Consider the following 144,179-nt stretch of genomic DNA (forward strand, 5'->3'; position numbering starts at 1 on the left):
GAATTTGCATCACAGCCCACTATTAGCCCCAGATGATTGGATTCTACATTCTTGACTACTTCTCTTAGAATGTGAGTGAATTGCGTTAAACCAGTTGCGTTGGGTTAAGTTTCGTTTCATCTCTAGAAGTCAATGTGGTATTCATTAGAGAGTAGCCGGAATTAATTAAAATAGAGGAAACTCATTGCAATCACTCCAATCAATGACAAAGTCAGCTAAAAATAGGTAATTTACTATATACGTATGGACTAGTCCAACACTGGTCTTGACTGTTCACATTGTTTATATACACTCAACAGTACTGTTCACATTGTTTATATACACTTATTCAGCCACACTCAACATGATGCGAAAAAATGTTGCTGATGACTACAGCTGTTAGGCATTTCCTGCGCAACACACACGCACATGACAAGTGCTCTCACTCCTCTCTCTTGAGCACCATATAGAAGCAAAGGCAGCTACAAAAGCGCTGCGATGCTGGCAGCATGCCATGAAAAACTGCTGAACACAAGCAGACAACAATGTGAACAGTTGCCGGCATTCATCAACAACAGATGATGAAAGAAGAGAACTTTTTTCTCTAATATAACTTGCAAATGCACAGCGCAGCCGACGTTGACGTCGCAGCTAAAGCTTACTGCAACGCCATGCGAGTACAGCCATATATCGCAGCAACAGTTGGAAAATTGCGGCGCAGCGCGAGAGCGCTTTGGCAACGGGTGGTGGGTGCGTGTGCCGCGTGGACGTGTGGCTGCGTCGCTACAGCTCTACGACGGTAAGCGCTGCAGCACAGATTCATTTTGAAGTTGCGTCTCTTGTTGAACGGTCGAGTTTGTGGTTGCGATAATTTTTTGTTTCTTATTCAACGCGTGAGTTGATGGTCAATTTGAAGTGCAGTGCAATCAGATTTGTATACTTTGTGAATATTTGAATGCATTGGAGAATAAAGAAGCGAAAATATACTTACTTACGTACATATGGCCGAAAATAGTTAAGCGCAAGTGTGTGTGCATTGCATGATTTTGTTTAAGAATTGCAATTTTGCAGCACCATTTCTCATAGATTGACATTACGTGCTGCGTGCATGTGTGTGTGCGAGTGTGCGTATTATAAAGTTGCCACAAAACTTGGCAATATTCGAATCTTATTTTACGTCCAAAATAGTAAATCGTCGAAATACATAAATACATACAAACATACATAAATGCAAAGTAAATAATCGTGAAGTGTCTACGTTCGAGTGTTTTCGCATTTGAGGAAACTGTGCGCAGCGCGTTCATTTTTCATTTTTGAGTTTTCAGTTTTCAGTATTCAGTTTTCCACTTTCAACTATGTTGCTCCTGCTGTCAACGTTGTTGCTGTGTTTTCTTCTATAATTGCTGTTTTGGCTACGCAATTCTCCACTACATTTATTTTACTTACACACACACACATACATACTTGTGTGTGTGTGTGCGTGTGTACATATACAGGTATGCATATAAAGTAGTGATGTTGTTGCTGTTGGAGTGATTTCAATTTAGAGGTCTGCGTGCGCGCTTTATCGCCGCGTTCGTGCCGCGTTCCTGCCGCGTCCCACCGCCCATTCGCGCATTCACCCAACTGACTAGCAGACTTTTCGCCGTTTAAGTTTAAAAATAGTTTTCGAATACTCAGTCGAATAGGCACGAGCCAAGGGGAAAATCTGGTGAAAAGTCGCATAAAGAAGAAGAACACGAAACAAGAAAAGTACTTTATGCCTTCAAATTTTTCGATTCTTCAACTTGGTTTCTACATATTTTTTTCTTTATTTTTTTACTGTTAAATTTTGTCAACGGGTACGCATCTTGGCGTCTTTGAGGCGCACGGCAAAAACAATTTTTTTTGTTTGTTCATTTTCTTCGTCTTGTGTTTGATTTGTTTTTATTGGTTTTTAGATTTCCCCCTCTGCGTGTTCGCACAACTGTGAAATTTCAAATCAATTCTGAAATAATATTTTAACAAAAAAGCACGTCTGAAAACGAAGTTTTTTGAATTTGTGTGCTCAGTGATACCCGAAGCGCAATGTTCGTAGTGCATTGAGTGTTGTTGTTTTTGCTGGATTGGGATTTGCGCGAAGCGAAAAAAAAAAAAATAAAACACAAACAAAATGAAGCTTTGGAAGGCGAAAAAACCGATTAGCTGCGTGCCCGGCAAATCGGCGGCACTGAAAAATGAGGATAAAGTAGATAACGGCAATAACGCTGGTGGCATACCGTTAACTCCAATTGTTTCAGGTGAGTTCCAAATCCTGTAGTCCATATAGTCCTAATTAAGATTTACGTAAGATTTTATTTAATTTGTCAAACCTTCAGACCCAGGGTGCGCAGAAAGTCTTGAATTTAACTACAAGAGGAAATCCAAAATAAACAAGACTGAGCTAAAATAGAAACGACAAGAGCTTTTTCTGATAACTTCGAGTTTATTTATTCAAAGTAGTTCCCTCTGGCCTCCTCTGACACTGTTTTGCGCGATCTAAAAGCTTTTCGAAAGAGTGTTTCAGGCCATTAACCGGAATCTTCTTCAGGACGTCGGTACAAGCCTTTTGGATGGCCTCTGCGGACGCAAAATGTTTTCCCTTCATAGCCAAATGCAATTTTCCGAATAGGTAGAAGTAACAGGGAGCCATATCAGGCGAATACGGTGAGTGATTAATGGTTAAAATGCGATTTCTAGTAAAAAAATCAGTCACAAGAGTGGATGGATGAGGTGGTGCATTATCATGCAATAAGCGCCAGCTTCCTCCTTCGCGGTATTCAGGGCGAGTCGGACGAATGCGATGCAACAAACGCTTCAAAACGCCAAGATAGAAAATTGCATTGACGGTTTGGCCCGTTGACACGAACTCCTTGTTGTGGACAATTCTTTTGGAATCGTAAAAACAAATGAGCATCAACTTGAATTTTGACTCCTCCAACGCGTTTTTGTTTTTTTTGGTGGTGCCTCGTATGGAACCTTCCATTCGGCACTTTGACGCTTAGTTTCAGGTTCATGTTGGAAAACCACGTTTCATCACCAGTTACAAGGTTGTAAAGGAAGTTCTCGTCTTTTCTCTCCTCTTTAATGAGGTCTTTCGAATGTTGAATTCTGAACAAATTTTGGTACTTTGGTACGAATTTCAACGATGATTTCGGTTCATTTTTGATAAACTTACGAACAATTTCGAAACTGTGCGCTGGAAGTCAGCTAGAGAGTAACTAACTCATTAAGGGGTTATACGCAGTTATGAAGCAAATAAAAGACGGGTTGTCAAGGATTTATCCTGAAGAAACTTCAGAATATTTTAATTTGAAAATTTTTGGCGGTTATAAAAGCATCCTTCAAGAACGGAACAAAATTTTTTATTTATGAAAATGTTGATTAAGAGCGCGCTGCAGGCGATTTCTGGAACCTCCTTTAAAAAAAGACGATTTACGGTGTACATCGTAACTCAGGATTGGATTATCTGAAATCAAAAAACCAAACAAATTTTGTTAATATATTAGATTATCTAGGAATTAATCGTTCGGCTAATCAAAATAGTGAATTTGCACAAAATGGCAGCTTTTAAAAGAAATGATTTCGATTTTTACGTTCAAATTTGGCCGTAAATTGATTATAAAATGGAAAATAAGTATCAGATTTACAAAAGGAACGATTAATTACTAGAAAATGTATCTTTAAAGATTGAGTTAAAACGGTTGACCGATCAAACAAGTCGTTTTCGAGATATCGTGTACACCGACTTGAAAAATGCCGTTTTGAAAAAAACACGTTTAAAGTTTCAATACCTACCTTAAAACGTGCCGAGGCATCTCCACATATTTCGGTATAACTCCGAAAGTATTGCTTAGATCTACTTCAAATTTCGTGCGTATACTTTTGAATATATGTACATTACAAAAATGCTATAAAAAAATCGATTTTTTTGAAAGTCATAACTGCGTATAACCCCTTAAAAAGATGGCACCATCAAACACATTTTTATGACACCAGTCTTGTTCATTTTGGACTGCACCTTGTCAAAGTACACCAAGCCACTTATCTAATCGTACCTTTCAATGGAATGACATTAACTCGTAGTCCAAGGGATATCCAAAATATTTGAAAGCAAAAATCACTATTAGAAATGATTTACAATATTTTACTATTATGTCAATTTGTCAAACAGGAACGAATAGGAATGAATTAACCAAGTCATCCGGTGTGAAAAAGTACCAGTTATAGAGAGGACCAAATTATATACTTAGTCCTGCCATAAGTTCTGTTACAAGCTAAGTCCGTTATAGATATGAAATTATAATACTTTTTTAATGAAGCTAGTTTTATTAAATCTTGTAAATATTAAGCAAAACATTGAATTTTCATTCGAAGTGGTCACCATTAGCTTTTATTAGGCCATTCAGCTGTTGCAGCTGAGTTTCCATGGAGATTGACTTCGTTGCTCGAACCAAAGATTTTTTGAGACTCTCCAAATTTCTGTGAGGTATTGGACAGGTCATGCTCTCCAACTCTGAGCACAAACTGTATTCCAGTGCATTCAGATCTGGTCTTCCAGATGGCGGAAACCGCGCGTGGCGCAATAACTGAATAACCTAATCGTTTGAAGGCTTGTGTAGAAGTAAATGGTGACCATTTCGAATGAAAATTCAAATTTTTGTCTTTAATATTTACATTATTAAATAAAACTAACTTCATTAAAAAAGTATTACACTTTCATATCTAGGTAGGTACATAGGTAGGTAGGGTGGCTGTCGCAATGACACACTTTCGTTGAGACCTTTCGTAGGTCCATTGTGATACCACTGGAACTTATTCTTACTCCATGGGTTCCTTTTCAAACCATCCGGTAGCTTTAATAAGCAAAGCTTCGGTAGTATCAAGAGGGCCGAGTATCTTTATAGCTAAGCCTTCACACTCACATAAAAGGTGCCTGACTGTTTCCTCTTCGTCTGTACGAGTATTAAGATAGCTTCTACAGAAACCGAAGTACGGGTGTCCTAACCTTCTAACGGGGCTGCCTATTAAACAATGACCAGTTAATACCTCTATCATTTTTCTTATACGAGTAGCTTCTCAGTTAAATCTTAACAAGATTTTCGATCGACCGCTGTTCCATTTCGATCAGTGTGTCTGCTTAGTTCGCATTTTGTGAGGTTTTGCCAACTTGTATTTACCACTTTGATGGCTTCCCTGCCTATAAGTAATTTACAAGTGGCTATAGGCATGGGTATCAGCGTCTTATCCGGTTGGAGGTCGAGCGCTGTACCGGTTCGAGCAAGTTCATCTGCCTTGCAGCTCCCTGCTATATTCCTGTGGCCTGGCACCCAAATAAGGTGTACTTTGTAGTATTTAGGTATGTCATTTAGAAGCTTAAAACATTCTATGACTGTTTTTGGCGCTTGTGTTTTAGATTTTAGCGCTTTTACAACTGCTTGACTGTCCGAGTATATGAAGACTTCATTTGTGGATAATACTCTCGTTTTTATTACCGTAAGTCCCTCTTTAATGGCAGTGACTTCCGCTTAAATACACTGCAATGATGAAGTGGGAGAAATGATTGGTTAACTGCGAGTTTATCGGAGTAAACCCCTCCACCTACGGTTCAAGACTAGAAACATCTGTATAGATGCTTGTATCATTTTTTCTAACAATAAACCCGTTATGCCATTCCTCTTTGGTAGGAAATACTGTGACGAAGGATTTATCTAAGTTGATGTCCTACAGAAATCCGTTGTACCAGGAATGCAGGGGATTTTTTCTAAAATTGAAGAGTGTCCTCTCTGGTTCGTTCTGAGTAGACCGATTTTTCTTAATCGGAGAGCTCTTTGCTTACCGAATTGCTCTATTGATAATAGGTTAAGACTTATGTTTAGTGCCTCTGTGGATGTAGTCCTAGGGCCTGGCAGATGCAAAGACTGGCCATTCTTTGTATGTATATGTGCCACGGTTTTTTTATGTGTAACTTATCTAGAGTTAGGATTATCCGTATGTTAGGATTGGTCTGACAATTGCTGTGTAAAGCCAATATACGATAGATGGGGAAATACCCCAACTTAGTCTTCTCAACTGTTTTCAAGAGTAGAGTGCTATTGTCGCTCTTTTTACTCTATGTATCTTCGACATTTGACTTCCATCTTAGTTTTATGTCTAGTATTAGATTTAAGAAGCGGGCCTCATCACTAAATGCCAGTGCCGTTCCACCTAGAGTCGGAGGAGTTATTATATTTTTGTAACTCTATGTTTCCGGGTAAATAAGATGAGTTCAGTTTTGTTAGGGTTGACGCTTAGCCCATTTGCGTTTGACCAGTTTTCAATCATGTTTAATAAATCTTGCATGATTTCACAAAGTTTGTTGGGAAATTTCCCTCTTACCACCATTGCAACATCATCCGCATATGCTACGGCGTGTTTCCCCCTCTCCTCTAGGCTCTTTAGCAAGAAGAGTCCTATAACGGACTTTACTTGTAACAGAACTTATGGCAGTACTAAGTATAGCGACGCTTCGACCAATTTGCAAAATGCCATAATAGACCAGTACAGATGCTGGCGCTTGGCTCTGAGAGAGAAGCGTTTTTCACAAATGACAGAAAGAAATATTTTATCTATAAATTTAAAACAAAAAAAATTTAATTTTTCAAAAAAAAATTTTTAAATGAAATATTTTCAGTTCTTCATAACACTTTTATGGTAATTATTTTTAGTTTTTTAAGAAAAATATAAATTTTATGTTTTAAAAAACTATTTTAAGAAAAATATAAGTTTCATGGAATTTTTTTTTCTGAAAAATTTTTCCAAAAAAATTTAATTTTTCAGAAAAAAAAATTTTCCAAAAGAATTTAATTTTTCAGAAAAAAAAATTTTCCAAAAGAATTTAATTTTTCAGGAAAAAAAATTTTTCCAAAAAAATTTAATTTTTCAGAAAAAAAAATTCCATACATTTTATGTTTTTCTTAAAAAACTAAAACAAAAAAAAAGACCATTAAAATGTTGTAAAGAACCGAAGATATTTCTTTAAAAACAAAATTTTTTCCAAATTTCTCTCTCCCATTGAATACTCGTAAATCTCAAAATTATAAAATAAAATTTTTTCCCAAATCCTTCAGTTTACTTTTTATTACACTCAAGTCTACAAATAAACAAATCTTCATAGAAATGTACGACAACGTGCAAAATACTTGAATCCCTTGACATGGTAAATGCACCTGCACCTTTGCCGCCAGTGCTCTTAATGGATGAGAGAGTTCTCTGTACTCACAAAGGATATTTAAATCTATATAAGCAACTTAAGGGGTTACATGGGTTTCGTCGGGTAAAAAAAGGCCTATTTTCAAAATTTTTTTCTATGTGAAAAATTATTTATTTAATTCAAACTTTTCTCTGCCTTATATATTAGATACATATTTAAAGAATAATTTCTGAAATTTTCAAAAAAAAAAAATTAAAACTCCTCCATTGTGACGTCCTTTCCCGTGACCCCTCGAAAAAAAGGTGCGTCCGCGTTGCCAGCATAACTCCTGACAGGATCATCAAAAATGAAAAAACAAAAATAAGTGTTTTAGTTAAGACCATAAACTCGTGCTTGAGCGAAGGAAAGAAAAAAAAAGTAAAAATTGGAATTTTGGCAGACATTTTTCCAAAAAAATGAGAATTTCGGTCAAATTTGCTTGAGATTTTGTTTTTTTTTTAAATAGTTGTAATTGAAAAAAAAAACAAAAATCCTTCCTTCAAGCACGAGTAAATTGTATCTCGAACGCCTGTGTAAAATTTCATCAAGATCGGTTGAGTAGTTTTCGAAAACATTTGACAACCGACTTTGAAAACACGGTTCCGAGAAAAACGCGTTTAAAGTTTTAAGTAACAATAAAAGTGGCTTGGAGCGCACACATTCCAAAGGCTGTATCTCCGAAACTATTATTCGGATCGACTTGAAAATGCAGGTTAATATTCTTGAGATGTTGGGGAAATTCATAAGCCAAAAAAAATCGATTTTTTGAAGCCATGAAACCCATGTAACCCCTTAAGCTAACCTTTTTTCGTGTCATTGCGACTTCAGCGATTTTTAATCGCAATGGTGAATGGTGGAGAGAATTAATTTATCTTGTAATTACAAATACAATGTTTTGTTAAGACGCCGAAAATGACAAATGTGTAACTGCCTCTTTTTAAAGTACATTGAACCTGGTCAGAACAAATTCACGCTCTAGCGCCCTTCAAAAAAAATGTTTTTTTTCTTTTTTGGATTTTACTCCCCCTCAACAAGTCAGTTTGTAATCCAATACCAAAAACTAAATGCACATTGATCGCAATATGTACAAGTACAACATACATACATACACACTTACATACTCGTATGTGTGGAAGTGCACAACTCAAAAACCCTTTGTCAATAGTGAGCATAGAATGTAATCATAAATCACAATCCACCCAGCCTAATACATACACACATCGCACACCTTTCAACGGCTTGCGTTTATTTGTTTTGATTTGACTGCGAGCGGCTAAAATTTCACTGACGCCCCCAGAAGCAAAGCATAGTTTTGAGTGGCATGTGTATTTACATACGTACAGGCACACACACACACACGGGAGAAAGTGTGCGCGTGTGTAATTGTAGTTATACATTTTTGTTGCACTTCAAATTATGCCACTTCCCGCTATGTAACTATGTGTGCCTGTCCTTGCCATAGTTGTCGCTTATTTGAGTTCACAGTTGTCATGCATTGAGTGGAATATGTAAACAAGTGACATCTGGCCTTTTCCACTAACCATTCCAATAACTATTATCATTCACGCGCTCATTTGCTCTCTTCTGCGTCCTTATCTGTCGGTTATGTGCCCGAATAAACTTTTTTATCGCATGCGATATTTTCCGCTGTAAACGAGATCGCATACGGCATTGTTGCTATTGTACTTAGAAGTTAAATCGATCGCTTACTTTGAGTGCACTATGGTGCTTTCCGCTTGAGTTGTGATTTCATTGCGTGCCTGTGTGTGTGTGTGTGTGTGCATACGCATTAGGGCGCTTCACCAAAAACAGTTGAGGAATTATAAAATTTATTATATTGTACATTAAGATTTGCGTCAAAATATTTGCCAAAAAAATAAAAAAAAGAGTTTAAGCCTAAAATGCCTGTATGGAAATATTTACATACAGGGTGCGTCATCTTTTATGTCGGTTTGAAAACATTGAATAACTTTGAAAAAAGAAACAACTGATTTGTATAAATGAGGTATTTTTAAAGGTTAGTCGAAAAAGTCTTTTCGTATTTCTAATCAAACTTCAACTCATTTTTTTATATTTACAATGAACTTTATTAAACCAAATATGTACCATTTTGGTCGACTAGCTTTTGCCATTTTTCTTCTAGAGGCATTATTCCATCAGTGTAAAACTTTTGTGGTTTCTCGGCGAAAAACTGCGACAAGTAATTTTCACAGGCTTCTCTTGAAGCCCACTTTACTCCATTAAGGGAGTTCTGCATTGACCGAAACAAATGGTAGTCCGATGGTGAGAGGTCAGGGCTATATGGTGGATGCATCAAAACTTCCCAGCCAAGCTCTCCCAGTTTTTGCCGAGTCATCAAAGATGTGTGTGGCCTAGCGTTGTCCTGATGGAAGACGACGCCCTTTCTGCTGATCAGTTCTGGCCGTTTTTTTTGATTGCTTGCTTCAATCTCATCAGTTGTTGACAGTAAAGTTTAGAATCAATCGTTCGAGCAGGCTGGAGCAGATCATAGTGGATGATTCCTTTCCAATCCCACCAAACACACAGCATAACCTTTCGTGGCGTCAATCCTGGCTTTGCGACCATTTGTTGAGCTTCACCACCCTTGCACCATGATCTTTTTCGCACATTATTGTCGTATTTGATCCACTTTTCGTCTAATGTTACCACTCGTTTCAGAAATGGTTCGATTTCATTTCGTTTCAGCAAAGAATCGCAGATGTTAATTCGGTCCATTAAATTTTTCACAGATAATTCATGTAGTACCCAAACATCATTGGTGGTTTGCGTGGCATTCTTCCCTTTTTTATACGAACATTTCAAAATATAGCGAATTTCTTCATTATTTTCACTCATTTGTGAACAGCTATAACTCTTTTTCGACTTCTCCGAATTAAATTTTTTGTTGGTTAAATGAAGCTTAAAATGTCACCTTTCTAACACCATATGATATGACACAATGTGATTGGTAGCACTGGAGATAGATGACTCCAATGACATCTATTGACAAAATAAGAAAATACTTTTTCGACTACCCAATATTTGGTTTGGTTATTTACAATTTGTCAAAACTATTGTCAGGTGATCTGGGTGGCCACTCGATGTCGCCTCTTTTTGACACTAGTCGTCCCGGTAATTTTCGTTGCAGAAATCCAATTGTTGCATTTGCAGTGTGGCATGGTGCACCGTCATTGTTGAAACCAGTAACCGTCTAAACCTTTCTCACCCCATTTGCGGGCAGACATAGTGAGCCATCGATATCGGTCTCCATCGACCGTTTCTTTTTCTCGGTAAAAGTATGGCCCAATGATGGTTTTGCCGCAAATGCCGGCCCAAACATTACTTTCCGGTCATGCAATGGCGTTTCATGGATCTCGTGTGGATTCTCAGTTCCCCAAATGCGGCAATTTTGTTTATTCACGCTGCCAGAGAGGTTAAAATGTGCCTCGTCAGTCATTAAAATTTGCTTCCAAAAATTCAAAAATTGGGTTCAGTGTCAACCATTCGAGCGACTGTTTGGCCGTATTCTAAGCGACGTGAATGGTCTGTCGGCAATATTCTTTATGTCTATTGCGCTTTATACGGAAACAAATTTAAATCATCCTTTAAAACGCACTGCATTGTGGTTTCAGTGACGCCAAAATGCTGGGCGCGACGACAATACGACACTATTGGCTCCTGGGCAACGCTCTCCCTCACTGCTTCAACAAGTTCATTGGAACGTCTTGGTCGTTGAGGAACGGCATGTTGACGATCGCCCTCTGTCCCGTGCTCAAAAAAAAAGTGCGGGTAGCGTAGTACACCTAACAGAAGTGGAACTTACAAGGCAGATAAAGAATTTTATCATATATTTCCTACAAGTTTGCCCCAACAAACAAGCGCCAAAAAGTAGGCAGTGTTATTTCTTACTAGAAATTAGCAACCACAAGGAAAAACTCAGGAAAAACAGCCTAAGGTGTGTCTAAGATAATTTAAGGTATAGCTCTCTCTCTCCTTTTCCTCTACGTTATATCTTTTTTCTCTCTCGCGGAACGAAAATGCCCAAAACGTTGCATGGGCTAGAAATTTTACTCTCCATTATCGCTCGTCCATCGACACCTAAGAAGTTTCACTTCAAAAATTCGACACCAAACGACGAATAGTATTGTCAGACGGTGCCTGTTTGCCGCGATACTTTTTGCGATATGCGCTTTGAGTTATAAAAACAGAACAACTATTTTCGATGGATAGCGTCACTATTTCAGCGCGTTGTTTCGGTGTGCAGCGATCCATGGTTGAAATCGTACTGAATTGACGTATCGAAAATATGTATGTTGAAAACGATCGGTTGGTAAATGACATGAAAGATGTATTTTTGAAAGGAATTCAAATAAAGAGGTTTTCGGTTTTACTTGCGATATTTTTGCTTTTTGAAAAATAGGTTTAAGGAAAACTTGAATAATTCAGATAAATCTTAACCGATTTAAACTTCTAAGGCATCACTGGAAAGTCATTTTCTCAGATTTTTTATTACTTCCATTTACCTCCCAATCTCCCAATCATTTGGCTAAATTAAATATTATTAACATTCTGCAGATAAATTTTAGAAACATTTTCATGCAAATCATTCAAGCTTAATTTTTCCCATCGTTTGAGGTGATTTTTTGAACAAAAAAAAATATTTTTTTAAAACTAATTTTAATTATTAAAAAAAAAACAATCTTTGGAGCTGCTTTCAAATCAGTCCAGCTCACGTAAATTTTGATATTTTTCTGAAATACTTTAGCGAAAATCTTAGGATATAATAAATTTTAGTATTCCGAGAGAAAAACGGAAACCGATTTTTTATTTTTTTGAAGTGAAACTTCTTAGGCGTCGATGGACAAGCGAGAATGGAGAGTAAATTTTCAAGGCCATGCAACGTTTTGGGCATTTTCGTTCCGCGAGAGAGAAAAGAGATATAACGTAGAGGAAAAGGAGAGAGAGAGGTATACCTTATATATATCTTAGATAAAGGCTATTTTTCCTAAGTTTTTTCTTGTGGTTGCTAATTTCTAGTGGGAACTAATACTGCCTACTTTTTGGCGCTTGTTTGTTGGTGCAAACTTGTAGGAAATATATTTTTGGTGCCTAATTTTTGGTGTTATATTTCCTTGGCGCCTACTGTTTGGGGCGTTTTTTGATCCCAAATTTTTTGGCGTTTTTTTTGGTGCCTACTTTTTGCCGCTTTTTTTCGTTTTCTGGCTAGTGCTTGCGCGTACTATAAAGTGCAATTCATTCCGGCCTCGCATTTATTGGTATTGCCTTGCCTTAATTTGTGCCGTTGCTACGGTCCTGTTCCTGGAATCGCTGAGTTTGTGCGAGTGATAAACGCTCGGAGTAGTGCGCGTTGTTTCCACGGTTTGTGTCCGGCGTTTACCTACACCGGTCGACCCTTCTCCGTGTTTTGTAAATTTTGTCTATTTGTATTCTCTGCAAATGTTGTGAATTTATTTAGATATATATTCTTTCTCCCTCTATTTCTCTCTCTCTCTCATTCTCTCTCGGGTCTTTCCCTCTTTCCGTGGCTGCCTTGAAAGTTTCACTTCTGTTATGTGCACTACGCTACACGCACTTTTTTTTAATGGAGAGCGAATCACCCTAATACAAATTTATTTTATATAAATATATGTATGTATGTATACAATTATGTGTATGTAATTTATGTATGCCCCATTATTTAGTCGCTTATGTAACTGCGTCGTATTTTTCGAAAGCTTTTTCATCGACCGTTTTTTGTTTTTATTTTCCATTGTTCTGCTAAAAAATTGAAACTTTGAAAGTCAGATTGGAGTGATCGCATCGTTTTTTCTGTTCCGTTCGATTGAGCTAATATTCGATTTTTCCCAATAACTTATGGCTGGCATATGAGGCGATCGTCTGTCTGTCTCCCTGCTCTTCCAATACGCCGCCCGCTGAGCCAGTCATTCCGTTTTGCCATTGATGATGGCAGTAGCTTAATTGCAAATGGTTTGCCGCCTACGCCTTCGATTTGTATCTGGTAAATGTCGTCAATTTCGTTCTATGGTTGCTTCCATTTGGCTATGCGGTTATCTGCGATTGTCGCCCATTTAAAAGCGAATAAAACAAATTTTATGAAATAATTGTGGGAAATACTTGAATGGCTGTACAACTCTTTTTCCAAGAACTTTTATTCGGTCATGTGTTTTATTACTACGGCGATATTCATATGGAAGATGATCTCTATGACTGAAATATTTTATTTTTATTTATTTATTTGATAAAACAAATAGGCTTATTCACAATCCAATGAAAATTTCATGATTTTTTCTAAATTCGATTAAAGTTTGAAACTTGGATTTATATACAATAGATTGTGTAAAAAAATAAACTATATTTTCGTGGAAAGATTAGTCAAATTAAATAGGAAGCAAATAAATTTTAAAGACTTGTCAGTAAGTCCCTGCGCTATAGTTAAATGACGCAGTCTATCGTAATCGTAATAAGGCTTCCATTTACTATAAATATTGCATATTTAAATTCAGAGCGAGCGAGAAGGATACACGTGTGAAAAAAACGAAGAAGGGGCTTTTGATTAGTGGACGACGACCAACGGTGGCTATTTAAATCCGCAAAATCCGCAGGTGTTCCGAAAAAGTGAGGGCCCAGATGTTTAAATCTTTGCCCTACAAGAGCAGGGCAGCTGGGATGATTCCACCTCGTCCTCCAGACAGACAATGTCCGGTAAGGATATCTACCAAATTCGAGTGCTGCGGCTTTGTTTGTCTTAGAAGTTCCCTCGAACGCCCTCGTTCTCCACGTGGCCAGAAGGATCGCGCGCCTCTGAACGAAAAAAATAAGAACTTAGAAGTGAATATTTCCCCTTTTTTCAGAAATTCTTTCACAATTCACTCGTGCACTAAAAAATAAGAACTTAGAACTGAATATTTCCCTTTTTACCAGAAATTATTTCGCAACTCCTGACCGATGCAGGCCCGACGAGAGGGGGGGGGGATCGGGTATTTTTTCCCCCGGGCCCGGAGTTTTCAGAGGGACCTGGACTCGAGATTATACGTATTTATATGAATTAGACATCATTGGAAAGGGCCCGCATTTGCAATTTTCCCCCGGGGCCCGGACTTTCCCCCGGGGCCCGGATATGCTCTCTACGGCCCTGGATCGATGATATACATGTTTAAAAACTCGGTTAAAATATGATACACAGCTATCTAAGGAATCCTCAGTACCATTTCAAAGAAGAGAAGAAAGACGATTTCTTTTCCTTCTTCTTTGTCTTTTACGATAGGCTTCGTGTCTGCTTTTCTTCACGCAATATAAATTACATTTCATTACACGAGTAAACATAAAACTCATTCAAATCACAAATCCAATATAATATAATAAAAAGAATTTTATGTCTCTTCAATTGACATAAATATTCAGCTCTCCTTCCACCGTTTTGGAGGCCTTCCCGTTCCAAGTCTTCCGTTGGGTTTAGAATCTCTAGATCCTTTATGAGGTTTGCACTTCGACCTGATGCAAATTGAATCTCCAGCAACCCTCATTATTCGATCACCGGGTGCCTTTGTTATAAGGTCATTCCAAGCTCGTCTTGTAGTCATCACAAGTTTAACAATGTCAGTAACCTTCTGCTCCTTCCTCATTGCTTCATTTCATACGCAAATTAAACGAGTTTTCGTTTTGAGCTCGCGGCTCTGCACCATACGTCAAAATGGGTATTACTTAGTTTTGCCATAAATTCAGTGACAAATTTTACAATGCATACGGTGAGAACAAATTCACAGAAAGTTTTGTTTTGGTTCATATGGATTGTCTACTCATAAATTCAACTCAGTTTCGTGGAAAACTTCGCTTGTTAAGGATGGAGTGGGGAGCTAAGGAAAATCGCATTGTAGTGATTGCATTACAAAAGTGATGTAAAAGTGCAATTGAGATTTACGAAATGCTGAAAAAACTTAATATTTCGAGAGTGTTTGCTTTTTCTTTTTCCCAAACCTCTGAAATGACAGACAGAAAAAGAAGTGGTGTCCTCGCGTGGTTTGAACCAGTGCAGCCATAACAGAACTTCGAGAAAGAATTCGCAGAAAGCCCCTTAGAAAGCAGAAAATCATGTCCAGGGAAATGAATGTACCCACCAGATCCATGTCAAGACTAATTAGAGATGATCTCCACATGAAAGCCTTCCATCGCTCAACTGGTCATCCTTGGACAAAGCGCTTGAAGAAAACTAGACTCGACAGATACAAGCAGCTTCATCGGTGGCACGCGGTTAACGGCTATGAAAATATTCTTTTCACAAATCAGGAAATTCTCATTGTTGAAGAAGTTTTTAATAAGCAAAACAACAAAATCTAAGCTTAAATAGGCGCAAAAATGTTGTTCCAAGCGTAGTTCAGCGTGCCCACCATCCAGCCTCCGTAATGATTTAGTGGGAAGTGTCTTGAAAAGACGTTGGATCACTTCATTTCTACGAAAAAGAGGTTAAGAGCGGGGCAAAAGTGTACCAGGAGGATGAGTAGGATGCCTTAGAAGGCGCGGGGAAGGACCTGAGCAGTACTCTCATCAATGGAGAGCGTTGGATTTTCCAGCAAGATTCCGCTCCAGCCCATAAGACAAAAACCACCTAGCAGTGGCTAAAAAATAATGTTCCTGGGTTCATAGTCGCAGAAGATTGACCGTCTGGAAGTCCAGTTCTGAATCCATTGGACTACAGTTTGTGGTCAGAGTGGAAAAATATAGCCTGTCGAAGACCTCACAGAAATTTGGAGAGTCTCAAACAATCTTTGCTTCCAACAACGACGTCAGTATCCATGGAACCGTGCCTGTTGAGCAGCAGAATAGCCTAATCGTTTGAAGGCTGGTGTAAAACCAAATGGTGACCACTTCGAATGAAAATGAATTTTTTTTTAATATTTACATGATGAAATAAAACTTACTTCATTTAAAAAAAGTATTGCCATTTCATATCTATAACGGACTTAGCTTGTAACAGAACTTATGGCACGACTAAGTATTTTAAAATAATCCGAAAAGTGCGTTTACAATTTTGCAACAGTTATATTTGTGTACTCTCTTTTTGCCTAATACAAATTATTTCAATGAATTTAATACAATAAATTTGTTTCTCTTATTTTGCCTGTGCAAGCAAAGCATGTAAAAATATTTTCCCTGCAATGACGATGACTGCATGTTCGTACAATATTCATACACACACACATACTCATGCATACATATGCATGCATAGTTTAATATGTGGTTGTGATGGCATTCATACCTTCGTTAATTCATTATTCAATTATTCATGCGCTTATTCCATTACAATATAACTGTTGCAATTTATTAAAATTCGATTTGCAATTAAAATTCAACTAATTAGGCTTGTCATTTAGTATCGAGGTGAAATTCTGGCACAACGGCACAATTTACAATTTATGGCACTGGGGATGCCACAATTGAAGGCGCAATGCAAGTACATTCGCTTGCTGCCGATGCTCCTGTAAACGTTGTTGCTGTTGTTACAGTTGTCGTTGTCGCCGCAGCCGTCGCCGCTGTTACCACTGCCACTGTCAACGCGCATCGCAATGCACTTCGCGGGTTCAATGCACAATCGTGTCATCGTCGTTGTGATCGTTCGGTGCTCGTGGCGCTGTCGCAGTCTTCGCCATCATCGTCTGCATTCGCGTTAATTAACACGTGTCTACAATTCAAATTTGGTCGAAGGAATCATAAAGACAAAACACAACAAAACAAAACAATTTGATGCGAAGGCGCTATGGAGGGCCAACAAGGTCTGGGCGGTGGTGAGGTGGTGGGGTGGTTGTGCCAAAGAGAGAGTGTCGGGATGCTTTTTGTTGCTACGTACATACATACATACATACAAACATATGTATGTATGTAGATAGCTGCTGAGATTTGAATGCTCCCAAAAGTGCATTATAGACGCGTCAGAAAGAAAACATACACGCATGTGTGTGTATGTATGTAGTATTAAATATGTGTATATGTATATATGTATTGTATGTTAGAAAGAGCATATCTATGTTCTATCATTTGAATTTCATGTTATCCGAAAAACATTTTTTTTTCTAATTTAATCGCACTCGATTACGCTGCTGAGGTATGCGAGGAGGAGGGAATGGCGCTGTTGTTGTGTGTGACGATGCGTTACATCGCAAATTAATCCAACAAATTATGTATAAATCCAGCATTCCATTATAAGTATATTTATATGTATTTACATATACAGGGTGGCCCATCTACTGGTTTGAAATCACTTTAGTTCTTTAGAAAAAAAATAAAGGAAAAATAAGAGGAAAGAAAAGAAAAGAAAAGATAAAATAGAATAGAATAAAATAAAATAGAATAGAATAGAATAGAATAGAATAGAATAGAATAGAATAGAATAGAATAGAATAGAATAGAATAGAATAGAATAGAATAGAATAGAATAGAATAGAATAGAATAGAATAGAATAGAATAGAATAGAATAGAATAGAATAGAATAGAATAGAATAGAATAGAATAGAATAGAATAGAATAGAATAGAATAGAATAGAATAGAATAGAATAGAATAGAATAGAATAGAATAGAATAGAATAGAATAGAATAGAATAAAATAGAATAGAATAGAATAAAATAGAATAGAATAGAATAAAATAGAATAGAATAGAATAGAATAGAATAGAATAGAATAGAATAGAATAGAATAGAATAGAATAGAATAGAATAGAATAGAATAGAATAGAATAGAATAGAATAGAATAGAATAGAATAGAATAGAATAGAATAGAATAGAATAGAATAGAATAGAATAGAATAGAATAGAATAGAATAGAATAGAATAGAATAGAATAGAATAGAATAGAATAGAATAGAATAGAATAGAATAGAATAGAATAGAATAGAATAGAATAGAATAGAATAGAATAGAATAGAATAGAATATAAACGAAAAAAAAAGAAAAGTTAAAAAAAATAAAGAAAATAACATAAAAACATAGAACAGAAAAGTAAAAAAAAAAGAATGGGTAAAATGAATATTCCTTATTACAACCTCTAAAGTGGTGGAACAAAGTGTGAATAGCCTCACCACATTGAGTGAAAACCATAAAGGTACCTTAATCAGGGTGCCGGAGCATCGGAACATTGAAGGGCAAGAGGGGGATCTGTCATGAATAATATTCTTACAAAATCGGTGGGTGGAATCAATAATAAAATTTTCTTAAAATACCTTCGAATCGCGGATCGTAGATCAAGACGACTTGCAAAGTTAGCAAAACGTTATGGTTCAGCTACCACCTCAAACAAACGTCGATATTGATAAACATGAAACGACGAGACGTCTGAAGATTCACGGTAGTCATAACTGGCTTTTCGTCTATCGGAGAACAAGCAGCCAAAATAGGCATCCCTCACAACACATACTGTCACAGTTGTAAACAACCGGAGAAAAAGGAAACAATCTTCCATTTCCTCTGCGAATGCCCTGCTCTATGGAAGGACAGAATGTTAAGCCTGGGTAAACCGCTGTTCGAGAGTCTGCTGCCTGGCTTAGATGTCAACAACCTGGAAAGGTTCCTGAACCGCAGAGACTGTATATAGTTATGCTGTAAATAACTGGTAAACAAATTGGTAACGAGGATGTGGCAACAAAATGGTGCGGAAGCGCTAGTTGGATTCTGGAAGAATCAGCACTTTAACCAACCAACCAACCAACCAACCAGAAGGAGTGCACTTTGGCGCACAGCTTCATTCAAATTTACTTTCACGGCTGTCTCTACGGTACCCTATTCAATCGGCCCAATTTTAAAGTACTTCCTCGCGAGTTTTGGCAATTTCGACTTCACGTTTCAATTCTTAAATCATCTGGGAATATTCGCAGTGACATTTATCCTTAACGACGTCGCACAAAAAATTGTCTAATGAAGTTAAATCGCAACTCTTAGGTAGTCAGTTGGCATCACCATTTCGGCTGATTATTCGATTTCCGATGTTAGTTGAATTTTAGGTTGAATGTTAAGCTATTGAATGTGAGGTTGGAAGTGCTGGACGTTGGTGGCCTCTTTTTCATTTCCAAAAAAAAAAAAAAAAAAACTGGTTGAATGATGCCGCCTGTGAAAAATCTGCTCCAAATCGTCACTCGTTTTGAATGCAACGTCTTCTTCCTGACTACGCTGAGGTTAAAATGTGTTTAATCTGAAAAATTCTCGTTTTGATAAAAATGCAGACCTTCAACCAGACACTCTTTAGATTAGTGGTCAAACATTATCCAGCGAGAATCGACTAATTTCGTAAATATCTAATTTAAACTAAATTTCAAAGTAAAAAAAAATTAAATTCCAAATACTAGATGAACCACCTTGTACCTACATGCAAGTACAGTATATCTATATATTTTATGTGGCACATTCAACTGTTAGCTGCTTGGAGCGTTGACGTTATTTTTAGCGAATATTGAAATTATGGAATTCGCCGTTTGAGCCACCCTATCAGCAGCATCAGCAGCCTCATCATCACCATCAAAAATGCCATTACTTTTTCTTTCTTGCAAAGAGAGTATTTACGGGCGATTCACAGGCGGTGAGACTTTTGACGTTTTTCCTTTCTTTGCTGTGCGCTTTGGAGTAGTCTAGCATTTTCATTGCTGTCGCTGTAGGTGCAGCTGGGGCCCGTAGTAAATAAAGGAGCACGTAAATGTGTAGGTGAATGATTTTCTACAGCTATTAAGGCACGCCGGTTTACGTGGGAAGCCAACAAATTTTCGCTTGTAAAACTTTTTTCAGCAAAGTCGCGTTAATTTTTTACTTCGCCCTTGACAACCGCGAATAACAATTTTCTCAAAAATTATTTTTTTGTTCCCATTACCTTTAAAAATACTAACGCTTATACCGAGATGAAAAAATTGTTAAATTTTTATTAGTTTCCGGTCATTGACCTGAGCTTTAATGTAGTGACTATTGATCATAGCCAATTCAAGCGTTAAGTACCTACATTTTGAAAACTGGAAAGATATGAAAAATAGGAGGCTAAGAAGTGGTGGAGAAAAAATTGAAAGTGGTATTTAACCATAAACGGCCATGTAGAAAAACGTTGTAAATGGAAGAGTTTCAACTGGGTTTGTTTTCTTTAATGCCCAAATTTCAAATTTGATGCAATTCAGAAGCTCAGAATGAGTTAAGGGGTTAGGGGTAGTCAGGGGACCGAACAAATTATGATTTTCAATAATTTTTTTGCTAGTCGTTTGCTTTATTAAAAAAAAAAACATAGCACTAATACGTCATCTTTCGTCTTGACTTCAGCAAAAGTTAAAAAAAAAATTTATAATTTTAAAAGTCATCGCTGTTTGTGTGGCGCCCGTTTCTCCAGAAGTCCCTTGCGGTGATCATCACAAGCCCTTGGAGATTCATCTAAAATCAATCCGACAAGAGAAATTAGTTTTATTAATAGATAATATTGTGCCTGATCGAAGCTTTTTTCTTCAAAATTAACAATATGGCGGCCTCAGAAAATATTTTTCAGATTTTCTAGAAAAAAAAAAAAAATCCTTCGAGTATAAATTCCATTGAAATTGGAAGTGGTTTTTAAGTTACAGTGATCACCAGTTCAAAAACGATAGTTTTGAGAAAAATGCATTTAAAGTTTTGCTATCGATTTTTGTAGAGTTATACGAATTATTTGATTACTTACACTGTGTCATCTATCCTGGGCCATATAATAGTTCTTCAGCCGTCATAGCAGCTTCCTAAATATCGATTTGCTAATTGTTGAAAAACTCGAAAAGTATTTGTCGGATTCACTTGAAATTTTCGCACAATATTTTTAAGATGTTATACAGTAAGAAAATCCAAAAAAAAAAAAATCAAATTTTTGGAAAATTTTGACTACTGCCAACCACTTAAATAATTATGTTTTTGAATTCCTTTGTTACTACATATAAAAAAAAAAACAGTGTTTTTGAGGGATGGAAATCTTTATTTTGACCTTTCGGTGCTTCACTGCTTGTTTGGCTTGTATACGGCAGCTGTCAGCTCAAACATGATTGACGTACGCAGCCATTTGCAAAAATTATAAATCTTCCGATAGAATGATTAATTTTGCGCCACCTAAATAATATCCCTGTTTATCTGATTGTTCAGCATTGCTCAGTTGAGGAGCGGAGGCTTGTTGTCAATCTTCGAAAACAAAAAAAAACCATATAAATTCATCGCCGAGTCACTTGAATGGTCCTAAACTTTTGTTGTAAATGTTAAGCCCAAAAAATCCACAGAACGACGTGGGTGCCTGATGAAAACGACTTGCACTACTGATAATTTTATGACTTTCTGAAGGTTGGCTTGCCAATATTAGTGAAAGAATAACCAGCTTGCAACTCGAGTGCATTAGAGATTATTTCAAGGTTGTTGAACGTCCCGAAAGGTTTCCTTGGCCGCAACAAATTTCAAAAAAAAACTATCTAGAAACAGAGACCTCGAGATAGCGGGCATGCGGAGCCACGAGGAGCGCCCATTGTCACAAACGAATCTGATAAGAAAGGACCACCATAGCACTCACCGTCATAAACACTCAAATAAACCGTGGGCTTAACCAAAACCGCCCCTGCGAGAGGACTGTCCTAGTAGCGTTCGACTTGAAGAAGGCTTGCGATACTGTCAGCCATTCCACGCTACCAGATGACATTTTACAGTCGACACTCCAGCCAGGGCTAAAGAAATGATTCGCTAACTATCTGAGTGGTCGTCACTCGTCAGTGATTTTTCGAGACCAAATCTCTAAACAGAGGAAGATAAAGCAAGGTGTTCCGCAGGGTGGTGTCCTGTCGCCCTTGCTGTTCAACTTCTATGTATCGAAGCTCCTCCTGCCACAAGAGGGAGTCTCCCTGGTCGCTGACGATTGCACGATAATGGTGTCGGGCAATGACATCGATGATCTGTGCGCCAAAGTGAACGATTACCTCACCAATCTTTCTTGCTTTTTCACTGCGAGGAATCTATAAGTTTCCCCTACAAAGTCCACGGCGACCCTCTTCACCACCTGAACAAAGGAGATGAAACTGCAACTCAAGGTCAAAGTCGATGACACACTGATTCTGACTGTTGACAATCCCAAAATTTTGGGTGTAACCTTCGACAGTTTGCTCTCCTTTTTTGCGCACATAACCGCAATTGCCACTAAAGTCCAAAATCGGAACAAGGTCCTCAAATCGCTTGTCCGCAGCACTTGAGGCAAAGACGAAGAAATGTTGCTATCGACGTTTAAGGTAATTGGCCGGCCGGTTCTAAACTACGCTGCGTCTGTCTGGTCGCCTGGAACTAGTGACACGCAGTGGATAAAGCTGCAATGCAGACAGCGACGGATTGCCTCCTGATGTGCCCTCTTCAACACCTTCACAACGAGGTACAGCTGCTTTCAGTAAAGGAGCACAACAAACTGCACAGCAAATAGTTTCTGCTAGGGTGCTTCCGCAGGTTTCACCCATCCAAACACCAGCTTGAGCCCGAGCCGCGTCCAGGCACGCCGACGAGATCCAGGACAGTGTTTAGACAGACAATCATCGACATTCATAGGCACAATTACGTTCTGGATACTGTAGAAGGTTGAATTCCTACTTATCCAGAATTGACCCCGGCATACCAAACGTATGTCCGCACGACACTAACCACCTTTTCACATGCGCACCAAACTCACTCATTTAACAACCCTCTCCCTTTGGACGCAACCTGTCGAAACAGCAGGTTTCCTGGGCCTACCTTTAGATCAGTTAGACGAAGACGACCGGTGATTTACACAACACTGACAGGCTTTAGTATTGCTGCTACAGTACCAACAACAACATAAGGAAGAAAATTGAAAACGGCAAGTAAGCAGCCAAAGAATCAAACGAATAAGGCTTTAAACTTCGCCAAAAAAAGTGCAAGTCCATTAGGATTTCCCGCAAGGGCTGCTGTTTAGGAGTAAACAAAGTCCCGCATGCAACCATATGCCACAGCGTCGTAATGATTGCCACACACACACACACACAGGAACATCCGCCGTCGAATGTCATTTCACTGCTGCTTGTTATGACACTCAAGTTGTTGTTATTGCAGCTCTTCTAGTTGAAGTTGCTGCTGCAGTTGCAGTTGCAGTTGTTGCTGCCGTGTTGATGGTTTGTTGCTGCTCGATATGTGTATGTGTGCACTGTACACACATGCACTAGTAGTCGGTTTGTATGCGTGTTTGTGCACTAGGGGCGCAAAGTGTTTATTTGATTTTTATTGTTTGTTGCTGCCGCCGCATGTTGCCAACTCGTTTCAAGCATTCAGGCAGACCCCTTTTTCAATTTAATGCATACATACATACATACATGGGCATGTGTTGATATGTATGCGTGTACACAAATCTATAAGTATATCATCGTTGTTGTTAATGCCACTTTCATTGTTTGTTGTTGTTGTTTTTGTTTGCGTTGTTGTTGTCGTTGCTCCTACAATCATTATTGTTTTCTCGTGTTGATGAATTTGATATGAGTCTGAGTGTTGTTTGTTTGTTGGTGTTGTTGTAGTTATATTATTTCTTCCCAAAGGACTTTTTCTCACCCGCATGTCAGAGCATATTTCTCCCATTTGCTCTCATTTGTGTGTGTGTGTGTGTGTTTGTAAAACTATAGCTTAAACCCTGATGTTTAAAACAACAAAAACGAGTTTTCATTTACATTTATTTTTATGATGTGTGAAATTGTCAGCAAAGGTTTGTATAAATCTTTAGGCTCTTGTACTCGTAATGTAAAATGTGGCCAAACAATAAAAGGTGTAAGGATTTTTATCGCCTTCAGTCGTTGTAATGTGGTAAAAGCCATATTGAGTAAATAAAATAAAAAATTAAACTAGGTTTTTATGTTGCGAATTACATTCGATAGGAAACATTTAGAAGTTCTGATAAGCCTCGTAAAAGAAAATGTTTGTTTGTGTCAGCGAAACTTTATTCAAATTTCCTTATGCCAGCCTAAGGGGATAGGGGTAGTTAGAATTATCGAAAAATTGGGATTTTTTGGTTTACACATTCTTAAGGGGTTACATGGGTTTCGTCGGCTAAAAAAAGGCCTACGTTCAATGTTTTTTTCCTATGTAAAAAATATTTATTTAATTCAAACTTTTTTCTGTCTATATATATTTATTTAAAGAATAATTTCTGAAATTAAAAAAAAAAAAATTAAAACTCCTCTATTCTGACGTCATTTCCGGTAAGCCCTCGAAAAAAAGGTGCGTCCGCGTTGCCAGCATAACTCCTGACAGGATCATCTAAAATGAAAAAAAAAATTAGGTGTTTTAGTTAAGACCATAAACTCGTGCTTGAACGAAGGAAAGAAAAAAAAGTAAAAATTGGAATTTTGGCAGGCATTTTTGCAAGAAACTGAAAATTTCTGTCAAATTTGCTTGACATTTTGTTTTTGTTTTAATTGTTGTAATTGAAAACAAATCAAAATCCTTCGTTCAAGAACGAGTAATTGTATTTCGAACACCTATGTAAAATTTCATCAAGATCGGATAAGTAGTTTTCGAGAAAATTTGACAACCGCAGGTATTTTGGCTCACTCGCAGACAATAGCTTTTTTCAGTGCATCGAGATTGGTGCATCTTTTAGTTCGGACCTCGCTCAAAATGGCCCAAAAAGAATAATCCATCGGATTCGCGTCTGGTGAATTTAAGTCTCATTTGGTGCACGTTATCAAGTTCGGAACGTTGTTTTTTAGTCATTCTTGGTTCACTCGAGCTTTGTGAGGCGGTGGATGAAACGTCCCAACCTCCAAAATACTTTCCCGATAATATTTCGCACTTACCTTGACGCCAGGTTCGATGAAACCGATTAGAGGGCATCCATCTGCGGTTAGAGCGGCCCAAACCATTACCTATGGCGGGTGCCGTCTCCTGGTGGCCAAGCGATGACTCAAATTCTCGTACGAAGCAACTCATTCGCTCTCTCAAGTCTGACTTGTTGCGGCTTTGGTGTGAGATCATGCGCCTTTTGGATATTGCAAAGATTGCGGCAGATGCTATGGCCAGATATTTTCAGTTCTTTCGCCATTTAATTGGCACTTCGTCGGGATTTCGCTCAAGTCGCTTCTTCACTTTTTGAAACATTTCACGTGACCTTTCAGTCTTTTGATGACCACCTCCATGACGTTGCGTGATGCTGCCAGTATCATTGCAACGAGTAATGGTGCTTTAAGGTGCTCGAACTCACGAACAATCGCTGGTTGTGATTTTCCGGCCAAATATAAGGTAATCACACTTTTATGTTTGAAATCCATTACGGATTTTCTTTTTTTCGTGTTTATTCTGGGCAAAATGCTTCCGCGCGCTTGTAAACAATATTCTGGACTGTCATTTAGCCAACTAACAGACAGCTGATATCCGTGCATTCAGCTGCGCGCGCGGTCTGAAGTTGGTTACACTTCGAGTGTCGGACCCTGTACATTTATGGTATAAAATAAATGCATGCATATATTCTTTTAATACAAAAAATCAGCTGTTTATCTCAGCTCTGCTGTGGGGGAAGCTCTTGATTTTTCTGAAATTTAGCAGACCTTTAAAATGTTGATGGCAGAAAGAGGCCATACAACTACGTGAATTTTAAATCTTCGAATATTCTCGAGAGATTTCTCTAATTAACACATTCACAGTAGTTGATACAAGCATTAGTATATATGTTTGCACACACACACATATATCCAAATATACATTGCAACCTTCAAATTGTGTTGTACGCAACACTCGTAAACTTTGGAATATGTCAACATTCAGCACAAAAATCCACTAATGAAGCGCATCGGACATGTTGAAATGCCTTTGCACCGGATTTGTGACAATCTGCCAGTTTGTCTGTTCGCCATTCATTAGTTGATTTGGTGGCGACGATAACTACCACATAAATTTTTATTAGAATCCCTTAAGCGAACATTTTAACGCTCCAATACAGCAACGCAGATTTAGTAATCGTCTACGCATTGCAACAAAAAAGCACAAAAACAACAAGAGTGGATGCCAAGAGCAGTTGGAGTTGGAGTCTGAACGACAATCTTGGCAGAAGTAAGTACTCTTGGCGGCCAAAGACATTGAGTAAGAGAAATCGCTAATAGCGGTTAACCCGCGCCTCAACTACAATTTATCTGGCAACAAATCCATTCAATTGCGCCAGTCGCAGAGCATCGGGCGCAAGTCGATGCGGTGTACATTGAATGAAAGGGCGGCCAAGAGTCCGCATTCTGTAGTCAGCAGCCACGCTTTGCAATTTAGTTGAGCTGCAATCGGCTGCGCAGTAGCGGCGTCAGCGTCGTCGTTCTACTCGTATGTCTGCTTCCTCAATCGCAAATGCATTACTTTTTGGATGGCAGCAGTGCAGCGTCTGCTGAGTGCACTTGGATGAATACATGCCTTCATACACACACACATACCTAGTAGCTGTATGTATGTGTGTGTGTGTGCTTGTGTGCAAAGTGCATTTGATGAATTTATGGTATTGCACGCGTAATTTAGAATTTAATTAAATTTCATTTCAATTATTTTGCTACTTCCATGTATGTTTTTATGTATGTGTGTATGTTTATGCATATGTGCATGCAATTAAATATGAAATTATGTACATTTGTATGCAATATTCAGAGGTCAGTGGTGGGTCAGCTTAGCTGGATTGTCTGCTGGAGGTCAGAAGAGATTCTCACGCATGGAAGAAACCGCTGGCATTGCTGCAGCTTACGCACTCACGCCCGTCTGCCAATTCTTGTAATTATAAGGGTTATTTCAGTAGGGTTGAAATTTGCATTGATATTCAAGTATATTCCTGCTTTTTATTACATATTTATAAATTTTTTTATTCCGTTGCATTTGTACTTAATGAATTAATTGTGAAATGGTTATAGCTCTCGTGTGGCGTAGGTCAAAACTTTATTCGTTCGATACTCGGCCGCTATAGCCGAATGTGTTTGTGCGGAACTATCATTCGGTGGAGCTCTGATTCGGAACCAACAAATGATAAAAAAGGTTTTCTCTAATAGCAATCACTCCTCGGCAGGTAAATCCAAATCTGCGATTTTACTAGCTCGTTCAATAAGTTATGCGGTTCGATAAGAAAACGCACAATTTTATGATTTGAAGTACATTTTATTACTCAGTATAGTCTCCCTGCCGTAGCCGAATGCGTTGGTGCGTGACTACCATTCGCAATTCACAGAGAGAACATTGGTTCGCATCTCGGTGAAACACCAAAGTTAAAAAAACATTTTTCTAATAACGGTCGCCCCTCGGCAGGCAATGGCACACCTCCGAGTGTATTTCTGCCATGAAAAAGCGCCTCATAAAAATATCTGCCGTTCGGAGTCGGCTTGAAACTGTAGGTCCCTCCATTTGTGGAACAACATCAAGAAAGATGCCATAAATAGAAGGAGGGTCTCGGCCAAACACCCGAAAAGGGTGTACGCGCCAATTAAATGCTTATATATATGTATATATATAGGCTCCCTGAACATCAATACACAATTTATGAATTCCATCACTGAAGTGAGAATCTGGGAGCGCTGCAAAATACGCTTCCACAGCTGTTATGACCTCGTCATTTGATGAAAAATGCCTTCTACGCACGCATTTTTTTAGGTTTGAGAACAGATGGAAGTCGCTAGGAAGTCTGGTGAATACAGTGCATGCTCCAACAATTCGAACTTTAATTCATGGATTTCAGTCATTGCCAAAATGCTCTTGTGAAAAATAATTTTTTTCTTTTGCAAACTAGGTCTTTTTTCACGAATTTGTTTTTTAGCTGTTCTAAAAGGTTACAATAATATTCAGAATTGATTGTTTCACCAGTTTGCTAGTGATTCACAAACAAAATTTCCTTCGCATCCAAAAACATTGATACTTGGCCGGTTTCTGAAGCGAACTCGTTTCGGAGCTGAAGAACCAGGTTCCCACCACGCCTTAGCTTCTTGGTTTGATTTAATATCATGGTGATGGACCCAAGTCTTATCCACAGTGATGAATCGACGCACAAAATCCACTTTATCATTTCGAAAGCGCTTTGAATGTTGCTGAGAAAGTCGCATTCGAAATTTTTTTTACTTTTAAACCTTCCAAAAATAAAAAATCTGTCACTGCAGGATACTTGCTTTTTCCATTGCGCAAAATCATGTGACACGCCGATACTAAATGGCTTGAAAACAAAGAATTAATTGACAGATTGAAATGAAATTTGACTGCATTCATTTGAAGAGTGTACCAACGTACCAAAAAAATATAAGTTAGTAGCAGCGCACTCTCTTATCGAACCGCACAACTTATTGGACAACGTAGTATTTCTGCCTTCAAAAAGCTCCTCATAAAAAAGCTTCTGCCGTTCGGAGGCGGCCTAAAACAGTTGTAAGTTCCTCCATTTGTGGAACAACATCGAGACGCACATTATAAATTGGAGGAGGATCCCTGACAGCTAAAAATGGCTGCTTAATAAAGTTTTGGATTTACGATTATTCGCCAAGTATTCAATAGTTACAGGAAAGTGAATGTGAGCGTGTGTATAACTTTTTGTGTTTGGTAGTTTCTATTGCTTTTGCCTACTCTTCCTCTTCACAAATAAGTAATTCACCTTCCTGCGATTTCGGAAGGCGCGATCTCCTATTCTATCATGCCCGGTCACACCTCATAAAATTGGTATAACTCACTATATTCAATGTTACTAATTCTCTTTCAAAAGAGTTTCATTGGACCGCATTTATACAAGGAGACTTTTAGTGCTTCAACTTTCCGAATTTTCGTGTTCATACATGGCTTGTTCGTGCTTTTGGTCTACAGTCAACAACACCATTGAGAAAAAGGAAAAAAGGGTGAAAGCGGAACTAATACTGATTAAGTTCATATAAGCAATTGTTGTTAAAGGCACTAACAACCACGGATATTTTGTGCTCTAACATGATCACGCTAAGAAACAGGGCACTGTTAGTTGGCTAAATGACAGTCCAGAGTATTGTTCACAAGCGCGCGGAAGTATTTTGCCGGGAGTAAATGCGAAAAAAGAAATTCAGTAATGGATTTCAAACACAAAAGTGTGATTGCATTATATTTGGCTGAAAAATCCCCTCTCTCTCACTTTCTCGCTCTCTCTCCCTGCTTACTTCTTTTCATTGTGATGCGGTTTATGAACATAAAACTGCAATTTCAAAATTAAATGCCAACCAACTGCATTCTCACGTAGTCTTCATTCATTCATTCATTCATTTCATCAAGAGGAATTTAATTGTAAGACATTATGTGAAAATATGTCAGAGAAGCACTTCAATTTGGAGTATCGTAGATTGCACGAGATGGCCTCAGTCGTTAGGTCAGATCGCACACACAACAGCTGAGCGTTGGCGGTGGTTCTAAGTGACACTAAACACAACCAACCGACTCATATGAAAGGAGCACACGCACACACACACAGAAGCATCGACAGCGTAAAACCCAGGACACCAACCAAAACCAGCCCATTACAAGAAAAACCAATTAAATTAATTCAAGTGTGGTTCCGCAAAAATGTCATCATCTGATAAAGGGCAAAGTACACACACACACACATACCCACACATGTGTCTGCATAAGTGTAAGTGCAATTTGCAATGCAACACACAACTTCTAAAAAGAGCCGAACAAAGTCATTCATCCAGTAGTGTGTATGAGCAGTGCAAAGGAATGGGAGTGGGAGTGGGAGTGGGGGAAGAGTGTCAGAAGTGCGCAAAACGCAATAATGAATTATGAAGGCAAGTCGAAAGTGTTTTGGCGAAAGCCGATGCCGACACTCAGCCAAGTCAAGCCACTGGTGAATGCGGCTACTGCTGCTCGTGTTGCGCGGCACCACCGCATCCGACTACAAAAGTTGAGGCACACATTTTTGTTGATGTTGCAATGCAAAACGAAAAAAACATCACAAAAAACAAACAAACAACGAAGTTGGACTTAAGTTAAAAAGTCGAACGTGAAAAGCGCAAAAATTCGAAACATCAGAAAAGCAAATAAAAAAGCAAAAGAGGCGCGTCAACGACGGCAGCGCCAATTTTTTACAACAAAGTAGACGAGCAGACGAGCGGATGATCCAAGAAGTGTTGTTGTTGTTATTGTGTGCGCTTGCGGCGAATCGTCACAATTTTCCCTCATTCAGAAATGCGCTCAACTCGCGCTGCCAGCTCATCCTGCGGCGCACAACGCGACGTACCGGGAGGAAACTCGCTGAAGCTCTTTGTGAAATTGATTTATTGCAATTTTAGTTGAGCAGAATTGTAAGCGAACGCTGCGCGGTGGCAATGAGGCGAGCGCAAGCAAAAGGAGAAGCGGAGCAAGAGGATGGACACTTACAAGGCAAAAAAGCTGTTTGGTGGAAGGCCAAGCGACTCGAAGTGAATTGCCGCACTGAACCAAGAAACCAACCAGTAGCGCCTGCGAAAAAAACTCACTGAGCGACAAAGGCAGCAATGAATGCTGCAATGTTTGTGTGTTTGAGTGGCGGCTTACTTAGAATATAAAAAGGGGCGATAATAAGTATATCGCAGTGCTAGATAAGGAGTACAAAGTCAGAGGAAAATTAAAGCAGCCAACAATGGAAAAAAGTCTTAAAAGCAAAGAGTGTGGCTGCCTTCAAAGCTATGAAACGATGACGTCAATGCAAGCGTGGAAACGGGAATGACGCATTTCTTAGAGGAATGTGAGCTGGGGGCATTTGTTAACGAAAAAATGTACCAAATACTCGTAAGATGGGCAGAAATCTAATGAAAAGAGTAAATTCGGTCCAAATCGAACTTTGTAAGCCCAAGTTTAAGTAAAATTCAATTCTGGGTGGCTCTTAAAATTTTTGAATTAAACAAACTCACAGGCAATGAAAGTTATGGCATGTAACATCGGGGTAAAAGACGAAAATTTATATTTAACATACAAAAAGTGGGCGTGGTTTTCAATTTTATTCAAACTCACTAAATGTGCAAACAATTCTTGAATTTTGCATGATGATAACGCGCCATCGCTCCAAGCCCACATTGTGCTGGATTATTTGACCAAACACCAACTAAATACCGTCGTGAAAGCACCGTACTCACCTGATATGACCCCGTGCGACTTCCTTTTGTTTCCCAAGTTGAAGTTACCACTTCGTGGAATGGGATTTCAGCCGATAGAGGAGATTAAAGAGAATGTGATGAAGGAGCTGAAGGCCATCCCTTCGTCGGCCCACCAGGGGTGCATGGAGGACTGGGTTAAACGTTGGCACATGTGTGTTATTTCAGACGGGTCATATTTTGAAGGAGAAAAAATAAATTTGCCTGAAATTTAATTCTGTTTTGTTTTATTTAAATATTCCCGATACTTTCTCATCATAGGGATGTATGTATGTCGGATCGAAAAGAGTTGGGAAGCAATACGTGGACCAAGTTTGGGTGTATTCTATCAAGTCGCTATAGCTATTGAGTTTCATCTCCTTACATTTTCTGAAAAGTGGGCGTGGTCTTTAACAGTTTTTAAACTTTACTTGCAACGTGTTGACTTTCTCGGTTCATAAGTTTTACCAAATAGTTATTACAGAGATATCACATTTTTTTCGTTTGTGAAAATTACCGTTATATGGGAGTTGGACATGGTTATTGACCGATTTCCATCATTTCGAATACCAAGTTTCATTAGTGTAGGTCAGGTAAGCCAGGTTGCTTGTCTAAGACAAGACACTGAATGGCTCTAAGGCCTATTGTGTTACCTGCATGTGATTTCCATCCCCTAACTAAGTTGCGTAATCCTCTTAGATCTTTTTAAAAAGGTAACTCGTCCCTCCAGTGAGACATTGTGCAAATTTCCCAGGTTGTTGTTGTAGCAGCATAAACATTCCCCATGCATATACGAAGAATGCTGCTGAAGTGACATTCCTTAGCGGGATATAAATCCGGGTCGTTCCGGTTACGTAGAACCGCTGTCGTAGGAGTTTCCCAGGTATTCGAACATGACTTGATTGGAAACCTCGCGTTCAGCTACCGTCATACCCAAAGTATGTTGTTTCTCGTTTTTTCGGACGTTGAATGCGTGCTTCTGCCTCAGCGCTTTATCCCGTGTGGAAAGAGAATTTGTGTGACGTTGGCTCAGCTTCTCAAGAAACTTGATTAAGCTTTTGTTACCCGATTTCATCTTTTGTTTCCGGGATTTGTTCACCGCAGGCCTCTTTGATGGAGTATCATCCGATTTGGTTTTTGGTTTAGTGGGAGACCTTGGAGTTTGGGCCTTGAACGCTACAGATACCCAAGAAGTATTATCTTCCTCCGTAGTATAGACGGCGTTGCCCAACACTCTTCGATCCAACAGATTGTCTGCGGAATCAGTCCTAATTTTGGCCTGCCTTAGAACAGGTTGCTTTAGCCTAGTAGTTGCCGATTGTTCAGCTCCGTGGTAACCATCTGAACAACAACCGGGGCTTCAGTAGCATGACCATCGCTCGTGCCTGATTCTTGTACACGGACGACTGGGTCTCCGGAGATTTTAGTATTCGTTTTAGGTGGATACTGAGGGCCGGGCTGATTTAACATTAGACAGAGGGGGCGAAAGATAGGTTGCATTTTATACCTACTGCCAGTTGTCCATTAAACTGCCGCCCCACTGGGATCAGACGCAGACTAGAGGTTCGCTCACTGTGTAGCAGACGCTTCTGGACTTACGGACGTTGATGATCTACCTGGAAGTTGCTCAGCAAGTGAGACAAAGCTACTGGTTTGAAAACATGGATGGACTCGTGCCTGTCTTTGTGTGACATCTTTAAGCTAGCTTCTCCAACATTGGTGACCCTTCTGGAGTAGTTAAGCACTTCGCTGGCACAGTCCAACCTTTCGCAGATGCACGCAAGCCCAACCAACATCGTCACGGTTCAGGCACCAGGAAGGGTGCCAAGTTTCATTAAAATATATTCAATTTCGGCCACGGTTTCGTGCACACAGATGGACAGAAGGACATGACTAAATCGATTCCTTTCATAATTCCGTAGATTTTGGTACATACAGTAAAGATTTCTTTGATCTGGGTTACAGGACATAGGAACATGGAGAGAAACTCGATGAGCTTGCCAGGAAGGGGTTGACTGGTGTCAGAGGTCCCCTACCCAGATATCGGCATCCTCTTTACTGTCGTTTAGGGGGAATTGTACAACTTATTTCTCAGGAAAGCGCAGCAGAGGTGGTGCTATATTTCTGCACATGCTATTTTGAAAATCCTCTGGTCCCCGTGCAATAGATGGAGGACTCAGATATTTCTGGAGGCTTCACGCCATTCAATTTCCAAACTCGTAGGTGTGTTTACCAGCCATTGCTTGATCGGCATAGGCGGTGAAAGCTAGGTTTACAATTTAACCAGCACTGCAGAAGCTGTGGGGACCTTTCAGAGAAGGAGACTTCTTCTTCTTCTTCTTCTTCTTCTAAGCCTCACAGTTCTTGGTGAACCATTGCTTCATTCTCAACTTCGCGCCATCTGTCTCGTGTCTGAGCCATCTTATCCTCTGAGATTTTATTAGTTGAAAGAGAAGGAGACTGTGAGTAAATATCCGAGCTTGGCAGCTAGGCGATTAAGGTTACTGGGTGCTCCTTTCTTCGGCATCCCATCAATCTTCTCCGTTACATCAACAGTTCTGGCGGGCTGTAGATATCTGACCATTGGAGGTTTCAAAATGGTTACAAAACGACGCTTTAGTGCTACTTGGGGAGTGCCAGATTGGCACTTCAACCATTTCACCAACCTATTTCACTTTCCTATGTACATATATCCACATCTATCGCAACTCCTTTATGCTGTTACATTTTTAAAAACTTTATCTGAAAAAAAAATTTGTTATAATACCCTTGGGAACAAGTGCGCGCGGGCATAAAAACCAGCAGCAGAAACGCAGGCATGAAAACAAAACAAAAAAATCAATCCACAAAGTGCAATCAAGCATTGAGTTGCAATGAACTGTGCAATGCTGCGTAACCTTCGTATTTAAAAAAACAAGAAAAATTCAAATTCTTCCACACAAAATCGCGGTGAGGCGAGAAATTCAAAACCACTTTGTCACACCCTAATTGCATCGGCTACCGCGCACCTACGCATAGCAAACACTGGGATTTTGACTTACAAATTTCTCATTTTATTGATATCGTATTTACCCCCCATCAACAATTTCTCACATCAGTCCTGAGCAGTAAACGAAAGAGGGAACAGACAAATGTCTATAATTTGCTGATATGAAAGATGCATACATACGGACACACATATACATACGAGTATGGGCATGTGCATGTGCAACTCCCCCAAATGTTTCACGTCCTCTTATTTTGAATATTCTCTCATTACAATCAGTCAATTGCACTCATTTACTAGAAATTACAATGCAAATCGCTGCCGACGTGTAAGGGTTCAGTGTAACAAAATGTTGATGACCCTTTTAATTTGTCAAACAATCACATTAAGGGCGTTGCAGCAGACAGTTTTTTGAAAACAATCATTCAAATATGAATTTTATTAGGCTTTGACTGAAATATGCCTTCGATAAAACTGCATTTTTACAACGGCTCTTTGGGAAAAATTATTAAATTGGCTACTCGTTTCGTTAATATTATCAAGATTCCCACCAAAAATCAGTAGGGAAAATTTACATTTAGAAAAGTATTTCTTACATCCCAGCAATAGTTAGATTTAGTTTCAATTCATGTCTTTCATTGTCATTAACTCATACCCTTTTAAGATTGTAGCTGCAATTCCGAAGAGAACAAGAAGGCGGGTGTGTTTACTCCCGGGTTCCAGAGCTCTCGCAGTGTTATGGATTTTCCAATAACTTGTTTTTTCTCTTTCTTGCATTGCATTGTTATTTCGAAATATTTGTGAAGAAAACTGCAAATGCTTGAGCACCGCAAAAACATGTCTTACTCGAGTGCCATATGACGACTTAAAGCAACAACTTTCATTTACAAGAGTTGCCTTTAATATCTTCTTGTTCTTAATTGGGACGATAACCGCTTTCGCGATTTTGGCCGAGTTTAACAAAGCGCGCCAGTCGTTTCTTTCTCGTGCTAACCGGCGCTGGTTGGACACACCAAGTGAAGTCAAGTCCTTCTCCACCTGATATTTCCAACGAAGAGGAGGTCTTCCTTTTTCACTGCTCCCACCAGCCGGTACCACATCGAATGCTGAATACTTTCAGAGCCGGAGCGTTTGTATCCATTCGGACGACATGACCCAGTCAACTTAGCCGCTGGACCTTTATTCCCTGCGCTATGTCTATGTCGTTGTAAAGCTCATACATCTCATCGTTCCATCGCCTGCGATATTCGCCTTTGCCAACGCGCAAAGTTCCAAAAATCTTACGCAGAATCTTTTTCTCAAACACTCCACTTCCTCTTATTCTGAAAAAATGGTTACGAGTGAATCAGGAAAGTATTTCCCATCGCTGGCTACTAACTACTTTTTCCCATCTTTCTGGTAGATCTCGTATACCTTCCCGGTAAAATTGTTCATCTTTTGAGGCTATCTACAGTAGGATTTCGCATTTCAGTGTTTCCAGGTAGGTTTTAACAGGTTTGGCAGTGTGAGGCCGAACGTTGTCATGCTGTAGAATCACTTTTTTATGCCTCTCCGCGTATTGCGGCCGCTGCTTCTCGCGCAGTACTCGGCTCAATCGCATCAATTGAAGTCGATATCGATCCCCAGTGATGGTTTTGCTTGATTTTAACAGTTCATAATAAATAATACCAACTTGGTCTCACCAAATACATATCATAACCTTCGCAGCGTGAATATTCGGCCGAGGCGGCGACGTAGAAGCATGACCGGGCAGTCCCCATGACTTTATTTTCTTTGGATTGCTGTAATGAATCCATTTTTCAGCACTCGTCACGATGCGATGAAGAAAACCCTTCCTTTTTTGCCGCTGGAGCAGTTGTTCACAGGCGAAAAAACGACGTTCATCATCCCTTGGTTTTAACTCATAAGAAACCCAAGTTCCCTGTTTCTGAATCATTCGTAAAGCATGCAATCGCTTGAAAATGGATTGGCGGGTAACTCCTAACACCGAAGCAAGCTCTTCTTGCGTTTGACACGGATCCTCATTGAGCAATGCTTCCCGTTCAGCGTCTTCGAAGGTTTTTGGCCTTCCTTCGCGCGGACGGTCGTCAACATTAAAATCACCGACTTTGAAGCAACGGAACCGATCTCGGCACGTTGTTTCACTTAAAGCAGCATCTCCATAAACTTTTTGTAGCTCTCGATGCGCTTCAGCCGCCGTTTTTTTCGAATGAAAGAGGAAAGTCAACACTTCCCGCAAATGACGATTATTCGGCACGAAATCAGACATTTTCACAAAACCAAAAGTATCCGATACCATAACAAAATCACTAATGTGTCGAAGCAGTTTGTGTACCATATGTCTAAGCTTGGTTTATGACGTTTAGGTTATGTTAGAATCGACTAGCACACACTGCTGGCGGCATCTATTGACAAACAGCGTGAACTTAGTTGCGCACCTAATATAAGAAGTCTCTCAACTCCTGCTCATTTCAGATTGTCGGTGAAATAGAAATGTGTAAAAAGGAAAAATTTAAAAAGTTCAGTCCGTTATTTTTTGAGCATATCAAAGCGGTGGGCAATCATCCTTGAGCGACAATCTTGTTTATCCCACAAATACACTCTTCACACACAAACACTTCCCATAAACCTAAAACATGCAAACAAACTTCCATCAACTTTCTCAACATTAAAGATGCCAAAACAACTTGAAAATCTAAACATGTCACGTCGCGATTTGATGAGTGGGGGAAAAAATGACAATGAGGTGCACTTTTTGATACCATCCAGGTTAAGGCATTAAGAAGCCAATGTGGCTGAAAGCATCAATCGACCGCAGCATTCGTGCGGCATAACTCAGAATAAGTGAAACATAAAAGGCGTAACAACTCACAGCTTCAACGCTGCGAAATTCAAATGTTTATACCAGCAGATCAGGGCATAGGTGGCATCCGTGTCTAGGATGAGGAGGCCGAAGAGGGCGGAAAGATATCTAAGACCTTAATATTTACTCGTACAAATGGAAGGGGGAAAATCACAAAGCAATCTGGGGCTTTTAGCGCCTTTTGCCTTTTCGAGTGCGAAAATTTGTTAGACTCAGACGTTTGTTAGTCTCCATGAAAGTGATCTTCCACCGTTTATGTTTACATAAATACTTAGGTGCATATGTACCGATGTATGTGTGACCGTTTGAGTGCGTGCGTCTGCGACAAGTGATCTGTTTAATTACAACAAACGAGTCAAGTGAAGTAGGCACAGGAAGCGCGAATCTGGTTGATCCGTCTTTGTGTTTTGTTGCACTTTCACTCAGCATTTCGAAGCAGATATTTGTATATGTGCACTTACGCACACACATATATACAAAAACACACACATATACACATGCATGTAGATCCGCCTAATGCACTCCGTTTATTGTAAAACATTTCCGAATTTAAAATAAAATTCAAATAGAATTTGCCGCTGTGAAATGCGCAACTGTTGCAGATAAATTAGCGGCAAATGGCATTGCAATTTCAATGAAACGCAGCGAACGATGCCTACCCGAACGACTTTGGTGCAATTGAGCCCTGCAAATGGAAAAAGGCACGCGATGTTGCTCATGGAATGGTGATATGGCATGTGATAAATACATATTTCCATGCTTGTTTGTGTGAGAGTATATGTGAATGTGTGTGTGTGTGTGTAGAAGCTCCTACAATATGGCAGCTCACATGAATTAGTAAAAGAAGCGAAGATTGCATAGAAAAACGCAAAGCAAAGAAAGATAGATCTGAAATTCTTTTGTTGCTCAATTGCCGCTTTTTTATTGTATCTCGTTAAGTATTGCTGCCAAATTTTGATGAGCTGTCATCAATTAATGTTGCTAATCAAAATTAATTTGTGGAAAATTGAGCCCTCACGCGATTCCTAAAGAAAATTATTAAATCTGCAAAAGCTGTGGTTCGGTTAGGCTGCCTCGCGTTTAATAAAAAATAGTTCGGAGAAGTATCTAAGATGTATTATATAGGTATCGGGTGTTTTTTAAGAGCATGTGAACTTAAACTGATAACACAAAATAGAAATATTGTTGAAAGAATTTTTTTGTTAAAATCTTGTAGATAAATTCGTGGTATTTATTTTTTGAAAATGACTATGGGCATATGCCCGCCGTGGCTACAAGTTATTGGGTTGGCAACTTAGAAATTGCGGATTTTTTTTTTAAATCAAACACAACTTTTTCATGGAACTAAATAACATTATTCTGTAATGTATTACCCATTTTGATCAATGACCTTTTGCCATCTTTCAGGCAGCATCAGAATCCAACGTTCATAAAACTTCTGGTTTTTATTAGCAAAAAACTGAATCAGGTACGATTTGACATCATCATCATTATTCAAATTTTTACCATTCAAGGAGGAAGATCGAAGCAAAAAGTAATCAGATGGTGCAAGGTCAGGACTATAGGGTGGATGTGGCAAGACATCCCAACTAAGCTCCAATAATTTTTGCCGAGTGGCCAAAGATGTGTCTGGCCTTGCATTGTCCTGATGGAATACAATACTTTTTCGGTTTGTCAATTCGGGCCGCTTTTCTTCAACTGCATTGTTTAAATTGGTCGTTCGGTTGGGTGGTAAGAGTTCAAAGTAGACAATTCCTTTGTAATCCCACCAAACTGACGACAAAACTTTCTTTTGATGAATATCAGCTTTGGATGTTGTTTGAGTTGGTTCGCCTGGCCTGCTCTACGATCTTTTTCTTTGTAAACAACCCATTTTTCATCGCCAGTTATCAGTCGTTTTAAAAATGGATCATTTTCATTGCATTTCTTTAGCAAATCGCAGCTGTTAATGCGTTTCTTTCAGTTCGTGAGAAACTCAAGTATCGAGTTTCTGAACATGGCCAACTTGTTTTAAGTGTTTTTCGATGTGTGTATGTAATACATGGAGCTTCTCTGCAATCTCACGGGTTGTACTGTGGCGATCCGAATCGATTATTGCTTTGATTAGGGCGTCATCAACTTTAACTGGACGACTAGAGCGTTTTTCATATTTGAGTGAAGAAACACCAGAACGAAATTTGGCAAACCCATTTAGATACTGCCGTTCTTTTAAGGCTTCGTTACCATAAACAGCACATAACTTTTTATGAGCTTGCGACGCAGTTTTCCCTTTGCGGAAATAAAAACAACAAAATATGACGAAAATGTTCCTTTTGATTTTCCCAGTTTCAACGAACGACAAACGAAAACTACGCAACGGATCAAAAAACCTTTTTTTACTGATTGAGAGCTGAATTGCCAACTATCAAATAACAAAAGTTGTACTACGTCTGCAAACCTAAAAATTCAACTGAAGCCATCTATGAGTGAAGTCCGCAATCCTTTTTTTTGATTACTTTTTCCGATAAATCTGAATAATAAATCGAAATGAACCCAATCAGCAACCCTTGGTATCACCATGGATCAATTTCTGGCCTATGTGCGATCTAGAGAATCAACCAGGTCTAACCTAACCTGGTCATTCGACTTCAATTCTTGCACGAGCTGTATTTTATAGGCAGGTAAGCCAAGATCCTTACGTAAAATTTTTCACGTAGTCGAAGGGCAAAAGCCAACAAGTTGGAAACGACGAGGAATGGACAATTGTAATCGTCGATCCGTCTTTTGCGACACTTCGGGAACAGATTTATTTTTTTTTTTTTTCAAAGTAAATTTTCACAATTTGAAGCCTTTTTCTGGCGTTAAACGATCAGTTGCCAAACCTTACTGAACAGAAATCCCACACAGTTTGATAATCTCAGCTGTCAAACCCTAGTTTTTGATATCCATAGTTCTCATGCAGCTATCAAAACACCCGCTACATTAGCATGTACCAGTTTCTAAAACAAAACAGAAATTAGAAAACATAAACTCAAATAATATCTGCAAACTTAAATTTGTATTTGAAAATGAAAGCCTCGACGAAGCTTCATTTTCGCCTGGAAACAGACGTTTTCATGGACGAACGGCAAATAGCTTTTATTTCACTTATTTATAAACCGTCTTCTTCTTCTTAATTGCAGCGATTTTGGCCGAGCTTAATAAAGCGCCCCAGTCGTTTCTTTCTCGTGCTAACCGGCGCTAGTTGAACACACTAAGAGAAGCCAATACCTTCTCCACGTGATCTTTTCAGACAAAACCTTCTTCTTCCTCTGCTATCAGCAACTGGTACCGCATAGAATACTTCCAGCCATTCGGACGATGTGCACCAGCCAACGTAGCAGCTGGATCTTTATTCGCAGCTCTTATTGTTCCATCGCTTGCGATACTCGCCGTGCGACGTTCCAAAAATCTTCCGTAGAATCTTTCTCTCAAAAACTTTAGGGGACGCCTAATTGGATGTTGTCATCGTCCAAGCGTCTGCGTCATACGATAGGACGCGTATGCTGAGAGTCTTATAAAGTGTCTGTTTTGTGTCGAGAGAGGACTTTACCACTCAGTCCAAAGTAGCACTTGTTGACAAGCGAGATTCTCAGCTGGATTTCAAAGCTGACATTGTCAGTGGTGTTAATGCTGGTTCCTAAATAAACGAAGTCTCTTACATCCTCGAAATCTTAATTGTGACGTGGGTGCCGATACGCGAGTGCGCCGACAATTTGTTTGATGGCAGGAGGTACTTCATTTTGCCCTCGTTCACCACCAGACCCATTCGCGTTGCTTTTTTTTCCAACCTGGAAAAGTCGCAGCCTAAAAAAATGTACTACCTAGGAATTATTCACTACTGATATCTGAAATTGAAATTTGAATAGGTCGAGCGAAGGAGCACCAAGGGATTTGGTGGCTCCTAAAACACTCAGGTTAAAAAGCCCATTGCGTTTAGAGCTCTGGAAAGAGGTTAGATAGTCAAGGAGGAAAGTAGAAAAGTATCAGAGAAAGAGATAGGAAAAAATAGAGACAGAGGCAAAGGTAGTTAGTTCTGTGAGAACTTTCCAGATTCTTTGACCTGTAGATATCCTCGAGTTTTAGAGAACGAATATTACTCGTTCTCATGACATCGGAACCCAAAATTCGTAGCCGTCCTATAGCAAAGGCAAGACACTCACAGAGAAAGTGTTCAGTGCTATCCGCCTCACAGGCTCCCTGGGCCCTCAATGATTCCAATGGTGGTCATATGTTGACCCCATGGGCTGTGTCCTGTAATGTTACCGAGCATCAACCGAATGTCTTTCCTTTTAAGTTTTAGTAGAAAGTTTGGCAATTTTCTGTTTGGACTTGTCACAAAACATTTTGCAGTTCTGGAGCGTTCTAGACCGGATCATCGCTCTTTACAGGGTTTGATTGAAAACTAATGAGCAGTTTTATTAAACCTTTTGGCTTATACAACTAATATTCTTCAAAATAGGACCCTTGAGCGTCAATACACCGCTGGTAGCGGTCCTTCCACTGCAGAAAACATTTTTTAAACTCATCCGCCGGAATCGCGTTCAATTCGGCTGTCACAGTTTTTTGGATCGCTTCGATGGAGTCGAAACGCCTCCACATTGTAATAAGTTAAATTTAACTCTTCACTGATCTCACGTAGACTAGCACGACGGTCAATGTTCAAAAATTCTCGAACCCGGTTCACATCTTCGTCTGTTTGCGTCGTCGAAGGCCTTCCAGATCGCTGTTCGTCTTCGATGTCCTCCCGGCCTTCCTTGAACGACTTGTGCCACCGTTTTACCTGGGCACTGGACAGAGATTGGTCCCCGTAAGCCTCCTTGAGTAGCCCAATGGTTTCGGTACTCATTTTGTTTAGCTTTACGCAAAATTTGATCGAGTAACGTTGCCCCAACGATCGCTGCATTTTCGCCACTGCAAAATCCTAACACACTTTTAAAACAGCTTTCACGCGCGGAGCGATGTTGACTGCACCGCTGTTGCCAGCGAACTGGAACCGGTTTCTAGTGGAAGGGGAAGGTCCAACGATCATTTTCTTGGCAGACGCGCCACGCAGGAAGGCTCATTACTTTCCAATTTAACCCTGTATGTAGATTGCCTATATAATCGCTGATCCAATTTATGATTTCTGCGGAACTGATTTCGATTATTGGCTCTGACCCTTGTGGGGGAACCGCTGATCCACGGTTGGCCAATTCATCGGTAATTTTGTTTCCTTGAACACCGGAGCGTCCTGAAACGCATATATGTAAAAGCCTGAGCTATTTTTCGACAGATTTAAGCTTCTTTTTACATTCTTGAACAATCTTTGAGGTTTGCTTCGCGTTCTCCAGGGCCTTCAGTGCAGTCTAACTGTCACTGAAAACTCCAATCTGTTTCGGGCTCCTCCATCTCCTCTCGATTATCCATTCGGCTACTTTCAGGATGGCAAATATTTTCGTTTGGATAACAGTTCTACTGATATCTGGGTGTCACTTCTGAAAGACCTTTTACTATATAACGACGCCAACGCTGGCTGGGTGCTTGCAACAATTCACCAAATTTCATTGCATCCGGATGAACTAAAAAGAATCAGATACTGATATTTCTATGTATAGGAGGTGTATGTATGTATGCACAGTATGCATTAAATAAATGCTCCTTAAATTAAGTAATCTAAATGCGCAAAATGCCTAATGTTCCTTCCCAAAATTTGACCTTCATTTATCAATAAAATTTTCTCAAAAACAGAAGCAGCCAACCACAAAATCAGCCACTAATCTGTATCAAACATTTCAGTACATTTCGCCTGTCCTCTTTAAGAGTAAATAAAGTAAAAATAAACAGATACTCGCACAAAACCAAAGATATTACGAAAAACAATCATCTGCACGTATTTGCATGGCCAAGCTGGAAATACTTATTATTTTGGCTATAAAATAAAGAGAAACATCATAAATTTGCGCTAATTGAAAAGCCAATGGCCAGCGATTTCCCAAGTCAATATTCAATGAGTTCATTTGGGCTAAAAAGCCACACAAAGAACCACAAAAAACAACCAAAAAAAAAAAAAAAGCATAAGTGAATCTTCTGCAGAAATATGTTTTTAAAAGCACTCACAGTTTGTATGTAAATACGTAAATTTCTAGTAGGCGGATATTTCTTAAATACCTTTGTACTCTGCATGCGTTACGCCTGGTCAGCCAGCGAGCCAGGGTATTTATCAGCAGAACTTGCGTGCTTACGCCACGCACCCAACAAAATGTAAACAAACAAATTTATTCGTTCGATGAAGCATAAAAACAGGCGTGCGGAAGCAAGCACCGAAACATACATAAGAACATATGTGCACATAACAACAACAATGGAACATAGACGCATCCACTTAAATATTTACCTTCTGAAAGAAAAAAAAACAGACAAGGCAAAGCAGAGGTGCCATGCTAAGCGGTAAAGAGGGAATGCCAAAGCAGCGGCATATGGAGCAGAGAACAGCATTGAAGCGATCTAAATTTGCCAGCCTTGTTGAGGCAACCACGGAAGGGGCGAAGGTTATTTTTGGTTTTTGGCGTGCCCAAATCGATGGTGCCTACTGGATGGGTGCTTAAGTGGAGAAGCAGCATTACGATGATGCAAAACGACTTCCATATTTTGGTAGTGTTTTTCTGGTGTTGTTGTTTTGTAAACCTATTTTTTATTACTATATTATTTTATAGTTGGCCCTAGGGTACTAAAACTTGGCGCACATAACGGTTCTTTGTTACAAACTCAAAGGAATTGAGACCAATATATAAAAGCTCTCTCAGAAGTGGCGCCTAGATATCAGTAGGGAATGATTTCTAGACGGTACTTTTTTCTCTGTCATCTTTGGCATTTGTTAAGTAGACAGATGTGCAATTTTACCCGAAAGAACAACGCCGTAAAATTATTAAAACTTATTATGAAAGGGGTCGACATTGAAGAACAACATATCGCAAAATTCGTGATATTTTTGATGAAAATAATCGTTCGTATGTTTTTCATTGGTGAACGGGTTTCCCTAGGCGGATCCCAAGCCCAGCACTCAACCAGGTATCCTGGGTTGCTTCGCCTCCTCCCATTCACTCGCTTTTAAACGGATGTGCGAAAGTTACCCAGACGATATTTGGGCGAGGCCCGGTAGTTGTGAGCTGCTTAGATCATATGCAGAAGAATCGTACTTTCCACTCCCAAATCGATGGCAATAAGGAACTTTCTCTCCTTGGAACCATCCTCCTGGCGCGAGAAAGAAATCTGACAAGAAAGAAACGAGGGACGCGCTTGGCCAAAGACGCCTAAGCGGTTATCGCGCCAATTGAAAAGAAGCAGTGTCCGAATAAATCGAAAATTCAAAGGTTGCTGAAAAAGTTTCAAGAAACTGGTTCTGTCGAGGGTAGAAAAGGGACTAGGAGACCAAAGACTGGACATTCTATTGAGAATATTCGCGCTGTAGCGCAAAGTGTTGCTCAACAGCCTTCAACATCGGCATCACGACGTTCTTGAGGTTTCTTTAGGCATTGAGAAATCGACTTTTTGACGGATTTTACTTCAGGATTTGCCTTTCGATCCTTAAAGAATTCAACTAAAACCAGAATTGAAGTCAAGAGATCATCAACATCGCAACAGTTTGGAGAATTGGTTCCTTTGAAAATGATATTGGATTTTCAAAAATCATCTTTGGTGATGAAACTCATTTTACGCTGCATCGGCTTGTCAACAAACAAAATTCCCGCATTGCGCATTACGAGAAATCATTTATAGTTTCAACTACTTGGCTTATTTAGACTATTTTTGACGGACACAAAGATTGGAGGAGCTTTGATGGGCTCGGCGATTTTTACTATCGAGAAAAAGAGATCAAAGAATCGTGACTTTTTGGCCAAAAACAATACCGTCATCATGCCTCAGACACCGCATTCAGCGAACTTCACTCCATGCGACAAAAAAGGGAGCAAAAAAGGTATTGATTAGTAAAAGACAATGCTTTTTTGTGAGAAATAAAAAGTCAGACAAGAACAGGCAGGCTTCAGAGCGAACCGTTCAGGCATCGACCTCATCAACAGTCTCCGAGTTATTTTTGAACAGTCAGTTGAGTGGAACACCCCGCTCTGTCTGATCTTTCTAGACTTCCAAAACGTGTTCGATACTTTAATCACGGCGCTATTCATAACGCCCTCGAGTGCAAAGCGGTCCCATCGAAATTGATTTAACTCGTCGAAGCGCTTTACACGGACGCAAGCTGTCGGATAAGACATGACAAACTTCTGGGGGACCAAATCAAAACATTAGCAGGTTTACGACAAGAATGTGTTCTCTCACCACTTCTCTTTGACATCGTTTTGGACGTTGTCATTGGAGAATGCCTAGTCATCTGGGGGCGGTATTAACTTGGGACTGCAGGGCTCCTAGCGGATCTTGACTATGTAGATGACATCTGTCTCCTGTCCCACAACTATCTTGACCTGGCAGCGAAAATTCTAGCAGTGCGAGAAGCAGCTGTGAAAGCCGGGCTGAAGATCAATATCCAGAAAACCAAAGTCATGCGTGTAAACACCGGAAATACGCAAAATTTCCATTCCGTTAAAACCTTGACAGGCCTCAGAGTACGTTATAAATACGTCGCCATTGGGTAGGCGTTGTAGGTGTGGTTGAGATGACTTCCGTGATAAACGGGGCTAGTTTACTGGGGCGACAGCCCTAGGTCGGGGAAAAACCTGAGTCATTCCGGTAACGTAGAACCGGCTGCCATGGAAATGGAGATAACTTCCGCCTTTGAGTCCGAACTGGCTCTGATCGCATGCCTCATAAAGGCATAAAGGCATTCGTCGACCCTCGCATGGTCGCCCTGGCGTGGCATAGACAAGAATGAGACCTCTCAGGAACGACTACACTTTACGGGCTTTGTATAGCGGCTTCGAGTGGGGACCCTCTTAAATAAAACATGCATACAAACAAAACAAATATAACAAATAAAACTAAACAAATACCAAAAACTTCAGGTGTTAGCGGGTACGGGGCCCAGTCCCAAAACCCCTTCTCGGAAGACAGGAGAAGCGAAATCGCCTCCTCGCAATTCCTCCCGGAGGCAGCCCCGAGGGCTGAAGTTCTTAGTAGCAGCAAAGTTTCGGAATCGCCTAGAAAGGCAGTACCCAAGGGTGGAATCGACGTCCAGCACGAACCTGTTAGTTACAAGCAGAAACAAGCTTATGTTAGGTAATATTTCGCAGGTTGGTAATTTTGTGGTACTGAATGGAGTAGCCAGTAACAGTATGGAGTCCTGCTTTAGTTTTCCGGGAGCTTCAGGGTTGTCTCTTTGGGGATCACCTGTTAAGCTTAAACGGCAGGCAGGGCAAAGTAAACGATCTTTTTCTGACCTTCGTCTACATTTGACCTGGAATGAAGTTAAGAGATTGGCGAGAATAGACCCAAATAGAAGAAATTTGTTGGGGCTTTATGTGCCACACTGGAGCTCTAAGAATTTTTGATTATGATTATTTCTTAAGGAAATCTCGTCCATGGTTTCTTCATTGTATTAGATCAAAAGTCGTTTAAGGATTACAAAAAGCATTGGCGCAAGTGTAATAAAGGGTGGTTAAGTTTCAAGGGCAGATGTTAATTTTGAATAAAATACAATTTTTTTAGGAAATTATTGTCATTCCTCTTTATTATGATAATATTCGTATGGCTCAATTATGTATGGAACAAAATATTGGCCAAATGGGCGCCGCGGCCACGGCGGCACACCTACATCCGATGGTCCAAATTTTCGATGATGCTGAGGCATAATTGAGGTTCTATGCCGTTAATGTGCCGAATTATCTCATCCTTTAGCTCTTGAATTGTTGCTGGCTTATCGACGTACACCTTTTCTTTCAAATAACCCCAAAGAAAGAAGTCCAACGGTGTCAAATCACATGATCTTGGCGGCCAATTGACATCACCGCGACGTGAGATTATTCGGCCATCAAATTTTTCGCGCAAAAGAACCATTGTTTCGTTAGCTGTGTGACAAATGGCACCGTCCTCTTGAAACCAAATATCGTCCACATCCATATCTTCCAATTCGGGCCATAAAAAGTTCGTTATCATCTCACGATAGCGAACACTATTCACAGTAACTGCCTGACCGGCCTCATTAAAAAAAAAAAATACGGCCCAATGATGCCGCCAACCCATAAACCGCACCAAACAGTCACTCTTTGTGGGTGCATTGGTTTTTCGGCAATCACTCTTGGATTATCATTCGCCCATATGCGGCAATTCTGCTTATTGACGAATCCACTGAGATGAAAATGTGATTCATCACTGAAGATGATTTTTTTTTCGAAAATTGGTCATTCACTGTTGCCATTTTCTGCCACCATTCTGACCATTGACGACGCTTGAAATGGTCAAGAGGCTTTAGTTCTTGAGTCAATTGCACCTTGTAAGCGTGTAAATGCAAGTCTTTATGCATAATGTTCATCAACGATGAGCGTGAGAGGTGCAATTGTTGGGCACGACGACGAGTTGAGGTGGGCGGCTCTTCAACCACACTATCGTGAACGGTTTGCTCAAACTTTTGCACAATTTTTCCGATTGTACGCACATTTGGACGATTAAATTGACCGAAAAAATCATGAAGTCCGCGATGTGCATTTTGATTTGAACGCCCGTTTTCATAATAAGCCTGAATAACTTTAACGCGTTGCTCGATTTTGTATCTTTCCATGGTTCAAATTGTGTTAGTCTGAAATTGAAAACTGTCAAATAAAATGCGGAAAAAAGCTTGACGTTTAGGTGTGGTTCACATTCAACATCGGCCTTTAAAATTCAACCACCCTTAACGTCTGAAGAGGGACTACTTTGAAGAGGACAAAATAGAAATTGATGAAATAAAAATTTTTCGTGAAAAGTAAAAAGTCATCTTACTTTTTGAACGCACCTCGTATGTGAGTATGTGTCGGGTATACACAGTTCGATTTCACTCGTATTTAAGCACTTCTGTATTTGTTTTGTTTTAGTTTATTTTTATTACATTTGTTGCAACTTTTGTGGTTAAGTAAGTTTTTAATTCTTTTCCATTCTTGAAAAATATACATATTTACTTATATATACACTAGGCCGGGTCGATTTGTGGGGAGGCAACAAAAAACGCCCATTGCTCTCTGAAAATCATATTCTAGGGATCAAAATAAGAAACTTTGCCGAAGGAACCATACCTCTAAAACGAATTCAGATGTCCCCCAATTTGGGTCGAACTTTTTAGTTTCTTTTCTCATGTAAAGGCCAAAAATGGTGATATTTTGAAATAATTGTATGGGGAACCCCCCAGGGGAGTTCCAGGGGGTGTGCCACTGCCATGGGTGGATCGGCCGTCAAAAGTTAGTGGGGGTCGGTCATACATTTGGACTCGATTGGAGCACTCTAAATGGGCCAAAGTGGTTTTTTTCGTTCGACCCAAATTGGAGGCATCAGAATTCGTTTTAGAGGTATGGTTCCTTCGGCAAAGTTTCTTATTTTGATCTCTAGAATACGATTTTCACAGAGCAATGAGCGATTTTTAAATCGACCCGCCCTAGTATACACTTATATGTATATTTCTAACGATAAATGTATGTACACATGTGTGTATGCACGTACCTAATGTAGCGTGAAAGTATACATACATACATACATACACACAAATACGCCACCTATGTACATAGGTACTTCTACGCTTCTAAGCACGAAATGTAACTTCTTCATAGACTTCAGCACAAACATACGGACACATCGCTATTTTGCTAGAAGAACGTCATAACACAAAAAGTCGAAAATTTGAGAAAAGTGGCTCCGAAGTTTTAGATTTGCTATGCCATCCGAAGTAAAAGACTGAGGCATATTTTCATTAAAAGAGTTTCTAAGGTGAAGAATATTTTACTCAGCATAAAACCAGAACTTCAAGCCATTGCTGCATACTAAAATATTTTTATGTTTAAAAGGGTTTTTTTTTTGAGTTACGCCGTTCTTCCCGCAAACGAGCGCCCAATAGTTTGCATGCACAAATGCCTGCGCATGTGATTGCAGGCGGTCGGTGTTGTTGTACTCTGTGTAATACTCATCTTCACTACATAACTGCAAGCAACAACAGCAAAAACAGAAATAATTACGTGCGACCACCAAATTGCGTACGTTGCGCATCATTTGCACATCCGCTCTTTTTTTCCACACTCTCGCAGGGGCAACAAAAGTGCCGGCATTCATACGAGTATATGTATGTGTGTAAGTGTGCATATATATGTATTTGTATCTCCCTACCTCCATTCCTAATTTGCTCTTTCTTTGGATTGGGATGTTTGATGTTGTGGTTGCGTATTTCTCCCCTAGATTTCCCACTTATCGGTAACCACTTGAGTAGCAATGTTGCATCATTCATTTCCCCAAAACTATAAAGTACCCGATAGAAGAAGACTTAACAGTAAATGTTATAGGGAAATTTTACTTTCTTTAATTACTTTTCCAAGTGCTAAGGTGAGCGGAAATAATCCCAAAGTTCATTATCACTTGGAGTGCGAGCACTTTGTACTCCGTATCGTTTCCGTTGCAGTGAAGAGGCCCTGGATAAATGTAAAGTGGATACTTAACCACTTTGGAAAAAAGTTGGGCGAGTGTGTGGGCAAAAGAACTAAGCTTGAACTTCTTTTGATATATAAAAAAAACTACGTGAATGAGTATGGTCGACCACCGTAGCCGAACTGGTTGATCCGTGACTCGAAGTCCTGGGCATGAAACCCCAAATGATGGAAAAAGGTTTGTTTTTAATAGCGGTCAGCTACTCGGCAGGCAATGGCAAGCCTCCGAGTATACGAGTATTTTTGTCACAAAAAAAGTCCTCATAAAAAACCATCTGGGGATCTCAAGTTGCTTAAAGCTGTAGGTCCCTACCTTTGTGGATCAACATCAAGACGTACATCGGAAAATTAAGTTATTGAACTTATACTTTGATTTTGAGTAAAATTTCGAAATATTGAGAACAAAATTTATTGGATATTTACGGTAGGTAGGTGAAATGGTTGGAGCACCAGTCTGACACTCCCCAAGTAGCACTGAAGCACCGTTTTGATACCATTTTAAGACTTCCAACAGGCAGCCATCTACAGCCTGTGAGAGCTGTTGATGTAGTGGAAAAGGTTGATGAGATTTACGTTGGCGCACTGCCACAGACTGTCGAAGGAGGGAGCACCCAGTGACTTTAATCGTCTAGCTGCCCAACCCGGACATTTACAAAGAAAGTGCACAACAGCCTTCTTCTCTGAAAAATCCCCACAGCTTCTGCAATGGGGGTTAAATGGTAATCCTAGCCTTTCCGTGTGTGTGCCAATCGTCCAATGATCAGTAAACACCGCTACGAGTTTGGAAGTTGAATGACGTGGAGTCCCCAGCACTTTGTGAGTTCCCTATTTAATACATCGCGGCCAAAGAGTTCTCGAAATAGCACATGAAGAAATGGAGCTCCATATCTTCTGCGGTTTCCTGAGAAATATAAAGTTGTGCAATTATCTTTTAACAACAGTCAGAGCGATGCCGATGATTGCGTAGGAGGTCTCTGAGATCAGTTCAGTCTCCTATTTGACAACTCATCAAAAATTTCATTTCCTTCTATGTTCTTATATCCTGGAACTCAGATAATCGAAATGTTACCTGTACAGCCAAGCCAATAAATAAGTCTGCTTTCTAATAGAGGTCGCCCCTCTGCAGACAATGGCAAACCTGCGAGTGTATTTCTGCCTTGAAAAAGCTCCTCATAAAAAACCATCTGCCGTTCAGAGGCTACATAAAACTGTAGAAGGGACCTTCATTTATGGAACAACATCAATCTTTGTAATGTGGAAAATGAGGCTGAACCTAAGCAGTTTATTCGTGTTTTGCTAAGCGCAGGGCAGTGCCAGAGTAGGTGTCCCAGAGTTTCCCTCGCGTTGACTTCGTTACAAATTGTGTAAGTAGCTTTCTACTCCAGCTTCAATTTGACTGGGTACTATGAAGTGAGCACTGCCCCGCTAGTATCCCCACTACAAGTTTACAGTGTTTCCTGGGAAGAGATAAGAAATATCATAGTTTGCAGACCTGACATTGTGCATGCGTAGCATGATTTTCGCGACCCTGCATGAGTTGGTTCTTTCCCATCTTGAATCATTGCTGCATCTATAAATATCTAGTCGTTGTTTGCAGAAGGTGGTTGTATACCGGCCGTGCTAGCTACAGAAAGATTTGCGCCTGCTTTGGCCAGTATATCCACTTTGTCATTACCTTCAATTCCCTTGTGCCCTGGAGCCACATAGATGGTGGCTTGTTTCTCAGTTCCTAGCTCATCCATCCTGTTCCGGCATTGTCGTACACAGTGTGAGTTTGTCATTACAGCTGCTATTGCTTTGATGGCTGCTTGGTTGGCAATGTAAAAGTTTGTTTGAGAGTTCGGAGGAGTGTCCCCTATGGATAAGTCTGCTGCTTTCGTTGCCGCATAGATCTCAGCCTCGAACACACTGCAGTAGTCCGATAATTATCGTATTAATTATAATTGGTATGACTGTTCATGGCCTAATTTCGATCAGAGCACTGCGGCTCCAACACCCTCCCCCATTTTCGAACCATCTGTGTATATGTTAAAAGGTGTGGCGCGTTGAAAGTTGTCCTTCCGCAATCCGTCCCTTTCTAATACCCTCTCTGGTTGCCTGTTGAGGTTAGCTTGTGGAATAATGTAGTCCGAGTTAGGGTTTAAACCTCTGCGTATTCGGTCTTTGAATTCGAATCGAGCAACAGTTTTTTAACTCATTCTTAATTTAGAATAGAATTTATTGAAAACTCAATTAGCTGTGATTGAATAGCTTCTCGCTGTTTTCTGATATCATTTTACAGGTTTCTTCTTTAGAAACAACTTTTGCTTGCTTAGCCTCAGCAGTCGATCGCAGTTTGTAAACTCTGGAAATTACTCTTTAACATTCATTGTCATCATTCCAATCCTGGGACGAATGGTATTGTTCAAAAATTGTATACAATTCGTAAATCTCTTGCAGCAGCGCCTGGGAGTTGTTTACCAATTTCAATGTGAGCTTTCCACATCTTGCAATTCTTAAACTCCATAGAAGGCGTACCTCCGTCTTCACCGATATAGGACCACGGAGCGTACATGCGAGATAACTAGAGATAACAAGTGGAGCCTAGAATATCCTTAGATGTTTGGCAAACTTCAGAGCCGCATCCATTCACAATATTTCATTGTTTATTAGAGAGTCAAGGTGGTTTAACTACATTGGGAATTAGAGAACTAAGTTTGGAAACTTAAATCTAATCAAGCGGTAACACAATGGGTTTCTAGCCTTAAGTAGGTCATATACATCTTCATATAGAGTGGCAACTAGCGTAACCTAACTCTATTCTCTGCGACTGTCCTGCCTTTGCTAGAGCAAGGCTACAAATTTTAGGTTCCGATGCCGGGAGAATGAGTAAAATTCGTGCTCTCAAACTGGAGGATATTTTCAGATTTGCCAAATAATCTGGACAATTCTCACAGGTCTAGCTACCTCTATTTCTCTATTCCATCCTATCTTTTTCTTTCTGTTACTTCTCTCCTTTCCTCCTTGACCAATAACCTTTCTACTTTTCAGAGCTTCGAATACAATGGGGTTATTAGCCTGAGTGTTCTAGGAGTTACCATTCTCTCGGTGCTTCTTGGCTTGCCTTTTTCAAATTTCAATTTCAACCTATCCCTAGCTCTAGCCCTTAACCCAAGAAACGGAGAATGGGGAAAGTTATCATTTGACGCCCTGAAAGTACTAGGTAGGTAGGTATAGTGGTTGCCGGTTGACACACCTACGCCTACTGTAGGACCATTGTGATATCACCAGGACTGTCCCCTCACTCTACATTGCCCTCACTGAACCAACCTGTGGCTTTAATATATCTAACAAGGCTTGTTATTTTTATATTGGCTACTTCTGCCAAGTTACTCAGGGAGCTTTTTCCTAAAATATTGAACCTTCTTTTACCCAGAGCCATGCACCCGCATAGAAAGTGTTCTATATATAGCCTCTTCTTCTTCAATACAGCTTCCGCAATAGCCGTTTTAGGGTGCTCCCAGTCTACTGGCATGCCTGCCAATCAGACAATGCTCTGTTAGACCGAAAGACCCGAAAAGATTTCTCATGTTCTTCCTGTTCAGTTTCAACAGTCGGTTTGTGCGGTCCATGTTCCATTCCGGCCACGTCATTCTACTTGTTGACAGCTCTGATAGTGTGTTTGTCTATAAGCATCTTGCAAGTTGCTAAAGGTATAGATATGTTCGCTTTGTCTGGTTGGATCGGTAATGTGGTACCCAATCTCGCCAGTTCATCTGCTTTTTCCAGTTGCCTGCTATGTCTCTATGACCCGGCACCCAGAGCAAGTTTATGACAAAGTACTGTGATTCTTCTGTCAAAACGTCGATACATTATTTTACTACCTTCGAATTAATATTAGGCGATTTAAACAGACCTCACAATTGCTTAGAAGACCAGCGCCAAATTTAAAGAGCTATAGAAACCTTCTCGTAATGCTGAGTCATATTTCAGTTAAGTTTTTCCCTCCTTTCATAAAAATCTGCACTGTGTAATGCCACTAAAACTACGTGAACGTTGCGAACTTTCTTGCTTAATTCGGCCATTCCTTTCCCATTGATATCTTCGACCACAGATACAAAGCACTGGCGACGCAATGGACCCTGGGATATGAGTGAGATCTTTTTACAGACCAGCCAGCACTACCAAACCTAGTCCATTCCTTGTCGGAAGTCTCAAAATTACAAGGGGTGCCCTTTATATTTCGGGATTTGGCAACCCCGGTGTTGCAATCTGGCAACTGACAGCTGTATCGCAAAGTTTGACATTTTTTGGCTTTTACGTACTCAGAACGTTTCGAAATACCAGCGCTATTTGTGTTGTTTACAGTAACTTAAAAGATTCATCTCGGTCCAAAAATGGAATTAAATCGTGAACATTTTCGTGCGATTATTTTTTACAACTTTTGACGTGGATTACCTCAGCAACATTGCATGGATGAACTTAATTCATTTTTTGGCGATGAAGCTCCATCAAGGATCAGTGTTTATCCATGGTATGGTGAATTCAATCGTGGTCTTAGTTCACTCCAAGACGAATTTCGTGAAGGTCGTCCAAAATCAGTTGTTGTTCCGAAAACCATTGATGCTGTGCGCGTGGGGCCAGCATACATTCAATATTGCATAAACATTTGACTGTCAAAAAAATTTGTTCGCGTTGGATCCCACACAATTTGTCAATCGCTCAAAAAAAGGCTCGTGTCCATTGGTCGAAGGAAATGCTCAAAAAATACGATCGCGGGGCTTCGAAACACGTCTATGACATCGTGACAGGTGATGAATCATGGATTTACGCGTATGAGCCCGAAAGTAAACAGCAGTCGACTGTATGGGTGTTTCAAGATGAGCCACATCCAACAAAAGTTCCAAGCAAATGGTCGCCTATTTTTTCGGAAAAACTGGACATGTCGCAACCGCACTAGAACAACGCAGAACAGTAAATTCTGAGTGGTACACAACCACTTGTTTGCCAGTTGTCTTCTAAGAAATTAGGAAAACCAATCGCCAAAGTGGGATCATTCTTCACCAGGACAATGCGAGCTCTCACACATCGGCTCAAATAACTCCATTTTTGAGCACCCAAAACATCGAATTAATGGGTCATCTGCCGTATAGTCCTGACTGGGCACCGAATGACTTCTTTTTATTCCCGTACGTAAAAAACAAACTGAGAGGTCAACGTTTTTCGACACCTGAAGAAACGGTTGCGGCATTCAGAATGCATGTTTTGGAGGTACCTCATTCAGAGTGGCAAAAGTGCTTCGACAATTGATTCAAACGCATGCAAAAGTGTATAGATCTTCATGGAGAATATTTTGAAAAACAATAAAGTGATTTTCGGTGATTAAAATTTGTTTTTGTTCTCTAATCCCGACATATAAAAGGCACCCCTTGTACTACTTCTGTAGCGTCGGAACCAGAACTCGTTGACCCAACAAATTTCTGAGAATCCAGCTTCGATTATTTTCTGCGGCTTTTGTTTGGAAGTTAAGAAAATAAGTAAATACTAATTTTTTCGCTGCTTATGCTCAAATCTGTCTAAAGAGAAAAAAATTAGAATTAGAAAATTAGAAACATTCTCATACAACTGAGCCCTCTGCTCTTCAAGACAAAAATTAAAAAAAAAATTGAGGTTCGTTATATGGAAAAAATGCACATCAAGACGAAAAAATTCGCAAAAATCGATAATAGTCACCAACGATAGACAATCAACAAAAATATCAAAGTTGAGAATTTCTTAAAATGCCACGTAATTTATGAATCTCAGTTGAGTTACCGCCTTATTTCGTTTGGCAGTCGCTGGCATTTTGCATTTGACTCATTCGGCCAAAGCAGTCGCATCATAAGTCATGGTTTAAATAGTTCTGTAGTGAGTGCTCCATTTTTTCTTTGAGCAAACTTAGCCTGCCCCACAAATTATTCCACTATATTCGCCAACGGCAGCCACTGGCAGCTTCAAAGCAACCGAATGCGCAGAAGCCCAGATACTTTCAACAGCCAAGTGGCAAGCGTCGATCGCGCGCCATTCATCCACCCGCAGCGTTACAATTCGATTTGGCTATCTTCCTGTGACTTATTGCATTGGTCATGCGTTGTGTTGCATTTTTTGTTGTCATAACGACCGGTGAGTGACTGCAACTTCTACAAAAGCCAATCAAAACGACCGTTCGACTAACCGACCAACCAACCACCAGCCGTTCACCGCAACGGTTCTGCGCTTCTGCATGCAAATTGGGTGCGTCTTTGATCTCTTAACGCTGCTGGTGACGAATAAATTAAGAAAATATTGCAATGTTTTTTCTAGGTATGGGCAAACGAGGTCTTTGATATTTTTATGCCGTGTGCCGAATGTCGAATGCTTTGTGTGCGAGTTCAAAAAGCTAACAAACGCAGCAAATGTGCTTTCAATTTGTGCACTTCGACATAAAGTGAAGTAAACTGGACCGTTTTTTCTAGATTTTTTATTAATGTTTTCAAATTCGTGGAAACATAAGACTGCGCAATATTATTTTACAAAATGAGCACTTGAAAGTAGGTGAATACCTAAGAATTTCATATATGTCACTATTTCACAAGCGCGCAACAATTTTGGAGCGATATACAAATAGGGACCAAGAAATGGCTTTCAATCCACGTTCCATCAACAGAGCAGTGGACTGGGTGCAACACTTGGAGAAAGGGCGTGGTGAACTTGTTCACGGATGGCTCGAACTTGGACGGAAGGGTTGGCGCAGGAATATGCTGCGAAGACAGACTCCAATTCAGTTTACCGGATCAGAGGCAGCTGCAATCAAAGAAGCAGCTGATTGGCTACTCACTTGCGTAATAACTGTTGCTAAAGTAAATATTTATGTACTTCGATATCCAAGCGGTAATTAGAACCCTAGGCTCAATTATGATGTATTCGAAACTGGTCAGGGAATGCCTGGCTTCACTTTCGATCGCATCTGAACACTTTGATATAAGACGCATTTGGGTACCTGGTCATATCAACATTGCAGGAAACTGCGAAGCGGACAAGCTGGCGAGACAAGGGACCTGTCAGGTAGTTTTCCAGCAAAAGGAGAAGATTCTCTTGACAACCTGCGCTCTATTTCTGGAACGATGGACTTCGCGTCAACTCAGAGAGCGCTGGGCTGGTACAGAAATTTGTAAGGTCGCGAGCTCCTTCCGGCCACGTGTGGATCGGAGGCTTTCGAGGGATTTTCTAAGGATCACAAAATCTCAGCTCTCAAACTTCGTGGATGTCCGCACAGGTCACTGTGAGCGGGGTAAACATGCCGTAAGACTTGGAATTTGTTCGAGCTCTTTTTGCGTCAGCTGTATGGAGGATGAGGGCGAGTTATCTGAGCACATTCTCCTTAGCTGTCCCGCTCTCACGGGACTAAAACTTACGCATCTTGGTTCTCACTTCTTTCCTACGCCTGCTAATATAGCAAGACTTGATAGGAACTTCTTCAGCTTGAAACGGCTGAGATAACCGCAAATCAGTCACCGTTCGTAATCCATAAATACTCAACCTCTCCTCCTTTCTCCACCCTCTACTCTCTCTCCTTTCGTCCTATCGGTTTCTTTCACCTCTTTTGAGGAAATACTTGAGCGATTCCATGTCTAGTGGTCCAAGTATTTTGGACATTGTCTTAAAGTTTTCTGAAAACTGCTTTATTTGTAGGCTTGAGAAGAAGTAATATGAAGTAAACTGAAACATTTTTGAAAATTTTAGTAGAGCTTTAAAGTGAAATATCTTCGCTTCCTTTTAACATTTTTTTAATTTTTCTTCTGTTTAGAATTTTTTTTTCATTTAAATTTTTTTTGGGGAGAAACATTTTTTTTCTAATTTTTTCAGATTTTTTTAACGTTTTTTTGTTGATAGCGGAGGCTATGCCCAGAAACCTATAATAAAGGTAGCGACGCTTCTACCAATTCGCAAATAGACGTAATGTCTAGCGCGTCGTCAGAGCAGTCATTTTTTATCAAACGCTCTCAACGAAAAAACCAAATTCATGCAAGTACTTCCACCCCACAGACAAGCAAACCAATTGAATCGCGACAAGTCTCCCAAGACGGATAATATAGTACATCTGAAAGGATTTGTTGAACTTGAAGGTTAGGATCAAGATGAAAAGGGCATACAATTTGTTGATTTTTGATTTTTTCAATCTATACTATAGTCGGAACTACTTCCAGACAGTCCATAAAAATAACTGATAAGCAGCAATTTCCTTTAAAGATTTCGATACACAAAAATTTAATTTCTAATTTTATTCTCAAATCGCTGGAAGAGTAAAAGTAAAAATTATCCAAAATGCGGTCGATCGCTGAGTTCCTCCTTTTTTTTTATTGGTTTGGAAGAAGCCCTTCTCTTACTCGTGGTGTACGCCTTGATGTGTTTCTGCAAATGGTGGGAGCTAATATACAATTTTATGGCGCCTATGGTTTCTATGAGAAGCTTTTTCATGGCAGAAATTCAGTCGATTTGTCATTGCCTGCTAAGGTGCGACCACTATTAGGAAATACTTTTTTCTATCATTTGGTGTTTCATACCAGGGTGTTTGGGCCCGTGCTCAAACGAATGGTACTTACGCACCAACTCATTCGGCCACGGAGACGACCTCAAGTGATAGTCATAAGAAATTTGACGCGCAAGAAATTAACCTCATCCGTGTAAAAACATAGTCCGCTTCCTCATAAACATTTAGCTGGATGTAGTGCTTATTATTTCATTCGCATAGCAATTCTGCGATTCTCAACCAATTTCTGAAATAGTTAATTGGGAACTAGTATTATTAGTCCGATTGTATTTGTTGTTGTTGTTGTTGTTGTAGCAGTGTACAAAATATTGCTCAGTGCAGTGAGGTCGCCGATTGTCGTCGTCTACCTGTAGGCACAGTGCAGTCCGCGGGCTGCGATCTTTCCATACAAATGAACCCATTAGTCACTAAAAACTAGACAGAGCTGGATTCACTGAGCTCATTTTTTAAATTTATAGTAGGTAATTAACCGTAATATAACTGTCATTTGTTTAGTCTGTTTTAATGCCTAAAATCCTCAGGTAGCAGTTCATCAAAACTGCCGCTGTGGTGTAGTCATCGGTCGTCATCTTCAATCTCATCTAACGGGAGGCTTAAGAAATGTGTTGTTTCGTCGAGGATGTGGTAAGAGGGTTTGAGGGGATAAAGGAATAGGTGATTAGTGTTGTGCGAAGCATTTTGAGTAGGAGTTTAACCTACTACAATATCCTGCACGTAATTGTGCCAAGATGACGCGGATCTCACGAGGCAGCTGAATTTCTTGAATGATGGCTGGACTGCGAGAACGGCTTTCGGTGGGTGGAAGTTTAAACTGTTGAGTCCAGTGGGTAAATATAGTCGTTTTAGATCTCGTCAGTATAGTCAATGAGATGCCTTCTGATGTTCCTGGTAGGTGGCTCAGCCTCCAGCAAGTGCCTGCAGCGGTAGTTCCTGTGGTAGCAACTCAGCAGGAGTTGCTTGCTGAGCAGCTTACTATGCGCAGTAGCCTCTCTGTGAAGATGCTGTAAAGGAGTCATCAGGAGACATCCCGTGGCTGCTCTGTTTGCAGTATTTTGGCAGGGCTCGAGCTTCTTGCACTGGAGACTACATGGCCCCTGCGTAGTTCAGCATCAGCCGGTTAATTGTTTTAAAAGTTGGCAACAACTTTCTTTGTTCTTTCCCCAAGTGCTCCAACAAATTGCTGTCTATGTCTGTGCTAAAAAGCAATATGTTCACATCTCTATGCGCTGCTTGGCAGTTCACCTGACTTAAAACCATGTTGATGTAATAATCTGGGTGTTCCACTGGCTTCGATCAGCCACCGAGATAGTGTGCCAGCAGATTTCTGGGCAGTAAAAGTCGACCGAGGGTATATAGTCTCAGTGTTCAGTTAGTATAAAAAGAATAAAAAAGGCTGTACATCCATCTCATACCTACATTATCTCATCTGCTGTTCTCCGTCAAACCCGACCTCCGCTCCCTAATCTAAACGCATGGAGAAGAGTATTCGAGGGCGGTTCAATAAGTACCCGTCTTTGATGACAGAGTGCGGTCCTGAGAGAAGTTGGTGTTAGCATCCAGTGCTGGCATCTATCAAACGACGGAAACACAAATTTCACGGTGATTCATAGGTTTATTTTGGATTTGGCAGGTATTCGAGTAAGAGGTGTTTCGTGATTTTCGCTAAGATGGAAAAACGCTCGGCAGACGTGTTTACCGAGGAAATCATTGAAAAAGTCGATCGACGAACGAAAGTTCGCGAAGTAATAGAGGCCATAGGTAGGTCGACCGGAATAGCAATAAATATTTTACATGATAAGTTGGCGCTGAAAAAATTGTTGGCCCGATGGGTGCCACGATTTCTCACGGTAGACAACAAGCGGATGCGGCTGTTGACTTCGAAGCAGTATTTGGAGCAATTTAAGCGAGAACCGAAGCAATTTTTGCGTCGAATTGTCACCGTTGTTGAAACCTGAATTCATAATTACACACCAGAAACTAAGCTGCAATCAAAACAATAGATTTCTCCCAATGATACTGCTCCAAAGAAGGCTAAGCCAGTCCCATCGGCCGGAAAGATTATGGGTAAGGTTTGTTTTGGACGCAAACATCATCATCTTCATGAATTTTCTAGAAAAGAGAAGAACGATCACTGGACAATACTACAGCGAGTTATTGGACAGCTTTCACAAAAACTTAGAGGAGACATGGACGCATTTGGCGAAAAAGAAGTTGCTGTTTCTCCACGACAACGCACCAGTCCATTCATCCGGAGTTACCGCCGCCAAACTGCATGAATTGCGTTACGAATTGTTGTCGCACCACCCGTATTCACCCGACCGGGCTCCCTGCGACCTTTTCTTGTTAGCTAACATGAAGAAATGGCTCGCGCGGATAAATTTTCATTCGAGGAAGTCATCGCCTAGAAACAGGCGTATTTTGGAGTGTTTGAAAAATCCTATTTTTTGAAGGGGTTAAAAAATTGCAGGAGCGTTGGGAGAAGTGTATGTTTCTAAAAGGGGACTATGTTGAAAAATAAAAAAGATTTTTTTCGAAATTGGTGTCTTCATTTCTAACACGAGTACTTATTGAACCTCCCTCGTACTTTGACATTCAAACTTTAGTTTCTTTACTTATTGATGCTATTTTTGCCGATCAATGCTGTCAAAACCCAAAGTAATGAACCAGATCACATATGATCTTGATACAGGCCTGGATATGCCATAATAAAATAGCTACGAGTCCAATCAGTGTTGTACTGATATATGTATGTATGTATGTATATATGCACGTAGATTGCGAATCTTACTAAAACCAAACTTCATGCATTTACGAACCACCTACATACGTACACATACATGCATACCTACATACATATATATGCACTTATACAAATACATAGAAGATGCAATGCTACTCGATCGTAATGATCACTCGCATCACCCAGATCACTTGCAAAACGAGCACGGGGAAGGCGGTCAGCAATACTGACGCAGCCATTAACAACTTCAATGATTGATGAGATTTACGCCACAACAGCAGCGAGAACAAACAAAAAAAAAACATCCAACAACAATAACAACAACACTGCACGGCACGTCTGAATTTCACACAATAAAATGGCTTTAACACATTTTACAACAATGCTGATGATCGTAAAACGGTCGTTGCAACAAGGAAAATTACCAAAAAGGAAAAGGAAGAGGAATATCGATAAAAAGAGCATAAAATGCAATGTTAAATGTGTTAACGAGCGGGGCAACAATGGGACCACCAGGAAGCTGTAAGCAATTTCGCTTGGGTAGCAAAGGGCAGGAAGGACGTGAAGTGAGGAAAAGAAAGAAAATTGCGTATTTGCGATTTTTTGCTCTCGTTGTGTGTTTTTACAGTTGTCTTTTAAGTTCAGCATTTTTGGACTTTCGTATTTCAATTTTTTTTTCCTGTAAACTGTTTTTTTTGTAAATTTTTTGTTGTTGTTTTTTTGGTAAAATTTTGTTTTTGTAAATTTTTTTCATATTGCTGTAAAAATTGTTTTCTCTTACGTTCACCATTTTTGGTCTTTCATATTATAATTTTTTTTGTAAACTTTTTTTTTTGTAAATTTTTTTTGTAAACTTTTTTTTTGTAAGTTTTAATTTTGTAAAATTTTTTTTTGCAAATTTTTTTCATATTACTGTAAAAATTGTTTTGTCTTACGTTCACCATTTTTGGTCTTTCATATTATAATTTTTTTTGGAAATTTTTTTTTTGTAAATTTTTGTTGTGTAAAATTTTTGTTTGTAAATTTTTTTCATATTACTGTAAAAATTGTTGTTTCTTATGTTGACGGTTTTTGGTCTTTCATATTATAATCTCTTTTTGTAAATTTTTGATTTTTGGAAAATTTTTTTCATATTACTGTAAAAATTCTTTTCTCTTACGTTCACCATTTTTGGTCTTTCGTATTATAATTTTTTTTTGTTGCAAAATTGCATATTATAATTTTTTTTTGTACATTTTTTTTTGTAAAAGTTTTTCTTTAGTGAATTTGGTTTTATTAAATTTTTTTCATATAACTGAAAAATTGTTTTCTCTTACGTTCACCATTTTTGGTCTTGCATATAATAATTTTTTTTTTTTATTTTTTTTTTTTGTAAAATTTTTTTTGTAAATTTTTTTCATAGACTATAAAAATTGTTTTCTTTTATGTTCACCATTTTTGGTCTTGCATATTATAATTTTTTTTGTAAAATTTTTCTTTTGTGAATCTGTTTTTGTTAAATTTTTTTCATATAATTGTAAAAATTGTTCTCTTACGTTCACCATTTTTGGTCTGGCATATTAATTTTTTTTGAAATTTTTTTTTCTTATTACTGTAAAAATTGTTTTCTCTTAAGTTCGCCATTTTTGGTCTTTCATATTATAATTTGTTTTCAGTAATTTTTTTTTTTTGTAAATTTTTCCTTTTATGTATAATGTTTGTTTGTTACATTTTTTTTGTAAAATTTTTTTTTGTAAATTTTTTTCATATAACTGTAAAAATAGTTTTCTCTTACATTCAACATTTTTGGTCTTGCATATTATAACCTTTTTTGTAAATTTTTTTTTTGTAAAATTTTTTTTGTACATTTGTTTTTGTAAAATGTTTCTTTTGTGAGATTGTGTTTGTTAAATTTTTTTCATATAACTGTAAAAATTGTTTACAATTTTCTGCTTTTGTAAAACAATAAATAAGGCTGGTAGTGAGCGCACGTCCGATCAGCAGCCGAAAAATTTAATTTCGTGTAAGCAAAATTATCGAATACTTTGTATATGTGTGTGTGTGCGTGTTTTTGCTTAACCATTGAACTCAAGTTTATTTAATTTTTGGCTTTTTCCTATTCGTTGTGTTCATTGTTCTGACAAAGTGTTTACAGTAAATGATTGCGCAAAGCAAAAACAAAAAATAAAAAAAAATAAAAAAAAGATTAAAAAAAATTTTAAAAATTATAAATAAAAAAATCGGAAGCTACTAATATTTACCAATTTTCATCTTGTTTTCCCTTCTTATATTTACAGTGGATCGCGCCATGAGTCCGGCACAATCGGAAGACTCGGGTTTGGCACCCGACCGCGGCACCACATACGCAACAATAACATTGCCACGGGACAGCGCTCTCAATATGGGCATCACATTCGCAGGTGAGTCCGAAGGCAATAACCTCGCGAGTAACCCCTAATTTTTTGTTTTAATCGAAATTTCCCCTTCCTGTAGAACAAATTGTTGTTGTTTGCCGCAAATTATATAGAATCAAATGAGTGTGTTACCAATTACAATATATATGTCGGTTTGTGCAGCTGTTGTATCTATGTATGCATGTCTGCTTGTGGGCACTCGTGCTGTCGCGCGCTCACTAAATACCTCTTTTACCCCCATTTAACCCACAACAATTAGTACCACATTTTCTAAATTAAGATTGAAGTACATACAGACATACATACAAACATATATTCGTACATACATACACTCAAACATACATACATACATTCAAATTTATTTCGAAATGATTTCCAAATCTCATCGCCCTCGGCATCCCACTTTGCCGTGCGGCAGTGAAGGGTTTCCTGCGTGCCGATTTTCGTGCATGTTTGTGTGCCTTGTCACGCAACACACACACATACATGTGCATACGTGGTCGGCTAAATAATTGTGCAATACGCGCAAGTTTCAATTTTCATTCTAAGAAATTTGACATTTCAAATCTCTAAAAGCAAACGCGTGTCCTCGAAACATTCACGACATGCATTGCCTCAGTTTATTTGATTGATTGGTTGTGTGATTGATTGACTGACGACATAATCGGCAAGCAGATTACTTGATTCCTGCCTAAGCGGGGTTGCAAATTATTCCATCAAAATGGATGTGCGTTTAATTATCAAATATGACAGTTTGTTTAAGTTCAATAAATAAGTCATTTAAGTGGATTGAGATTCGTAGGCTCTTGGCCCGCGTGTTGAAGTTTTAACAATGAAAAATTGCTATAAATTTACATTTGTTCATACGATGTGTTCCCTGCAGGAAAAATTTGAGCTGGTGAATCAAGTTTCAAGTGCAGAACTAGAACGATTTCACCAATGACGGTGAATAATTTTTAGAGGTGTGGCTCTGAGCGAGTTCGGCTCTGAGCAAAAAAACAGGGATTGTGTTGGTGATAGACGCAAAAATCAAAAATAAAATCTCTTTCTAAGAGCAGTTGCCCTTCGGCAGGCAATAACAAACCTCTGAGTGCCTCCGATGCCTGTCAACAAGAAGCTACTCATAAAAACCGTCCTCATCAGCAACATCAAGATGCACACCACAAATTTGAGGAGGAGCTCGGCCAATCACTCAACAAATGTTCGGAAGTCTTTTATATGCAAAAAAAAAAATATTCTCAACATCCTTTGCCAACGAAATTTGTGAAAAATCTACGAATTTTTTGGATGACTTTAAACTTTAACTTTAGGTTAGGTTAGGTTAGCCTGGTTGGCAATACGCCGCGCACAGACCTTTTGGTCCCTAGCGATACCAGATGGAAAAACTTTAACTTTAAAATACTCAAATTTAATTTGCTATAAACGACACACACAACACCTATGGAAGGTATTCAACGTCTTAGAGCACTCTGCACGACAGAGGCAATCAAAACTACTCCTTCAGCAGCACTTGAAAGAAAGCCTCTCTAACTCGAAGTTTCCTGAACATTTTTTTGCCGTAAAAGTCCCATAAGTTCCTCAATTTTGCTCTGATTTCGCTAAAACTTTCATTGGGCGATAGGTAAGGCTCAAGGCTTTTCAACCATTTTTGACAATCGGTTGGAAATCGGATGTAAAACAACAACAAAATGGAAGAACAAAGCCTCTCTAACTCGAAGTTTCCTGAAAATTACAGCACAGCCCAATACAGCACAATAGGTATGAGTTATCGGACTAATACGAATGACTCCGAAATACAATTGGGTGAAGAGATTCCGAACAACAATAGAAGAAGAACACGATTCGGAATATTCGCATAATCGGATCAGGCAGCTTATCGCCTTTTAAAATTCATTAGTCGCTTGTTTGGTTCCGAATTCACTAGAAGTACACCACTTGGGTAACAGTGGATTTCCTGCAGGGTGCATTTGTACATACATACATTGGTGAAAATGCAACATTGTATACATAGGTATATAAAGAATGACAGAATACTGAATAATTACTTTTGAAACGAAATTCTTCGAAGCAATTTTTTTTCCTTTCCATTCGTTGATGTTGAAAGCCACTGATGTATTTCCGGTTGCTCTTCGACTTTCGAAAGCAATTACTGAGTATTTATATGAATATTGAAACACAAGAAACACACATTTTTCATGTATTTCTGTAATTATACAAATATATTGAGGATGTAAAGGAAAAATTACAATAAAATAAAAAAACTCAAACCATAAAATTCTTTCAACAAGAATGCCAAAATTTTTTGGCTCAAGAAAACAAATTTGATTTCGAAATTTATTTCAGAAAACTTGATTTCAGACACTAGTTTTGAAAATGAAAACTAACCACACAGTGCGACATAAAAAATCAAACCGCACCGGACCTTTTTTTTCTGAAAATATACCTATTCAATAGCAAAACCCTCGCAGGGTTTTTAAAAGTTAGCTCGATTTTTTTTTTATAGCGTTTTGAAGTTTTCTATTTTCATGAGATTTTGGAGTTTTACCTGTACGCTAAATTTGACTTATAAATCGACCTTTATTTGATTTAATCGATTTATTTTGTCATAGCTTGATGCAGAAATTTCGTACATGTACAAATAAACTTATTTTGAGAAGAACCTATATCTCAATACGCAATTTTGAATACCAAAATTTCGAAAAATTGTATGTTTTTACCATTTTTTACTGTAATTATGAAAATAATTTTATACGTAACCACCCGTTATACACATTTTCAGATTTTTCTATTTTTGCTAGTATTTTTTCCAGATACGGTTTTCCAATGAATATTGGATGTAACAAAATGTGATCGTGAGTAGTGAAAAGCAAGATTGGTCTCACAAGACTTTTAGCCTGTTAAGTACATAGAAAAGTGGCTAGCACACATTCCAAAATAAAAAGTATAAAGAAGGCTGTAGTCTGTCTTATCAGGAAATGTTTGTTTTAGAAATTCCAAAATTTGTTCCCAACGATTTTACCTGTTCTAAGATCGCAGCAGTCTTGCGAGATCAGGTTCGTGCATAACAACTCCTAAAACACATTTGACGCGCTAAATATTTTGTGAACAATACGGTTTTTGTTAACATATTTGAATTTATTAATTTCATTTACGTGAATTTTTTATGAATTAAGAAAATAAAAAATGTACAATTGTCCTGCAAATATTAACGTTTTCTGCTATTGTTGTGGACGTGTATGTTGTGACTTGAAGGTGATTGCTATGCTTACCGGTCTTCAAGTTGGCTACATTAAACACATGTGTTTTTTGTGTGATTGGGATAGTCGTTACAAAGGGGATCAATACCAAAAAACGATTGGAAAATGAGAGATGAAAGTGAAAAGAAAGACGCCAATAGAATTCACAAGGAACTTGTATCATCCAAAAAAATAATTTTGCCACCACTTCACATCAAGCTAGGAATTGTGAAAAATTTCCTGATGGTTGTTGCTAAAAGGGATGAGGGGTTTTCCTACCTACGTGACATTTTTCCGAAGATCAGTGATGCAAAATTGAAAATTGGTGAGATTCTGAGATACATTTATTTCCAGATGCACACATATATATCATTTATTTGTATATATATTTTTTCATATTTTTTTAAATTTCATTCAGGCGTTTTAAATGGTCCTGACATTCGCAAATTGGTAAAGTCTGAAGACTTTAACAGGGTCCTAATAAACAATGAAATCGTTGCGTGGGAATCGTTAAAAGAAATAATAGTTGGACTTTTAGGCAAACATCGTTCTCCAATTTACAAAGAATCTGTGCGACGAATGCTAGATGCTTTTTCCAAAATTGGGGTCCATATGTCGCTAAAAATTCACTTTCTTCACCAACATTTGGACTATTTTAGTCAACAATTGTCGACAGAATCAGATGAGCAAGGAGAGCGCTACCATCAAACTGCGATGCCATTTGAGTCAAGATACCGAGGAAAACGAGCTCCAGGTGCCATACTAGCCGAAATATGTTGGTGGAGTAAACATATTTTTTAATACGACCAGGAAGAAAATGAAGGAAAATGGAGTAACCAGGAGGAAAAAGAATATGAGGTAGAAGAAGAAGAGACAGGCATGGAATTCTTTACTGATGAATCTGATTACTCTGATAATGATGATGTTGAAAAAAAAATTCCTTATTTTAATAAAAAAAAAAAAAATTATAAGAATTCAAGTCTATATTCTTTTTACTTAATCTATTTAATATTTTTACCTACAGAGTTTTTAGATATTTAAAAAAAAATTTAAAGCAGAGTATAAAAAAATTATTTTTATGAAGAAAAATCTTGTTACAAATTTATTTTTTTAGAAAATAACAAACTTAAAGTTCAGTTTTATGTTTTTATCTTATAAATGACTTTTTTAGTACATTTTGCAACATTTTTGCTAGAAGAAATAGTGAGAAATTTTAATTATTTTCATAATTACAGTAAAAAATGGTAAAAACATACAATTTTTCGAAATTTTGGTATTCAAAATTGCGTATTGAGATATAGGTTCTTCTCAAAATAAGTTTATTTGTACATGTACGAAATTTCTGCATCAAGCTATGATAAAATAAATCGATTAAATCAAACAAAGGTCGATTTATAAGTCAAATTTAGCGTACAGGTAAAACTCCAAAATCTCATGAAAATAGAAAAATTCAAAACGCTATAAAAAAAAAATCGAGCTAACTTTTAAAAACCTAGCGAGGGTTTTGCTATTGAATAGGTATATTTTCAGAAAAAAAAAAGTCCGGTGTGGTTTGATTTTGATGACCCCAAAATTGTCGCACAGTGCCATCTGAATGGATATCGAAATGTGGAAATCCGTACATTTCCAAAATTGAAACGGGCGTTTCAAGTTATTTGTCTTCCTGTTTGTTTGTCCGAGAATCTTAACCAATTTCGAGAGCTTTTCCATTGACAAGCAAAGGATTATTTAAACTATGCATTATCGCTTCTCCCACGCCTAGTTTATAGTCATAAATCAGATTCAGAATTGAGTAAGTAGTGATAATTTGAGAAGCATTTTTTTAACCTCCCGAAACGACAAGCCATTGTGCGTTCTCTAACCAAATACTTTCACTTCTTGCAACTTGTTCGCTTCCTGTACCCATACCCTTTTAAACACTCACATTCCGTAAAATTCTATTCCTCCATGTGAGATTGTCGGCACTTAGCGTCGGGTAGGGTTACTCGATGTTTCCTTGAAATCTGTCGTGTCTGTCGACAGAATCACCTGGGCAATCAATAGTTTTTCTTCCTTCAAATCTTCTGGTTTTGATGATGCTTCAGAAAACAAGAACCTTGGTGATTCCTGTCCTGCAAGGAATCTACAGTCTGTGTCAGAAGAAAAGAATTGGTTTTTTTTCTTGTGACTTCAAGATATATTTCGTTCTGCTTTTTGCTGCATAATAGTCCCACTCAAGGGCTACGACGCCTCACATGCTAACTCAGGTTAGTGTCGTTCGAAACTTTCCCGTAAGCATAACTAAACAAAAATTACTGAGAAGTACGCGGAGCGTTTTGAGGGGGTATTTTTTTGCAGGCATTCGAAAGGGCCGAATTATCTTACGCCGCGGTTGCAAAAGTGATTAAAAGACCAAAAAAGTTTGTTGTGATGTGAAATCAGCAGAATAAGGTGTACAAAAATGTTAATGACTTTTCCGAGCGCGGCTTGAAGCGAGTAACGACAAAAAAGCAGGTTAAAGTGATCCAACCTTTTAAGCGGGATCCTTCTTGGTGACTACGCCAAGCATGATAAGTTCTTGCTAAAAAGGGAATATATGTGAGTATGAACACCATCGAACGACGACTGAAGGAGGCGAACATATCCTACCGTCCCACATCATCGAAACCACTGCTCTCAGAAAAACACATTGAGAAACAACAAAACAAGGCGTCACAGTAATGGACTGGCCTTCCCAGTCCCCTCGTGCGTCAAGTTCTCAAAATCTGGCCCTGTTTGACGACGAGCTACGCAGAAAAGCTGGTTCAAAGCATGAAGAAGTTGTTAGGCTATACTCGACAACGATTGAAACCACGCGACTCGTAGTTTTGTACATCCTTTCAGGAAAGAAAAGTTTAAATATCTCTTTTATACTTCATGAATAATTGTGGTTCTTTTTTTCTGACACAAACAGTACATCGCGCGTACGTCCCCGCCAACTGGAGGAAAACGAAGGTTGTCTTCATACCCAGGAGTAGGGGTCGCGCCTTGGCCAAAGTCTTCAGGCCTATAAGTCTTACCTCATTTATCCTAAAGGCATTTGAGAGCTTGATCGATTCTCACATCTGAGAGCACATTGAATCCAAATTATCTCCAGCTCGTCATGCTTACTTGAATGGGAAATCCACCCTTACATGAGATGGTAGTGACTGTGGAAAAATCTTTGGAGGGCAAACAATTCACTTTGGCGGCCTTTATCGATATAGATGGTGCTTTTAATAACATTAGGAGAGAGCCAATTGTCTCTGCGTTGGATAGACTAGAGGTGGAAAGACCTATCTGTCTCTGGATCTCGTACCTGCTGGCTGTAGGGAAGTTAATGGGGTAGTAGGAGAGGCTAAAATCACTCGATTTATGTACAGGAGGATGCCGCCAATATGGTGTCCTTTCGCCTCTTCTTTGGCTAGTTGCTATTGACGAAGTTAAGTTGCTGATTAAGTTAAATAAGGGTGGGGTGAAGGTAATAGCATACACCAATGACTAGGTCCTAATGGTATCGGGACCGTTTCCCTCAGTCGTGGCTGAGATTTTGGAAAGGTCACTAGCTGTACTCAGTCGCCGGGCTGCAAGTTGCGGTCTCTGAGTCAACTCTGACAAACCGGACCTGGTGCTATTTACCAGAAAATATAATTCTCCACACTCTAGACTTTCCAAATTAAAAAACCAAATTATCCCGCTTTCCTCGGAAGTTAGGTATCTTGGAATGATACTTAACTCCAAACTCTATTGGAAGTTCCACATTGAAAATCGAGTAATGAAGGCCAGCTTTGCTTTCTCCTTCAGCAAATCTATATTCGCACAAAATGAGGACTCAAACTACAGGTTGTTCTATGGATTTACAACGTAGTGGTTCTGCCAATTTTAACGTACGGATGCCTGGTTTGGCCGGAAGCTCTTTGGAAGGGCTATAATATCACTAAACTTGGTCGGGTGCAAAGGACTGCTTGTATTGGCATCACCGGAGCAAGTAGAACTTGCTGTCCAGTGCTGCCCTGAATGTCGTTTTGCACTAACTTCCCAACGACTTTCACGCTATTTCGATCGCTGCTCAAATTGCAATCCGATTAAAGGAGGTTGGCCTCTGGAGGCAATCTCTCAAGGGACATGGAGGCATTTTCAGGCAGTTAACACTGTATTTCTCTGAACTTCGCACAGATCTCTCTACCCGCAAACTGTAGGTTGAAGGTTGTGCGGGGACAATCTTTTCAAGTAGACAGGATTGGAACGAGGGAAAAATCTGTACCGAGGCTGTTACCTCTGTCTTCACTGATGGCTCTAAGATGGAATTGGGGGTCGGAGCAGGGGTTTTCTCTAAATTAGCCAATTTATCTATTTCTTTAAAACTACCGAATACTGCTAGTGTTTTTCAAGCAGAAGTCTTTGCAATTCTGCAGGCATGTAAAATGTTTAGAAAACGTAGGAGCGAGGAAGATATCAACATTTTTTTCCGATAGCCAAACTGCGATCAAGGCTTTGACAACGCCATGGGGCAGATCTAAACTGGTCAACTCCTGTAAGCAGGATATCAAATATCTTGGAAGTGCAGGTAACATTTCTCTGATCTGTGTTCCAGGACGTAGGAACATAGGGGGAAATGAAATTGCTGATGAGATTATAAGGAAGGGCACTGAATTCGTCGCTGAGACCTTCTACTTGGTTATCGGCATACCCGTGACTATTGTTAAAAGGCAATTGCACAACTTATTTCTGAAGAAAGAACAGAAAATATGGAGCTCCACTTCTGCATGTGCTATTTCGAAAACCCTGTGGCCCAAGTAGAATATACGGAGGACTCAGAAAATTCTAGAGAGGAGGTATTTGGGGATTACGAACCGCGACTGATGTGCGATTGTGTTAGCCGCTTTATGCTGCTGATAAAGTTCATCAGATTTTTGTCAGATCCATGTCAGCAGGCGTAGGAAAGAAGTGAGAGCCAAGATGCGTAAATCTTAGTCCCCCGAGAGCGGGGACTCCACCTCATTCTCCATACAGTGGCCACAAAAAGGACTCCCAGTAATTCCGAGTCTCACAGCATGTACACCCCGCGGATAGTTTCCGATGAGGACGCCTACGAAGTTTGAGAGCTGAGATTCCCTCGATCATCTCCGATCCACCCGTGGCCAGAAGGTTTGTTTTGGCGACTGTACACGTTTGTATACTTGCCCAGCGCTCGCTGAGTTGACGCGAAGGGTATCCGATTCTCTCTTTCGTGGGGACAATGCCTCACAGGTCCCTTGTTTGGCCAGCTCGTCCGCTTCGCAGTTTCCCGCAATGTTCTGGCGACTCCACGCCATTAAATTTTCAAACTCGTAGCTGCACTTACCGGTTATAGAACTCATCGGCACACACGCAGAAAAGCTAGGTTTACCATTTACCATCCTCATTGCAGAAGCTGTGGGGATCTTTCAGAGAAGTAGACTTCTTCTTCTTTATAGAATCACAGTACTTGGTGAACCATTGCTTCTTTCACAACCTTGCGCTATCTGTATTTGATTAAGGATGCCTTCTTCCACCACCGCACGTTTAGCTTTTCAAGCTCAACTTCCACGTCTTCGAGCCATCTCTTTCTGGGCCATCCCCTTCTTCGTCATCCAACAGGGCGTAATTCAGCTGCCTTTCGAGTTGTTCTCTCCTTTGGCATTCTAAACACGTGTCCGAGCCTTCTTATGCTTTGAGATTTTATAAGTTGAATTAGAAGGAGACTTTTGAGCACTTTTTCTGTTAATGTCCGGCCTTGGCAGCCAGATGATTAAGGTCACTGGGTGCTTCTTTCTTCGGTAGCCTAGGGCAATGCTCCAACTTAAACCCCATCAACCTTCTCCATTACATCAACAGTTCTGGCTGGCTGGATTTGGGTTGTGTTGTGTCTCTTTCTCACAGCCTCAACCGTCTAAAATTGTTTTCTTTTAGCTTAAGGAAACTTTTCACTTGGGGAAGCAGGTAAAAAACGAAAGGCACAATTCCGCTACGGGAGGTGAATGGTACTATGGATGATGTCTTTGCATACATCGAGGACTAAATGGGCGCATTAGAGGCTATGACTGCACTAATTTATGTACTGAAGCGAGAGGGCCTGCGTTCAAAAGAGAAAGCTTCTCGCCAGCTCGCTTCTGTATATAGCTACGCTCCGTCTCTTATATAGCAACGTCAGTCTTGTAACTTGTTCTCCTAAATCTTTTTGCATCTCAAAATAATTAACATTCACTGCATATCTTTGAGCTCAAAATAGCGTAAAAAATGATATAAAAAATAATGAAAAGTATATCGCTTAATGAGGCGCACTCAGAAGAATTTAAGATTTCCACAGAAATCTACAGAAAATGTTGACATAAATAAATTAATTTCATTTAACTCTGCAATGATTTATTGTTCGCATAAATATTTTGAATTCGCCACACTCGCGCGCTGTTAATTGTGTGTCATATTCCATATGTTAATATGTTCATTAAGAGCGTTCACAGCTAATTCAGCCGCAAAAAAATATTTTGAAAAAAAAAAACAAATTTACTGTTAGTCCACCTCGCTGTTGTGTCAGCTATTGCAGAGTCAACTTGAACAAGAAGAGCCGACATAAAGCAGCCGAGGCACTTACGGATGTCTTCATGCAAAACGTGAAGAAATTGCCAGTATTTGACAACCAAGCCCAACAATAATAAGAAAAAATCATAAAAATTACCCTGCCATTGCTGCGACTGCTCGCTAGAGGCAGAAAAGTTACTTGAGAGTAGAGTTATTGAATGAATGTACCTACAGCAATTCCAAATGAGCTGGCTAAGCGGTGCACCACGAACATTGTCTTGGTCGCTAGACACGGCGACATTCCTGAAAATTGGAATTGGTTATGAGCGGTCTTGATCTCATCTTTATTCTCAAGCGAACTCTGGACCAAGTCCGTTTACATTGCGCAGGCCAACAGTAGCTGGACCAGGCCGCCTACTAGTGAGATAACTAGATGGGATTGGCCTAGAAGGAATGAACACCAAACAGGTTTTATGTTCCTAGACCAGCCTTGCATTAGTGCAGTATTTGGTATCATCGCCGAACACAGCATATTGGGGACCTAGGAGTAACATATGTACATGGTTTCGTTTCTAATGACTTCTGCTGCTAGAATATCTATCTATCTAAAATCGCTGCGTCAGATTCTGTTCCATTTAAAGAAGCTACTCTGAGTGCGCAGGTGCGTTGCACAGATTGCAAAGTTTTTCGCCGGCGTTGCACCCTTAGCGAATCTGCCCGCATTCGTATAAAATAATTGAGTTCGTCGAGCCCATTAAAAATTTTCGCTGATTCTGCGAATCAAACCACACATAGTAGCGGCGATTTCTATACGATGCGAAGACATTTTTAACCCAACCTCACCGCCAAAAAAAAAAACAACAAAAAAAAATGACTTCTACTGCAGCTTTGAACACTTCATGTGTCGTTGACGCGCTCTTGTCAGAATGCGACATCGCTCTCTAAACTCTTACTTCTTACAAAATAAATGAGCTTCTCTTGTCACACAGTGGTATCACAACGGACCTCAGTGAGGTGATCGTACAGACCGACTACCACCCTAACCTACTCCCTGGGATGTCTGGCAGATCTAGAATCCGCAATCATCCACATTAAACCTGAGCCGAAACTAATGGCATCACAAAGGCCCTCCAGACCTAAGTGGGCCCTTCTACACCCCAATGGAGAGTGGTAAAATAGATACACTATGGTAACCTTGGTAACCTTTAGCATTTTGCCGAGCTCCTCCTCCTATTTGTGCTGTGCGTCTAAATGTCTTTCGCAAATGGAGGGATCTACAGTTTCATGTCACCTCTGAACGGCAGCTGGCTTCTATGATGAGCTTTTTCATGGAAGATTTGACATTCTCTGTCAAGGAGTGACTGCTATTAGACAAAACTTTGTCTTTGTTTGGGGTTTCGAATCTGTGCACTCCGAATGATAGTCACTAGATTTCGAACGTCAATCACTACTTGCGAAAGACTGTAGTGGCTGCTGTTGATGTAGTGGAGGAAAGAAAAGGGGTATAGGTTGGAGAACTGCTCCAAAAGGCACACTAAGGAACCTCAAGCGCCAATTTCCCAAACCCGGACATTTGCAAGGAAAGTGTCCAACAGTCTCTTTCTCTGCCAGATCCCACATCTTCTGAAATGAGAGTTGTGCGGAAGTTCCAGCTTCTCCGCATGAGTACCGATCACTCGGCGCTCTTCTCTAAATAATCACTGAAATTATTGCTCCAACATTTGAAAGAATTTAAGTTTTATTGAAAAAGTACATATTTTCGCAATGCTTCAAAGACAATATTCAGTTACGGATCTTCTCCGTGATCCATTTTTGGTAAGCGCTAACACTTGTGTAGACCGACGGGTATTTGGTGATGGCGCATGGAGTGTAGCCCCATGACACAATACCAACTTGTTCGACACCAGCATCGGTGTTGATAACCAGCGGGCCGCCGGAATCTCCATTGCAGGCGCCATCGGTCGTACCAGCATTGTATGAGCATATGTTTACATCCTTGATGGGCGCGAAGAGGGGTAAAGCAGCTTTGCACTCGGAGTAACCGATGATTTTGGCATCTAATGTTTGGAGCACATTGGGCAAAGCACCGGATTTGTCACGTCCCCACCCGAAAAGCTTGCCGTCGCCAGTACTTTCGTATTTGCCAGATGGCAATGAAACCTTACCAACAGATGCCACACCATCACGGTTAAGAGCGTTCAAGTCGAAGCCTTCAGGAATGTAGATAAGACCCACATCATTGGGTCCAACACCACCGCCATAGCCCTCATGTACGACGTACTGGGATTTACTGGTGACCTTACGTATTTGTACATTCGATTCGTCGTTGCGGGAGTGCAGACCAGCGACTACGCTGAAACTGTCGTAGATCAAACAGTGGGCAGCAGTGAGTACCCAGTTCTCATTGATGATGGAGCCAGCACAGAAGTGGGAAATCGACTTTAGCGAAACGATGTACGGGGCCTCACCCTTTTGAGCCTCATAGCCATTGATGATACGTCCTGAGGCAAAAGCGGGTTGTGAGGCAACGTCCAGATTGGCCGCACTCGCGGTGGCGATTGCTAAAGCGAATACAATGAAAGTCTTCATTATTGATTGAAAGCTTGTTTTTGGTGTGTTCTCTGGCTAAGTTTGTTGCGGTATTTATACAGATTTGCCGTTAGGTTTACATGAAGCACCTATCATGCAGTCTTATCTACTTATCAGAAGTGAGTGCTCACCATCATAATAATTGATTAATGAGCCAATAACTGCCAGACAGCCATGCATAAGTAGGCCATTGCAAGTTTTCGAACATTTGCACTGGGGCTCATTGGCGAATAACGTTTTTTCCAGTAGTAAATCAATGTAAGTAAGTTATGAATTACATTGTCAAAGTTAATCTTAAGAACATTTGCTATTGATAAACATAGTTATTGGTTTTTTTGTTTTTTTTAAACAAGTAGCAGCTCAGTCGTAATCGAGTGGATTCGATTCAAATAAAAAAATATAAAAAACTGTTTTCTTTAATGGTCACTCCTCGAGCAGGTAATGACAAACCTCTGAGAGATTTCATTTCTCAGGCGGGCGAATAGATATTTGAAAAAAAAAATAAAATTACCAAAGTATTCACAAAAAAGAGTTGAATTAGAGTGAAGTGCAAAAACATTTTAAATTTGCCCTCAATCACGTTTATTTTGGGATGGTTTTCTGTGATAATGTGAGAAGAATATAGAATAAAATATCCTTGGCAGCCAATTACGATAAAGTTTTATAGTCAAATCTGTCTAATTTATCGAGTCAAGTACGGTCTTTATGAGGTTTGCACTTCGTCAAGTACTAAGCTCTAACTATCGAAAAGGAAAAACGAGGCCGGAGTTGCAAGGAAATGCAAGTGTATTTGTATTTAATATTTATTTTGTTAAGTCTCTGAAATATAATTTCTTGCAGACTATTGGAGCATTAAACATTTTCGCTTTTCAATACATACAGATTTACAACCAATTATTTTTTTACACGGTTGATACATTCCTTAGAAAAGCGTTCATTCATACCTAAGGACAATAATTATAAAAAATATACCACAATAAATAATAAAAGGATAACAAAGTTCCGAACATGGATTCTAATATATAGTAGAGGAGCAAAAACAAAAGAAAATATACGTACATGCACAGTATGTTCAATAAATACCAGAACTTTTTATTTAAATCATGGAACACGTAGAGCTATCTATTAAACTTTGACCATATTGAAAAGGTACAAGCGTCAGCTTCCAACCGCAGCCAACTTCATGTAAATCGTTTGACAGGTTAAAAAGTTACGCGCCTTTTATTGACAGTATGTTTCGTGCTTGTGTCGTAAAAATACAATTGAGCAAAGAGCAAATATTAAATTCTATGTTAAACTTGGAAAAACATTAAGTGAGACGTACGAATTAATGCAAAAAGTTTATGGTGATGATTGTTTAGCTCGTTCAAATGTATATAATTGGTTTAAATGATTTAAAAATGGTCGTGAAGATTTGAATGATGATGAAAGACCTGGTCGTCCAGAAGCAAGTAATCGTGCTGAATTGGTGGAAAAAGTCCGCGAAATCATTGCTGTTGACGGAAATTTCACTGTAAGAATGTTGGCTGAAGAATTAAATTCGACTACTGGTACTATTCGGAAAATTGTAACTGACGATTTGGGTAAAAGAAAGGTTTGTGCACGCTTTGTTCCACACCAATTAAATGAAGATCAAAAAATCGCTCGTGTAGAGCATTGTAAAGACATCATTTCAACAGCTGAAAACAATCCAGCTTTTCTTGATTCGATCATAACTGGTGACGAAACATAGTGCTTCAAATATGACCCTGAAACTAAACGTCAATCTGCATAATGGAAAACGAAAGGGGAGCCAAAAGCAAAGAAATTGCGTTTTCAGAAGTCAAGAATCAAAACAATATTGATCACGTTCTACGATTCCAATGGTATTTTACACAAGGAATTTGTTGCAGAAGGTCAAATTATTAATGGAGAATACTATTTACAAGTTTTACATCGTTTGTGGTCAAGAATTGTTCGTGTAAGACCTGAATATCCAGAGGGGAAACAGCTGTTTTTATTGCATGATAATGCACCTCCTCACAAAACCAAAAATGTTCGTGAATTTTTGATGCGAAAACATATTTGTGTCATCGACCACCCTCCGTATTCTCCTGATCTATCACCATGCGACCATTTTCTGTTCCCTAAATTGAAAACTACCATGAAAGGTGCATTTTATGATGATATTCCAGGTGTTAAAGAACATTCCCTTAGATAACATAAAAAAGTCCTTGCAGAAATTGGTTGATCGTTCTGAACGTTGTATCGAGTTAAACGGAGACTATTTTGAATAAAAAATAACTTTCAAACACAGTACGATACGTGTTTTATTCTACATCTGAAAAGTTATGGTATTTATTGAACATACTGTGTATGTACATGAATCAGCGACTAGAAACTTTGTCCTTGAATTTCGTTTTAGTCAGAGTCATAGTTGTGACCCTTTTTCAAGTTCTTTTGATAAATCGGCATAGGAAACTATGTAAGCCTTACATTTTAGAAGTATGATGTGTTTCTCTGTTCTATGGAGAAAGTAACGGCGCATATTTTTGTGGTACATTTTAACCCTCTAACTCCTCAACAGATGGGTCTTTCTTGTCCCTTTTCGTTTATTTCGTTTATTATAAGTCTAAAACATAATTATTGTTTTTACAGACCCTACAGGGTTTGATTGAAAAGCAATGAGCCTAATTTTTTTTTAAGCAGTTTTATTAAACCTTTTGGCTTATACAACTAATATTCTTCAAAATTGGACCCTTGAGCATCAATACACCGCTGGTAGCGGTCCTTCCACTACAGGAAACATTTTTTAAACTCATCCGCCGGAATCGCGTTCAATTTGGTTGTCACAGTTTTTTGGATCGCCTCGATGGAGTCGAAACGCCTCCCCTTCAGTTTTCTTTTCAGGCGCGGGAACAAGAAGAAGTCTGGAGGGGACAGGTCTGGGCTGTAGGGAGGGTGAGGAAGCACCGGAACCCCCATCTTGGCCAATGCAGAGGTGCAGAGGAAGGCGGTGTGCGCCGGCGCATTGTCGTGATGAAGGGTCCAATTATTGACGAGGTCGAGCCGAGCCCGGGCGAAGCGGTTTTTCAGCCGAAGGAGCACTTCTTTGTAAAATGCCGCGTTTACAGTGCTTCCTGGAGGTACAACCTGTTTATCTTTACGCAAAATTTGATCGAGTAACGTTGCTCCAACGATCGCTGCATTTTCGCCACTGCAAAATCCTAACACACTTTTAAAACAGCTTTCACGCGCGAAGCAATGTTGACTGCACCGCTGCTGCCAGCGAACTGGGACCGGTTTCTAGTGGAAGGCGAAGGTCCAACGATCATTTTCCTCCACCAACCGATTCGGTTGATCGCTTGGCAGACGCTCTGCGCGGGAAGGCTCATTTCTTTTCAGTGAAACCATGTATGTATATCAAATTAAATATCAGGTCAGTCCATAAGTTCGTGCGTTTTTTAAAGGAGGTTTTAAAATTAATAAAAAAGATGTTTAAAGTTATTATTAATAAATAATATTGTATATTTTCCTTCATTATTTACAATGTCTTCCCAACGTTTAGGCAAATTTTTAATTCCCTGCTCAAAACATTTGTTGTCTTTGGAGGCAAAATACGCTTCGATATCCCTTTTTATAGCTTCTTTTGAGGAGTAGTTCTTGTTATTCATATGGGATTGAAGTCCACGGAAAAGGTGATAATCCCAATGTGCAATATCCGGAGAGTAAAGTGGATGCGGCATTAGCTCCCATCCGAGCTCGTTCAGCTTGTCGAATGTTTGCCTTTCGGTATGAGGTCTTGCGTTGTCGTGGTGAAACAAAATTTTGCGTCCGTTCACTAAAGACGGTCGATTTTTTTAAGTGCCTCATTCAGGTTTTATAGCTGATGGCAATAATATAATATATTAATTAGCAGTTATCTTCTGGTTTGGTTCTAGAAGTTCATAAGAAACAATACCGGCCATATCCCACCAAATAGACAGGAGAATCTTCTTGGGGTGAAAGCCATCTCTAGGGGTCGGTTCTGGTGTTTCATCTTTATCTAACCATTGGCGTTTGCGAACAGGATTATTATAAAGGGCCCATTTTTCAGCACCAGTAACGATACGGTTCAAAAAACTTTCATTTTCAAGCCGTTGCAGCAGCTGAGAATACACATCCACTCTCTGCTGAAGGTTGGCGACGGAAAGTCCATTGCGGAACCGATTTTCCCAGCATTGAAACCTTTCCGAACTGAACCAGGTGCCTGTGAACTGTGAACTGTTCCATGCGATAAATTTAACCTCTGAGCTATCATATCGACTGTCAAATTAGGCTCAGCTTCCACGAGTTCGAGCAAGGCGTCGGAGTTAAAGACTTCAGGACGACCAGCGCGCGGGGCATCCTCCACGTCGCAGTTACCACTTCGGAATTTTGAAAACCACTTTTGCGCAGTCCTTACACTCACGGTATCCTCTCCGTGAACAGTGTTTATTTCTGCAGTAGTAGTTGCTGCATTTTTACCACTTTTATAAAAAAAATACAAAATATGCTTCTTATACGCGTTCGAAGATTCCATTTTATTTCTTAACAACACCTGCTTCTATCCGCGGTTAAAATCACTTGTTGAATGCGAAACATACCAAAGAAAATATAAATAGTTCCGTTATATTCCGCGAATGTTTTTTTGTATGCAAAAATCGTAGAAAAGTGAAATTAGGGGTAAAATACGCACGAACTTATGAACTGACCGATATTATAATAATAGCAAACAAAAATTTTAGGCAACATCTGTTTCCACGATGTTAACCTAATATTGCCATAAATGATTGCTACATCATTTTAGCTGTGACCCACTGTGTATTAACATGTACGCCCTATAACTAATAAGATTATTCTCCAATCCATTCAAAATCTTTCGAAGTGATCAAATCATATGATGTAATTGAATTCCTTTTGCCTTTGTCTGCATGCGCTCCACAATTTTAAAGACGAAAATGGGTACATAAAATACAATTTAGCTTATAACTGATTAAGAAATATCATAAATTAAGCGGGATGCTTAAATAAATCATATTGAAAGAGATTTCTAATCTCGCAAAGGCGCAGCGGAGAATATCCACTGAACGCGCAACGGCAGACGCCATGTGACGCCGCTGCTACTGTGTATGCTACCGATACGTATGTACCTACACATACATGCTTAGCATCGTTCATGCTCTCACACACAGCTTTGGCTGCGGCTTTGCAGGCGGCGAGGGTTTTGCCGATAATCACTGACAATGCCCAGTTGGCATGAATCAACCGGGTGCAGAAGATTCTGTTGGGCGGCGCTGAGAAATCCATTTGACAACTACGAGTATGCATATTTTTTAAGTTAAATTTAGTTATTTGAATGTTTTTTTTTTTTTGGTTTTGTTTTTGTTTTGCTGCCTGTTTGTCTTCTTGCTATTGACCGCATGTCTAGACATTCACAGCGCGACGCGACGTATCCATGCATATCAACTTTATTGCTGAAATCGCCACATGGCAGATTGTTGGATGAGAAATCACTGTCGCCACCGGCAAAACGGACTAAAATAAAGCGAAACAAAAACAAAAGAAAGCAGAAAAAATAAGGCAAAACAGCGAAAAATAACATTAACAACAATAAGAAGAAAATGCGAGCATTTGCATATGTTTGACTAAATGTAATGAAGAAGGCCACAAGGCACGGCATACACCAGAATGAAGGCGTGCAGCCAAATTTCCTGCCATGCGACAATGACAACTTTGGACTAGTTTCAAATGTTGTTGTTATTTGTTTTTTGTTTATTGTTATTATTATTATTGCTACGACACATACACATATTGACAAATGTTTGTATGTTGATTTTTTAACAAAAGTAAATGATACGGCGGGGAAACAGTAGCGGCAGCCATAGCCGGCAGCAGCCGCAACCGAGTTACTGAAATTTTGGCTAACACTGCGGCGTTTTGTATTTTTTTTTTACCAGAAAGTAGGATAATAAAAATAATTTAGCAAGGCGAAACATAAGAATTGGAAAAAATTGTAAATATTCGGCAAGTTCCACTACATAGAAATAATATGTAGTAAATGAATCATACATAAATCCATATAAGTATATATAAGACCATACAAGTATATGCATGTATAAGTATATACAGCGCACGCTCGATAACGCGAACTAATTCAAACCAAGGCAGTTCACGTTAACAATAGTGTTCACGTTTTGGAATGCCCAAAAAGGCTAAGTAAATATATTTTTTCACATTTAAATTCACATTTTATTCTTATTTTCGTTACATATTAATTGAAAATTAAGTCATACGATGGTTTTATTTAAAAAAAATCAGTCATCTTTTTTTGTATCTTCTGTTTTTCTGAAACTTGAAGTACAGCTTCCTCCCTTAAGCGTCTTAGTACACTCATATCAGTGTGACCGACGACTTCATGACCAGCCCATATTAACGCCTTGTTGAGAATTTCAACTGCTTCAGTCGGCTTAATTTTCTCCAGTTGCTCTGATACGCTGTTATCATCGGATTCGTCCTCTTGTTGATGGTCGTCATCTGCATTGCCCTCCTCGATATCTTCGTTCCATTCATAAATGGCTGGTAACGTGAATTCAATTTGAAATTTTTAATAAAAAAAAGTTGCTTCAATAACCCCCAGACACATCTTTGAGCATATCTGCGAACCTCAGGATTTAAACTACTAAGGAGATCGACGGTGTTGCTCATCAAGGTGCGAAGTTCAGCTTCCCATTTTTCTTTTGAAACCGCCAACGGAACATTATCTTCGGGATCATCATTGTTTACCGCAAAATTTAAAATACTGTTCCAGCACTTAGCTAATGTTGCTTCACCAACATGAAACCAAGCCGCATCCAAAAGATTTATAACTGTTTTTCAGTTAATTTTTTTCAACGACTCGAGCAAATCAGACTTTGTCGCTGCTATTGAAGCTAGAAGGCTGTTACTGTAATGCAACTTAGTGATTTTTATTGCATTCTGATCCATCTTTTGGTGGCATAAACATTGCCGAAATTTGCCCATTCTCCGTTCTCAGTTCAGCTTCATTTGGGTGAGAAGGAGCGTTGTCGATTAGGAGGAGAGCTTTAATTTGCAAGGCTTTCTCCTTTAAAAACGATGTAACCTTAAAAAACTATCAGTTAACCTTAAAAATCGGGCAAAACTTAAAAGGAATATTCACCTGTGGAACAAATGACACATGAAACAATTGCTTGAAAATAGCCGACGTCATCCAGTCGGATTTCGAGCTCTTTCAGTCGGTGGGACACTGAACGTTTTTAAAGCAGCGTGGATTCTTCGCCTTTCCAATTACCAAAAGTTTAAGCTTGTGGGATCCAGTGGCGTTTGAACAGCATAAAAACGTGATTCGCTGCTTCTCGGACTTTACCCCTGGGACTCTCTTCTCCAAACTTGACGCGTACGTTTTCTCTGGCAAAAGTCTCCAGAATAACCCCGACTCATTAACATTATATGACTGATCATTGCACAACTCCAATTCGGCCATTTTAGCTTTAAGTTTTTCTTTAAACGGATCCACTAGCTGAGGTTGCGAAGACAGTTTTTCGACGACTACCGTACCTCTTCTTGAATCCTTGGAGCCACCCATCAGTAGAAGAAGTTTGCTTTATTTTCTTTAAATTTTGCATGCAGTGTTTTTGCATTTTTTTCAACATTAGAGCAATAAAGAGCTCTCTCCTTTTTGGACAACTCTGAAGAACGCAGTGTTTTTCTATTTCTAGATCGACTTGCTTTTCCGCTTTCATGTTACAAATTCTTGATTTAGCAACACTATATTTCGTTGCTAAAATCGTCACAGATGAGCCTTTTTTAAAAAGCCGACAATTTAGCCTTCTGTTTTAATGTGAAGCACACGGATTTTTTAGAACTCATTTTCACTAGAAAACATAAGACGAAAAACGCTTTGCAAAACCAAAACCGCGACTGAAATATTTTACTCCTTACATACAATTACGAATAAAATGCCTATTTTATAATTAGGGGATTCCCCAATTTCGGAATTACTAGAGATCAATATAAACTACATTGAAATAATTGTAACGTTTATTGTTCATGGTATAGAGCTTCTTGGGTTTGTTCACGATGTCTGTTCACGTTTTGGGGTGTTCACGCTTTAGAGCGTTCACGTTATCGAGCGTGCGCTGTATGTATATGTATGCACATAAGCCACATCATTTGAGTATTTGCTCTTATACGTTTTTATGTTAAGTTGTGCTACGCTATGTTGTGATGTGCTTTACTTTGTTAAGTTTTTATAATAAAATTAATGGTATGGCACTTTAAGTTGTGTAAAGTTTCTTATGTTAAGTTGTGTTATGCTATGTAATGTTATGCTTTCTTATGTTTAGTTGTTGTAATAAAATAAAATCTTATGGACCGTTACGTAGCGTAAAGTTTGTTACGTTAAGTTATGTTATGCTATGCTATGTTATGTTATGTTAAGTAAAATTTTTATAATACAATGAAATTTTGTGGTATGTTATGTTGTATAAAGATTGTTATGTTAAGTTGTGTTATGCTATATTAAGTTAAGTTTTTATAATAAAATAAAATGTTATGGTATGCTATGTTGTGTAAAGGTTGTTGAGTTAAGTTGTGTTATGCTATGTTGTGTTGTGCTTTATTATGTCAAGTTTTAAAAATAAAATGAAATGTTAAGGTACGTTATGTTACGTAAAGTTTGGTATGTTAAGTCGAGTTATGCTATGTTATGTTATGCTATATTAAGTTAAGTTTTTATAAACACATAAAATGTTATGGTACGTTATGTTGTATAAAGTTTCTTATGTTAAGTTGTGTTATGCTATATTATCTGATGCTATACTATATTTTTTTTTTTTTTTTACCACCACTTGATGCTTTCATCCAAGGAGAGGCCTTGAAGGCCATCTGCAGGCTGAAACACAATGGGAACTATTACGGCCCATGTCCGGCATTGGACCACAGAGAAGGCATGGATGTCGATCCAACGATTCTCTCCATGCCCCTTGACTCCATGCCATCAAGAGTCCTACTGGAAAAGAGATACAGTGTAGTACTTCCAGAGGCTCAGTTGTGGGAAGACTGAGAAAATGAGCCCGGCAAACACTGTTTTTGCATTTTTACGATTGGATCTAGGACCGAGCATGGCTCCGGCTCTGGGGTCTACGTGGAATCCAGCGGGACAAAACTGCACTTTGCTCTTGGAATGCATGCATCTGTGTTTCAAGCGGAGGTGTATGCAGGTCAAGAAGCGATGAACTTTGTTGTGGAAAACCGATGGAGAGGTAGATCTACATATATGTTTCTGCAGCGACGGCCAAGCTGCGCTTATGGTCTTAGACAGCCCTCCAACCACATCAGGGGTAGTCAACTCCTGTAAATCCAGGCTGAACTATGTCGGTAGACGTAATAGCCTGATGCTAACATGGGTCCCGGGACACGTGGGTATCGTGGGTAACGAGACCTCTGACTCCTTAGCTAAGATAGGCTCTAGGGCCAACTTCTTTGGCCCAGAGCCCATTTTGCCACTCCCTTCTGCGGCCATCACAGCCACGGTTAGCAAATGGGTAACTACCACCCACAAGCGAGCTTGGCAGGTTGAGAGAGGCTGCAGATGGACTAAGCTGCACTAAATAATTAAAACAATAAGCGGATAATTAAAACATTTATTTTAAGTACCACAAAAATTTTACGGGTAGTGCAATTTAGTTATAGCGCAAAATGTTCAACCCTGCCATTTTGTGACTAAAAATTAAACAATAAGATTTAAATCGTGCAAACAGTTGCCTTGAGTCCGTAGGTCAATAAATCGCTTTAGCCGAATAAACTTGTTTGTGGTTATTATTTTCAAAGGTTCTGGGTACCAGTTTTTCAAATTTTTGTATGAAAAATATTAAATTTGAAAGGCGACACGGAATACAGATAAAAATGCTTTCTTAACAATTGCAATTGTGACTGATGATTTATAAAATCTGTCGAAAATGTATATATGCAAATTTATTTTCACCGCTTTTTACTTAATTTTATGTGTGCGTCTCTTGTTTTTCAAACGTACGTACGTATTTTCCTGGCCGACATTTTGGCACTCGGCCATTGCGCCACGTCGTCTCGGTCGCATGAATGACTTGATTGGTGGCAGGAGGAAATGAAAATTTATTTGGCTACGTACAAACATAATCAAATTTCACAGCCACGCAGCCATAGGTGTCATACATATTTAACATCATTTTGGGCACATAAATGCATGAATTATATGTTAGAGGACCAGACATACATACTTGCCCTACCTGCGTACATACATACATACATATTAACACACTTGGACATAGTATGCATATAAAGGGTGGTTAAGTTTCAAAGGCCGGTGTTGATTTGAAAGAAAATTCCATTTTTTTTTAATTATTCGCATTTCTCTTGATTATGATAATGATGGTATGGCTCAATTACATATAAAACAAAATATCGGCCAAATGGCAGCTCCGGCCTCGGCGGCACACCTCCAAAGACCACCAAATGCAAATAGTTCCTTATCTAAAGGCTGGTTAAGTTTCAAGGGCCGGTGTTGATTTTGAATAAAATACAAATTTTTTAGAAAATTATTTTCATTCCTCTTTATAATGATAATATTGGTATGGTTCAATTATATATGGAACAAAATATCGGCCAAATGGCCGCCGCAGCCTCGGCGGCACACCTCCATCCGATGGTCCAAATTTTCAATGACGCTGAGGCATAATTGTGGTTCTATGCCGTTAATGTGCCGAATTATCTCATCCTTTAGCCCTTGAATTGTTGCTGTCTCATCGACGTACACCTTTTCTTTCAAATAACCCCAAAGGAAGAAGTCCAACGGTGTCTTTGAAGGCTAGGTGTGGTTCACATTCAACATCGGCCCTTGAAATTTAACCACCCTTTACATAGTACTTATGTATGTGTGTGTCTGTATAAAGGTGGAGCAAACTTTTACACATTTATTGAACACTTCAATGCATTCATTAAAGGCGGCCAACGTAGCAACAACAAGGCACACAGGAAATTTTATTGCCAGCAATTCGCTTTAACAACATTTGGACTTTCCTGCTGTAGCAGCCACTTTTCGTGCGCTTTTTGTACTTGAAACATATGCAGTTGTACTTATACACACATACATATATATATATATATACAAACATACAAGTAATAATAAAACTACAAACAACACTTGTCTGTTAAGTAAATAAACAGAAATCCAAACATCCATTGCAAGCCAACTTTGCAACAATCTATGCATACACCCATGCATACATACACACATACATGTGCACTGACATATGTATGCATGTATAGTATGTTCGTTCATTTCTCTTAAGTGCAATCGACAACCCACAATTCGCCTCAATCGGTGCGCTTCTAATGATTCTACCACAAATTTTAACGCTTCTTTACGGCTTCAGCGTCTAATTGGCAATTTTGTTTATTTATTTATTTATTCTATTTTTCTTTTTTTTTTCTTTCATTGCATGCTTAACCACTACGACGATGCCGATGATGACGACCCATTCACCGACGCCGCTTCGACATAAATTGCATTCACATATCGATAGAACGCAACGACCTATCGTATCCACCTGTTATTGGCGCGCTGAGTCCACTGGGTCATGCTGCGGATTTTCTAGCGCCTGGCGATCGTATTCATCAAATTGACGGCATCTCAACAATTGGGTTGAGTAATCAACACGTCATGAGCATGCTGTGCGGTGCCTGCGATGGCTCAGCAGCTGCTGGGAATGGCTCTTCGACTGGCTCTACTGGTGGTGGTGGTGGTGTTGATGCGGGCGATGCTCGCTGTGTGCCTGCTGTTGTGGAAATCGAATATTCATTGCCCGAATACAGTGAGTATGCAAGCTAATATACATACATACATTTGTACATTAAATTCAATTGTTTAAGTGAGCAACAAAATGTTTATAAACATACGCGCATTCGGGGGCATGTTGCTGGCGTGTTTCACAAATGTTTATGGAAATGTTGCTGATAAGCAGTTTAGCATGCACTGTATTTGTAGTTACAAATTGATTAGAGAAATGATTGAGGCTTACTATTTCCCAAAAGAAAAGGGTGATCTAGAAACAAGCTTGCTTTAAAAAAGTAAAATAAGGGAATTCAAAATATTTTTTCGTAAAATGCAGCTATTCACCTTGAAGTTTGTAGATCCATATGTACATATTAACTTACTATGCTTTTCTTTTCGAAAATTGTTTTTTTTTGGTTTTTTTGGGTCGGTTATACTGTCATTATTTATTTTAGTGTTAGTGGCCTGTGCATGAAGCTGTTCACTTGTAAAGACCATAATTGTGGACTTGGTTTCCTAGCCCCGAAAGTCCTTCGTATTTCTTCTTGGCTACCATTTAGCTTAAATCTCGACTAATATTGGACTTACATATATTGCTCATACCACAGTATTCGTCTCATTTGAATCCGTGGTAGAAATTATAAAATTGGAGAAGGAAGGAAGGATGGCTTTGAAGGTTATGGTGTTAACGCTTCATACCATAGATGAAATTCATTAGGTGGGTAATATCTAAGCCTACTAAATCCGTGAGTGTAGAGAGAATCAAGTGAAAGGCAAGATGTTTTGATCTCAGTCCAGCGAGAGCAGAAGAGCTGAGAAGAAGGTGATGAGATGATTCCACCTCATCCTCCGGACTAAAGCTGCAGAAAGAAGGGAAATAAACCAAGTTTCACCGCGTGGATACCTGACGGGCGTTGTCTGGAAAGGACGCCCACACAATTTTTTTTTTTGCCTCCTTTATTAATTACACCTGTCGTATGACAATAAGTAATTCTTTCTACAGCTTTGATTTCATAGCATTCATAGCATAGCATTCTGGGTATTCCATTTCTAAGACTCAAAACTAATAAATAATTAAATAACTCAAAAATACGATTAACATAGTTTTGTAGAGCAGAAAGAGTTCTATTGAATGAAAACTTACCCTTTGCCCAACAAGCTAGCAAATCGTTGTAAAGTAAAAGGAAGGTGTGTTCAAAAAGAATCGCGAATTTTGAATTTTCGCAGGTTACGCATATTCTAATTTCGATTTTTTTGTGGCGATATGTTGGTACTCATGTCTCTCACTTATGCCGACGAGTTCGGCCATTTTGAATATTCAGTTAATTGTTGACAGCTGCTTTGCTTGCACGTGTTTCGGCTCGTCTTCGATTTTCACCTATTCAAAAAGATGGATCAATGTATCTAATTTTGTGTGAAAAACGAAATTAAGTGCGCGGATGCATTCCGAATGTTGACTGTGTCATACCGTGAAGCTACTTTGGACCAAAGCAACGCTTATCGGTGGGACAAAATGTTCTCAGAAAGCCGAGAAGATGTGAACGACGAAAAAACGGCCGAACGCCCGAGCACTTCAACAACAGACGAAAAAATTGATGAAGTGAAGAAAAGGGTTTTGGCCAATCGTCGAATCACTGTTAGAGATATTGTTGAGGACGTAGACATATCAGGCATGAGACGGGTCGCCGCAAAATTCGTACCAAAACTGCTCAATTTCGAACAAATGAGATATTGGACTCTGTCCGCGACGGCCCAAATTTGCTCCAGAGGGTCATAATTGGTGATGAATCATAGATTTATGGTTATGAATCATAGATTTAAGCTCAATCATCTCAATGGAAGCTGCCGCATGAACCAAGACCGAAAAAAGCGCGCCTCGATCGAATGTAAAAGTTTTGCTTAACGGTTTGTTCGATTGCAGGGGCGTTGTGCATCAGGAGTTCTTGCCACAGGATAAAACGTTTAATAAGGAATATTACCTGCAAGTTATGCGCAATTTGTGCGAGGCAATGCGCAATCCGTCAGAAACGCCCGGATTTTTGGAAGAACAAAAATTGGCTCTTGCGTGACTTTTTGGCCAAACACAACACACTAATGAAGTCACAGCCGCCGTATTGCCCAGATCTGGCCCCCTGTGTCTTTTTCTTGTTCCCGAAACTCAAGAGGCCCATGAAAGGACGACGCTATGCTACTATTGACGAGATAAAGACGGCATCGAAGGAGGAGCTGAACAAGATAAAGAAAAACGATTTTTGAAGTGCTTCGAAGATGGGAAAAAACGTTGGCACAAGTGCATAATATCTCCTGGGGATTACTTTGAAGGGGACCAAATAAAGGGTGATTTTTTAGCTATTATCTTTAGTTGGTTGATACAGCTGACGCACGTTTCGTGTTTTGTTTCACTGTCAAACATCTTCAGTTTGGTCTATAATTTAACCATGAATCGCCTTACAAACGAACAACGCTTGCAAATTATTGAATTTTATTATAAAAATGCGTGTTCTGTTAAGAAAGTTTAAGATCCACTTTTTTTATCGAAAAATTGTGTTCAGCGACGAAGCTCATCTTTGGATCAATGGGTACGTAAATAAGCAGAATTGTCGATTTTGGAGTGAGGATCAGCCAGAAGAATTGCAAGAGCTACCAATGTATCCAGAAAAGGTCACAGCTTGGTGCGGTTTATGGGCTGGAGGTATCATTGGACCGTACTTCTTCAAAGATGCTGCGAATCGTAACGTAACTGTGAATGGTGAGCGCTACCGTGAAATGATATCCAACTTTTTTTGCCCAAAATGCAAGAGCTTGACTTGCATGACATGTGGTTTCAGCAAGACGGTGCCACATGCCACACAGCACGCGTAACAATGGACTTGTTGAGAGGCGAGTTCGGTGAACATTTTATTTCACGTTCGGGATCTGTCAATTGGCCACCCCAGATTGTGCGATATAACGCCTTTAGATTATTTTTGTGGGGCTATGTTAAAGCTCATGTTTATTCAGACAAGCCTGCTTAAATTAACGCATCGGAAGACAACATTAAAGCATTTGTGAGATACCGGCCGAAACATTGGAAAGAGAATGCCAAAATTGGACTAAGCGGATGGACCATTTGCAGTCGCGGTCAACATTTGCATGAAATAATCTTCAAACGTTAAATTATATGGACTGTTCTATCGATTTAAATAAAAATTTCATGTAGTCTTCTGAATTCTACGTGTGTTTTCTGAAAAACTTTCCTATATCTGTTAAAATATCACCCTATAGATATTAATGAATAAATAAATAATTAAAAAAAACACAAAATTCGCGATACTTTTTGAACACACCTTGTATAAAAACGTTATGAACTTATTCCCAACCCAATAATTCGTTGAATTGTCTGGTATTTTTTTGAAAGTTTTAAACCTTGATTTACCTTCTATTATTTTATATGTTATAAAAAAAATAGCGAAAAATTTTTGACACGAAAATCATTGTGAATTTTTTAGCACTAATCACTCACTGTTCGCAGACTTATGCTACTGGGTGTACGTACATATTTCATAAGTGAATAATCGTTCAATAAAATCCGATATGAAAATATTTTAACTTACAATTTCTTTTCCTTCTCCGCTCTATGTTCTTTGATTCTGCGCAAATTTCTCAACAATTAACGCCAACACTTTTCGCCACTTGGTTTTATGTCTGCCCGTCATCACCTGACCTAAATGGAATTTCCGATGCATCTTACCAACTGTCGATCCATCCATCGACAAAAACATCAACGCCACTGCATGCCACGCCGATCGATGTGCCAACATTTCTGATTGACCCATTGAATGGAATCTCAACGCACACTTGTTGTTGTTGCGCTGGCTATAATCCATTGTTTACATGGATTTAATACGGAATGCATTGCAAATGCGCTACACTCCTGCATATCACTGCTGTCTTTCGTCACCGCCGCCAACTCGCTACAGTCTCCCAGAATAGTTTGTGTGTCACATCGAAATTGGCGCAGATCACCGTGGAACGCGAAAGCGGCTGTTTGGGTTTAACGTTACGTGGCGGTGGCGATTTCCCATTGATCGTTACGCATGTACGGCCACATGGACCCGTCTACAAGACCGGACGCATCAAACCAGGCGATCGGCTGCTGCGTGTGGATAATGTGAGTATTCCATAGAAAAAAGTGTTGATGAGTGAGCAACAGAGAATGAAAGCGAATGTGCGGATGTGCGCGTGTCCTCAATGGCACATTTGACAATGCGCAGCTGGTTTCATGAAAGTTCCTACTTACAAATATTTGTTTTTCTGTGATTTGTTTTTTTTTTGTTTTTAATTTATTTAAAGCTATCGCTCATTGGCAAAACTTTGGCAGAGGCGCAACAGATCATCAAATGCGGCGGACACGTTTCCGGTTACACAAATCTCACTGTCGAATATGACGTGTCCGTGGTGCAGAGTGTTGAGTTCTCAATGGGCCCACTATTGATTGAAATCGAGCGACCCATGAATGATAAATTAGGCTTGGTGTTGTGCAACTATCCGGCGGCCAGTCATATGGATCACACGAAAATCGACGAGGTTAGCGCTGCGGGCATTTACATAGCGAGCATAATGCCAGCCAGCATCGCAGACAGGTAGGAGATGCTCGTGATGAAAATATCTAAGTTCCATAGAATAAGCATTTCAGTTTTTGCGCGTGTACATTTGCGCATATGTACGTATGTATGTATGTGCATGTGTATGTATGTATGTAATTTTAAACATTTTTTCTAACGTCCTTCTTGTGTGTGTAAATGAAATTTTGTGCTTCATTTTCTTCATTGTAGATGTGGCGCCTTGTCAGTGGGTGATCAAGTGCTCTCCATCGACGACACCCTAATCGAGAACTCAGCCTACAGTCCGGACGAAGTGATGACAATGTTGGATGCGAACACAGGCCGCGGCTACACACAAATGCAAATTATGCCGGCACACGCGTTGTCGCGACGAGGTACGTCTTGCTGGGGGCGGGTGTGGGGTGTAGGGCGAGCGAAATGTATTTGTTGCTTGTGTAATTTCTCTCGTCTACAATTTGACTTTTACTTGGCGCTTTAGTTTAGTTTTTGTATTTTTTTTTTGTTTTTTTATTTTTTTATTTTTTTTTGTAATATGCTGCTGTTTGTCAGCGTTGCGTTGACAGCTGCGTGCAGACGATTTGTTGACGTACGATTATGTTGTTGTTGTTGTTGTTTTTAAATATCTATATATTCATATGCATACAGTGGCGGTCAAAATAATTGAAGCGCGGCATGTAACCAAGATTTGACTACTTATTTTGTATATGCATTTTCGTTCATTACGTGAATGCGTGAAATGTTTTTTAAATGCTTGGAAGAAAATGCATAGCACCAATCATATATTAGATGCGCAACTAAGTTCCCGCTGTTGGTCAATAGATGCCGCCAGCAGTGTGTGCTAGTCGTTTCTAACATAACCTAAGCGTCATAAACCAAGCTTGGACATTTGGTAAACAAACTGCTTCGAAACATCAGTGATTTTGTTTCGGTACCATCAAACTTTTGGTTTTGTGAAAATATCTGATTTCGTGCCGAATAATCGTCATTTGCGGGAAGTGTTGATTTTCCTCTTTCTTTCGAAAAAGAACTTTATGGAGATGCTGCTTTAAGTGAAACAATGTGACGAGATTGGTTCCGTCGCTGCTTCAAGGACGGTGATTTTAATGTTGACGACCGTCCGCGTGAGGGAATGCCAAAAACCTTCGAAGACGCTGAAGCTGAATTGGAGTCATTGCTCAATTAGGATCCGTGTCAAACGTCGTGTCAAGAAGAGCTTGCTCCAGTATTAGGAGTTACCCCTCAATCCATTTCCAAGCGATTGCATGCTTTGGAAATGATTCAGTAACAGGGGACTTGGATTCCTTATGAGTTAAAACCAAGGGATGTTGAACGTCGTTTTTTCCCCTGTGAACAACTGCGCCAGCGGCAAAAAAGGAAGGGTTTTCTTCATTGCATCGCGACGGGTGATGAAAAATGGATTCATTACAGCAATCCAAAGAAAATAAAGTCATGGGGACTGCCCGGTAATGCTTCTTTGTTGGCGCCTCGGCCGAATATTCACGCTGCGAAGGTTATGCTATATATTTGGTGAGACCAAGTTGGTGTTATTTATTATGAACTGTTAAAACCAAGCGAAACCATCACTGGGGATCGGTATCGTCTTGAATTGATGCGATTAAGCCAAGCACTGCGCGAGAAGCGGCCACAATACGTGTAGAGGCATGAAAAAGTGATTCTACAGCATGACAACGCTCGGCCTTACGTTGCCAAACCCGTTAAAACTTACCTGGAAACACTGAAATGGGAATTTTGTACAAAGTTTGTACATTTCAGTCGCCTTTAAACTGCCGAAAACTAGAAGGTTTTTCAACAGAAGCCATCGCGACCCTTCCGCAAAGAGCTTAGGGATCGCTGTTGGGAGGGAGACATACGAGGGGGGTACAATAAGAACCCGTGTGAGAAATGAAGGCACCATTTTTTCAAAGATTTTTTTATTATTTTTCAACATAGTCCCCTCTTAGAAAGATACACTACTCCCAACGCTCCGGCCATTTTTTTAACCCCTATATAAAATACGATTTGTCTAACTTCCCAAAATACCCTCGCCTGTCTCGGCGATGACTTCCTCGTTTGAGGTACATTTTTTTTCGCGCGAGCCATTTCTTCATGTTAGGGAACAAGAAAAAGTCGTAGAGATCCAGAGCATAGGGTGAATATGAGGGGTGCGGCAACAAATCATAACGCAATTCATGCAGTTTGGTGGCGACAATTCCAGTTGAATGTACTGGTGCGTTATCGTGGTGAAACAGCAACTTCTTTTTCGCCAAATGCGGCCGTGTCTCCTTTAATTTTTTGTGAAAGCGGTCCAAAAAATCACTGTAGTGCTGTCTAGTGATCGTTCTACCCTTTTCTAAAAAGTCCATGAGGATGACGACGTTTTCATCCAAAAAAAACCTTGCCCCTAACTTTTCTGACCGATGGGACTATCTTCGCCTTCTTTCGAGCAGATTCACCGGGAGAAAGCCATTGTTTTGATTGTTGCTGTTGTTACTTAGTTTTTGGTGTGTAATAATGAATCCAGGTTTCATCAACGGTGACAACTCGACGCAAAAATTCCTTCGTATTTCGCTTAAATTGTTCCAAATACGCCAACTTATCATGTAAAATATTACTTGCCGCTCCAGTCAATCCACCTATGACCTCTGTTACATCGCGCACTTTCGTTCGTCGATCAGTGAGAATCATGTCGTGGACTTTTTGAATGATTTCCTCGGTAACTACGTCTGCCGGGTGTCCTGGTCGCTCCTCATCAAAAACGGATGCTCGCCCACGTTTAAATTCGTTGAACCAATATCTAACTGTGGTCAGAGATGGCGAAGGGTCCCCATAGGCAGCATCCAACTTTGCTTTTATCTCCTCACATTTTTTCCCATCCAAAAACAAAAATCGAATTACCGAACGATGCTGCTATTTTTCCATCTTAGTGAAAACCACGAAACACGTCTTACTCGAATAGCTGCCAATTCCAAAATAACCTATCAATCAGTGTGAAATTTGTTTCGCCGACGTTTGATAGATGGCAGCACACCGATGCTGTCTTCAACTTCCCTCAGGAACGCACTCTGTCATCCAACACGGGTACTTATTGGACCGCCCTCGTATCTTTTCCTAGATTATCGATTGCGATTAAGGCCTGTCGTCGCCATGTTGCAGCTCTCTTCTGGTCAACTCCTGTAAGGGGGAGATAAACGTCTCGTTGTATAAGAAACACTTATCTTTTCTGTGTTCCAGGGCATTGAAACATAGAGGGAAGTGAAATTGCCGATGAGCTTGCCAGGAAAGGATCGACAGAAACGATTTCAGTTGTCCCCATCCCAGACATCGGTGTTCCCTTAACAGTTGTTAAAGGCAAACTGCTCTTATTTCTTAAAAAATCGCTAGACAGTTGGTGCTGGGGATCCCACGCCATTCAATTTCCAAACTCACTGCGGTAGTGGCCACGGATCACTGGGTGATCGGAACTCATGCGGGGAAGTTAGGATTTCAGTACAGCTCGCATTGCAGAAACTGGGGGGATCCGGCAGAGAAAGAAACTGTCGAATACTTACTTTGCAAATGTCCGGTTCTGGCGGCTAGTCGCTTGAGGTACCTTTGTGTGCCTTTCGGGGATAACCTGAGACAGTTCTCCGACCTAGATCTCGTTTCTATCCTCCACTACATCAACAGCCCTGGTTGGTTGTAGATGGGTTTACTTCCTTTAAGTTTTTAAAATTTTTCGCAGGCCGTGGTCTACATTATGAGTATCAAAGCGGCACTCTAGTGTTACTTGCAGTGCCCCCGTGGTACTCTTGCCATTTAACCTACCTACAAAGTTTGAAACTTTGAGTTATATATACTTTTTTATAGTATGAAATATGTTATAAATAAATAAGTATACATATATATAATATAATAAAAAATAAATGGGAAAATAGTCAAACAAAAAAATTTATAAAAAAAAAAAAATCAAAATCCTGCCACATGGCTAGCGTCTATTATTTTGACCGCCACTGTATATACTTTCAAATTCTACCATAGTTCTGTGGCTGAAAATGATTCCAAAATTTACATTCGTTACGATTTTCACTCACTTCTCTCTTTTCTGAAAACCAAAAAGTTGCAAGTTTTTGATTTATGCGACATTTGTGCGCTGTGTGACACTTAACAATGGCGTTGTCATGTTGCTGGCGCGATGTTGCACGACTGCTAACAACATTTTGCGGTAACGGGCATTGTTCGGCGCCTAAAGGCAGGCATATCAGGGGAAACATGTGTTTATGAGTATGTGTGTATTTTTGTAATATGCGTAGTTTTTTCAAAGATTGGGTGCTGAAATTTGAATTCATTATTTTGTCAAGAAGAGGAGGGAAAATAGTTAAACGGCGGTGTCTATTTTCATAAAAATGTTTTTTTTTTGTTTTTAATTTTATGTCATGCATAAACGTTCAGATTTCAGAGCCAAATTGAAAATTTTCTTCATATTACAAATTATTTTTTCAATAAATTGTATAAATAGGTAATAAAATATAAATTGCCGCCTTCAGTTTTCAATTCTCCTTGGAGGGACTAGTGACCTTCTTGAAAAGATCTAATTGGTTTAAGCAACTTAGTTAGGGGGTGGAAATCAAATGCAGGTATCAAAATGGGCCTTAAGGCCACCGAGTGTCTTGTCTTAGCACAGCAACCTGTCTAACCTATCCTAACTTAGTTTTCAACTGACTTTTGCATCGTCAATAGTTGAAATCACACCCGGTTTGCTTACTACAGTCAGGCTTTTACCAATAGCAGCTGCGGATTCTCATTCAAGTCAACTCCAACTATGTAAAGGGTGATTTTTTAAGATCTATAGGAAAGTTTTTCAAAAAAACACACGTAAAATTCAGAAAAATTCATGAAATTTTTATTTAAATCGATAGTATAGTCCATATAATTTAATGTTTGAAGATTATTTCATGCAAATGTTGCCCGCGACTGCGCTTCAAATGGTCCATCCGCTTAGTCCAATTTTGGCATACTCTTTCCAATGTCTCGGCCGGTATCTCACATATAAATGCTTTAATGTTGTCTTCCAATGCGTTAATTGAAGCAGACTTGTCTGAATAGACATGAGCTTTGACATAGCCCCACAAAAGATAATCTAAAGGCGTTATATCGCACAATCTGGGGTGGCCAATTGACAGATCCCGAACGTGAAATAAAATGTTCACCGAACTCGCCTCTCAACAAGTCCATTGTTACGCGTGCTGTGTGGCATGTGGCACCGTCTTGCTGAAACCACATGTCATGCAAGTCAAGCTCTTGCATTTGGGGCAAATTTAACGGTAGCGCTCACCATTCACAGTTACGTTACGATTCGCAGCATCTTTGAAGAAGTACGGTCCATTGATGCCTTCAGCCCATAAACCGCACCAAACTGTGACCTTTTCTGGATACATTGGTAGCTCTTGCAATTCTTCTGGCTGATCTTCACTTCAAAATCGACAATTCTGCTTAATTACTTACCCATTGATCCAAAAATGAGTTTCGTCGCTGAACACAATTTTTCGATAAAAAGTGGATCTTAAACTTTCTTAACAGAACACGCATTTTTATAATAAAATTCAATGATTTGCAAGCGTTGTTCGTTTGTAAGACGATTCATGGTTAAATTATAGACCAAACTGAAGATGTTTGACAGTGAAACAAAACACGAAACGTGCGTCAGCTGTTTAAACCAACTGTTTAAAAAGATAATAGCTAAAAAATCACCCGTTATAACATTCACAACGGCTTGAGACCTGAGCAACTCTTCTTACATATTTGTTCATTAAATGACATTTAGCCCCAACCTTTGCCATTAAGCCCGTCTTACAACTCTCAGCTGACTTTTGACTTAGTGTGTGCTGGCATAACATCTGGGGGCCCTACTGAGATCTACCTGGTAGTCCAAGCGACGGTAGATAGTCTTGGTAATTACCACTGCCTTTCAGCAGCATCTCGGGTCAGGCCCAGATAGGTACATTCTGGAGTATCAGCTCTTAATAAATAAATCAGGATAGAACTAAAAGATAAAAGCGCACAAACGCTCCTCTCTCCACAGCTCCTCAGAGTGAAAACATTGTAACCCGAACTTATTTATCCCTATTATCAAAATTTAAGTTTTATCGAAGGACTATAACCAGGCTCAAAGTTTTTTTTACAATTTCTACATAAAGAACCAACAGCGACAGTCGTGCCAGAAAAAAGTTGACCGAAGGCTGGCTCGATACCAGTTGTTCTGGTTATCTGGAATCAAACTCCTACCAGCTCCCACAGTACTAAGGGTTTTTTTATGTGCTTTGGCCTAAATTCCGTACAATTTTCAGTGTGGTTCAAAAACGGATGCGTTAGAGGCCCAGTTCGAATACTTAAAAAAAAAAAACTGGATAACTTTTTCGAGTTCAGCATCTCAAATCCATATAGGAACAATCATTTGTTTTGATATTTCTTGATCCATGAGTTCCGCTAAATTCCCAAACGGCCCCACTGTGCAGCGGTTTATTTGGGAAAGCGCCCAAACTAGAAATATTGAATATTTAATTGCTAGCCATAGTTAAGAGAATACAGAGAGCTTGAGCATGCGGACCGCTACTGGGTTGTCAGTGAAATTGACAGAATCAGTTGTGAAATGACGTAATTCATTTACATTTGCTTTCATTCTCTCCGCTTCATTTTTTATACGATTTTTTTTTACTTTTAGTTTTTTGTAGTTCTGAATAGTCAATGAAAATATTATGCATTCTAACTAAGGAAACTCGTGAAAACCAAGTCCCCATCGAGCCTCATTTAATGAACAAGTACCTTATAGATGGATCACTTTCAAACAAAATTTACTTGGCAGGCACTTTTTTGGGTTTTCTAATTATATTCTAAAATCATTACTTAAGGGAAAACCTGTGCAAATTACGAAATTGCTTTTCGGTTCTTCAAAATAAATTATCTTCCTCCCTTTTTTGGTGAATATTTTCGAAACTGCAACTTATATAAAAATATGCAAAAGTAATAAATAAACTGCAATAAAAAAGGTCAATAAAATATGCCGGCCGCCCCTTGACAGGCAGTGGCAAACGTCCGAGTGACGTAAGTAGTCAAAATTACAAACCTTCTGATAGAGTAATTAATTTTGCGCCACCTCTTACAAATGCTGTTCGCTCTTTAACACGTATTTTTATTTATTTTATTTTTAATGTTTCCTTTTTTGAAAAAAAAAAAAAAAAAATGTATGTGACAGTGTGGAAATTTTAGCCCATTATCTTTGTGCAATTACGACAGGGAATGCTCGAAATTTAATTTATTTAATTTTTTTAATAATTTTGAATTCTTATGTGAAATAATACACTCAACACCGTCTGCAAAAAAAAACAAAAAACAAATACAGTAGGTTCTGTTTTTATGCGGCTTTTTTTTATGCGGTTTTGAAATAGTGCGGTTTTTTTTTAATTAAAAAATGCATGACGACCTATCGGGAATTGTACATATAAACAAGATTCTAAACCAGCTAAGCAAAAACTCATCACAGATTACATCAGAAATGCTAACCCTACAAGTATGGAACCGCCTGCATCAACATCCAGATCAGACGTGTACATTTCCTCAAGTGACGGAAGTGATTTTACGCCAAATCCTAAACGAATGCGCAACATGCGGGTATTGTCTGATTCTATTTCTGACTTAAATTTATTTTTCGATTCTGACGTTTCTTAAATAAAGATATAATTTTCAAAAATACAATATTTTGTTTATGCGATTTTATTTCATTATTTCAGATTCATGCGGTCTATGGAACGTATCTATAGTTATAATATGGGACTAGTGCCCTTTTTTATGCGATTTTATTACATTATTTCAGATTTATGCGGTTTTAGCATTTGAAACGTATCTATAGTTTTACTATAGAACTAATAGCTTTTTTATGCTGTTTTTTTTATGCTGTTTCTTGCGGAACGTATCTACCGCATAAAAACAGAACCTACTGTATGTCAAAACTTAACGCGGTTTTTAAGCCCCTTTAAATTTGAAATTTTTCTACAAATTCTGATTTAATATTTTTATGAAAATTTGTTGAATTTGTTTTTTTTTTTTGAATTTGCAAAAAGTTTGAAACTTGAACATGACCCAATAATTCGATCTTTTGAGTGTTCAAACACTCTCTTGTGGGCGCTGATAAGTGAGAGCTCGCATTGTCTAGATAGACTGTTCACTAGACAGGGCTAGTTTACTAGGGCGGCAGGCCTTGGTAGGGAAAAACCGGAGTCATTCCGGTAACGTAGAGCCGGCTGCCAATGGGAACTTCTACATCTCGAAACTCCCCCAGCCAGCAGAGGGAGTCTCCCTGGTCACATACGCTGCCGATTGCACGATAATGGCATCGGGCAATGACATCGATGGCTTGCGCTCAAAAGTGAAAAACTACCTCACCGACCTTTCTCGCTTTTTCACTGCGAGGAATCTCCAACTTTCCCCCACTAAGTGCACGGCGACCCTCTTTACCACCTGGACAAAAGAGGTCAAACTGCAACTCAAGGTAAAAGTCGACATTTAAGGCAATTGGCCGGTAAGTTTTAAACTATGCTGCGCCTGTCTGGTCGCCTGGAACCAGGGACACACAGTGGATAAAGCTCCAGACCTGTCAAAATACTGCCATTCGGACAGCGACGGGCTGCCTCCTGATGTCCCCAATATAACACCTTCACAACGAGGCCAATATGCTACCTGTGAAGGAGCGTAACAAACTGCTCAGCAAGCAGTTCCTGTTAGGGTGCTTCCGCAGGTTTCACCCTTGCAGACACCTGCTGCCAAAGCCAAAGCCGCCTCCCAGGCACATCAGGAGACACCAACTACACTATGCCGGCGAGATCCAGGACAAAGCAAACATATACCTACTGGACCAGACAGTGTTTAGACAGACATTAAACAACATTCACCGGGAGACTGTTATCACCTTCATAAGCTCCCGTCCAGTGAATGCCGTAATCGGAGTCCAACCACCACCTACAGCAGATAAGGAGCTCCGGCTTCCCAGTGAGACCCGCGTAATACTGGCACAATTACGTTCTGGATATTGTAGCAGGTTAAACTCCTACTTATCCAGAATTGACCCCAACATACCGAACTTATGCCCGGCATGTGAAGGCACTTTAAAACTCACTCATCTAACTCCGCTCCCCCTCTAAACACAACCTGTCGAAACAGCATGATTCTTGGGCCTACCTTTAGATGAGTCTGACGAAGACGTCCGATAATATGCCCCACACTGACGGGGCTTCTCTTACTGCTACAACAACAGCTCGCACTGTCTTAGCCTTGGGCGACTGGTTTTGCTCTATTTTCCGAAGACTTCTGTCCGCAAATGGCTGTTTATCACTCAGAATTGACTTCTTAAGTTTGTGACATGACCAGATTTTCCAGTCACTATTAACTTTTTTCAAATAATAATGGTAGCTTAATTCCAAAACACAAAATCAAAAACACAGTTTACGACAAATATTGACCAATGCTGCTAGCGAAGAAATGAAGTTAAAGTTCGACCCAAAATTCGTTTTAGAGGTATTGTTCCTTCGGCAAAGTTTCTTATTTTGATTTTCACAGAGCAATGGGCGATTTTTTTGCCTCCCCACAAATCGACCCGGCCTAGTGTACATGCGGTTAGTATCGAGTACTTTGGCTCGATTTTTATTTTCCCTCAAATACTTGCATTTAGAAGAATGTCGTCACCGTCCGTGACAAAGCCACAGATTATCGAGATTAGGCCGCAGAGAGCCGGCTAAGTACGCAGGGTATTAATATGGAATGGAAAAAATGTCGAATTATTCTGAGAAATTTTGTGTCAAAAAAGCTGCTTTGAAAATTGCCAGTTCAAATTGATTTGTATTAGGAAATCAAAGGCTGCGGTACGCCACATGCCATCATACAAATAACAATTGTTAGTTAGTAAGCATTTAATTTTTTAAAACAAAAACAAAAAAAGCTTTTAATTGCATGACGATCGCCAATTTTTGCTACTTTGATGTTACATACCCGGCCATAGTGCGGATCGAACTCAATGATTTCTCAATATTCCGCGCACAAACAAAGTCAAATATTATTTCGCTGGCCTTAGAGCACAATTCACGTACCCATTAGAACAAAAAAATAGGCAACTCAGCAACGGCGCCCACATCAAAACGATCATCGCCTGCAAACTTAAGAGTTGGCATGGCGAGGCCGCAGTCAGCCGCACAATTTGACTTATGTCAATAGAAGTTTGTGACATTTGCTGATCATAAAATAATACAACCACACACACATACACGCACATTTTCATACATTCATACATTCATACATTCATACATAAATACATACAAATATAAGATGCGTATAAAAAATTGCCTTATGACGAAAGCAAAGTGAATGGTTGGTCACGCACTATCGAGGTGTGGGAGGTTGCACAGACAGCCAAAAACCCATAGATTAAGTTTTCAAAGTTGGTTCTTTGCGAGAACTCCATTAAATCGGGAAGACACACTTCAAATGTGGCCGGCACTGCGGCATAAAGTCATTTGCTATTTTTAATTTTTTATTTCCACAAATTTCTTTTGATCATTCGAAGTAGCTGCCGTGGATAGAGGGACTTTATTGAGTTTTATTACTTGTCCGTGTGCAATTTAAGATGCAAATGCGGAAAAAATGTATAGTTATTATTTCGATAAGCTATTTTAACTTGTTAGACGCTCATTTGTGGGAAATTTCAAATGTTTTTCGAAACTCTACTCGCTGTGTATTTTGAGATAAAATTATTTGTTAGGGAAATTATGTTTATTTGGCAGACATACGAGGTGTGGCTATTAAGTAATGAGAGAGACGTTGTAAAACATTTTATTTTAGGCAGGGCTCATAGAGGGTCTCCCGAACACAAAAAATACTATCCGTCCTTTCTCAATTGTTTAAATTATGCCAGATACTAAACAGGTAGTTTGAAATCGCGTTTTCCTTATGTTGGACTACCTGCTGGGCCTATTCAATTACATTGCCTCACAATATTATAACATTTTGAATAGATAAAAGGCACACTAATTTTTAAAAACAAAAAAAAAAGTTTTTTTATTGACCGGGAGTAGTGAAAAATCGTAAAATCAAAAATTTATCAAGCGGCCAAGTTCTTGTTAATAATTTTACTGACGATTATGACGAATCATTTAAGAAGATTAACACAAAAATAGAAAAAATCGGACACTTCAATTAGCATCTAAAAGAAAAAAGTCGACGCACAGCAAAAATCTATAAAACGAATACAGTCAAGCTTCCATGACTTGAACAACCAATGGAAATGTTCGACTTATGGATATTTCGAGATATAAAATATTATTATTTCCTTCAAGAAACTACACTTATAAAGTGGTTAAATTTCAAGGGCCGATGTTGAATGTGAGCCACACCTTCTTCTTTGGGGTTATTTGAAAGAAAAGGTGTACGTCGATAAGTCAGCAACAATTCAAGAGCTAAAGGATGAGATAATTCGGCACATTAACGGCATAGAACCTCAATTATGCCTCAGCATCATCGAAAATTTGGACCATCGGATGAAGGTGTACCGCCGATGCCGCGGCGGCCATTTGGCCGATATTTTTTTCTATACGTAATTGAGCCATACGAATATTATCATAATAAATAGTGACAATAATTTCCTAAAAAAATTGAATTTTATTCAAAATTAACACCGGCCCTTGAAACTTAACCACCTTTTATAAGACACTTATTTATTTATTAATTCGAAGTATTAGGTTGGGGTATAAGTGCGTAGCGTCTTTACCGAAGACTTTTATTTGAACAAAAACCCATAATTACATCAATAAGGGAATTAATTATATATTCGCCGTTACTGTTTACAGCCTCTTCCCACTCTCGACCAATTTGTTAATGTTGTTCTGCCAAAAATCGCCTGGTCTGGTGGCAAAGAAGTTGTTGAGCCAGTTTTTACGGACCACTTTGTTATCGAAGGTAACATCCTTCATATGGTTTGACAGGGAGCGGGAAAGATGGTAATCGGAGAATACAGCGGATGCTGAAGAACCTTCCATTAGAGCTCTTGGAGTGCGACTTTGACGACATGTGCAACATGGACCTTGGCGTTATCGTGAAGGAGCATGGTTTGACTATGTCGATCAGGTTTTTTCAGCCTCACACACGCGGTGTAGCTGAGCAATGTAGAGCTCCGTGTTGACCGTAGCATTCTTTTCGAGCATTTCCCAGTGTACCAGGCCTTCCAGACCCACCAAACATATATCATGATCATCTTTGGATCAATATCCGGCTTGACTCTCGGCGTATCTCCTGGAGTCACCCACTCCTTTCTTTGCTTCATATTGATGTATAGGCACCATTTCTCATCTTCCGTGATTATTCGGTATAAAAAGAGCTGTCGGGCGAGATGCTGAGAAGTAATTTGAAGGCGACTTTCTTTGTTTGGTTGACTCGGTAAACCGCATTGAACGAAGTTGATCGTATTAAGATAGAAGGTCATTTTTTTTCGCCAATTCACGACTGGTTTGGCGTCAGTTCACCTTCAACAGTGATTTGAGACGTTCTTCATCAAATTCGGAAGATCTTCTGCAGCGGGACGTATCATCGTCGTCAAAGTTGTCATTTTTGAACTTTGCAAACCATTTCCGTGCTGCAGACTCGCCTATTACACCTTCTGTATACACCTCGCAAATGTACCGTGCTTCGGAAGTTTTGGCAGCTTTTTGACCTCTATGAAAAGCAGAGATGAGCAGGTGCCGAAAATTTTGATTTTTGCCTACTGGGTGTTCCATTTCTAAGACTCAAAACTAATAAATAATTAAATAACTCAAAAATAAAATTAACATATTGTAGTTTTGTAGAGCAGAAAGAATTCTATTAAATGTAAACTTACCCTTTGCCAAACAGCAAACAAAGCGTTGTAAAGTAAAAGGAAATATAAAAACGTTATGAACTTATTCCCCAATCTAATAGTTCTGTTTTCAGAAAGGGGACTGATGGGTACATGTCTGACGTGCTCTCTCATTTTTTTCTATTCTTTTATGTCCTGGTATCCAGCGAATAATGGCCTGCCCATTACCGTAGAGTTCATCTATTTCGGAACTGCACTGTCGAACACATTCCGAGTTAGTCCAAGGAGCCATAATTGCTTTAATAACAGCTTTGTTAGCATTAAAAATGTTTGTCCCAGTATTAAGAGTGGTTATGCTGTTCAAGAAGCAATGAGCTTTGTTGTGGAAAACAGGTGGAGAGGCAGATCTGTATGTGTCTGCAGCGATAGCAAAGCTGCGCTCATGGTCATAGACAGCCCGCCAATCACTTCAAGTCTAGTTGAGCCCTGTACATCCGGGCTGAACTATGTCGGTAGACATAATAACCTGATGCTAACATGGGTCGCAGGACACGTAGGTATTGCGAATAACGAGACCACTGACTCTTTAGCTAGAATGAGCTCTGTGGCCTACTTCTTTGGCCCGCAGCCCGTTCTGCCCTTCTGCAGCTATCAAAGCCACGGTTAGCAAACGGGTTACTTCAACTCACAAGCGCGCTTGGCAAGCTGCGAGAGGTTGTAGATGGACAGAAATGATATGCCTGTCCTGTCTGATCGACTGTCGCAGATTTTACTGTCATTAAACAGCTGTTTGGGCTGATGACGGGCCACTTTCTGTGGTCGAAACACATCGAAAAGGTAGGCATTTCAGACAGTGCACTCTGCCCAGCATGTGGAGAGGAGGATGAGGCAGCAGACGACTTTCTGTGCGTCTGCCCGGTTTTCGCTCGAATCAGGCTTGAGGTCTGTGGCACTGGTGTGTTAAGAAGCGGTCAGCTTGGTTCCTTGGCACCACAAGATCTACTCAAATTTCTATGGAGGCTGGAGAACAGCATAGATTTTGGCTTGAAATATACTATAGTAATTAGGGAGTCTGAAAGACTTTTAGAGTTCAAATTGCGGACAAAAGACCGCTGCTTCTGCTCCTTCTGCCATTTTGTACCCACCTGTAGAGAAATTGCATGAATGGTATGTGGATTCTACAGCTTTTTCCCCGCCCATTTTACTCTATAAATGATGCTTGAATCTTTGCCAAATTTAACTTGTGGAATTTTCAATACGTAAAAATTTGCTGAGTTTTATTCACACAGGTTTTGTGTGCATATAAATCATATTTTTACAAGAAATTTACGAAAAAGTAAATATTGCCAAACATAATTGTACGATTTTCAGTGAAACTCACTGTAGGCTATTTTGAATAGGTAGTATATTTTCACTCACAAAGCAATAAATTAAGTGAAACATAAAAATTGTTTAGAAGACAGATATTGGAAAACATTTTAAAATTGCCTAAAAGGTCACATCCTACAAGTCGGGCGATTTAACGGCGTCATGCGGATGCATTCGATAAAGCTTTCCTCCTCCTCCTCCTCCTTCGTTCCTCTCCCAACCAAACATGCGTAACTCTTTGACTTGTGGGGATTTTGGGTAACAGCATCGAGCTGTAGAAACAACTTCGACATCGAGCATAAATGCATTACATATTTTGGTGCATACAAGAAAAAAATGTTAAATGTTAAAAAAAAAAAAATAGTTTTTTCGTGTTTCGGAATTTTATTGAAATATTTATTGGTTGTCGAATTTAGTGAACGCTTCACTTTCAGAATCTGCTTAAACGATGTGTTTGTTACACGCGCACAGTTCACCCGTTGATGGGGCATCAGAAACGGATGAAATGTTGGAAAGTGAAAAAAAAGCGGAAAAAGCTAAGATACAATGAAAAGACCTGCAAATCTTTGAAATCTCGTAAACGTGTGCGCGTGCGAGTGAGCACTTAATTTCCATTAAACAATATTGATGGGGTCGCTAAAAATAGCGATGGGGGCAAGTATGGTTGGAAATGCACAGAACTTTCACTCAACTGCCACAAAACTCACAATTCATAGCTCCCCCCATCATACGCACTCACCCACACTAATACATACACACACAGACATTATCTTCACTTAACAATTTTCTATTTTCCAATTTTTGTTTGTTGTTCGTTTTTGTATTAATTCTCCACACATTTTCCACACTTTTGCGCTTTTAGGTCACACCACGCTCGGCAGTCCGAAGTATGGTTTCAGCACATTGGAGTCACGCAAGTCACGGCAGCGCCAACGTTTCGTACGAAAAAGTTCGCTCCCACTTGATGGTGGTGGTGGTGGAGGCAGCGCTGGCGGCGGAGCGGGTAGTACCAACGCCGGAGGCTGCGGCGTCGGCAGTAACAGCTGCAATGGCGGTGGCAGCACAGGCAGCAACAGCGGCACAGCCAGCAGTGCCAGCGCCGGTAGTAGCGCCAGCGGCAGCAGCACCGGTGTCAATAGCAGTGCTGCTTCTTCGGCTGGAGTTGGCGGCATCATCAGCGCAGCGCAGATTGGCACGACGCTACATCATCCCAGCGCCATTGGCATTTGTCGCTCTGAAACATTTCCGGTGCTGCTGGACTGCAGTCAAGGTTCCGGCATAGTACTCGGCCCGTCGACTGTATGCGGACGCGCCGTCACAATTGCGCAAGTGTTGCCCGATTCGGTGGCCGATCGTAGTGGCTCCATACAGAAGGGCGATCGCATTGTGGCCATCAATAAAATGTATAATTTGGATGTGCAAACGATGCGCCAGTTGTTGGGTGAGAATCGCACGCTGCAGTCACAGAAATCACAACAATCGCCAGCAGCCAATTGGTTGGAGTTGGAGATCGAAATCGATATGGCTGACTCGGTGGTGCCATCAAGCGGTGTGTATAATGTGAAATTGTTGCGCGCCGGCAAATCGGGACTGGGTATTAGCGTGAATGGTTCTAGTCATGGTGGTTTTGTTATATCCGATGTGAAACCCGGTAGTCCAGCACATCGCACCGGTTCGTTGCGTGGCGGCGATATACTATTGGCCGTGGACAATCACCCGGTGCAACACTACAATGTGGACTCATTGCTGAAGGAGAGTCCAGCAGCCATTGATTTTACAACGCTTACAGTGAAGCGTGTCATGTTGCCGGATTTTCTGTTCGACGCGCAGCAAAAAATGCCAAATCCCATCTATAGTAATTGTCCGGCCAGTCCGAGTGAACATGATTTGTACAGCACAGCCGCCTATGTTACGTCCAAGTTCAATGATTGCTTGTCGTTAAAGTCCACAACGCCACAGCCAGACTTCTTCCATACCTCTGGCGGTACGGACGATGGCTGCAGTCTACAGTCGGTGCAAATGCGTCATCATCCACATCCCTGCAATACTTGGAGCGCCAACACGTCTGCGATGGGTCGTTCGTTCGCAGCGCAGAATACACAGAGTCTGACTACCGAACTGCCGGACAATGAGGACAACAATTACCAAGACTTCACGAGCTATGACCTGGATCGTTATGCTAGGTGAGTTGGCTAACAAAAGCATACCCTTGTATTTCTCCTCATTATTTTTTCTGTTTCTTTCGCAAATTTGAAATTAAGCACTTTGACTTCGGTAGTTCTCTGCGTGCGCGTGTTTTGACAGAGACCAACATCAGCCCCATAAACACCCCAGGTGGTCAACTCGCCTGAACTATTCAACAATTTCCTACTTTAGAAAAGAACAAATACTTTTTAGTAGTTTTTCGATCTTCTCGGGGGTCAGCTCCAGTTATAGAAGGAAGCGACTGCTTACCAAGCAGAATGATTCCTGCCTATTTCTCATTAAGTTGAACCTCTGGATGTCTTCTTATTTCTCTCTATCACTAAATCAAGCTTCACCTAGTGCGCGTTTACCAAGAACTATGGACTTTGAAGAATTAAATCTACTGAGATAAACGTAATCGTTTACCGCGCTATGAGACCAAAAGAACCGTTCCCATGTCAGTTGGTTATACGTTATCGGAACGACGCGGATTTATATCCGGCCAAAGGCTGTCACTACAGCAGCATTCCCCATAATTGTATATGGAATGTTTATGCTACAACAACAACCAAAAAAGAACCTCCACTCACAACGCAGCTTCCTCTGGTATAGCCACCAATATTTCAGTTTGATGCCGAAAGATTTTATTTCCCCAAGTGCCTATGCAAACCAAGCATTTAAAGCATTTGTTCATCTGTTTAATTGGCCCATTCCTCGATTTGAGCAAAGTTCGCTAATCATTTCTTCCTAGTGCAAACCGAAGCCACTTAAAAACACCAAGTGAAGCCAGGTTCTTTTCCTCTTGGCATTTCAAACACGGAGAGGTCTTCGCTAGCAACAGTTTGTACGCCATCGAATACCTGAGAGCTGGGGCGCTCGTGCAAGCCTCTGAATGTTTATTCGCTGTCTATGTGACTCTAAAACTCATCCAGCTCGTAGTTTCATCGTCTGCGCTATTCACCGCCGTCTATAAATTTTCCGCAGAATATCTCTCTCCGCCGCTCGATATACTGCTGCATCGGATAGCCATATATTTCAAGCCTGTGTGTCATACGTTAGGATGAGCTTGGTGACGGACTTATAATATGTATTTTGCGCTTGGCGAGAGCGGACTAAACTGTTCAATCGTTTACACAGTCTGAAGTAGCACTGTATTGGTGGGAAATATTCTCCGTGGGACTTCAAAACTGATATTATAAGCAGTGTATATCTATCTATGTTGGAAAAGCTTACACTTGCGGCGAGGAAGTGGTTTTGGAGCCATACAACTTAGGATACTGAGTGACCTTCTCCATAATCGGATGAGAAAAATCTGAAAGAGAGATATAATCATTTTATACGGCTGTACAATACCAGAACTGCTGCACTTTCGAGGACTCAGCGAGTATAAAGCGAGCCATAAAGAGCAGGTTCAGGACTGATAGATAGCTTATACATCGTTTCTGAGATGTTTTGTTTGATTTGCCTGCAGCAAGTAAAGAACTTGAATGAAAAAGAGGATAGTTGTGTCTTTCGCCAACCAATATTTGAGGGATTTGCCTACACGATTTTTGAATAGGAGGCATCGTCATCATCATCATCAATAGCACAGACTTATGCATACCATTATTTCCACAACTACGGGTCTTCTTTCTCATCGCTTAGCTTTCGTCCGTCCTAAATATTGGTACTGAGTTTGAGCAATGGCTAGTGATAAACTAAGAGAAGACGAAATACATGGTACGATCCTTTCCATGATAGTCACATCAGAATGGGAAGCTATATTTTTGAGCTCTTGCAAGAGTTTAAATACTTCCGTCCATCCTTAACGATACAAGACCGTATTCAGGCAGCTAAGAGAGCATAATTTGGTCATATCAAACGTATGATACCTTCACTGATATCAAAGGAACGAAAAGCTCCAGATGGACAAAACTATAATAAGACGGGTCGTCATCTACGTTTGTGAAATATGGGTCCTTAAAGATAATGACGTGAATTTACTGATGCGATTTGAAAGAAAAATTCTCAGAAAAATATTCGGCCCTGTACGATTAGAAGACGGTACATACCATATACAGTATAACCACTAGCTCAGGGACGAAATGTAACGCGGTTTATAAAGTCGCAAATATTACGGTGGTATGGAGTTGTCCTTAGAATGAGCAGCGAAAGAGCGACCAAAAAAGTTTTTGAAGCAAATCCTGATGAAGCAAGCAGGAAGGCCAGCCAAGGCGACGCTTGTTGCAAGACGTAGAAGATAACATACGTAAAATGAGAATCTCACAACATAGAGCGAAAGCGGGCTGTCGAAAAGAATGGAGACGTATTGTAGAGGAGGCAATGGTCCACCCCGGACTGCATGGTTAATATGATGATGATGATGATGATGAGTTTGAGCAGATATTGCGCACTATTAATTCTCAGGTGTTGTACCCCCACTTACTCTATCCTGTCTTCCTCCCGTTATCTTTTCTCCCTTGCAATGGTATCACAAGGTACGACTTTTTATTTCTTGTCCAAGTGAGGCTCCACTCATAGGCAACCTAGCCCACTCCATTCAGAAGCTCACTTTCATAGCTTTGTTGTTAGAGAATGTTTCCATAAAATATAAACTTGAGCCAGGGACCTCGCATATAAAGGAACTGAAATGGGCCTCAGGTGCATCCACTCGAATCATAGTCTCGTTGGACGTTATTTTTATTTTGAAAAATAGTGTATGGGTTGTGAATTTCAAAGAGAACATACATCCCAAGTGAAAGAAGCTGCGGGATTTACGTGCACTTATACAACCAGGCTAATTTGGCTGCAAGTAGAGAAGAGAAGAAAAGCTCAGAATCAGAAGAATTACTCAACCTCTTAAGATAGAACATCTCGAAGGTAGTGCTTATGTCTCCGGTCAATGGCTGTTAGATAGGCACTCTTCTAGGCTAGGACTATTTTCTCATGAATACTGCACTTCCTCTGTAATTGTCCAGCTTTAACTAGGAGTAGAGCAAAGTTGTTAGGAAAACACTCTTTAGACTCTCTTACGGAACTATCCGGCGTTGGTATAAAACCTATTATCCGATTCATAAGAGAGTCTAACTGGTTCCATGATGAATAACCATTGAGGTTGCCGTGTTACACAGTGGTACCATAACGGATCTGTATGGGCTAAGTAAGTTGGCTATTCTCAACCGACTGCCACAAAAACCTGACCTAACCTATTCCCACTACTTCAGGCCCAGCATTAGATGCTCTGATTAGTCTACCACCACTTGATGCTTTCATCCAGGGAGAGGCCTTGAAGGCCATCTGCAGGCTGAAACACAATGGGAATTGGTACGGCCTCTGTCCGGCATTGGACAATAGAGAAGGCATGGACTTCGATCCAACGATCCTTGTCATGCCCCTTGACTCCATGCCACCCACGGTCGTACTTGAAAAGAGATACAGTGCGGTGCTGCCAGAGCTTCACTTGTGGCAAACACTGTTTTCGCATTTTCATGGATGGCTCCAGGAACGAGCATGGCTCCAGCTCTGGTGCCTACGTGGAATCAAGCGGGACAAAACTACCTTCTGCTCTTTGAATGTACGCATCTATGCATGTCAAGTGGAGTTGTATGCTGTTCAAGGAGCGATGATCTGTGTTGTGGAAAACAGGTGGAGAGGCCGATCTGTATGTGCCTGCAGCGATAGCAAAGCTACACTCATGGCCTTAGACAGCCCTTCAACCGGTTCAAGGGTAGTTGAGTCCTATACATCCAGGCTGAACTATGTCGGTAGACATAATATCTTGATGCTGGCATGGTCCCGGAATACGAGGGTACCGTGAGTAACGAGATCTTTGACTCTTTAGCTATGATGGACTCTGAGGCCAACTTTTTGACCCAGAGCCCGTTCTGCCACTCCCTTCTGTAGCCATCAAAGCCACGGTTAACAAACGGGTTACTTCAACCCAGAAGCGAGCTTGGCAGATTGAGAGAGGCTGCAGATGGACAAAACTGATGTTAGCTGTCATGTCCGACCGACTGTCGTGGATTTTGCTGTCATTAAGCGGAAGGAACTGTAGGCAGCTGATTGGACTGATGGAGTGCCCCTTTTCTAGGGGCAAAGCACAATGGAAAAGGTAGGCATTTCAGACAGTGCACTCTGCCCAGCATATGGAGAGGAGGATGAGACGGCGGACCACTTTCAGTGCATCTGGCCGCCCTTCGCTCGAAATAGGCTTGAGGTCCTTGGCACTGGTGTGTTAAGAAGTGACCAGCTTAGCTCATTGACACCACAAGATCTAGATTTCTTCGAAGGTCGAGTAGATTTAAAGAAAATAAAACATGGAACCCGAGAGCAATACAATGGACTAAATATTCTCAGTGCTGTATCTGCTAGTTGTCCCGACAAAAAAAGCCTAATCTATAGCCGGTTTTTGTTTTAATTATATCCATGTAATAAGCGAGCAGTTCAATCCAGGCTCATTTCAATGTGACCTGAGCACCGGTTTCTCATTCATTCAGCTCAGTTTTCCACGTATTTATTTAGGGAGCTACACCTAAGATAGCACTAAATTAATAAAATATATTTTTTCTCCACCCAGTGCCGACTGCAGCGCCCTGCCGCCACCCATGGAGAATAAGGTCTACGGTTCGGCGGCCAGCTCCAGTAGCAAAAGCAGCGGCAGCAGTCTGCACCAGATCATCTTCACCGTGCGTCTGGAGCCCAAAGGCGGTTTGTTGGGCATTACGCTGGCGGGTAGCGAAGATATTAGCAAACCCATATCGATTAGCGGACTTGTAGAAGGTGAGTGCAACACAATTAGGCAACTCTCGCACTACTAAAACACTTTTCTTCTAGGTGGCATTGCACACAAGCATGGCCAAATTCAGGTTGGCGACCAGTTGCTGGCCATCAATGAGGATTCGGTGCAGGGCATGCCACTCTCGCATGCGACAAACATTTTGCAGAATCTCGGCGACACAGTTGACTTGAAGATATTGCGCGCTCACGAGATATCCAGCATTATGGCGGGTGGGCACTTGAATGGCGACAATATGCCGCAGCCACAAGCAATTTATGCCAAAGTGCAACGTCGGCCACGCAGTCCCTCCTCGAACGCCGATGGTACGTCGTCGGCCGGCGGTAAGGATGGCAAACATCGCATTTTCCATGTGACGCTGAAAAAGGATAAAGTTTATGATGATTATGGATTTTCGGTGTCGGATGGTCTATACGAAAGGGGGGTGTTCATCAATCGCATACGCTCGGGCGGACCGGCGGACTTGAGTGGCGTACTAAAGCCCTTCGATAGAATTATGCAGGTGAGTGAGGGGGGTTTTCCATCCCTTTTTTGTGTTATTTGGTTTTTATATTTTGATTTCTTTATTTCCTCTACGCAGGTGAATGAGATGAAAACACAAGACTTCGATTGCTGCCTGACAGTGCCTTTGATAGCAGCCGCTGGCGACAAGATCGAGCTGATCATACAACGCACGGAATGATCGTGGCGTCTGCCAGAGCAGCTGGTCTTCAAATACAAATACTGACAATGCGTGTGCCTTTTTTTCAAATGACTAACTGTACTACACAAATTTTTTGTTTCGAGATGAATGAGAAATTTACGCAAAAACTATTTAAGTCTTTACCAAATTGCGAAAAAAGTAAATGCCAAGATTCACACCAACAAATAACGCAGAACCCAAGCCAAATATAAATTAATTTAAATAAATAAAAAAAACCACACAAATATTTATGTTAAGTTTTAGTTTTAAGCGCTTATTTAACAGAGCAAAACAAAAATTGTTTTCTTGAAAACGTAATTTTTCAAAAATACTAATTTAAAAAAAATATTAAAAATATTAAATATTAAAAATAGAAGTTAGCGATAAACCACAGTGCCATTGACATTCAAATAAAGCTTTTGATATAAATTTTTTTAATGTTTATATAAAAGAGAATTTCCTTCCAGCTTTAAAAACCACAAATGAAAAATGGACAATAATGCAACTGTAGTGACCCAAATACGCACACACACACACATGCGCATGTATGTATGTATGTGGAATCATACTTCATAATTAAATACACGCATACATACATACATACATACATACTTAACTACCCATATACATATGCCTCTATACATACACACATATATAGATACACACACATACATATGCACTGGAGTGCATGTAGTGTCTGTCATACGATTTTGCAAAACTTTATTTTGTAAATTTTCCATTTATTTATAAACTTAAGAACTATGATATCGAAGTATCATACATACCCGCGTATGTATGTATGTATGCCATTTGAATGCAATAAATATATACAACGTTATTATATGTAAGATCAATGCTCGAATACTTTTATTGCCGAGGAAGTGTCAATTTGTAGGTTAGGTTAGGTTGAGTGCCTGTCATCCGACACATTCAGCCTGTAAAGCACAGCGTACAGGCCTCTCTGCATGCTCGACACTATTGGAAAGGTTTTTGAGCGCATAATAAGTGAGCGATTACAGGAACATTTGGAAGCGCCTGGCGAACTCTCAGACAACCCGTTCGGATTCTGAAAAGCCAGATCTACAATCGATGCTATAAGAATGGTGGTTGATATTGCAAAGGACACAGTCAATTCGGGCAAAAAATGCGCAGTGTTAACGCTAAACGTTAAAAATGGGTTTAACTCTGCAAGCTGGAAGAACATCCTCTCGGCACTCACAAGCTTCACAGTTCCACGTTATCTGATTCGTATCATTAGCAGCTATCTAAGCCAGCGAGTCCTGTTTTATAACACAGAAGAAGGTCTAAAAAGATACATAGCAATGGGAGGCGTCCCACAAGGATCCGTTCTAGGGCCAACACTGTGGATTGCAATGTACGACGGGACTCTGACGATTGTGATGCCAACAAACGTAACTGTGGTGGGTTACGCAGATGATATTGCTCTAGTAGTAACTGACTGCTTGAAGCATGTGCGCAATGATGCCGTTACGACCATCCAGAGGTGGTTGAGCAACGCTAATCTAGAGCTGGCAGCGCAAAAAACTTAGCTAGCCCTTATCAGTAAATGTAGGCGGAGCGTGAGCCTCACTATCTCGGTTGGAAGATGTGACATTGCTTCCCAAATACAGGTAAAGTATCTTGGAGTACACATCGACGAGAAGTTAACACGGCTCCACCTTGATGAAATTGCTTTTAGCAGTCCCAGGGTGGAATCAAATTTTGTGCGGCCGTAGTTACATTTTGGTCAAGTTTGCCTGCTTAGTTAGCAAAAAGGTGAGTGCCGCCAACGGGCATTAGCAGGTCTATCTATTAACAATTTGTAAGGAAATCGGTACAGTCTGTGTCAGAAGAAAGTAACCGGTTTTTTTCTTGTAACTTCAAGATATATATATTTCGTTTTTCTTTTGGCTGCATAATAGTCCCACTCAAGGGCTTCGACGCCAGTGCTAACTCAGGTTAGTGTCGTTCGAAACATTCGCGTAAACGCAACCAAACACAACTGAGTGAGAAGTACGCGGAGCTTTTTGAGGGGGTATTTTTATGCAGGCATTCGAAAGGGCCGAATTATCTTACGCAGTGGCTGCAAAAGTGATTAAAAGACCAAACAAATTTGTTCTGATGTGGAATCAGCGGTATAAAGTGTACAGAAATGTTGATGACTTTTCCGAGCGCGGCTTGAAGCGAGTGACGACAAAAAAGCAGGATAAAGTGATCATCCAACTTTTTAAGCGGGACCCTTCTTTGTGAGTACGTCAAGTACGATCAGTTCTAGCTAAAAAGAGAATAGATGTGAGTATCAACACCATCGAACGTCGACTGAAGAAGGCGAACTTATCCTACCGTCCCACATCATCAAAACCACTGCTCTCAGAAAAACACATTGAGAAACAATAAAACAAGGAAATGGCGTCACAGTAATGGACTGGCCTTCCCAGTCACCAGACACCAACCTCATTGAAAATATGTGGGGAATTATGAAAACGCATCTTGCCGAAAGGCCAGTCCATGATTTAAAGCAACTCGTGCGTCAAGTTCGCAAAGTCTGGCCCTCTTTGTCGAAGAGCTACGCAGAAAAGTTGGTTCAAAGCATGAAGAAGTGGCTAGGCTACACTCCACAACGATTGAAACTACACGGCTTATTGAGTAATTGTGACTCGTAGTTTTGTACATCCTTTCATGTAAAGAAAAGTTTAAATATATATCTTTTATACTTCGTGAATAATCGCGGTTAGTTTTTTCTGACACAGACTGTACATATTTCGCATGCATTTAGGGGTCTCTTCTTTAAGAACATCAAACACTCACTTATGGCATTAACTTCTGCCGGAAAGACACTACAGTGATTAGACAAGCGAAAGGATGCAGTGAAGCTTAGCTGCGAACTTCTCAACGTACTTGTTCATCAAGCTTAGATTAGATGTTGCAGTTTCATATTGGTTTGCCGATGGTAGGTCTTGTGTGTAGAGGAGATACAGCAGAGGACCCTAGATGCCCTTGACATAAGAATCCCTTTTGGTACGCCGGCTTTTTTGTTTTTAATGCAGAATAGAGATTTTCGTATTTAACGCAAAAGTACCAATCGTCGAGATATGACGACAGCATCTCGCAGAATTGTGCTGGCAGCTTCGAATTCAGCTTTTGGAGTAGCTCTATGTGACTTAGTGCCTTGTCAAATACTTCTGACACGTCAAGAAAAACGGCGGAATATACCCTTTTCTCTGCTTACAACACGTACGTGAATTTGGTCGATAGTTGAGTGGTTTTTTCTGAAAGCAAGTTGTTGAAAGGGAATTAAGTATGTAGTTGTTTTCGATATGTGGCAGAAGTCGCGCCGATAGTATTTTTCAATTAATTTTGACATAACTGAGGAGACTTCGTTGGGAGATTTTCCAAGCTTGGTTATAATTATAACTTCCGCGAATTTTCAGTATATTGGCAGATATCTCAAGCTCAATCATTTATTAAGTAATGAGACTTTTTCCACTTCATTTTCTTGATTTCTTTGCGAACTTTTTTTCTTGCAGCTGGAGTAATATGAACATCGTATTCATGCAAACTTTTTGTTGCTTCAATTACGTCGTAGCCGTCATTTGAGCTAAAAATTTTCTCAAGATGTTAAGCAAATATTTTAGCTTTTTGCTCACACGTTTTGGCCCAGTGCCTTTCATCAATTTCAATCGGAGGACAGTATTGTTTTGGCCTATTGAAATATTTGGCCGCCTTCCACAAAGAGTACTCTGAAATGTTTGTCAATTTTGAGTCTTATATTAAACCGATTCATCGTAACATCACTTTCCCAGCGAGTATGGAGACCAGATTCCAAGCGCGTATCCGACGTAACGGCCAACATTTAGAGAAAATAACAAAAAAAAAACTCGTCTTTTTTGTAGTAGTTATTGCAATAAACTTTGATTATTAGTATTTTTGATAAATTTAGATTTTAATTCCTGATTCTGCCACCGGACACCCTTATTGATATTTCTCTTTCAACATACATATGTACGAGTACATCCTCTTGTAATCTGCCATGATTTGTATTGTATTTATCTACAAAGGTCTAAATAATAGTCCGCACAACGTCATGAAACACAGTTTGAGAGCCACTGTTATAATGACTGCCATCACAGGTTAAAACCATTAGAGAATATCGCGCATACCTCTGCTAACAGTTTTGAAAGCCATGCAGTTTTGAAAGCCCGTGAAGTGTCACTGTAGGACAACGCCTAAAATACATTCGAAAAGCAATGAAATGAGAGAAGTTTAAAAAATACATACAGACAGATAATTAAAAATTTAAAAATCAATCCGACAAACCTTCAAAAAACAAATTCACTTGAAATATCAATAATGATACAAAATCAATATAATGAATTAAAATTAAGGAGCCATTTTTGAAGTAGCAAAATTGTCCTTATCCCTCTCTGGAACCATGGGAATTAATAATCGTCATTTATACTAGCAAATAATTCAAAAAAGCCTACATTTATGTATGTACAGTCTGTCTAATGGACAAGTGACCGGTAAAATTTAAACTTAGAGTGCCGTTACGCGATTTTGGCCAAATTAAAAAAGCACGCCACCAAGTGAAACCAAGTCCTTCTCCATCTGATCTTTCTTATAAAAAACTGTGCCTGAGCGATTTAGTTCTATGGGTCGCACGATCTTTCCCAGCATCAGGTTAAAGAAGTCAGAATCATAATTACTTCTGCTGTCTTCCAGTACATAGGAACATATTTTAATAAAAAACACAATTATGGGGTAATCTCTGAAGAATTTCGGCAGTTATGAGGTCGAAACCAGGTAATTTTTTTTGGTTTCATTTTGAAAATTTCACTCATTACTTCTTCGCTACTACCGTCCGAATATTACCGTTTCTGAAAACAAGATACTGTCTTATGTTCCTTGAACGACTCGTTTATTGCAATGTGAAGTGTCTGGAGGTAACAAGTCATTCCTGCCGGGCCATTATTTGATCAAGCTTCCTTTGAAAGCTTTTCATGTCTTGATTTCTCTTAGTCTAAGAGCTGCTTTCGCAGCTGTTTGCTTGGCTAAATTCTCTATTGGTAATAGGTTAAGCGTAATATTTAGTGCCTCTGTGGGTGTAGTCCAAGGGCCCCGCAGATGCAAAGCCTGGCCATTCTTTGTATGTATATATACTCGTACCATGGTTTTTTTATATGTAACTTATCTAGAGTTAGGATTATCCGTATGTTAGGATTGGTCTGACAATTGCTGTGTAAAGCCAATATACGATAGATAGGGAAAGACCCCAACTTAGTCCTATCAGCTGTTTACAAGAGTAGAGTGCTATTGTTGCTCTTTTTACTCTATCTTCGACATTTGCCTTCCAACTAAGTTTTCTGTCTAGTATTATGTAGACCTAAGTATCGGGCCTCATCACTGAATGACAGTGCCGTCCCACCTAAAGTCGGGGGAGTTATATTTGGAATTTTAATTTTCGTGGTAAATAGGATGAGTTCCGTTTTATTGGCGTTGACGCTTAGCCCATTTGCTTTTGACCAGTTTTCAACCATGTTTAGTAAATCTTGCATGATTTCACAAAGTGTAATGGGAAATTTCTTTTTTACTACCATTGCAACATAATCAGCATATGCTACGACGTGTTGTTCTCTCTCCTCTAGGCTCTTTACCAAGAAGTTTAATGCCAGCACCCAGAGGATAGGGGACAACACACCGCCTTGAGGTGTTCGTCTACTAACTTTTTGACGTGATAACGTCTTATAATTCGATTTAGCCGCCGGCTGCACGCACGAAAAAATGTGTCGTTATCTTACTCAATGGGCGTTACCTTGCATGAACTGCAAGCGAAAGCGCGGAACGAACGACAAAGAGCACAACGTTCAGCAACGTTCGACATCTTGCTCTCTCTACTCAAGTGAGCGTATATATGTATGTATATGTCTGTATATGCGCATATGTATATATATAAATTCACATATTTGTATTTGCATATGCCTTCTTCCTGTGTGCATGGTAATGAACCATTTCTCTGTTGAGAATAGGAGATGATAAGAAAAGTAGGAAATGAAAGGGGGTGTTTCGAGTGTAAAGTGTCTTGAAAAAGTCAAATTGATGATGGTGCCTCTTAGTGTTGTTGACTTATTAACGTCTGATGCACAATCGAAATTGAAGATATCTTTCATGAATTTGATAAATGTTTTGTCATTTTTCACGTTTGTGTAAATGTAACTTGACCTATTCCATTGCAATTACATTTACCTCCTTCTCTATATCCATACAAAATATCTATCGAACAAATAAAACTAAAATTTTGTTTTGAAAAATGCAACCATTCCATCAGTATTTTCTTATGATGTTGTCACGTTAAACTATCGTCAGTAAACCGACTTTACAGACAACCTCTTTTTTTCCTGATCTTTGAGGTCCCTAGGGTTGCGATCACAAATCTGCTCAAGAGCATGTTTTTGATGAACTCAACCAGAGCGCCAGAGATCCCGAAATCCGGCAGTGCCTTTATTATGGTATCCGGTAGGATGTTGTTGAAGGGGCCCTCGATATCAAGGAAGGCTACTAGTGTGAATTCTTTATTATAAACTGACTTCTCGATTTCTGTAACAAGTGGCTTGTTTTGAATAAAAATTATTTAAGGTCGGAAATTTTTAAGTCGGCATCGAATTGGAATCGGGATCAAATTCATCGGGATTTACATTGAATTTCTCCCGCGCCCATCATAAAAGATTTGTTGTATTAAATATTGAAACTGATCTATAAATTATAGTGCCAAATCAATTTAGCAGATTACGCCCTGTCATCTATATGTACATATGTATGTATATGTACATATATGTATATATGGATGTACATAGGTGTCTCTGACGACAAAGTAATTAACGAAGTGTGTAAACAAGATACTTACATTGTTTTTTCTTAAGAAACTGATTTACATCAATACATTTTTATAAAGAAATATGTTTTTGTTTTTGTCCATTCCAGCAAACATTGCCTTCAGAAGGCAGCACGAGCAATAAATAGTGAACGATGGGTAAATTAGTACTTCGAAGTGAAGAAATAAAATCAATATTTGTGTACTTTGGATTTGTTGAACAACCAATTGACCCGGATTATACTGCCTACGTAGTTAATTAAAAAAATATTATTATTTATTATTCGAACATAATTTCAATAGAATACGAGTATAATGCGCGTATGTATGTATGTATGTATGTACGAGTAGGTGTGTGCATGTAAAATGAATTCTGGCGTTAGTACGCGGGAGAGCACATGGCGGTTGCGCGAAGGGATCTTGGGCTTGAAGCTAAGTAGTTGCGCTTTTAATTAGCTGAAAATAGTTTGGCATTAAAGGCAACACGAAAGGGTAGAGATGTGCAACTTGATAGCTCATGCTACGAAATGGTGCTTCTCACCTTTCACCTTCAGCTCACCCTTGTTTTTCGTTCACGTTGGTGGTGCTGTTAAGGGATCATATACTATACAGTACGAATTTTCAAAAAATCGATTTTGTTTTTATTTTATTTTCATAATGTACATATGTTTAAGAATGCACACAGAAAATTTAATATCGTTCCGGTGAATATTTTCGAAGTTACACGCAAATTCGAAAAGGCGTTTCAGAGAATTTTTACCCTATGTAAAGTGCTTTTCAAACTTTAAACGCCTCTTTCTCAAAACCGTGTTTTCGAAGTCGGTGGACACGATTTCTCAAAAACGGCTGAACCGATCGTCTCAAAATTTTAACACAACCTTTTCAGATATATTATCCAGGTATTAATAGAAGGAATAAGAATTCTGAAGATTTTTTCTATTTTTGTTAGGCAATTTTTCGCGAAAATTTTTGTAGAAAATTCGATTTTTTTTCCTATAACCTTTTATCCAAAATTTAAATTTTGACTATTTCTTCGATTAATACCTAGCTTTATCCATCTACAAAAATAATCTAATTAGCTTTTCGATTTCACATAATCCAAACCGGAGATATTTTGTCCACCGCCGAACGTGTTTTTTTGGAGGACGCTTGGGAGATCATCTGCAGGAGCCGTACACTTCAATATTTTCACTAACTTTACGTGCTATAATTAACATTAAAGTAGACATTATTTGAATAATTAAAAATTGTATTTGTTTAATAAAATCGTTTCTTGTAATAAGTTCTCGAAAACACGTGATTTTTCAGCCTTACAAGTGTATATAACCCCTTAAGCTTTACTCGGTACTGGGTAGGCCATCAACGCATGGAAAAACCCAGTGAAGAGTAGGGGAGCAAATAAAGCAAGGTGAACATCGGATACGCACTAGGGTCTTGATTCCGACAACCTCCTAAGCGAAAGTAATTGTCGCGTCACCGCAACAACAGCCTGGGATTGATAACCGAATCCAACGAAACAGACCAACGCAAAAGTTAAAGGTCAATGATTACAGACTTCCAACATGAAATGTGAGGCAGTGGTCCACCCAGGACTGTCAGGCTAAGAAAGAAGAAAAAGTGAGGCATCTAAAAGTTTTTTTGATATTTTTTTTACTTTATAAAAGTTCTGAGATATGAATAAAATTCTCATACAAACTAAAAAGAAATGCAAAACCAGCAACATACTCTTTCGGCAGGAAATGTTTAGGACGAGCCTGTCCTGTAACTGATGTTGCACGGCTAAAAATGGCAGCCACTGCAATTTTATGCCACCTCAGACCGGCAGCTGGTTTTCAACGCAAACACTTTTTATGACACTTTTTTATATTCTCCCATCAGAAAAGTTTGCAATAAGCCAAAACCACTAGAGTAACCATTTAGCAGCTATGGCGCAAGCAGCCGCGGAAACGCATCGCATCCGAGACCTATACCGCACGTTATGATAACTGACAAACACCGCTTTTAAAACCGCTTAAAGACGGGAACGGCGTATTAACAACATCAAAGGACCAGCAAGTCCTCATCTGGGAGCGCTATTATAAGACATTACTGTCAGCGCCATTCGCACAGCCAATGCAGCCCTGCAGCTGCCAGCGCCACATAGTTCGGCGTGATATCTCCACCACATGCCCGGAAGAGCCTGAGATAATAAGCGCGATCAAGACGCTAAAAAATAACAAAGCGCCTGGGCCTGACAACATCAACCCGGAATTACTTAAAGCTGACCCCGAGCTGAGCGCTCGTATTCTGTTGCCCCTACTAAATAGCATTTGGAGCTCAGAAAAGGTACCATCCGTGTTGAAAGAAGGAATCGTCACTCTTCTCTTATAGCTCACATAATTCACAAAAGGCTATCCAACTCATTGATGCAGGGATTATGCAAGGAGCAAGCCGGCTTTCGCCCACATTGCGCGTGCGTTGATCATGTTAACACCACGCGAGTAATCGCGGAGCAGTCAATAGAGTGGAGGACGCCTCTTTATTTATGCTTCATGGACTTCGAGAAAGCTTTCGATACTCTTTAGCACGAAGCTATCTGGAAAGCGCTCGCCTGCAAAAGAGGGCCTGAAAAAATAATCAATATCATCAAAGAGCTGTACGCGGGCGCTTGCTGTCGCGTCAAACACGAAAACGTTCTAAGTAACGGGGTCGAGGTGCGAACCGGTGTGAGGCAGGGTTGCGTACTATCTCCGCTGCTTTTCAATTTAGTTCTGGATTTAGTAATGCGGCAAGCCTGTGCGACTAACAGAGGCATACCCTGGGGTATGTGTGGCCACCTGGAGGATTTAGAATATGCTGACGACAAATGTCTGCTGTCGTATAGATATTCGCACATAACAGCAAAACTTCATGCGGTGAGCGTAGTGTTGTATGGGTGTGAAACTTGGAACATATCGGCCTGTGTACTACAGTCGCTGCAAGCCTTCTTAATCGTTGCCTACGCAAGATTATGCGCATATATTGGCCCCAGGTTATTAGTAACGCTGATCTCTGGATCGTGACCAAGCAAACATCAGTCCACATAGAAATTCAACGCCGTAAGTGGAAATGGATCGGTCACACGTTGAGAAAGCCCCACGATGCCATAACAAGAACAGCACTGGATTGGAACCCCCAAGGCAGCCGCAGACGTGGGAGACCAGCCAATACGTGGAGGCGTCAGGTCGACGCCGAAGCAAAAAAAGCAGGCCGTGCGTGGAACGAAATTAAATGTGTAGCCTTAGATAAAATTAATTATAATTTGTTTATTGAGGCCTTATGCTCCATCTAGGAGCCTCGGGAAAATATATATATAAAACCACTCAACAGATTTAAAAAAATTAACTATTAAATAAATTTAAAAGACCGGAAAAAAATAATAAAAAAATGTTTTCACCATAAATTTCTTAAATATATTTACACACAACAACAACTGCAAGCAAATGAGTTCGCCACTATCAAAAATGTTATGTATTCGAGGCGCATAAATCTCTGCGTTGATCTTCAAACGAAATCGCCTTGAAGTCAAGTGCGTAAATAAACAAAGACAAAAAAAAAAACAAAAATGCAAAAGTAATTAAGTAAATATTTTAATCGGGGGCTATGCGACCCCCTAATGAGGAATTGAGCAATTAATTAAATGATGTCTCTGCTCCGACTGAAAGTCCAAGCCATGCGGCAGTTGCAGCAGTTGTTTACCTCCTGATAAGCCCAAACCGCGGTTACAAGAATGTGTCTCGCAACTTGAGTCGATTGACGTCAATCGATTATAATCCTGTTAAAATTTTATGTAAAAATAATACACACATTTACATGCCAATGCATTGAAAAACACAACCACCAAGCGTAAGGTAGCAAACAAGGTCCTCCTCGTTGAACTTTGGACTGTTGAAATTTTTCGGAGGCAAATGAGCTGCAGCAGCGCGTACGCCACAGATGATAAGCCGAACTCTTGGAGTATTTAAGCTACAAAAGACGAATAATGATGATAATGGCTTGTATAGCGTGTGATTGTGTGCACATTAAGGCGCCTCACAAAGAAAAAAAAAAGTATAAATACAAAATTCAACTTTAACCTTTTCATTTTTGGAAATTTTGGAATGGTCATTAAAATATAGTTCGGCGAAAAAGCAATCCATTATTTTTATTTTTTATTTTGCGTTAATGGCTTAAAATTGTTTATGGTCGATTTTAACATGCCGCTCAACTACGATTATTTCTGTGATCGCTATCTGAGCAGCGTCCACTGTTTTTGGCACCAAAGGGCGACTTGCGTGAGCAATGGTTTGACTGATATTTTCTTTACCGATGGGTCCAAGAATGAAATAGGTTCTGAAGCCGGATGGTTTTTAAATGAATGTAATAAATAACATTTCGCTATGGGAGGAATTTCTAAATGAAAATGTTTGCCATTCTGAGAGTAGCCGAATGGATAATCGAGAGAAGATGGAGCGGAAAACAGATTAGAGTTTTTAGTGACAGTCAGGCTGCACTGAAACCCCTAGAGAACACAAAGCAAACCTCAAAGCTTGTTCAAGAATGTAAGTGGAAGCTTAATTCTGTTGCAAAACGGAATAATCGTGTACTTATATGGGTTCCAGAATACTGCGTTGTTCAAGGGAATGAAATTACCGATGAATTGGCCAACTGTAGATCAATAGTTACTCCACAAGGACCAGAACCAATAATCAGAATCTGTTTTATAGAAATCATTAATTGGATCAGCGATTAGGTATGCAATTTACATAAAGAGCGATGTTCCGGTCTAGAACGCTGCAGAACTGCAAAGTTTTTTGTGGCAAGCCCGAACAGAAGACTGTCGAACCTTCCTCTAAAACTTGGTAGAAAAGACGTTCGGTTGATGGTCGGCGTTATTACAGGACACAATCCATGGGTTCAACATTTGACCACTATTAGAGTCATTGAGGACCCGATTTGCCTGTCTTGCTTAGAGGGGGCGGATAGCACTGAGCATTTTCTCTGTGAGTGTCCTGTCTTTACTCACAACGGACCCATTTCGTAGTCTAGGTGACATCGGTGTCTCTATGTGCGATGCGGCTGCCAAACCTAACCTAACCTGTCTTTGCTAGAGCAAGGCTCTGACTTTTGGGCTTCGATGTCATGAGATCGAGTAATGCTCGTTCTCTCAAACTGAAAGATATTTTCAGATTTGCCAAAGAATCCGGAAAAGTGTCACAGGTCTAGTACCTTTATGTCTCTATTCTATCCTATCTTTGTCCGTCTGTTACTTCTCTTATTTTCTCCTTGACTATCTACTCTTTCACTTCCCAGAGCAGAGATACAATGGGCTTTTTAGCCTGAGTATTTTAGGAGTTACCAAATCTCTCAGGCTTCATGGCTTAACTTTTCAAATTTCAATTTCAACACCCTGTAACTCACAACTGAATGGAAGAAACCAAAAACAGCAAAAGAATTTTTTATTTTGTGAAATGTCACCTTGACAACGAGCATCAACTTTAAATTGGTTGCTAGATACTTTAGGAGATATCGATCACTACAGCCATCTAACGAGAAAATAATTTTAACACGCATCAGTCCCTTGTGTCAATTTAACCACAACGTCGCCTCATTTTGTGTTGCTCACAGTGAATCTTTTTTTTATTTTTTATGTTTATTTTTCGAAGTAGATATTTTGATTTGATGATAGAAAACAATGAATATATAAATTTTCTCTACATGCCTTTCCGTTTTCTATTGTTTAAGTTTGACTTTTTTATGCTGAGTCAAATTGGTATTTTCTATGAAGTTTTTGTGCTTGTCAAAGACTGCTACACACTAAAATAACCACAGGCTATAAATTTTCGCACTAGGAAATTTACGCATTGAGAAAAACACACACAGCTAAGCGTACATAAGGCTCACGGACACCGAACGGATCCAGCTCAGCTGACCAACCGAAAGACTAACAGCAGCGAGGCATTCGTACGTGGCAGGAGGAGTGGAAGAACTCTATGAACGGACGATGGCCGCATCGATTGATTCCAAAAATCTTCAAATGGCTCGCCCAACCAAACAACCTCTTGAAAATATATTCAATAAGTGTTTCAAGTAATAAATGGGAATTTTAAAATTGAGTTTTTCGAAATTGAAATACATTCCTATGTCGTCCTGTATCCAGCGGCCGCGTTTCTTATACTCCCAACCAAAAAATGTACGAAGAAAATACTTGCCTATGTCAGGAAGCTTGCAGAACGGTTTTGAAGTTGCTTCTAGCCAATTAAGATGAGATGAGTGCGCCGGTGTATTGTCGTACAGAAAAAAATATGAGTGGTTTTTCCATAACAATCCCGTCGATTGCGGCGCACCTTTTCCCTCAAATGCTTTATGCGCTTGAAATTGACCAAGAGATTTGGTGGCTCCTAAAAAACTGAGGCTAAAAAGGCCATTGTATTTAGAGCTCCGGAAAGAGGGTAGATAGTCAAGAAGGAAAGGGGAAAAGTATTAGAGAAAGAGAGAGGAAAGAATAGAGACAGAGATAGAGATAGTTAGTCCTGCGAGAATTTTCCAGATTCTTTGGTAAATCTGTAATATCCTCGAGTTTTAGAGAACGAATATTACTCATTCTCACGACATCGGAACCAAAACTCGTAGCGCCTTCCTCTAGTCAAGGCAGGACACTCACACAGAAAGTGCTCAGTGCTAACCACCTCCTCCAAGCAAGACAGGCGCATTGGGTACTCAATGATTCCAATGGTGGTCATATGCTGACCCCATGGGCAGTGTCCTGTAATAATACCGACCATTAACCGATCGTCTTTCCTTCCAAGTTTTAGTAGAAAGTTTATACGTTTACTGTTTGGCCTGGCCAAACATCACATCATACCAATCATCATCATCATCATAGCATCACAGTTTGGTGTTGCACTTTTTGTTTTTTCCGTTACAATTCACCTCTACGCCAATCGGTCATCAGCTTTTCGTTTGATATCAGATATGCCCATCGCTCCAAAGTCGCATTCAATGTCATCTCTCCATCGATTTCTCAGCCAGCCTCTTCATCTGTCGCCTTGTTGATTTGTTTCGAAGATATTTTTTAGAGTTCTATTGTTGCTCATTCGTAAAATGTGATCGTGCCATCGAATGATTTGTGCTTTAATGTACCTGAATACATTTGAAGCCCCTGATAAATGTGTCTAACTCGTCGTTGTACCGAATGCACTAAGTATGGTCTTCAAGTCGTGCAGGTCCACATTATTTTTCGTAGAATCTTTCTACGAAAACAATTTAGCTGATCGGTTTCATTGTGAGTGTAGGTCTTATGACAGTTTTGTAAATTCGTAGATTCTGGTTTCTTCAAAGTAATCTCGACTTCATCAACTTTGTATGCGCCTGTATCCTACCTCTGTGCGCTCAGCATAACTCCAAGATACTCAAATTCATTGACCATTTTAAAGCTATAGCTGCCGACTTGTAAGTTATGTGTTGCGTTTCGCGCTGCACCTTCCATATACTACACATACATATGTTTTTAGTTTTTTCTTCGTTGGTGATAAGTCCTACAATCCTAGTTGCTGAATATAGGTGCACAAATGTTTCTTGCAGAGCCTCTTTGTTTCTGGCGATAATTACGATGTCATCCGCATAGGCACAAATTTATGTAGATTTGCAAACAATTGTGCCTGTGGAATCTATATCAGCTATAACAGCGTTCAATACGAGGTTGAAAAGCAGGGTTGAAAGCGGATCTCCCTGTTTCATACCAATTATGGTCTACCTAAAACATTGGCTTTAGATAGAGTTTGTCGTGGTTTTTCTGTGTCTCTGAAGTCTGAGTAGCGCACTTCCGATGCATCTTTGTTTATTTTCGATATAAATTTCGTCGAAACATGTCTCGGCACGGGTACTGAAGTCTTTGATAGTACTTTGGCTCGAAGAAGGCATTTCTTTGCGATGCTATTTTTTGATGGAATTCAGCGTTCAAGGCACAAGTCGCACTTCAACTCGCCTCATCTCATAAATATCGCACATAACCGACCACAGCGTTCCGTGTCAGACTCCAATACCGTTTGCTCTCACCCTAACGATCACACGACGATCTTCAAGTCGAATTTGAATTTTCGCAACCTTTTCAATATTTTCGATAGTCGCAAAGGTAGTCGGCCAATCGGAACGAGTCCAACTATCAATCACATTATTCCTTGTACCTGTCGGATGTTTGCATTTGCGATAGTGCACAATTAAATATCTATTTATACTCGTAAGTACTGTTGGGAATTCCGAATTTCAGACAGATAATTCGCTTAATTTTGTACACCAAGGAACACAATAAGCAATGTATACAGTGGAGTGCCCCGAACCATGACTTGAATATAATGAAAGATAATTAAAAGATAAACAACTGACAGATGTTTCAACATAGAGTCGTTCGTTCAATTTATTGACAAAATAGAAGTTGTTGTCATAAATTTGCAACGCCGTAGCCGAATGATTTCGTGTGACACTATCATTCCGAAGTGCGTAGGTTCGAAGCTCCGTGCATGAAACAGCAAAATGAAAGTTTTTTCGAATATCGGTCGCCCCTCGGCAGGCAATGGCGTTACCTCCGAGTGTATTTCTGCCATGAAAAAACTCGTCATAAAAAATCATTTTCCTTTCGGAGTCGGCTTGAAACTGAAGGTCCCTCCATTTGTGGAACAACATCAAGACGCACACCACAAATAAGAGTAGGAGCTGGACCAAACACCTAACAGAAGTGTGTGCGCCAATTATTGAATTAATGTTTATATACATATGCAGGCAACTAGACTATTCTGAACTGGTCCGAAAGTAAGTAGTTCTGAACTAGTTCGATAAAATGCAAATATGTGAGAGTGGATATTTACCTAGAATAATTAATTATTATTATATTTTGATAATGTTTAATTCGACTGCCGAAGCCGAATGGGTTGGTGCGTGACTACCACAGATGAAAAAGTTTTTTTGCAATAGGGGCTCCTCATAACAAACCATTCGCCGTTCGGAGTCGGTTTAAAATTGCCATTCCCTTCGTTTATGGAACAACATCATGACGCACGCCACAAATAAGAGAAGGAGCTCATCCAAACACCTGACGTTTCTGTTTTCTAGGGTTTTTTTAAAGTAACCTATAGAAGGTGTATAAGCAGTGGCGTAACTAGGGTATGGCAAGCAGGGCACGTGCCATGGGCGCCACTCTAGGGGGGCGAGCGCAAAGTGACTCAACTTAGTTGGAAATGTAACAATGGTCACTTTTGTTGGAACGATCGACAGTCTGCATGCAACTTTTTTCTCGTTCAACACAACGTTGGGAAAAACTTAAGGAAGCTATACCAGTTGTCATGAAATGCAAATCTAAAACCAGATGGAGTGCAAACGTAGAAGCAATAAAGCCAGTTTACAACCATTTGGATCAAATTCTGGAAGTTTTTGCAGAAATGGCCAAAGACAAGAATCAAACAAGTGAAACAAGAAGTGATGCCCAGCACCTAAACAACCGAATGTTGAAGTCTGATTTCTTGATTTTGCTGGGATTTCGGAATAAAGTACTAATCCGCATTGACCGCGTTCAAAAGAGGCTGCAAGATCCCACGAGGAATTTTCACGATGCTGCTGAAGATTTGAAGACTCTGCAAAAATATTTCGAAAATGAAAGCGAGGCCATCGTTGATAGTTCACTCACTCGAGGAAGTGATAATTTTATGTCAAAAATGAGACGTTCCAACTGAAAAGCGCCGAAGAAGAATAAAAAAATATGGATGGTGAGATTTCGATTGATGCAGGTTTGAGTGCCATCGAAGAAATGAAAAGGGTCTTGAAAGAAACAGTTGATCGACTATTTCAAGAAATGAACGGAAGATTCGTACGGTTGAATGAAATCGATGAAAAATTTGGATACCTTCTCGATGGAAAGGTGTTATTTAGCAGGAAAAAGAAAACGATCTCAAAAAGAAGTGCAACGAGTTAGGTCAATTCTACGTGAGTGATATTGATGGAAATTAACTTTACGAAGAATTTCTTGACTGCAGGATGTTGCTCACGAGCCGAAAAAACACGATTTCAAGTCTGGAAGCACTCCTCGAATTCATTGTTCAGTTCGCAGATGAAAGCGTGTTCCCGGATCTTCGCGTCGCAATTCAAATTCTACTGACAATAGCAGTTTCCATTACTAGCTGTGAGAGATCCTTCAGAGATTTTTTCACTGCCATGGGCGCTACGTCCTCCAGGTACGCCTCTGTGGGGTAAGTAGATGGGGAGTCACGCTCTTCCAATTATTCGTTGTTGAGACGGCAACGAAGTACCTTGGGCAGTGGCTTTGTTGGTTTTTTCCATACATCATTAACACAGTCACAACAATTTCGTACAAAACCAATGAGTTTTGCCGACGTCTGTTGTAAATAAACCGTTGTCACATCCCCTATTGCGTCAGCAAATCAGCTGATTGCTTCAAAATCGATGTGAGCCAGTTAACGGTTATGTTCTCTATAGAATTTGGAAGTGTTTTCTTTCAATTATCAAAATATATGCAAAGTATGATAAAACGCCATTAGGTTGCTTTACCATTTCTACAAAAAAAAAAAACTTTTGAAAGCACTTCGGCGGATCATAAAATTCCTGGGTTAAAATGTCCATAAAATCGATGAAAAGCATCGTTTTTTCAGCTGATTTCATCAAATTTGAAATTATGCTCAGTAAAGATCAAGCGAAGTTCATGTACCCAGTTTGCAGAAATTGTATATAAAACTTTTTTCAGATACCTTCTTGCCACGTGCATAGTCGCGAGATCCTTTTATCCACGATTAGATCGGCGCCGCTCGAGGGAACTTTTATGGCTAACAAAGCCGCAGCTCTTGAATTTGGTGGGTATCCTTACCGCGCATTGTCCGTTAGGTCTCGATGTGGAGAGACTTGAGATTGCTTCACGCCTTTTCTGCAGAAGTTACCTGGAAGATGAGGTGGAATCATGTCAGCACCTTCTTCTCAGCTGCCCTGCTCTAGTCGGACAAAGATTTAGACATCTGGGCCTTCACTTCCTTGCTACACCTGCGGATATTGCGGGTTTAAAAGCTGAATTTCAGCAGTAGCTTGAAGTGGCTAACACAAACACACAAATTAGCCACTGTTGGTCGTCATCCTCTAAACCAAAATCTATAATTTTGATTCTTTGCCCTACTGGCACTCCCTTGCGTGATCAGCCATTTATCCGAGCCCATCCCAACTTGCCACTTTTCATACATAAAATTTCAAACATTTTCGTGAAGTGCGAGCCGCCCTAATGTACATACATATGTACGTGTGTATGTTTTTATTAATAGGTAGAATGTTATGGATTTTTCCGGCTTGCATTTATTATATATTTTACATACATACATGACATACATACATATCTAGACTCTCAAAGTAGAAATCTATTTTATAGGATCAATGTCCAACACGACTAAAATTAGAAATCCGAGCTACGCAAAAATCACTCCTAACTGTGTACTGTAATCCGTAGACAAAAGTGGGAAGAGATAAGCGATGAAAACTAATCAATAAGATGGAATTTAGTGGGCAGCCTCCAGAAGAACTGACGTAAGAGGAAGAAAAATCGAACGGCAACGGAACTCAAATCAAGTTTTAAGGAGCTGGTCCTAATATACAAATATTGGTACCTTGCATTCCTGCTTGACATCAAAGGAAACGAAAGAGCAGAAAACTAGGCGAAAGAGTATTAAGATAAGTATAACACCCTTCTAGCAGTGGGTGGTAACAGATACATAGATGTTAGTAGTGGTGGGACTATTCGAAGAAAAATTTTTCGAATAATAAAATCTTTTATTCGAGAGGTATTCGTAATTCGAATAATATTTATTCGATTTTTTTATTCGTTTATTCGAATACCTTACTATTCGAATATTTTTGGTAAATATTTACTTAGATTAGCGGACTAATAATCGGTTTCTGTACAAGTGCATGTACCTAAGTATGCAAATTCAATAACCACGCAAAGGCTTATATTAAATGAAAATACTACCTACTTTTGAGGTGGTATTCGAATAGTGAGGTATTCGAATAGTAAGGTATTCGAATAATGAACTATTCGAATTATTTGAAACAAATAGTATTATTCGTTTTATTCGAATAATGTTTATTCGAATATTATTCGAGAATAATCCCACTCCTAGATGCTACACTTACTATTCGAACTGTACTTCTGACGTATGACATCAGGACAGTAACTGCCGCTGAGTTCAGTGCTCGGATCGCCTCTCGAGGAAATGCTTGAAGTTATTACGGGGACAAAGTCCCATAATGACGGAGTTGGGATTCCGATGTTTTCTCCTGGTAAAAAAACGCATAGCTATTCAAAGTCAAATTCACTGAGACAGAAATAGCGGTATGAGACAGGCTCTACTTTTGTTCTGCTATGTTTTCCTCCTCCTTGTTTGCTCAATTGCTACATTACGGCCGGAAATACTTTCACAGAAACAAACTACATCTCTTAGAAATAGTAAACAAAAATTTAAAGCTGAGTTAGGTTAATACATACGACCAAGGAAGGTAATGGAAAGGAAAATACAAAGAAAAAATCTTCACTATAACGGCAGCTCAACATTGTATTCTAACAATTTCACCATTTTACCAATAAATCAAAGGTAATAGATTTGCCATGTTTGCTCTTTAACTATGGTGAAAAAGAAAGATGTGAAGGGAACTTTGGCTGCCACGCCACTGGGGTGATTCGACAGCCGAATTCTGCACGAGCATTTCACATGTATTCACACACTCGTTCAATCAGTCGTTGTTCAGACTGTTCGGAGGGCAACGAGGTCATTGGCAGATTGTTTTCGTAAAGGGTTTTGCAATAAGAGGTGTTATTTTGATATTCAAAGAAAAATGCTATTTTTTAATATAAATGATGGGATGTTTATTTCATTCTTAAGTGGAAAGTATGCCGTTAAGGGGGTCTTCTGGTCTCGAGGCCCTGAAATGAAGGGTTTTTTTGGGGATTGATTGTGACAAATCCTGTGAATATTTAAAAAAAAATTTTTTTTTATTTTAAAGGTACATGTCTTGGCTTTTAAAAAATGGTTTTGACTTTGAAAAAAATTAACACCCGCGACCTTGAAATGGCGCTGAAGACGTCCACCTCCAAACGAAACAGGTCTCCATTTTGGTCACGGTTTTTCCACCTGGGTAATCAGAAAGCAAAAATTAGATATGCGTTGTCTTCAGAGTTGCCCTGGTTAAGTTTTCCCGTGACAGATTTTTTTTTTTTAATTTTTTTCAAAAGTTATGCAACAATTTGCAAAAAAAATTTTTTTTTGCTCATTTTTTGAACTTTAAAAGGTTATAAAAATGGAATGAAAAAAAATTTCAAAAATCGTACACGGGGAAACTTAGCGGTAAGTTTTCCGAACCTTTTAAGACCAAAACCATTGAAATCGGAGTATAACTACTATGAAAAGTGTGACCAAAATGCTTAAAAAACACGATTTTCGGGGAAACGCGTTTAAAGATAAAGTTTATGATAAAACGGCCGGAGGAGGGTACACTTCGGTGCCCAGAAAAATGTGAAAAAATGCGATTTTCAAAAAATCCTTTCTGTGGCGTATTCTCGCATACACATACAACAAAATTATGCAAAAAAAAAATCGATTTTTTTTTCGCTGGAGACCAGAAGACCCCCTTAATAGTGAAAAATAACATCAGGCAAATGACCACCACGACCACGCTTACAGGACTATATCCTTTTCATGAAATTTTCCTTAACCGAATTGCAAAGTGGCTGCTCTATGTCCTCGATAGCCTCACGAATTCCATCTTTGAGGTATTGAATCGACCATGGGCTGTTGGCGTAGACCTTCAAAATAAACATTGTCCAGATCAATACCATCCAATTCCGGCCATAAAAAATCGTTCATCATCTCTCGATCTCGCAATCCATTCACTTGTGTAACACCTGTTATTGGAAAACCCTTTATATCACCCAACAACACATCCCAAGTGACGTCAGCGTATCAACTAACAGGGTTGTTAATAATCGACGGACCCATCTGGCGGGGGCGAAAGGGACGTCAGCGTATCAACTAACAGGGTTGTTAATAATCGACGGACCCATCTGGCGGGGGCGAAAGGGACGTCAGATCGCTTAATGACATACCGCGTTGGAAGCGTCAGTCCAAGCAAATTTTTACGATGGAACAGTACGCGCCACGCGAGCGCTCCCAAATTGTTGAAATTTACATTCAACAAAAGAAGTCAATTGTGAAAACTCAACGTGCGTATACAAAATTAAATAATATGAAAAGTGCGCCTTCTTAGAACACCATTAAACGTTTGTACGAAAGGTTTTCGACTGGTGATGTTCTTTCTAATCCAAAGAGGCCAAATCAAAACCGTCCATGGGGCAGTGTTGAGACGTCGCCAAGGACATCCCAAAATCGCCGTTCTCAGCAGTTGGGCATTGCTCGGACCACTTTACAACGAATTATCCGCATTGATTTGCATTTATTCCCGTATAAAATTCAATTGACGCAAAGATTGTTGCCTGCGGACAAGCCTCGTAGATTGGAATGGGCCCAAAAAGTCATCGAAATCCGTCGGGTCCGTCGAATATGGGCAACCCTGCATTTTGTCAAATTCAAAATTTAAAGTGCCACCTCTGAAAATCTTCACCATGCCAATAAATGTTAATTTCACATTTGTGTTTCTGCTACCACCTTGTATGAATTCGCCTTGGAGGCAAAGAGCACAAAAGTCGTTGCTTCGTCAACAGTCAAGCGAGTACAAAATATTTGAATGCATTCATATTCATACGAGTAAAAATTAATAAAATGTTTTAGATCCATTGGTGGTAAATTTTTGGGTCTTATTGACTCGCAGCAATGCACGAAATAGTCTCGTTTTTCAACTAATTTGTAGTTAAATATTGAAAAATAGATGGAACTGCTTTTAAGTATATGCATACAAACATACATACACATGCACATATGTATTTGTGTTTTCCGATATCTCCATTCGGTATTCTCGAATGTTCTCATATTGACGAAGTAATAACAAAATAAAATGCGCAAAGATGTATTTTCAATAAATATTACATATGTATGTACATATGTACACATGTACACAGTGTGTGTAAATATTCGTTTGTATGCATGCAATGAAGCATGTAAGTTCCTGTAAACACAGTTATCATATGTACATATGTACCCACATAAGTAATTACAAACATACATACATACATACGTACATGCTTAAGTATGTGCAATACCTTTACTTCCATCGCTTGCCATCTGACTTTACGCGCAAGAATCAAGATCAGTTACAAGCACAACAACACAAGCTATCAATGCAATTCCAACATCCACACGAACAAACATATGCGGCTAGAGCCCCTATCAAGCACGAATGCCTCGCTCGTTGCACCACTCCACACCACAGTCAAAGTCGAAGCCGAAGAACAAGCCGAATGCGAAGAGTAGACACAATTATCACAACAGCCTTTTTTTTTGTTGGTTTTTGGTTAACACACAAGCAGCAACTGTCTTGCGCTGAGCTATTGACTGGGCTGACTTTTGTGTTCGTCTGCGCTCGTCTCGCATTGGCTTCGCTGCGGAAGATTGAGCACGTCACGGTACACGCAAATATCAATAAAATTACCGCAACGCAGCTGATTCGATTTAGTATTGCGGTGTCTTTCAAATGAAACATTATAATTGAACAGTTAAAGAGCTGAGCTGAGCTGATCGACGGACGAAAAAGTTAGAGCAAATTAAGCGAAAGTTGAAAGAACGTAAACTGTGCATTGTAGCTGAATATTTGAAAATTTCTTAATTCAAGACAGCAAAAATCGGAGAATAAATGAAATTGCCACTTGTTGACTGAATAGAAAAGTAAAAACTAAAATTGGTTTTATTGGCAAATAAAAGAAAAACGATCGCATTCTCATTAATATTAAATTGCAATATGTTTTAGTTCAAACGAAAAAAAAGTGAAAATGTATGCAAACTGTTCGTTGAGTTGAATATCAATTCGAAAGCTATTTTTGGACAGTGATCATTACTTTGCTGCTATCGAAAGAACTGTTAAAATATAAACAATTAAATAGAAACTGTTAAGGTTGTAAAAAGACATTACAATAAAAATATAGACAATTTAATTGCTGGTGCAATATTTTCTAAATAACAAAGCGATTAACAACAACAAAATGTATATATCAAACTCCACCGGTGGCCTGATGCTGCAGACGATGCTGTATTTGGCCAACCAGACCAGTAGAGCGGCGGTGAATACGTTGGTTGACCTGCCGCCAGCGCAGAAGAGTGGTAAGTGAATGATCATGATTTAGGTGTGTGGCTCTGGGCAAGCCATGCGAATGGCTTAGAGCAGGCATACGAAAATTCTACAGATAGCGAACAGACAAAAATGTTGGGTTCTTTTATTAGGTGTGGTTGCGGTGCATTGAAAATCGAGAATAAATCGTTTTCTAACGTTTATATATGTATGTACATATGTAGGCAATTAGACTATTCCGAACTGGTCCGAAAGAATGTAGTTCTGAACTAGTTCGATTAATATTCAAATAGGTGAGCAGGTAATTGCTTAGAAATGCATTGTGCATCTTTAATAACTGACCCGAATGGAAATAGTTCTGAGCTAGTACGATTAATACTTAAATAGGTGAGCGGATAATTGCTTAGAAATTAATTTTACATATTTAATAACTGGACCGAATGTAAGTAGTTTTGAACTAGTTCGATTAATACTCGAATAGTTGAGTAGGTAATTGCTTAGAAATGCATTTTGCATATTTAATAACTGGTCCGAACGCAAGTAGTTCTGAACTATAACGATTTATCCACAAATATGTGAGAACGAATATTTGCATAGAATATTTAATTACTATTATATTTGAATAATATTTAGTTCGAGCGCCTTTGCGTGCGTGAATACCATTCGGGAGTGCATAGATTCGAACCACCGTGGATGATACAGGAAAATGATAGAGAAAGTTTTTTCTTAATAAGGGTCGCCCATCGGCAGACAATGGCAAACCTCTGAGTATACTTCTGGCATGAAAAAACTACTCATAAAAACCATTTGCCGGTCGGAGTCGACTTAAAACTGTAGGGGGACCATTGTGGAACAATATCCTTCACAAATAAGAGGAGGAGTTCATATGCAAGCAACTATATCATTTTGGACTAGTCCGAAAATAACTAGTTATCAACTAGTCCGAAGAAAACACAAATATGCGACAGCTAATATTTGCTTAGAACTGAATTTTGCATATTTAAACGCGTATTTAAAAATCCCTTATTCGTTCTATATTTCATTAATACATTAATTCATTCTGGCAACAATGTGGAGCGTGCATTTTTTCATATATCTTCATATGTACATTTCGCAACGTGTTTATGCTTTGTTAACGATCAGCTGATTTTCAAACAAGTGTGTTTTGTGTTTCTCATTGCGAAGGGAAAAATAATCTTTGCATGAATTTATAGTTCGAGTGACGCATCAGCTTCCGGTGTATTTCGTTCAGAACGCCCTCTGCCTCGTATTATCTGCATAGGTTGAATGATAAGCAAACATCTTCATACGATTTGTTCATAGACTGGACTGCTCTAATTCAGTCCGGAAGTAGTTCTAACCTAGTTCGGGTAATCTGTAAGCAAGTGTTTTTTTATTTTTATTTTATTTCTATTTCAAAATTAGACTACAAAGTGTTATTATTCAAAACCATTATAAAGTCAGTAGGGGGATGTTTGGTATACAGCTTTGGGGGCACTACCTGTTCACTAAGAATAATATCAATCGCTCTACAATGCGTTATATTGAGATAGCGATGTTAGATGAGGCAATTAAAAATAGTGGAGTAAAGTATCACCTGAATTGAAAGCCTCTTCCTATTGCTTTCGTTAGACTTCATTTTAACTATAAGCGATTCAGTAAATGGAGGTGACTCGCAAAGGAGGCACTGAAATCAGCAGACAAGCACTAGATTGTAATTTCCAGGGTCAGCTTAACCGAGGCAGACCTAGAGGCTCATGGCGCCGTTGCCTCGAAAGTGAAATAAAAGCTGTGAACTACAACCTGACGTGGTAGCAAGTAAAAGCAAAATTAGAAAACAACGGAGTGGACAAACTCATGTCGAAATATTTGAATTCTTATCAAGAAACGTTGAGGAATTCTTACCAAGACACTGCAAAATTCTTTGCCTTTCAATTGCTTCTTATTTACATTCTGTCAAACAAGTACCGAGAATTGTTCAATAAAACGCAAAATTTGTTTAATCATCCAAATTTATTTTGAGGCCTCAAAATAGGCCCCATTCGAAGCAATACACAAATGCCAACGACTAGTCCAGTTATCAAAGCATCTTTTAAACGCGTTTGAAGAGATCTTTTTCAGCTCTTTCAACGAATTCTCCTTAAAGGCCTCTATCGACTCAAAGCGGCGTCCGCGGAGTGGTAATTTAAGTTTTGGGGTAAAAGGAAAAAGTCACAGGGGCCTAAGTCCGGTGAATATGGTGATTGTTCGATGATATTTGTCGAGCTTTTGGTCAAAAAACTGTTCATAATATCAGCCTTGTGAGACGGGTCGTTATCATGGTGCAAGGTCCATGAATTTTCTTTCAACAAATTGGGCCGTTTCCTACGCACATTCTTTCTCAAACGTCGCATAACTTGCAAATAATATTCTTTATTTACCGTACAACCATTTGGAACGAATTCCGACTGCACAACACCCTGATAATCAAAGAAAACGAGTAGCATGACTTTCACTTTTGACCGACTTTGACCTGGGTTTTTGGGTTTAGGCTCATGTGGATAGCGCCAACGTTGACGTTTGGGTGTTGTACCGACTCAATTTCTTCTTCATCTCCACAGCTGCAGCAAAAGTCATCTGTGAAGACGCTGATAGTTGATCTGTTGAATCCAAGCAGACATTCAGATAAGATTAGATTCTTTATGAGGTTTGCACTTTTTGCAGATATTTTGACATTTTAAGATTCAGTGATGGCCAGCGCGCTTTGGAGACCCTGCAGTTAGTAGTCAGAGACCATCTTCTAATGGTCACCGCGATTACACTCAAGTTAATCGCAGTGTACAGTTTGTTTAGAGGAATGCTTATGCCCTCTACCACTCGCTGAAGGTCCATTTCGAGCATCCTTGTATGCGTTAGTAAACCAAATATTCTTTAAGTATAAAATAGAATAATTTATATGCTACTAAAGAAGGTTTTTTATGAATTCTGTCGCGAGTAATTTTGATAAAAAAAATTTTTACAAATTTTTTTGTTTTACTAAATTTTTTTGTAAATTTTAAAATTACTCGCATTATCAGCTGAAGAGTTTCAAAATGGCACCACTTAGTTTGGAACTACTTCTAAACTAGTTCTCAACTAGTGTTAAACAAGACAAGTTAGGAAAGAGCCTCTCCCAAAATTATGTCTAGTTAAAAAAGTACAGTTATATCGCTTAATATTATTATTTTCGATACCATTCCCACAAACAGCTCAATATTTTACTATGAGACTACTTAGTTTTTCGACTAGTATTTACGAAACTGGACCTCACACGCTTTTAAGTTTAACGAAATATATAGACGATTTTTCTTAAAACTATTGTTGACTAGTTGCAAATATACCTTTTCGATATTATTCACACAAACAACAAAACAATATTTTTGGTTTCTGAAACTACCGAGTTACTCAATCAGTTCGGAATTGGTCCCCAACTAGTGTAAAACTACTGTATGTAAGACTGTTTATGGGTAGCTAGAAAAACGAATCGTCTACAGAGGAAATTTAAGAAGTGAAAATAACGCCCGCTGTCAACAACATGAGAAACAACAAAGCCTGTGGGCCCGCCAGATACCGGCAGATATGTGGAAGCAATGTGGGAAAAATAAAATGGCTAAAGGATCTGTTTACCAAAATATACGAAAAAGGTCATATTCCAAATGCATGGAGAAATAGCTAACTAATACCAATGAATACCTGAATGTAAAGGCAAAGGAGTTGTACAAAATGTGAAAACTATCGAGGGGTGAAACTTACATCGCCTACCCTTAAGATATGGGAAAGAGTTGTAAAAGATCCCATTTTAAATATGGCAGAAATAACACCAAACCAAAGCGGGCTCGTAGCCGGAAAGTCGTCAGCAGATGATACAGGTAATTAGACTGCTAACGTAGAAACACCGCAATAGGAAGAAAAATCTGCGATTTTTATAGATCTAGAGAAGGCCTTCGATAGGGTACCTAGGCCAATTAGTACGGCTGTCCTTAAGAGCCAAAGGAGTACCGGAACAATACATCAACCTGATTCAAGCCATGTACCATGAAACCACCACGCAAGTATGTACACTTGGCAGACTAAAGCAAAAGCTCCCAGCGAGGGTCGGTGTGCACCAGGGCTCAGCCTCAGCCCGTTGATTTGTAATATTGTTATGTATCATCTGACAGCTAAAGTTCAAGACAAACCTGCATGGAATATCCTTTACGCGGACGATATCGTCTTAATTAAAGAGAACCTCGCGTGCTTGGAGAGAAAACTGAACACTTGGAATGAAATACTGGCCAAGAACGGAATGCGCATAAATGTGCAGCAAACCGAATTCCTGCACCTGCCGTTTGACGAAGAGGAAACAAACCAAGGAGTGGCCCTCTATATCAATGGGCAGCCAATAACAATAACAACAAGTTTCAAGTACTTCAGATCGATTCTAAGCAAAAATGGAAGCATAGACGAAGGTGTGACACACAGAGTTAATGTGGCGTGGTTATTGTGGCGCAGCCTGACGGGCGTCATATGTGACAGGAAATGCCATTAACGATTAAGGGAAAGGTGTACAAAACCTGTGTGAGATCAGTATTGCTGTAAGGGTCGAAATGTTGGGCAAAGCAAGCTAAACACAACCAGAAGATGCACGTGGCGCAAATGGAAATGCTTCGCTGGGCAAGAGGAATAACGCGCGTGGACAAAGTGAAAAACATCGAGGTACCAGACGATATGAAAAATGCATCAATCTCGGTAAAAATGAGAGAAGGCATGCAAGATGATACGCACGCGTAAAGCGTTGACACAAAGCACATCGTCAAGCTCGTCATGAACATAACTGAGCCAACAAGAACTAGAGGAAGGCCACAATCGGCCTGGCTAAATACGATACAAAGGGGCATAAGAGAGCAGCACCTTGATGATGTGACTAAGCAGGCAAGAGAAACCTGACGCACAAGGAGGGCCGATCTCAAGTAGGGACAAGGCAAAGAGAGAGGGTGTACTAAAATATGTACATAAAGTATAATTCTCAACCAGTTCGTAATTGGTCTCCAACTAGTGTAAAACTACTGTATCTAAAACTGTTTTGTGGTAGTTAGGAAAACAGGAAGAAGGGAAGAAGAAAATCAATTTGCAGATTGAGAGAGTACTAGAATATACTCAATTTTTTTAGTACTAAAATAAACTCCATTTTTTAGTACTAAAATGTACTCCCCGAATAAAATGTGGGGAGAGCAGATATTTTTTTATCTAATTAGTACTAAAATATACTTCAGTAGCTTTGAACTAGTTCTAAAACAGGCATTCATTCAAAATTTATTTTAGAAATAAACGAATCTTTGTCAGACTAGTTCAAAATAGTACTAGTGCCAACACTAGTTACCTTTTGACCACTTACTGGTACACATATTTTCACTACTGGGTATTCACCACATACTTACATAAATCGAATTACGCATATGTCACCTATTCACCTAACTGCCGCGCACCAAACTCGATTTTAAGAACTGGCCAAATTCGTCGTGCAATTTTGCGAAATAGCAAAAAAGTTAGGCAACTCGGAAATAGGCGATTTTGTAAGATGTCTTGGGAAGTAAAATAGTGGAAAATCTAGTCCAATCCGACAGTTCATTACTGCCAATATGCGCGTGGTGTGGTAATGCAATCCACCTGTGGCTGGCAACTGGTAATCGATTTGGTTGCTTTTGAAGTTTCTTATTTTCTATATTCTGCTGTCTGCTGCCTGCATTTTTGCGGCGTTCACCGGCTGCCTTACTGCCTCCCCTTCTTCCGTCGCCGCGATTGCAGACACAAGCCGACTGGCGACTGCAATCTAACCGCCTAGAAGGTTCAATCAAATATTTTGTAATATGTAAACTAGTTAGTTAACCGTTTCTTTCACAAACAGTCCCAGCGGGTTTTGGTTGAATTTTTTTTTCTCAATTGCACGTAGTTATTTATAATTTTTTTTCTGATTTTTTTTATGTTTTTTTATAATTTTTATTTAGATTTTTTTTTTATGTTTTTTTTTTAAATTTGTGGTATGAAAACTTTGTTTAGGGGCATACACACGCATATGCATACATACATTGGCACTTACATATGTAAGTGGTCAGTTTCAAGATTTTTTTCGCTAAGTATTGTTTGTATGCCTGTGAGGACGCGCTGTTCATTCAACCAAATAAATTCGATGCATTCTTTTTAAATAAATATTTACCACAAATATCATTTGGAAAACAAATACATAGTTGAGGATGTGCAAGGTTTTCACTTTAATGCATTAGTCATGTACGGCTTACTGTAATATTTAATGTGTTTGTGGATACAGCAGAGAATCAATAAGTGGAACCAAGAACTCATTAAGTCTTTAGGTTTCATTGAAATGGTTGTTTGATGGTGCTTTTGGTGCTACTTATGAAATAATCGGGGTACAGTTTTATGGTATTTGGAGGAGATGGTATTTTGTAGAGCTGGTATTTTGTGCTCAGAGTATATTTTGGACCTAAATCCCAACCAATTTTTTTCAAGCCTTGGAATGCGGGTATACAAATGAATCTGAAACATCTGCGCTGGCTACAAAGATTTCTCTTTTAAGTGCAGAAATAGGAAAATAATTGTGTTAGTGTGTTGATTGATCAGAAAATATATAATTGCAAAATCAATAGGTCTATTTTTGAGCATATCCCGGCAACTACAGCTCTGCCACCTGGTGTGTTTAATAACTATTGGGACTTATAGGGACTTATTGAGAGGTTTTGACAATTTGTTCCTTTCTTATATAATTTTTTCTATTCATTTTTTTATGAAAATATGAAATTTTCTGACAAAATCCACATAGATCCAAGTTTAAAATTTTGTGTAAATACAAAAAAATAATCAAAATGTCACACTTTTTAGTGAGAATTTCTAAACACATTTCGAGAATGTCTTTTTATAGCTCAATAAATTTTT

At 39.5% G+C, this 144,179-nt stretch overlaps 3 protein-coding genes across 5 annotated transcripts in view; 2 read left to right on the forward strand and 1 right to left on the reverse strand.

The window, feature by feature from the left end:
* The first annotated feature begins 772 nt into the window (after positions 1 to 772).
* LOC128857167 (glutamate receptor-interacting protein 2) lies at positions 773 to 114,949 on the forward strand. 3 transcript variants are annotated; one of them, XM_054092791.1, is made up of 11 exons: positions 773 to 872; positions 1,920 to 2,258; positions 63,330 to 63,452; positions 87,388 to 87,675; positions 91,595 to 91,785; positions 91,968 to 92,257; positions 92,450 to 92,613; positions 107,317 to 108,637; positions 113,194 to 113,396; positions 113,451 to 113,914; positions 113,993 to 114,949. In XM_054092791.1, exons 2-11 carry the CDS (start codon positions 2,132 to 2,134, stop codon positions 114,092 to 114,094), a joined length of 3,273 nt encoding a protein of 1,090 aa, XP_053948766.1. In that variant the 5' UTR covers positions 773 to 872; positions 1,920 to 2,131; the 3' UTR covers positions 114,095 to 114,949. The 3 variants fall into 3 exon arrangements, with proteins under 3 accessions (XP_053948766.1, XP_053948767.1, XP_053948768.1); XM_054092792.1 differs by having other exon boundaries at positions 774 to 1,475; positions 107,317 to 108,633; positions 113,190 to 113,396; XM_054092793.1 differs by having other exon boundaries at positions 774 to 1,006; positions 107,317 to 108,633; positions 113,190 to 113,396.
* On the reverse strand, positions 74,940 to 75,850 carry LOC128857169 (lectizyme-like). The gene has a single exon (XM_054092794.1). The coding sequence runs from the start codon at positions 75,806 to 75,808 to the stop codon at positions 75,002 to 75,004; it is 807 nt and encodes a 268-aa protein (XP_053948769.1). The 5' UTR covers positions 75,809 to 75,850; the 3' UTR covers positions 74,940 to 75,001.
* Positions 114,950 to 136,583: 21,634 nt separating the features above from the next.
* Positions 136,584 to 144,179, forward strand: part of LOC128857170 (pancreatic triacylglycerol lipase) — a 13,483-nt gene continuing 5,887 nt past the window's right edge. The window contains exon 1 of the mRNA XM_054092795.1: positions 136,584 to 137,266. Within this exon, the coding sequence (XP_053948770.1) occupies positions 137,149 to 137,266 (118 nt within the window). The 5' untranslated portion in view covers positions 136,584 to 137,148. The remainder of the gene's footprint in view (positions 137,267 to 144,179) is intronic.

This window comes from Anastrepha ludens, chromosome 3 (genome assembly GCF_028408465.1).
Source record: "Anastrepha ludens isolate Willacy chromosome 3, idAnaLude1.1, whole genome shotgun sequence".
Taxonomy (NCBI): Eukaryota; Metazoa; Arthropoda; class Insecta; order Diptera; family Tephritidae; genus Anastrepha; species Anastrepha ludens.

Coding starts and splice junctions, on each gene's coding strand:
- LOC128857167 (XM_054092791.1), top strand. CDS start 2,132: ATGAAGCTTTGGAAGGCGAAAAAACCGATTAGCTGCGTGCCCGGCAAA. Junction 87,676..91,594: donor ATATTCATTGCCCGAATACA/GTGAGTATGCAA, acceptor AACTCGCTACAG/TCTCCCAGAATAGTTTGTGT. Junction 92,258..92,449: donor CCAGCCAGCATCGCAGACAG/GTAGGAGATGCT, acceptor TCTTCATTGTAG/ATGTGGCGCCTTGTCAGTGG.
- LOC128857169 (XM_054092794.1), bottom strand. CDS start 75,808: ATGAAGACTTTCATTGTATTCGCTTTAGCAATCGCCACCGCGAGTGCG.